General features: G+C 39.8%; 3 protein-coding genes across 12 annotated transcripts; 1 reads left to right on the top strand and 2 right to left on the bottom strand.

Moving 5' to 3' along the window:
• Nucleotides 1-11,022: 11,022 nt before the first annotated feature.
• On the bottom strand, nucleotides 11,023-47,643 carry TRMT10A (tRNA methyltransferase 10A). 9 transcript variants are annotated; one of them, XM_060115379.1, is made up of 9 exons: nucleotides 46,929-47,262; nucleotides 42,364-42,437; nucleotides 41,934-42,130; nucleotides 38,461-38,623; nucleotides 24,146-24,217; nucleotides 23,002-23,076; nucleotides 14,465-14,614; nucleotides 13,272-13,377; nucleotides 11,023-12,074 (listed from the first exon to the last, which is right to left on the bottom strand). In XM_060115379.1, exons 3-9 carry the CDS (start codon nucleotides 42,116-42,118, stop codon nucleotides 11,809-11,811), a joined length of 1,017 nt encoding a protein of 338 aa, XP_059971362.1. In that variant the 5' UTR covers nucleotides 42,119-42,130; nucleotides 42,364-42,437; nucleotides 46,929-47,262; the 3' UTR covers nucleotides 11,023-11,808. The 9 variants fall into 9 exon arrangements, with proteins under 9 accessions (XP_059971362.1, XP_059971381.1, XP_059971377.1 ...); XM_060115398.1 differs by having other exon boundaries at nucleotides 47,182-47,239; XM_060115394.1 differs by lacking the exon at nucleotides 46,929-47,262 and adding an exon at nucleotides 46,247-46,892.
• Nucleotides 47,463-104,672, top strand: MTTP (microsomal triglyceride transfer protein). 2 transcript variants are annotated; one of them, XM_060115340.1, is made up of 18 exons: nucleotides 47,463-47,629; nucleotides 48,350-48,446; nucleotides 65,226-65,369; nucleotides 71,522-71,629; nucleotides 72,836-72,952; nucleotides 73,457-73,596; nucleotides 75,335-75,485; nucleotides 77,633-77,790; nucleotides 80,779-80,947; nucleotides 81,774-81,881; nucleotides 86,647-86,859; nucleotides 89,233-89,444; nucleotides 91,597-91,694; nucleotides 91,801-91,922; nucleotides 93,295-93,522; nucleotides 99,041-99,165; nucleotides 101,649-101,819; nucleotides 103,327-104,672. In XM_060115340.1, the coding sequence occupies exons 3-18, from the start codon at nucleotides 65,307-65,309 to the stop codon at nucleotides 103,496-103,498; spliced, it is 2,355 nt and encodes a 784-aa protein (XP_059971323.1). In that variant the 5' UTR covers nucleotides 47,463-47,629; nucleotides 48,350-48,446; nucleotides 65,226-65,306; the 3' UTR covers nucleotides 103,499-104,672. The 2 variants fall into 2 exon arrangements, with proteins under 2 accessions (XP_059971323.1, XP_059971314.1); XM_060115331.1 differs by lacking the exons at nucleotides 47,463-47,629; nucleotides 48,350-48,446 and adding exons at nucleotides 57,544-57,629; nucleotides 63,566-63,753.
• Nucleotides 104,673-122,670: 17,998 nt separating this feature from the next.
• On the bottom strand, nucleotides 122,671-139,282 carry C1H4orf54 (chromosome 1 C4orf54 homolog). Its single transcript, XM_060115410.1, has 3 exons — nucleotides 139,170-139,282; nucleotides 131,244-136,657; nucleotides 122,671-123,871 (listed from the first exon to the last, which is right to left on the bottom strand). The coding sequence occupies exon 2, from the start codon at nucleotides 136,624-136,626 to the stop codon at nucleotides 131,281-131,283; it is 5,346 nt and encodes a 1,781-aa protein (XP_059971393.1). The 5' UTR covers nucleotides 136,627-136,657; nucleotides 139,170-139,282; the 3' UTR covers nucleotides 122,671-123,871; nucleotides 131,244-131,280.
• Nucleotides 139,283-144,179: the final 4,897 nt, after the last annotated feature.

The following is a 144,179-nucleotide window of genomic DNA, read 5'->3' on the forward strand; positions in this document are numbered from 1 at the left end:
ATGAAACTTAAAAGCTTTTGCACAGCAAAGGAAACCATAAACAAGACGAACAGACAACCCTCAGAATGGGAGAAAATATTTGTAAATGAAGCAACTGACAAAGGATTAATCCCCAAAATATAGAAAAGCAGGTCATACAGTTCAATATGAAAAAAACAAACAACCCAATCCAAAAATGGGCAGAAGACCTAAATAGACACTTCTCCAAAAAAGACATACAGATTGCCAACAAACACGTGAAAAGATGCTCAAAATCACTAACCATTAGAGAAGTGCAAATCGGAAGCACAATGAGGTGTCACCTCACACTGGCCAGAATGGCCATCATCAAAAAATCTACAAACAATAAATGCTGGAGAGGGTGTGGAGAAAAGGGAACCCTCTTGCACTGTTGGTGGGAGTGTAAATTGATACAGCCACTATGGAGAACAGTATGGAGGTTCCTTAAAAAACTAAAAATAGAACTACCATGTGACCCAGCAATCCCACTGCTGGGCATATACCCTGAGAAAACCGTAATTGAAAAAGACATGTATCACAATGTTCATTGCAGCACTATTTACAATAGCCAGGACATGGAAGCAACCTGAGTGTCCACTGACTGATGAATGGATAAAGAAGATGTGGTATATATATACAGTGGAATATTACTCAGCCATAAAAAGAAATGAAATTGAGTTATTTGTAGTGAGGTTGGTGGACCTGGAGTCTATCATAAAGAGTGAAGTAAGTCAGAAAGAGAAAAACAAATACTGTATGCTAACACAGATATATGGACTCTAAAAAAAAAAATGGTTCTGATGAACCTAGGGGCTGGACAAGAATAAAGATGCAGAAGTAGAGAATGGATCTGAGGACTCGGGGAGGGGGGAAGGGTAAGCTGGAACGAAGTGAGAGAGTGACATGGACATATATACACTGCCAAACGTAAAATAGATAGCTAGTGGGAAGCAGCCGCATAGTACAGGGAGATCAGCTCAGTGCTCTGTGACCACCTAGAGGAGTGGGATAGGGAGGGTGGGAGGGAGACACAAGAGGGAGGAGATATGGGGATATATGTATACAAATAGCTGATTCACTTTGTTATAAAGCAGAAACTAACCCACTATTGTAAAGCAATTATACTCCAATAAAGATGTTAGAAAAAAAGATGACAGAACAAAAAATATTTAAAAAAAATGACTGAGAATTTCCTCAAATGAATGTCTGACACCAAAATCACAACATCAAAACAGAGAGGAAAATATGAATAGTAAATAAACTATTTACTATTGAGTAAATCAATGTCTCTCAGGAACATCAATGCAAAAATCCTTAACAAAATACTAACAAATCAAATCCAACAATGTTTTGAGAGAATTGTATATCATTACTTAGAGTGATTAATCCCAGATATGTAAGGCTGGTTCATCAATCTAAAATCAAATAATTATATCCATTAACAACACCCTAATGGAGACAATTATTATCATATCAATAGATTCAGAAGACCTTTGAAAAAATCCGGTTCCTGAAATTCTGCCTTGTTTTTTTTTTTTTTTTTTTGCTGTACGCGGGCCTCTCACTGCTGTGGCCTCTCCTGTTGCGGAGCACAGGCTCCGGACACACAGGCTCCGCGGCCATGGCTCGCGGGCCCAGCCGCTCCGCGGCATGTGGGATCTTCCAGGATCGGGGCACGAACCCGTGTCCCCTGCATCGGCAGGCGGACTCTCAACCACTGCGCCACCAGGGAAGCCCTCTGCCTTGTTTTGAAGTCGTTTTCAGTTACTTACCCCAAGAGATATTTCTAGGCCAGCTGTCATTTATAGCCTCAAGGGCCTTGTTACTATGCAGTGCCTCTGAGCACAAGTTTTCAAGTTGTAGTTTCAGGAAAGGGCCACAAGGTGGCAGAATTTCTTCATGCCCCACTTGGGTTATTGGGGCAAACTGAGCCTTAGGGAAAGTCCTGCTCCTGTTGGAAATTAGAGTGAAATGTGTCTGTCCGAACACCGAAGGACTTGTGTCTCATTCCTTCTCCCTCACTTGCCCTTCATCCCCCGGACGAGTCGCAAGGCTTGCAAAACTGCCTGTTGAGTGTGCTGTCTTCTGGAGGTCTGGAGACTCTAAGGAAAGAGGTTGGAAGTGGGAACCACGCCACCAGGTGAGTGGAGATTAGGTGACTTTTCAAACCTTTTCCAGCCCAGAGGGTCCACCATACTTTGGGTGTCCGAGGTATGTTTTAGCTGTAGCGGGCCTTGCCTGGATCTGGAGATTGTGGCCCCATGCAGTGGGGAGCAGGCAATACAGGTCCAAGGGGGCTGCATTTGTTGGAACATCCTCCCCGGCACCCCCAGCTCCACAACAGTCCAGGCTTTTGGACCCAAAACAGCTCTAGCTCTAGGGATGTGACACCAGCTTGGGTCACCATCCCTGAATAAATTTCGTAACCCTTCCTGCTTCTTTTTCTAATTTAATTTTAATTATATAAGGGAGTATAGCTGTATATATGTATATGTATGTATGTATATGGAGTATATGTATATATATGTATATGTATAATTATATAATGGAGTATAGCTGATGTACAATGTTGTGTTTCTTTTTGGTGTACAGCAATTTGATCCACTTACACAAAGACGTCTATATATTCTTTTTCAGATTCTTACATATTTTTATATATTCTTTTTTGGTTATTACAATGTGTTATGTCAAGTTCCGTGCACTACAGAGTAGGTCTTATTGATTATCTATTTTCTCTATATAAGCGTATGTGTGCTTATTCAACTGCCTAATTGATGCCTCACCCACACCTTTCCTTTTGGTAGCCATAAGTTTCTTTGCTAAGTCTGTGACTGTTTCTGATTTGTAAGTTAGTTCATTTGTATCAATTTTTAGATTCCACCTATAAATGATATTATATGATTTATCTTTCTCTGTCTGACTTATGTCACTTAGTATGATCGTATCTAGGTCCATCGGAGTTGTTGCAACTGGCCTTGTTTCATTCATTTCATGGCTAATATTCTATTGTATATATGTATCACATCTTCTTTATACATTCATCCTTTGATGGACAGTTTTGTTGCTTAAAAGTCTAGGCTCTTGTAAACAGTGCGACAGTGACCGCTGGGGGTGCATGTGTCTTGTCGATTTATAGCTTTCCCCGTATATAAAACCAGGATTGGAATTGCCGGATCCTCTGGTAGCTCTATTTTTAGATTCTTAAGGAACCTCCCTAGGGTTCTTCAGAGTGGCTGTTAGCAATCTACATTCCCAGCAAGTGCGTAGCAGGGCTCCCTTTTCTCCAAGCCTTCTCCTGCATTTCTTCTTTTGAGGCTTTGTGGTGATGGCCATTCTGAATGGTGAGAGGTGATGATACCTCGTTGTTGTGTTTTTTGCATTTCCCTCTAATTTGGGATCTTGAGCAGCTTTTCATAGACCTTTTTTTTTTCTTTAAAACAAAACACAACACTGAGTGAAATTTACCCCTTGAAAGCTGGTTCCTGAAATTCTGCCTGTTTCAAGTCATTTTCGATTACTAACCCCAAGACGCAGGTGTCGTTTACAGCCTCCAGGGCCTTTTGATTACGCAGTGCCCCCAAGCACCAGTTTTCAAGTTGTTGTTTGGGGAAACGGCCACAAAGGGGCGGGATTTCTTCATGCCCCACTCTGGTTATTGGGGCCACCTGAGCCTTAGGGGAAATCCTCTTCCTGATTGGAAATGAGAGTGGAATGTGACTGTCCAGACACCGAAGAGCTTGTGTCTCATTCCTTCTCCCTGCTAACCATCATGCCCCAGACAAATTCCAAGCTGTGCAAAACTGCCTTTTGAGGGTGATGTCTTCTGCAGGTGGGGCAACTCTCAGGAATAGAGGCCAGAGCTGGGAACCCCACTACCAGGAGTTGTGGAAACCATGTATCTTTTCAAATCTCTTCCAGCCCAGAGGTCCACCATCCTTTGGGTGTCCGAGGTATGTTTTAGCTGGTGGGGGGGCTGCCTGACCTGGAGATTTTGGACCCATGTAGTGGGACCAGGCAGTACAAGTCCAAGGGGGCTCCAATTGCTGGCACGTCCTCCCCGGCTCGCTCAGCCCCATGACAGTGCAGCTTTGGGTCCCAAGCCAGCTCTGGCTCCAGGGATGTATTGCCAAGTTGGGTCACTGCGCCGCAAGCCATTTAGTAACCATCTCTCTCTCTCTCTCTCTCTTTTTTTTGCAATTTAATTATATAACGGAGTCAAGATGATTTACAGCGTTGTGTGTCTTTTTGGTGTAGAGCAACTTGAATCACTTATACAGAGACGTCTATATATTCTTTTTCGGATTCTTTTTCCATTGTGGTTATTACAGTGTGTTGAGTCCAGTTCCCTGTGCTCTGCACTAGGTCCTTATTGATTATCTATTTTCTCTATATAAGGGTATGGATACTAATTTAAACCCCTAATTTATGCCTCCCCCCACCTTTCCCTTTGGTCCCATAAGTTTATTTTCTAAGTCTGTGACTCTCTTTCTGTGGTGCAAGTTAGTTCATTTGTATCAATTTTTAGATTCCACCTATAAGTGATATCATATGACATATCTTCCTCTGTGTGACTTGTGTCAGTTCCTACGATCGTATCTAGGTCCCTGCGAGTTGCAGCAAATGGACTTATTTCATTCACTTCATGGTTGAGTAATTTTCCTTTGTATTTATGTACAACGTCTTCTTTACCCGTTCATCCTTACATGGACACTTTCGTTGCTTCCAAGTCTTCGCTCTTGGTAACAGCGCTACAGTGAACATTGGGGTGCATGTGTCTTGTCGATTTAGGGTTTTCCCTGGATATACACCCAGGAGTGGAATTGCCGGACCCTCTGGTAGCTCTATTTTTAGATTTTTACGGCACCTCCATACTGTTCCACAGGGGCTGTTAGCAATTTACATTCCCACCAACAGTGGAGCAGGGATCCTTTTTCTCCACACCCTCTCCAGCATTGCTTGTCTTAGACTTCGTGAAGATTGCCTTTCTGAATGGTGCGAAGTGATAGCTCCTTGCATTGTTGATTTGCATCTTCCTAAGTATTAGCGATGTTGAGCACCTTTTCATGTGCTCTTTTTAAAACAGTGTGAGTAAACTTTACCTTTTGAAATTGGGTTCCTGAAACTCTGTTCTGTTTCAAAGTCAGTTTTGATTACCTACCACAAGACTTTTTTTTTTTTTTTTGCAGTACGCGGGCCTCTCACTGTTGTGGCCTCTCCCGTTGTGGAGCACAGGCTCCGGATGCACAGGCTCAGCGGCCATGGCTCATGGGCCTAGCTGCTCCGTGGCATGTGGGATCTTCCCGGACCGGGGCACGAACCTGTGTCCCCTGCATCGGCAGGCGGACTCTCAACCACTGCGCCACCAGGGAAGCCCCACAAGACATTTTTTGAGAGCAGGAATCATTTAGAGTGCTGCAGGCCCTGGGAATATGCAGTGCCCCTAAGCACCAGTTTTCATGTTGTTGTTTTGGGAAACAGCCACAAGGGGCAGGGTTTCTTCAACCTGAGCCTTTTGGAAAGTTTTGTTCTTGGGCTGTAAATTTCAGTGGAATGTGCGTGTCCAAAACCCAAGGGCTGGTGTCTCATTCCTTCTCACGACTTACCCATTATTCCCTGGACATATCCCAGCTTTGCCAAACCTACTATTGAGGGCACTGTCTTCCAGAGGTGGGGCAACTCCTAGGAAAAAGGCTGGAGGTGGGAACCGCACCACCAGAACATGTGGAGACCAGGTGACTTTTCAAAACTCAACCAGAGCAGGGGGCCACCATCCTTTGAGTGTCCCAAGCATGTTTTAGCTGTAGGGGGACTCACCTGTATGTGGAGACTGTGGCCCCATGCAGTGGGGAGCAGGCAGTACAGGTCCAAGGGGGCTGCATTGGCTGGAACATCCTCCCCGGCACCCCCAGCTCCACAGCAATCCAGACTTGGGACCCAAATGGGTCTGTCTCCAGGGATGTGACACCAGCCCTTTCACCACACCTGAACGAATTTATTGACCATTTCTCTCTCCCTTTTTTTTTTTTTTTTTTTTTTTTTTTTGCGGTATGCGGGCCTCCCACCGTTGTGGCCTCCCCCGTTGCGGAGCACAGGCTCCGGACGCGCAGGCTCCGGACGCGCAGGCTCAGCGGCCATGGCTCACGGGCCCAGCCGCTCCGCAGCATATGGGATCCTCCCAGACCGGGGCACGAACCCGTATCCCCTGCATCGGCAGGCGGACTCTCAACCACTTGCGCCACCAGGGAGGCCCTCTCTCTCTTTTTTAAAATTGAATTTAATTTTATAACAGAGTATGGTTGATTTACAATGTTGTGTTTCTTTTTGGTGTACATCAACTTGATTCACTTACACAGAGATGTCTATATATTCTTTTTCGAATTTTTTTCCCATTGAGGTTATTTACAGTGTGTTGAGTTCCATGTGCTATACAGCAGATTCTTGACGATTATCTATTTTCTATATGTAAGTTTCTATATACCAATTCCAACCTCCTAATTTAAGCCACCCCCATACCTTTCCCCTTTGGTAACCATAACTTTGTTTTCTAAGTCTCTGACTCTGTTTCTGTTTTGTAAGTTTGTTCATTTGTATCAATTTTTAGATTCCACCTATTAGTGATATCATGATATTTATCTTTCTCTGTCTGACTTATGTCACTTAGCATGATTGTATATAGGTCCATCCAAGTTGATGCGAATGGCCTTATTTCATTCATTTCATGGCTGAGTAATATTCCATTGTATACATGTACCACATCTTCTTTATCCATTCATCCTTCCATGGACACTTTGGTTGATTCAAAGTCTAGGCTCTTGTAAACAGTTCTACAACAAGCGTTGGGGTGCATGTATCTTGTCAATTTATGGTTTTCCCCGGATATATGCCCAGGAGTGGAATTGCTGGATCCTCTGGTAGCTCTATTTATAGATATTTAAGGAACCTACATAGTGTTTTCCAGAGTGGCTGTTAGCCATGTACATTCCCACCAACAGTGTAGCAGAGTTCCCTGTTCTCCATGCCCTCTCCAGCATTTCTTGTCTTAGACTGTGAAGATGGCCATTCTGACTGGTGGCAGGTGATACCTCGTTGTAGTGTTGATTTGCATTTCCCTCATAATTTGCAATGTTGAGCACTTTTCCATGTTGTCATTTTTAAAAGTTGAGTAAACTTTACCTCTTCAAATCTGGCTCATGAAATTCTGCCTTGTTTTAAGTCATTTTCCATTACTTACCCCAAGATGTAGGTGCTATTTACAGGGTCTTGCGAATATGCAGTGACCCTAAGCACTGGTTTTCAAGTTGTTGTCTGTGGAAATGGCCACAGAGTGGCAGGATTTCTTCGAAGCCCAGCTCTGGTTACTCCGGCAACCAGAGCCTTTGTGGAAGTCCTGTTTGGGGGTTGTAAATTAGAGTGGAATCTGACAGAAAAAACTCCCAAAACTTGTGTCTCATCACTTCTTTTTTTAAATTTAATTTTTATTTTTTCTTGGGGTAACAGTGATATACAATGTTATGTGTTTCAAAGGTGTACAGAATCTTTTTCATTTATACATATAGATATATCTATTCTTCTCCAGATTCTTTTCCCATATAGGTTATTACAGAATGTTGAGTAGAGCTCCCTTGTTATACGTAGGTCCTTGTTGATTATCTATTTTATATGTAATAGTTTCTATTTGTAAATCCCCGCTTCCTAATTTATCCCTTCCCCACATCTTTCCCCTTTGGTAACCATAATTTTATTTTCTACTTTTGTGATTCTGTTTCTCTTTTGTCAATTGGTTCACTGGTATTAATTTTTAGATTCCACCTATAAGTGGTATCATACAATATTTGTCTTTTTCTTTCTGACTTACTTCACTTAGTATGATTACAACTAGGTTCATCTGTGTTGCTGCAATTGCCATTATTTCATTCTTTTCATGCCTGAACAATATTCCATTGAGGACATGTGCCACTTTTTCTTTATCCATTCATTGGTCAATGGACATTTTGTTTGCTTCCATGTCTTGGCTATTGTAAATCTTGCTGCAGTGCACGTTTGGGTGCATCTTTTCGAATTCTGGTCTTTAGATACACACCCAGCAATTGGACTGCCAGATCATATGGTAGCTCAATTTTTACCTTTTAAAGCTACCTCCATTCTGTTCTCATTAGTGGCTGCTACCAGTTAACATCCCACCAGCAGCATAAGAGGGTACCAATTTCTCCACCACCTCTTCAGCATTTCTTGTTTGTAGATATTTTGCTGATGGCCATTCTAACTGGTGTGAGGTGATACCTCTTTGTATTTTGGATTTGCCTGACTCTAATAATTAGTGATGTTGAGCAGTTTTTCATGTACTTTATGAAAAAAAAAAAAACGGTGTGAGTAGAATTCACCTCTTGAAATTGTCTTCTTGAAAGTTTGCCCTGTGTTGAATTTTCTTGTCGATTCCTGACCGCAGGACATTTTTTGAGGGCAGGTGTCATTTACAGCCCTGCAGTCCTTGTGAATATTATGTGACCATTAGCACTAGGTTTAAAGCTGCTGTTGCGGGAAACGGCCACAAGGTGGCAGGATTTCTCAATTCCCCACTCTGGTTACTAGGGCAACAGAGCCTTCCTGGAAGTCCTGTTCCTTTGTTGTAAATTGGAGTGGAATGTGCCAGGACAAACCCCCAAAAGCTTATGTCTCATTACTTCTTTGTTTTTTTAATTTAATTTTTATTTTCTATCAGAGTAAATTTGATTACAATGTTGTGTTTGTTCTTGGTGTACAGAACCTGGTTCATTTATGCATATACATATATCTATTCATCTACCGATCCTGTTCCCATGTAGGTTATTACAGACGGTTGAGTAGACCTCCCTTGCAATTAGGTAGGTCCTTTTTTTTTTTTTTTTTTTTTGAGGTACGCGGGCCTCTCACTGTTGCGGCCTCTCCCATTGCGGAGCACAGGCTTCTGGACGCGCAGGCTCAGCGGCCATGGCTCATGGGCCCAGCTGCTCCGCGGCATGTGGGATCTTCCCGGACCGGGGCACGAACCTGTATCCCCTGCATCGGCAGGCGGATTCTCAACCACTGCGCCACCAGGGAAGCCCGAGGTAGGTCCTTTTTTTTTTTTTTTTTTTTTTTTTTAAATTATGTCTTTTTGTTGCAGTTAACAAGCAAAGCCCTGCCTTTCTTTCTTTCTTTCTTTTTTCTTCAGCGGTACGCGGGCCTCTCACTGTTGTGGCCTCTCCCGTTGCAGAGCACAGGCTCCGGACGCGCAGGCCCAGCGACCATGGCTCACGGGCCCAGCCGTTCCGCGGCATGCGGGATCTTCCCGGACCGGGGCACGAACCCGCTTCCCCTGCATCGGCAGGCGGACTCTCAACCACTGCGCCACCAGGGAAGCCCGGTAGGTCCTTTTTGATATATTTATTTTATCTGTATTAGTATATGTATGTTAACCCCCGTATCCTAATTTATCCATTCCTCCCACCTTTCCTTTTGGTTAACCATAAGTTTGTTTTCTAAGTCGTTGAGTATCTTTCTCTGTGGAAATATATTCATTGGTATCAATTTTTAGATAACATCTATACATGATATCATAGGATGTTTGTCTTTCTTGTTCTTACTTCACATATGATTATCTCTAGGCTCATCTATGGTGCTGAAAACAGCATTGTTTCATTCTTTTCCGTGGCTAATATTCCATTGGCTACATGTACCACTTCTTGTTTGTCCATTCATCTGTTGATGGCCATTTTGATTGCTTCCATATCTTGGCTATTGTAAATCTTGCTGTAGTGGACTTTTGGGTGCCTGTGTCTCTTCCATTCTGGTCTTTTCAGGTTATAGGCCCAGTAGTGGGTCTGCAGGATCATATGGAATTTTTACTTTTTAAAGTCACCTCCGTTCTGTTCTCCTTAGTGGCTGTTACCAGTTTACATCTCTCCAACAGCATAGGAAGGTATGCATTTCTCCACCACCCCTTCAGCATTTCTTGTTTGTAGACCTTTTGCTGATGGCCTTTCTGACTGATGAGGGGTGATGCCTCTTTGTTGTTTGGATTTGCATGTCTCTAATTATTCATGATTTTGAGCATTTTTCCACGTCCTTTTTTATTGTTTTTGTTTTTTTAAAGAGTAACAAATTCTGTTGTTTTAAACCACTGGTTTGCAACAGTTTGTTTTGGCATACCTAGGAAACAATTACAGGGCTTTTATAATTGGTGAAAATTAAACTATGTAGTGCTTGTAATGATCTTTCTCCACCTTTCAATATTAAACTGTGCCTTATTCCGTATGGAGTAATTTAAGGAAAAGGCATAATGTTCCATGCCACCAACTAGATTTACTCAGAAAAACCTGGAACTTTGAAAAATACAACTTAAGACATTAAGCTACCATTGCGGGGGCTTTTCTTTGTTTACATAGGTTGCTCACAGACCTTAGATGAATAACTATAAAGATCACTAAGAATAAAGCAACGTAAGAGACAGTGGACATCAATGTTAAATTCAATGAACTTTCTACCAAATATATATATATATAATTTGAGATGCCAATGAGTAAAAAGAATAGAAACTTAATTATGGAAACTCAGAAAAGGCTTCTGAAATGTTACTTTAGCTGTGACAGAGAATAATCACTTTAAATGTAATTGCTCTACATTTACTGGTAGGAACTAAAATATCTCTTTCGAGCCCCATCTTCCCTTGCCAATGCCCTCATACAAATGTTGCATTATGGATTTTTGCACTTTATGAAATTTAAATTCCTTAGTGATTTTCAGCACATTCACACAAATAAAACAGAGGTATGGCAACTCAATCCTATTATCATTGATTAATAACTGAGAATCATACATGATATGGACAAATAGATGTATATACAATTACATGCATATTTTTATGTATGCTTATATTATTTATAGAAACATACATTTACATTAGCTTGAATATTATTATATGATAGTAGACAGATGCACATATAAAGTTAACTTTATTTGCTTAAGAACCAATATATTTTATTGTAAAGAAGTACATATGGAAGGAAAAGAATATCTGCTAAGAGCTACTTTTTTTTTTTAAGAACTGTTTCTTTTTAAATTTGGGTAATGATAAAATTGATCCTTCAACAGCCTTTAAAAATAATATAGCCTGAAAAATTAAATTTTGTAATTGAAATAATTTACCATCATTATTGAAATTAAGAAAATATATTAAAGAGAGTCTTAACTCTTCAGTGATTGCTTTAGAACCACAAAGGCATTACAAAGGAAGAACAGATATGGGCTCTCAAAAGAAATCAATTCTTGAGTTTCTCAATCCAACACTTATTCCTAAAATCACTATATTCCTTTGAAGTAACTAAATTGAATATAAAAGCTGCAAATAGAAGGTAACCACCCATACAGAACATTTTGGTAGACTTAAAGGAGTTTTAGGATATCTGCCTCCATAAATAAGTAGGCAATAAATCAGAAAGACATTGATATAAACATATAATAATAAAACTGAAAGGTCAGAAGGCACATTCTGAAGAATACAATCTTGTAAATAAAAGAGAATGAAGGTTTACTAATAAGGTAAAATTCTCAAGAAATGCTTATTTGAGGCTTAGAAAAATTTTTTTAAATTACACATTTAAATCTTATGCAAAAAAAAAATGCTTTTTTAGTGCTTTTTATCACTTAGTTCTAAAAAAAGAAAGTTAAAAAAATTCATAACAGAAATAAAAGAAAATGAAAGTTTCTTCCATTTTAAATATTCTATGAAATATTCTATGAAATTCAATATTCATTTTCTCCTAATTTTCCTTAAACTTAAAAAAAATGACATTAGTGTAGTATAGAGTTCACTGTAGATTCAGTGCTATTTTCTTTATCCTGCTCTTCTTCCTTATGTGGTGAATCTAGTTCATTTCTATTTTCCTCCTCACTGGAATCACTGTTCAATCCACCTTCAACTGTGGTGAACTTCTTGTCATGTGAAGAACTTTCACAGGCTTTGTCTGTGGGAACAGCTCCTTTTCTTTGGGGTAAGATAGTGAAAAATGCTTCTTGCCAGTCTCTTGTTTCTAGGTATTCCAGAATAATCTCAAACACTGCAACAAAGACAAACTCCATGTGTTTCTTAACCTAGTCCATCACAATGGTGCATGCTTTAAAACACATTGCTTTTGTGTTAAGAGTGCTAGTATGTCCTAATAACTACTTTGTTCTTATTACTTCTTTCTCCTGTATTAGCTGTCAGAGCCAATAGGCCTAAAGGCTCTCAAGGCTGCTACCTCTTTTGTAGCTTTTTCTCATTTCAGTTCTTAAGCACGCAGAGGTTTACCATTATCTGTTGTCAATTATAATAGACAGAGGACCTTTTTTGTTTCCTTCCTATTCTTTGTTCCTTCCACTTCTTTATCCTTTATGTGCTAACATAAAACTAGAAAAAAAAAAAAGGGTTACCGTTAACCTAAATTTCTTCTATCTTTCCTATATAGTGCCACTCACACTGGGGAGTGTCTTGCCTGCTTTTTTTTTTTTTAAATACTATCTCCAATGTCCTTTCACTTTAATACACTGCTGGGGGAGATTTGGATTACTTTATGATAGAAAAGTAATTTCCACTAATTTAGCAAAAGTCTTAGAAGAAGTTCATTCCTTGAATCAATAAGTTTGTTTCTATAACTCCCTAGAGCCTGCTATAGAGAAATTTTAAAAGCCCAATTAGTAGTTGTGTACTAACAAAAATCTCTACTAAAAAATTTTTAAAAAGCAAAACTCCAGACTTAAGTCTGAGGATGTCTATTACAAGGATATTTACAATAGTAAAAAGAAAAAAAATATCAACAACAGGAGAATGGTTACATTATTGTGTATTTAGATGAAGGAAAATTACATAGCCACTAACAGTGATTCAATAAATATAATAATAAATGGGGGGGAAATACCCCGGATTTATAACATTTTATGCAATAGAGTAAGAATCCAATTATGTAATAAATAATATTATATATGCATAGGAAAATAACTGGAAGAAAACACACCAAAAACTTTCTACAAAGTATTTCTGCATAGTGAAATTACACCTATTTATTTTTCTTTATACTTTTGTACATTTTCAAAGTTTCCTAAAGTATGCATATATTATTCAAACAAATCATAAATGATTACATTTTATAATTTTGTACCCCAAATTGTGTGTTTTCCAAAGGTGTATATTTCCTACTTGTCCAAAATGTAAATGTAATGTTATTTTTCACAGTGTTCACTCAGGTACATTTTCAGTTTATCCCCTTATAGCTTACCATGATTAATTGCCAAAACTTTTCTACTATTCATCTTCACGAAATTTCCAAGGGGAAGCTGTGCATGATCAATTCCATGTTCTGATGCTTGTTTATATGTGAGTCCCTAAAACAAAGACACTGTAACTTGGGCTAGAACATTACGTTATTTAAAGTTAAAGTCTATGAAAGAATAAATAATTTTTAGGAAAGACTGCAGTTCAGAGAATATAATCTGAAAAAGTGTGTGTGTACGTTTAACCACTAATTTGGAAACATTCTCTTGACAATAAGTATAGTTAGAATGTTGCTGGCATTTGTCTTAACCAATTTACAAACGAGGAAACCAAAGACATTATGCTCTCTGTCCCGTCACAAAGTTCCTCAGTGGCAGAACCAAAGGAAAAACCTGGCTCATGCTTCCTGACTCAAATAGCTTCTCATCACTCCACACTGCCTTTCTTTCTTAAAGTACACAAACTGAATTCCTAGAGAAGCATCATCATTCTTCCCATGAATTTAAAAGATAAAACTATGTTTCAATTACATAACACTAAGAGGCACAAATGGCAAACACAAATTAAATAAAAACCTGAATTGAAAAAAATGTTCAACTGCCTATAAATTTTATTTTTCCCTTTCTGTCAATTAAAAGAATGCTGAATATAAATTTTCTCTCTTCCTTAAAGCCTGGGTCTAATCAGGACTGAAAGAACAAAAGAGGAAGAAGAGCTAAATTTCTCAACCAATAGTTTGCATGTTTTATTTTTTAATTTTTAATTTTTTTTTTTTTTTTTTGCTGTACGCAGGCCTCTCACTGTTGTGGCCTCTCCTGTTGCGGAGCACAGGCTCTGGACGCGCAGGCTCAGCAGCCATGGCTCACGGCACCAGCCGCTCCGCGGCACGTGGGATCTTCCTGGCCAGGGCACGAACCTGTGTCCCCTGCATCAGGAGGCGGACTCTCAACCACTGCACCACCAGGGAAGCCCTATTTAAAAAATTTTTATAGCACTGACCTCACTGGATTGCAGTGAGGATAAAGCAAACTAATATATGCAAAATGCTTTGCTTAGCTAGAAAGGTGACTGAAATATTGTAGGCACTCAAACATCAACTATCAGTATTTACTATCAAGAAAATTGATATTACTATCAAGAAAACTGATATATCAATTTTAAGTATGAGCAAGAGCAAAAATAAAAACTTAATAGTACCTTGTGATGGTTGTGATCTACTAATCCTCCAATCACATAGGCCTTTGATTCATCTAATTCCTTTAGTACATTAGGTGAATCTGATGTAAGATAAATCAGGTCTTCTTTCTGTATGAATTCACTGTAGTGCTCTGGTTTGATGTGGATATCCTTTAAAACACAAGGGGAGATTAAGAGCGCTGCTTAAAGGAGCTCCAGAGATGGGAGCGAGCCACAGCTAACAGCACGGACCCAGAGACGGGCATGAGACACTAAGGCTGCTACTGCAGCCACCAAGAAGCCTGTGTGTGAGCACAGGTCACTCTCCACACCTCCCATCCGGGGAGCCTGTACAGCCTGCCACTGCCAGGGTCCCGGGATCCAGGGACAACTTCCCCGAGAGAACGCACGGTACACTTCAGGCTGGTGCAATGTCAGGCCGGCCTGTGCCGCCACAGGCTTGCCCGGGACTCCACACCCCTCCCTCCCCCCGGCCTGAGTGAGCCAGAGCCCCCGAATCAGCAGCTCCTTTAACCCCGTCCTCTCTGAGCGAAGAATAGACGCCCTACGGCGACCTACATGCAGAGGCGGAGGCAAATCCAAAGCTGAACCCCAGGAGCTGTGCGAACAAAGAAGAGAAAGGGAAATCTCTCCCAGCAGCCTCAGGAGCAGCGGATTAAAACTCCACAATCAACCTGATGTACCCTGCATCTGTGGAATATACCTGAATAGACAACGAATCATCCCAAATTGAGGAGGTGGACTTGGAGAGCAAGATTTATTATTTGTTCACCTTATCCTCTTTTTGTGAGTGTGTATGTGTATGCTTCTGTGTGAGATTTTGTCTGTATAGCTTTGCTTTCACCATTTGTCCTCGGGTTCTAGCCATCCGTTTTTTTTGTTTGTTTGTTTGTTTTACTTTTTAAAAATATTTTTTTCTTAATAATTATTTTTTTATTTTAATAACTTTATTTTATTTACTTTCTCTCCCTCTCTCTCTCGTTCTCCTCTCTCTCTCTCTTTCTCTCTTTCCTTCTTTCTACTTTTTCTCCCTTTTATTCTGAGCCGTGTAGAGGAAAGGCTCTTGGTGTTGCAGCCAGGAGTCAGGGCTGTGCCTCTGGGGTGGGAGAGCCAACTTCAGGACACTGGTCCACAAGGGACCTCCCAGCTCCACATAATATCAAATGGCAAAAATCTCAAAGAGATTTCCATTTCAACACCAACACCCAGCTCCACTCAACGACAAGCAAGCTACAGTGCTGGACACCCTATGCCAAACAACTAGCAAGACAGGAACACAACCACACCCATTAGCAGAGAGGCTGCCTAAAATCATAAGTGCACAGACACCCCAAAACACAACACCAGACATGGACCTGCCCACCAGAAAGACAAGATCCAGCCTCATCCACCAGAACACAGGCACTAGTCCCCTCCAACAGGAAGCCTACACAACCCACTGAACCAACTTTAGCCACTGGGGACAGACACCAAAAACATCAGGAACTACGAACCTGCAGCCTGCAAAAAGGAGACCCCAAACACAGTAAGATAAGCAAAATGAGAAGACAGAAAAACACACAGCAGATGAAGGAGCAAGATAAAAACCCACCAGACCTAACAAATGAGGAAATAGGCAGTTAACCTGAAAAAGAATTCAGAATAATGATAGTAAAGATGATCCGAAATCTTGGAAACAAAATAGAGAAAATGCAAGAAACATTTAACAAGGACCTAGAAGAACTAAAGATGAAACAAGCAACGATGAACAACACAGTAAATGAAATTAAAAATATTCTAGAAGAGATCAATAGCAGAATAACTGAGGCAGAAGAATGGATAAGTGACCTGGAAGATAAAGTAGTGGAAATAACTACTGCAGAGCAGAATAAAAAAGAAAGAATGAAAAGAACTGAGGACAGTCTCAGAGACCTCTGGGACAACATTAAATGCACCAACATTTGAACTATAGGGGTTCCAGAAGATGAAGAGAAAAAGAAAGGGACTGAGAAAATACTTGAAGAGATTATAGTTGAAAAATTCCCTAATATGGGATAGGAAATAGTTAACCAAGTCCAGGAGGCACAGAGAGTCCCATACAGAAAAATCCAAGGAGAAACACGCCAAGACACATATTAATCAAACTGTCAAAAATTAAATACAAAGAAAACATATTAAAAGCAGCAAGGGAAAAACAACAAATAACACACAAGGGAATCCCCATAAGGTTAACAGCTGATCCTTCAGCAGAAACTCTGCAAGCCAGAAGGGAGTGGCAAGACATATTTAAAGTGATGAAGGAGAAAAACCTGCAACCAAGATTACTCTACCCAGCAAGGATCTCATTCAGATTTGATGGAGAAATTAAAACCTTTTCAGACAAGCAAAAGCTGAGAGAGTTCAGCACCACCAAACCAGCTTTACAACAAATGCTAAAGGATCTTCTCTAGGCAAGAAACAAAAGAAAAGACCTATAATAACAAACACAAAAGAATTAAGAAAATGGGAATAGGAACATACATATCGATAATTACCTTAAATGTAAATGGATTAAATGCTCCCACCAAAAGACACAGACCGGCTGAATGGATACAAAAACAAGACCCATATATATGCTGTCTACAAGAGACCCACTTCAGACCTAGAGACACATACAGACTGAAAGGGAGGGGATGGGAAAAGATATTCCATGCAAATGGAAACCAAAAGAAAGCTATTCTCATATAAGATAAAACAGACTTTAAAATAAAGACTACTAGAAGAGACAAAGAAGGACACTACATAATGATCAAGAGATCGATCCAAGAAGAAGATATAACAATTGTAAATATTTATGCACCTAACATAGGAGCAGCTCGATACATAAGGCAAATACTAACAGCCATAAAAGGGTATATCAACAGTAACACAATCATAGTAGGGGACTTTAACAGCCCACTTTCACCAATGGACAGATCATCCAAAATGAAAATAAATAAGGAAACACAAGCCTTAAGTGATACATTAAACAAGATGGACTTAATTGATATTTATAGGACATTCCATCCCCAAACAACAGAATACACATTTTTCGCAAGTGCTCATGGAACATTCTTCAGGATAGATCATATCTTGGGTCAGAAATCAAGCCTCGGTAAATTTAAGAAAATTGAAATGGTATCAAGTATCTTTTCCGCCCGAAATGCTATGAGACTAGACATCAATTACAGGAAAATATCTGTAAAAAATACAAACACATGGAGGCTAAACAATACACTACTTAATAACAAAGTGATCACTGAAAAAATCAAAGAGGAAATAAAAAAATACCTAGAAACAAATGACAATGGAGACAAGACGACCCAAAACCTATGGGATGCAGCAAAAGCAGTTCTAAGAGGGAAGTTTATAGCAATACAATCCTGCCTTAAGAAACAGGAAACATCTCGAATAAACAACCTAACCTTGCACCTAAAGCAATTAGAGAAAGAAGAACAAAAAAACCCCAAAGTTAGCAGAAGGAAAGAACTCATAAACATCAGATCAGAAATAAATGAAAAAGAAATGAAGGAAACGATAGGAAAGATCAATGAAACTAAAAGCTGGTTCTTTGAGAAGATAAACAAAATGGATAAACCATTAGCCAGACTCATCAAGAAAAAAAGGGAGAAGACTGAAATCAATAGAATTAGAAATGAAAAAGGAGAAGTAACAACTGACACTGCAGAAATACAAAAGATCATGAGATTACTACAAGCAACTCTATGCCAGTAAAATGGACAACCTGGAAGAAATCGACAAATTCTTAAAAATGCACAACCTGCCAAGACGGAATCAGGAAGAAATAGAAAATATGAACAGACCAATCACAAGCACTGAAATTGAAACTGTGATTAAAAATCTTCCAACAAACAAAAGCCCAGGGCCAGATGGCTTCACAGTCGAATTCTATCAAATATTTAGAGAAGAGCTAACACTTATCCTTCTCAAACTCTTCCAAAATATAGCAGAGGGAGGAACACTCCCAAACTCATTCTATGAGGCCACCATCACCCTGATACCAAAACCAGACAAGGATGTCACAAAGAAAGAAAACTACAGGCCAATATCACTGATGAACATAGATGCAAAAATGCTCAACAAAATACTAGCAAACAGAATCCAATAGCACATTAAAAGGATCATACACCATGATCAAGTGGGGTTTATTCCAGGAATGCAAGGATTCTTCAATATATGCAAATCAATCAATGTGATACACCATATTAACAAACTGAAGGAGAAAAGCCACATGGTCATCTCAATAGATGCAGAGAAAGCTTTTGAGAAAATTCAACATCCATTTATGATAAAAAACCTCCAGAAAGTAGGCATAGAGGGAACTTACCTCAACATAATAAAGGCCATATATGAAAAACCCACAGCCAACATCGTCCTCAATGGTGAAAAACTGAAAGCATTTCCACAAGATCAGGAACAAGACAAGGTTGCCCACTCTCACCACTCTTATTCAACATAGTTTTGGAAGTTTCAGCCACAGCAATCAGAGAAGAAAAGAAAATGAAAGGAATCCAAATTGGAAAAGAAGAAGTAAAGCTGTCACTGTTTGCAGATGACATGATACTACACATAGAGAATCCTAAAGATGGTACCAGAAAACTACTAGAGCTAATCAATGAATTTGGTAAAGTAGCAGGATACAAAATTAATGCACAGAAATCTCTGGCATTCCTATTCACTGATGAAAAATCTGAAAGTGAAATCAAGAACACACTCCCATTTACCATTGCAACAAAAAGAATAAAATATCTAGGAATAAACCTACCTAAGAAGACAAAAGACCTGTATGAAGAAAATTATAAGACACTGATGAAAGAAATTAAGGATGATACAAATAGATGGAGAGATATACCATGCTCCTGGATTGGAAGAATCAATATTGTGAAAATGACTCTACTACCCAAAGCAATCTACAGATTCAATGCAATCCCTATCAAACTACCACTGGCATTTTTCACAGAACTAAAACAAAAAATTTCACAATTTGTATGGAAACACAAAAGACCCCAAATAGCCAAAGCAATCTTGAGAACGAAAAACGGAGCTGGAGGAATCAGGCTTCCTGACTTTAGACTATACTACAGAGCTACAGTAATCAAGACAGTATGGTACTGGAACAAAAACTGAAATATAGATCAATGGAACAGGATAGAAAGCCCAGAGATAAACCCACGTACATATGGTCACCTTATCTTTGATAAAGGAGGCAGGAATGTACAGTGGAGAAAGGACAGTCTCTTCAATAAGTGGTGCTGGGAAAACTGGACAGGTATGTGTTAGAGTATGAGATTAGATCACTCCCTAACACCATACACAAAAATAAGCTCAAAATCGATTAAAGACCTAAATGTATGGCCAGAAACTATCAAACTGTTAGAGGAAAACATAGAACACTCTATGACATAAATCACAGCCAAGATTCTTTTTGACCCACCTCCTAGAGAAATGGAAATAAAAACAAAAATAAACAAATGGGACCTAATGAAACTTAAAAGCTTTTGCACAGCAAAGGAAACCATAAACAAGACCAAAAGACAACCCTCAGAATGGGAGAAAATATTTGCACATGAAGCAACTGACAAAGGATTAATCTCCAAAATTTACAAGCAGCTCATGCAGCTCAATAACAAAAAAACAAACAACCCAAACTAAAAATGGGCAGAAGACCTAAATAGACATTTCTCCAAAGAAGATATACAGACTGCCAACAAACACATGAAAGAATGCTCAACATCATTAATCATTAGAGAAATGCAAATCAAAACTACAATGAGGTATCATCTCACACCAGTCAGAATGGCCATCATCAAAAAATCTAGAAACAATATATGCTGGAGAGGGTGTGGAGAATAAGGGAACGTTCTTGCACTGCTGGTGGGAATGTGAACTGGTACAGCCACTATGGAGGACAGTATGGAGGTTCCTTAAAAAACTACAAATAGAACTACCATATGACCCAGCAATCCCACTACTGGGCATATACCCTGAGAAAACTATAATTCAAAAAGAGTCATGTACCAAAATGTTCATTGCAGCTCTATTTACAATAGCCAGGAGATGGAAACAACCTAAGTGTCCATCATTGGATGAATGGATAAAGAAGATGCAGCACATATATACAATGGAGTATGACTCAGCCATAAAAAGAAATGAAATTGAGTTATTTGTAGTGAGGTGGATGGACCTAGAGTCTGTCATACAGAGTGAAGTAAGTCAGAAAGAGAAAAACAAATACCATATGCTAACACATATATATGGAATTTAAGAAAAAAAAATTTCATGAAGAACCTAGGGGTAAGATGGGAATAAAGACACAGAGCTACTAGAGAATGGACTTGAGGACACGGGGAGGGGGAAGGGTAAGCTGTGACAAAGTGAGAGCGTGGCATGGACATATATACACTACCAAATGTAAAATAGCTAGCTAGTGGGAAGCAGCCGCATAGCACAGGGAGATGAGCTTGGTGCTTTGTGACCACCTAGAGGGGTGGGATAGGGAGGGTGGGAGGGAGGGAGACGCAAGAGGGAAAAGATATGGGAACATATGTATATGTATAACTGATTCATTTTGTTATAAAGCAGAAACTAACACACCATTGTAAAGCAATTATACTCCAATAAAGATGTAAAAAAAAAAACACAAGGGGAGAGATGTTATTAATAGGATTTTGTGAAAATTGGCTAAAAATGATTATTTTCTTTTCTCTAGACAAACCTATCCAAAAAATATATGAAAGGAAGTTTGAAAGAATATTATAACAATGTATTATTTATTTAGAATCTATTACTCCAACATCTTTTCACCTCACATCTCAATTATTTAAGTAGCCTCCTGATGTTATTTCCCTGTCTCTAGCCTCAGATCTCTCCAATTTACTTCCACATACGGATTGTGCACTCATTTTCTGAAAACACTATCATGTTTTACCTTTATCTGTAGAATAAAATCCAAACTCCTTAACTTAGTAATTCTTTCCTGAATATAGCACTAACCTATCTTTCTCTGTTCCAACAAAACAAATGCATTTTTGTCAGGTATTTGCTCACATTGTTCTCCAGCCAAAGAATGCCTTCTCCAATTACTTCCTTCTCCATCTACATGAATCATCTAACGGAAAGCGCTTACAGATGTAATAAATTCCATGCATCTGCTTCCACAAAGATACACATTTGAAATCTTCTTCACCAAAACTGTCAGGTCAGAGGTACAAGACTGAACAACAGTTGGCAGTCAGAAGTTTGCAAATTGCACCAAAAGAATAAAGGAAGATGTATCACCAGGCTCAGATGGCATTTCTCAGTAATTTTTGTGGAAATCAAAAATGAAGTAGAGACCTCTCACCTAAGATGTATACCTTATTGATTAATAAACAGCCATTTTTCTGGAAAATGGTATATTATAAACTTGATCCCTATGCTTAATAAGGGCCCCAAGAAGAATGTGCATAATTAGAGACCAGCGAACTCACATGTCTCTGGAAAACTGGTGGTATGAAATAATAAATTTAACAAGCCACAAAATAACTGAAAGTATGCCTATTTTAACTTATTACATTATTTCTTAGGAAAATAGGCATGAACATAAAACTTGGTAAATATATTGTACTTTAAAACTTAAAAAACCTTTGGAAATGTTTTATACTATGGACTATTAATAAAATAAATGCAGTCATTATGGCATTAGTAAGTGAGACAGGGAAAGTCTGTCACGGTGAGAACTGGCTTGGAGAAAGGAAAAAAGTGTAGGAATAACCCACTACTTCTCTGAGTAGAATAGGGTTAAGGTTCCTTAGGGACTGGTACTAAAGCCAATCTATTAGCCATCTTTGCAAATGACTGAGAGTAGTTTAGTCCAATAGAAAAAATGTGAGCCACATATACTATTTGAAATCATCTAATAGCCACATTAAAAAAAAGTGAAAAGAAATAGATGAAATTAAGTTTAATAATACATTGTATTCAACACAATATACCTGAAATGTTATTTCAACTTATAATAACTGTGGGTTTTTTTTTAATTTTAAGGAGATATTTTACATTCTCTTTTTTTTGGTACTAATGTCTATTTGACATTTATAGCACATCTCAACTCAGACCAGTCACATTTCAAGAGTTCAATAGCCACATGTGGAAGTGGACACCATATGGTATAGCACAGATTTAGAAGAAAGAGAATGCAAGTACATTTCCAAATTTTAGAGTGACTTCACTCTTATAAATAATGTATAGCCAGTTTTCTAGGTAGAGACTGCATACAGACCTTTAAATTTTTTCCTTTTTTAAAAAATATGTTTTAAAGTTGGCAGTAAAATAGCAAGTGAGATTTCATGAAAGCAAGTACAGACTGTATCTCAAGGCTCTTAGCTTCTCCCACTGGTAAACTTAGGTGCAGTGATATGCAGGGTTTGTAGCTGCTGAGTCTTATATTTATTAGCATTGTGTAAAACTTAGGTAAAAAATGTAGACCTTTAAGCATAAAAATACCTTGAATTATGTGAGAGTTAATCTATTTTAGTTACCTTCCAGTTGACCCATCCTTTGTCATTTTCATCCATGTTCTTTTTCAATTGGCCTCCATGGCTTGTCAAGTAAAACTGATAAAGAGATTGGCAGGTATAGAAAGAGAGAGCAAATGACTATTAAAGTCAATATTTTATTCCCTCATACACTCATCTGATTATCAATGAAACACAAAATATTTTCATTCTGGAAAAAAATAAATTTATGGCATGCTTTAAACATGCAAGAATAAATTTGTGGTACAAGCAATGTGTATTTTTGTGTATCTCCTAGCCCACTAACTTCTGTATTCCATCTACATTTTCATACTGTTTTCTAAGCAGTTATAATCTGCCTCTTGTTTAATGATCACTTTACTATAAACTTCCTGCTTCCATGTGAAGTTTCCCTTCCCCTCCTTTTGCCACTAGAATTATTTTTTACCAGTCCAAAATCTTCATAATTTTGCTTTGACTCTAAACCCTGAAACCTATTTCAAATCTAATCGAGGGTGAGAAGAATATAGAATGTAAAAATATAATATTACTATCACTTGATAAGAAGAAAATATCTAACCAAAAGTATATTAAGATTTTCTGGTTTTTAACATCAGTGAGCCAGAATTCATTTTTAGGTCACCTAGAATTCAAACAAATTCAGTAAGAAAAATGACCCTACTCTTAAGAGCAGCCAACTAGTCTCACAAATCACTTCCTCATTCTAGCTAATAAAGTACCTTTCAAAATTATTAGTGACTCAATATCCTTTAAGTAGAAAAAATCTAGCCAACAGACACAATGGCACATATCAGCCAGGGGCAGTTACCCCATTCCCCAGAAAGGAAGGAATTGAGAGTTGAGAAACTGGTATGAAAATATGCATAAGTCCTTTAATGAAGATGTTCAACTACACAGCAGTGAACAGGTCAGTGTGTACAAGACTAATGATGAATGGGCACAATGTGTTTGAGAATGACGTGAAAAAATGTTTAGAATATTTTATTTTTGTAGAAAAGTAAAACATTTTTACAAATAGGCATTTTGTTCTCTAAGAAAGATTACCTGTAAGGCTCTTCCTTATAAAAGCAACGAGGATTACCTGTGCCTTTTCCAAAGGAAGATATAAAAGGAAACTGGAAGTTTGTTTTAAATTCCCCAAACATACCTGCACAGGATGCAGTGCTCGTCGATTTTCTGCATAACATCGTTGAATCTGCTTATGAAGTTTCTTAATGTCCTATAAAAGAGTACAATTTTTAAAGCAATATTTTCAAAATTATTTATGGCCATTCCACAATCCAAGTGGAATAGAATAAGCAGAAGGGATGACTAGATAGGGACATTCTTTCTTTTGAAATACAAGTCCTTTCTGATAATTTCCATTCAGTTTTCTTACATACTAATAAAAATTACCATAAGTCAATACTCTATAAGTGACCCATTATTTCACATTTTGTAGCCACTTAAAATGCAAGTTCAGGAAAACTTTCACTCTTCTTAAGAGACAAAAAAAGAACTCTCTTATAGTCATGCTATTACAATTTTTATAACTACCAAAGGTTATAAACATATTCCTTTTAGTAGCATTGTTTAAACAACCAGGTTTCTCAAACTATTAAATAAGAAATAATTCTATTAAGCCAATCATATTTCTAATTTTCTTCCTTTTGATTAGGATAAATAACAAACTCCCCACAGCTCTTTATGATTAATATGCAGTTACTGAGTTTCATAATCTCTTACGGTATCTGTCTTTCCCTCTGTCTATACATATACATATAAATAAAAGCAACTTATTAGCTACTTTAATTTAGGGTCACAGATTTTGAAAAACTTAATTTTAAGATGCATTTTAAAGCTGGTTTGGTGGTGCTGAATTCCCTTATCTTTTGCTTGTCTATAAAGCTTTTGATTTCTCCATCTAATACGAATGAGAGCGTTGCTGGGTGGAGTACACATTCCTGCACACTAACAACAGAAGATCAGAAAGAGAAATCAAGGAAACAATCCCATTTACCATCACATCAAAAAGAATAAAAATACTTAGGAATACCTAAGGAGGCAAAAGATCTGTACTCAGAAAACTGTAAGATACTGATGAGAGAGGGGGAAGATGGCGGAAGAGTAAGACGCGGAGATCACCCTCCTCCCCACAGACACATCAGAAATATATCTACACGTGGAACAACTCCTACAGAACACCTACTGAACACTGGCAGAAGACCTCAGACCTCCCAAAAGTCAAGAAACTCCCCACGTACCTGGGTAGGGCAAAAGAAAAAAGAATAAACAGAGACAAAAGGATAGGGACGGGACCTGCACCCGTGGGAGGGAGCCGTGAAGGAGGAAAGGTTTCCACACACTAGGAGTCCCTTCCTGGGCGGAGACTGTGGATGACGGAGGGGGGAGCTTTGGAGCCGTGGAGGAGAGCACAGCAACAGGGGTGCGGAGGGCAAAGCGGAGAGATTCCCGCACAGAGGATCGGTGCTGACCAGCACTCACCAGCCCGAGATGCTTGTCTGCTCACCCGCCGGGGGGGGGTGGGGCTGGGAGCTGAGGCTCGGGCTTCGGTCAGAGCGCAGGGAGAGGACTGGGGTTGGTGGCGTGAACACAGCCTGAAGGGGTGAAAAAGTCTGGAGCTGCCGAAGAGGCAAGAGACTTTTTCTTGCCTCTGTTTCCTGGTGCGCGAGGAGAGGGGATTAAGAGCACTTGCTTAAAGGAGCTCCAGAGACGGGTGCGAGCAGCGGCTAACAGCGCAGACCCCAGAGACAGGCATGGGATGCTAAGGCTGCTGCTGCCGCCACCAAGAAGCCTGTGAGCAAGCGCAGGTCACTATCCACACCTCCCCTCCTGGGAGCCTGTGCAGCCTGCCACTGCCAGGGTCCCGGGATCCAGGGACAACTTCCCCGAGAGAGCGCACGGCACGCCTCAGGCTGGTGCAACGTCACGCCGGCCTCTGCTGCTGCAGGCTCGCCCCACACTCCGTACCCCTCCCTCCCCCCGCCTGGGTGAGCCAGAGTCCCCGAAGCAGCTGCTCCTTTAACCCCGTCCTGTCTGAGCAAAGAATAGATGCCCTCCAGTGACCTACATGCAGAGGCGGGGCCAAATCTAAAGCTGAACCCCTGGAGCCGTGCGAACAAAGAAGAGAAACGGAAATCTCTCCCAGCAGCCTCAGGAGCAGCGGATTAAATCTCCACAATCAACTTGATGTATCCTGCATCTGTGGAATACCTGAATAGACAATGAATCATCCCAAATTGAGGAGGTGGACTTTAAGAGCAAGATTTATTATTTGTTCCACTTATCCTCTTTTTCTAAGTGTGAATGTGTATGCTTCTTTGTGAGAATTTGTCTGTATAACTTTGCTTTCACCATTTGTCCTAGGGTTCTATCCGTCCATTTTTTTTCTTTTTTACTTAAAAAACATTTTTTTTCTTAATAATTTTTTATTTTAATAACTTTATTTTATTTTATTCTCTTTCTTTCTTTCTACGTTTTCTCCCTTTTATTCTGAGCCGTGTGGATGAAAGGCTCTTGGTGCTGAAGCCAGGAGTCAGGGCTGTGCCTCTGATGTGGGAGAGCCAACTTCAGGACACTGTTCCACAAGGGACCACCCAGCTCCACATAATATCAAATGGCGAAAATCTCCAAGAGATCTCCATCTCAACACCAACACCCAGCTCCACTCAACGACAAGCAAGCTACAGTGCTGGACAACCTATGCCAAACAACTAGCAAGACAGGAACACAACCACACCCATTAGCAGAGAGGCTGCCTAAAATCATAATAAGTCCACAGACACCCCAAAACACACGACCAGACATGAACCTTCCTACCAGAAAGACAAGATCCAGCCTTATCCACCAGAACACAGGTAATAGTCCCCTCCACCAGGAAGCCTACACAAGACACTGAACCAACTTTAGCCACTGGGGACAGACACCAAAAACAACGGGAACTACGAACATGCAGCCTGCAAAAAGGAGACCCCAAACACAGTAAGATAAGCAAAATGAGAAGACAGAAAAACACACAGCAGATGAAGGAGCAAGATAAAATCCCACCAGACATAACAAATGAAGGGGAAATAGGCAGTTAACCTGAAAAAGAATTCAGAATAATGATAGTAAAGATGATCCAAAACCTTGGAAATAGAATAGAGAAAATGCAAGAAACATTTAACAAGGACCTAGAAGAACTAAAGATGAAACAAGCAATGATGAGCAACACAATAAATGAAATTAAAAATATCATAGACGGGATCAATAGCAGAATAACTGAGGCAGAAGAATGGATAAGTGACCTGGAAGATAAAGTAGTGGAAATAACTACTGCAGAGCAGAATAAAAAAAAAAAGAATGAAAAGAACTGAGGACAGTCTCAGAGACCTCTGAGACAACATTAAACGCACCAACATTAGAATTATAGAGTTTCCAGAAGAAGAAGAGAAAAAGAAAGGGACTGTGAAAATATTTGAAGAGATTATAGTTGAAAAATTCCCTAATATGGGAAAGGAAATAGTTAACCAAGTCCAGGAAGCACAGAGAGTCCCATACAGGAAAATCCAAGGAGAAACACGCCAAGACACATATTAATCAAACTGTCAAAAATTAAATACAAAGAAAACATATTAAAAGCAGCAAGGGAAAAATAACACACAAGGGAATCCCCATAAGGTTAACAGCTGATCCTTCAGCAGAAACTCTGCAAGCCAGAAGGGAGTGGCAAGACATATTTAAAGTGATGAAGGAGAAAAACCTACAACCAAGATTACTCTACCCAGCAAGGATCTCATTCAGATTTGATGGAGAAATTAAAACCTTTACAGACAAGCAAAGGCTGAGAAAGTTCAGCACCACCAAACCAGCTTTACAACAAATGCTAAAGGATCTTCTCTAGGCAAGAAACAAAAGAAAAGACCTATAATAACAAACACAAAAGAATTAAGAAAATGGGAATAGGAACATACATATCGATAATTACCTTAAATGTAAATGGATTAAATGCTCCCACCAAAAGACACAGACTGGCTGAATGGATACAAAAACAAGACCCATATATATGCTGTCTACAAGAGACCCACTTCAGACCTAGGGACACATACAGACTGAAAGTGAGGGGATGGAAAAAGATATTCCATGCAAATGGAAACCAAAAGAAAGCTGGAGTAGCAATTCTCATATCAGACAAAATAGACTTTAAAATAAAGATGATTAGAAGAGACAAAGAAGGACACTACATAATGATCAAGGGGTGGATCCAAGAAGAAGATATAACAATTGTAAATATTTATGCACCCAACATAGGAGCAGCTCAATACATAAGGCAAATGCTAACAGCCATAAAAGGGTATATCGACAGTAACACATACATAGTAGGGGACTTTAACAGCCCACTTTCACCAATGGACAGATCATCCAAAATGAAAATAAATAAGGAGACATAAGCTTTAAATTATACATTAAAGAAGATGGACTTCTTTCATATTTATAGGACATTCCATCCCCAAACAACAGAATACACATTTTTCGCAAGTGCTCATGGAACATTCTCCAGGATAGATCATATCTTGGGTCATAAATCAAGCCTCAGTAAGTTTAAGAAAATTGAAATTGTATCAAGTATCTTTTCTGACCACAATGCTATGAGACTAGATATCAATTATAGGAAAAGATCTGTAAAAAATACAAACACATGGAGGCTAAACAATACACTACTTAATAACGAAGTGATCACTGAAGAAATCAAAGAGGAAATCAAAAAATACCTAGAAACAAATGACAATGGAGACACGATGACCCAAAACCTATGAGATGCAGCAAAAGCAGTTCTAAGAGGGAAGTTTATAGCAATACAATCCTACCTTAAGAAACAGGAAACATCTCGAATAAACAACCTAACCTTTCACCTAAAGCAATTAGAGAAAGAACAACAGAAAAAACCCCAAAGTAAGCAGAAGGAAAGAAATCATAAAGATCAGATCAGAAATAAATGAAAAAGAAATGAAGGAAATGATAGCAAAGATCAATAAAACTAAAAGCTGGTTCTTTGAGAAGATAAACAAAATTGATAAACCATTAGCCAGACTCATCAAGAAAAAAAGGGAGAAGACTCAAATCAATAGAATTAGAAATGAAAAAGAAGAAGTAACTACTGACACTGCAGAAATGCAAAAGATCATGAGAGATTATTACAAGCAACTCTATGCCAGTAAAATGGACAACCTGGAAGAAATGGACAAATTCTTAGAAATGCACAACCTGCCAAGACTGAATCAGGAATAAATAGAAAATATGAACAGACCAATCACAAGCACTGAAATTGAAACTGTGATTAAAAATCTTCCAACAAACAAAAGCCCAGGACCAGGTGGCTTCACAGGTGAATTCTATCAAACATTTAGAGAAGAGCTAACACCTATCCTTCTCAAACTCTTCCAAAATATAGCAGAGGGAAGAACACTCCCAAACTCATTCTACGAGGCCACCATCACCCTGATACCAAAACCAGACAAAGATGTCACAAAGAAAGAAAACTACAGGTCAATATCACTGATGAACATAGATGCAAAAATGCTCAACAAAATACTAGCAAACAGAATCCAACAGCACATTAAAAGGATCATACACCATGATCAAGTGGGGTTTATTCCAGGAATGCAAGGATTCTTCAATATATGCAAATCAATCAATGTGATACACCATATTAAAAAACTGAAGGAAAAAACCATATTGTCATCTCAATAGATGCAGAGAAAGCTTTCAACAAGATTCAACACCCATTTATGATAAAAACCCTCCAGAAAGTAGGCAGAGGGAATTTACCTCAACATAATAGAGGCCATATATGACAAACCCACAGCCAACATTGTCCTCAATGAGGAAAAACTGAAAGCATTTCCACAAGATCAGGAACAAGACAAGGTTGCCCACTCACCACTCTTATTCAACATAGTTTTGGAAGTTTTAGCCACAGGAATCAGAGAAGAAAAGGAAATAGAAGGAATCCAAATCGGAAAAGAAGAAGTAAAGCTGTCACTGTTTGCAGCTGACATGATACTATACATAGAGAATCCTAAAGATGGTACCAGAAAACTACTAGAGCTAATCAATGAATTTGGTAAAGTAGCAGGATACAAAATTAATGCACAGAAATCTCTGGCATTCCTGTACACTAATGATGAAAAATCTGAAAGTGAAATCAAGAAAACACTCCCATTTACCATTGCAATAAAAAGAATAAAATATCTAGGAATAAACCTACCTAAGAAGACAAAAGACCTGTATGCAGAAAATTATAAGACACTGATGAAAGAAATTAAAGATGATACAAATAGATGGAGAGATATACCATGCTCCTGGATTGGAAGAATCAATATTGTGAAAATGACTCTACTACCCAAAGCAATCTACAGATTCAATGCAATCCCTATCAAACTACCACTGGCATTTTTCACAGAACTGGAACAAAACATTTCACAATTTGTATGGAAACACAAAAGACCCCGAATAGGCAAAGCAATCTTGAGAACGAAAAATGGAGCTGGAGGAATCAGGCTTCCCGACTTCAGACTATAGTACAAAGCTACAGTAATCAAGACAGTATGGTACTGGCACAAAAACAGAAATATAGATCAATGGAACAGGATAGAAAGCCCAGAGATAAACCCACGCACATATGGTCACCTTATCTTTGATAAAGGAGGCAGGAATGTACAGTGGAGAAAGGACAGCCTCTTCAATAAGTGGTGCTGGGAAAACTGGACAGGTACATGTTAAAGTATGAGATTAGATCACTCCCTAACACCATACACAAAAATAAGCTCAAAATGGATTAAAGACCTAAATGTAAGGCCAGAAACTATTAAACTCTTAGAGGAAAACATAGGCAGAACATTCTATGACATAAATCACAGCAAGATTCTTTTTGACCCACCTCCTAGAGAAATGGAAATAAAAACAAAAATAAACAAATGGGACCTAATGAAACTTCAGAGCTTTTGCACAGCAAAGGAAACCATAAATAAGACCAAAAGACAACCCTCAGAATGGGAGAATATTTGCAAATGAAGCAACTGACAAAGAATTAATCTCCAAAATTTACAAGCAGCTCAATAACAAAAAACAATCCAATCCAAAAATGGGCAGAAGACCTAAATAGACATTTCTCCAAAGAAGATATACAGACTGCCAACAAACACATGAAAGAATGCTCAACATCATTAATCATTAGAGAAATGCAAATCAAAACTACAATGAGATATCATCTCACACCAGTCAGAATGGCCATCATCAAAAAATCTAGAAACAATCAATGCTGGAGAGGGTGTGGGGAAAAGGGAACACTCTTGCACTGCTGGTGGGAATGTGAATTGGTACAGCCACTATGGAGAACAGTATGGAGATTCCTTAAAAAACTACAAATAGAACTACCATATGACCCAGCAATCCCACTACTGGGCATATACCCTGAGAAAACCATAACTCAAAAAGAGTCATGTAGCAGAATGTTCATTGCAGGTCTATTTTCAATAGATATTGTAAATATTTACAATATCTCCTGCATAGCACAGGGAGATCAGCTCGGTGCTTTGTGACCACCTAGAGGGACGGGATAGGGAGGGCGGGAGGGAGGGAGACACAAGAGGGAAGAGATATGGGAACATATGTATAACTGAATCACTTTGTTATAAAGCAGAAACTAACACATCATTGTAAGGCAATTATACTCCAATAAAGATGTAAAAAAAAAAGATACTGATGAAAGAAATCAAATATATGGAGAGAGATCTAAGATATTCCATGTTCTTGGATTGGAAGAGTTAATATTGTGTAAATTACTATACTACCTAAAGCAATCAACAGATTCAATGCAATCGTATCAAATTACCAATGGCATTTTTCACAGAATTAGAAGAAAAAATATTTAAATTTGTACGGAAACACAAAAGACTGAGTAGCCAAAGCAATCTTGAGAAAGAAAAACGCACCTGGAGGAATCAGGCTCCCTGACTTCAGACTATACTACAAAGCTACAGTCATGAAAACAGTATGGTTCTACCACAAAAACAGAAATATAGATCAATGGAAAAGAATAGGAAGTCCAGAGATAAACCATGCACCTATGGTTACCTAAAGGAGGCAAGAATATACAATGGAGAAAAGACAGTCTTTTTAATAAGTTGTGCTGAGAAAACTGGATAGCTACATGTAAAACAATGAAATTAGAACACGCCCTAACACCATACACAAAAATAAACAAAATGGATTAAAGACCTAAATGTAAGGCTGGAAACTATAAAACTCTTAGAGTAAAACATAGGAAGAACACTCTTTGACATAAATCACAGCAAGATCTTTTTCAACCCACCTCCTAGAGTAACAAACATAAAACGAAAAATCAAACAAACTGTTGTTTTTCTTTTTTTTTTTTGGCCATGCACGTGGGATCTTAGTTCCCCAATCAGGGATCAAACCCACGCCCCCCTGCATTGGAAGTGTGGAGTCTAATCACTGGACCACCAGGGACATCCGAATGGGACCTTTTTAAGTTTAATTAAGCTTAAAGTTTAATTAAAACTTAACCTTTTAAGTTTAATTAAACTTCAAAGCTTTTGCACAGCAAAGGAAACCATAAACAAAACAAAAAGACAACCCTCAGAACGGGAGAAAATATTTGCAAATGAAGCAACTGACAAGGGATTAATCCCTAATATATACAAACAGCTCATGCAGCTCAATATCAGAAAAACAAACAACCCAATCAAAAAATTGGAAGAAGACCTAAATAGACATTTCTCCAAAGAGATACAGATGACTAAAAAGCATGTGAAGAGATGCTCAACATCACTAATTATTAGAGGAATTCAAGTCAAAAGTATACTGAGGTATCACCTTACACCAGTCAGAATGGCCATCATTTAAAAATCTACAAACAATACATCCTGGAGAGGATGTGGAGAAAAGGGAATCCTCCTGCACTGTTGGTGGGAATGTAAACTGGTATAGCCACTATGGAGAACAGTATGGAGGTTCCTTAAAAAACTAAAAATAGAGCTATCATATGATCCAGCAATCCCATTCCTGGGCATATATCTGGAGAAAACCATAATTCAAAAAGATACATGCACCCCAATGTTCATTGCAGCACTACTTACAATAGCCAGGACATGGAAGCAAGCTAAATGTCCACTGACAGAGGAATGAATAAAGAAAATGTGGTACATATATACAATAAAATAATACTGAGCCATAAAAAAGAATAAAATAATGCCATTTGCAGCAACATGGATGCACCTAGAGTTTGTCATACTGAGTGAAGTAAGTCACACAGAGAAAGATAAATATCATATGATATCGCTTATATGTGGAATCTAAAAAAAGGGTACAAATGAACTTATCTACAAAACACAAATAGAGTTACAGATGTAGAAAACAAACTTATGGTTACCAGAGGGTAAGGTGGGGGAGGGATAAATTGGAAGACTCAGACTGACATATACACACTACTATACATAAAATAGATAACTAATAAAGATGAACTGTATAGCACAGAGAGCTCTAGTCAATACTGTGTAATGGCTTATATGGGAAAGGAATCTGAAAAAGAGTGGATGTATGTATATGTATAACTGATGTACTTTGCTGTACTCCCAAAACTAACACAACGTTATAAATCAACTATACTCCAACAAATTTTTTTTTTTAAAAAGATGCATTTTAGAGGGCTCCAATCAAGATTGCAGAATAGAAGGACATAGAGCTCATCTCCTCCCACAAATACATCAAAAATACGTCTACATGTGGAACAATTCTCACAGAATACCTGCTGAACACCGGCAGGTCTCAGACACCTAAAACTGCAGGAAAGATCTCCATGTAACTGGGTAGGATGAAAGAAAAAAAAGGAATCGGGACAAGACTTGAGCCCCTGGGTGGGAACAGTGAAAGAGGAAAGGTTCCTGCACCCTGGGAAGCCCCTTCACTGGCAGGGAGATCAACCGGGACAGAAAGGGAGCTTCAGAGGCTTGGAGGAGAGTGCAGCAGCTGGTCTGCAGCAGGCAGAACAGACGGAGACCTGCACAAATGGTCCCTGCCACCACCCTGCACTCCCCCGTCTGAGATCTGCTTTTGTTTTTGTGTACGGTGGCTGGGTGCTAAAGCTCGGGCTTCAGAGGACAGACCCAGGGAGAGGACTGGGGTTGGCTGCACGGAGGCAGCCTGAAGGGGCTGGACTGTGGCCCGGGCCTGCCACAGAAGTGAAGCACCATTGTTAAGGGGTGCACAAAGGGAAGGGCAGGGCCCGCCATAGCAGCCTCACTCTTGGCGCACTCACAGCAGGTGTGCTGCTGCCACTGAAACCCCACTGTTAAGCGGCAGTGCCTGCCAACGCTGCTTCTTTCTCAGTGCTGCCTCTACGAGCTCTGGGAGCATGCAAGTGCCAGCGAGTTGCCCACACACAGAGGCGGGGCTGAAATCAGAGCTGATCCCCAGGGGCCGTGTGACTTAGGAAGCAGGGCTGATATCTGAGTCCTCTCCCTGTGGCTGTCCGATCTGTGGGTTTAGGCCACTGCTGCCAGCTTTGTAAACTCAGTTCCTGCGGAACATCCAAGTGGGCTACAGGTGCTCCCTTGGCTGGGGCGGGTCTGGCCTTAGCAGCTCTGGGCTTTGTGGGTGTGTGCATATGGAGTTGGGCCGGGGTCTGGGCTCCATCCATAGCTCCCACGGCAGGTTCAGGTGTGCAACTACTGCGGTCCTGGTACCTGACTTCAATGGATCTGCACCAGCAGATCTGCGCTGGTGGCTTTGTGAACCCAGCACCTGAGGAACAACGGGGCCAACGGCCTGCATTCCCATGGTTGAGGTGAGGCTGAGGGCAGTGCCAACAACAGTGTACTTTGTGAGCCTGAACAACGGGTGACAGATGACACAACAGAGCACACTTCTCAGCGGACAGCTCTGGCAGAGGAATACTCAGTGGCTCCTCTCCCAGTGGGAGTGCTCCAATACTGCTTACCTCACACTACAGCTCAGAAATGGATCTGGGGGCTTCTACTCCAACAACTGGGGAACAGGCCTTGCCTCCAATAGGGCTGTGAGAACCACAGAGCAAAGAGGAGGCCCTGCTCAATATTCAGTGCAGGCTCTGGCCACCACAACCCCAGTCACACCCCCTATCGAGGAGACAATAGCAGGCATCCATAGAAAAAACAGCTCGCTCACCAAAAATATTAAACCCATGCAGGCTACACAGGGACATTCCCACATAAAAATATCTCCAACTATTTAGGAAATAATTGTTTCTCCTAAACTCATAGAGTAAGAGAACTATAAGTAAAATGAAGAAAACAGAGGAGCCACTCCCGATGAAAAGATCAAGAGATTGCCAGTCAAAGACAATGAAACAGACTCCTTCAGTCTAACAGACATCAAGTTCAAAAAGGAGATAATGAAAATACTGAAGTAAGAAAGGCTATTGAGAGAAATGCAGATTACCAGGAAAAGGAACTAGAAAATATAAACAGGAGACAAGAAAAATTAGAAAATTCATTTGCTGAGACAAAAGCTGAGCTAAAGTCAACAAACAGCAAATTGAATAATGCAGAACAAATAAGCGATATGGAAGACAGACTAATGGAAATCACGCAATCAGAACAGCAAACAGGGGCTTCCCTGGTGGCGCAGTGGTTGAGAATCTGCCTGCTAATGCAGGGGACGCAGGTTCGAGCCCTGGTCTGGGAGGATCCCATATGCCGTGGAGCAGCTGGGCCCGTGAGCCACAACTACTGAGCCTGCGCATCTGGAGCCTGTGCTCCGCAACAAGAAAGGCCGCGATAGTGAGAGGCCCCGCGCACTGCAATGAAGAGTGGCCCCTGCTTGCCACAACTAGAGAAAGCCCTCGCACAGAAACGAAGACCCAACACAGCAAAAATAAATAAATAAAAAATAAGGAATGATATTAAAAAAAAAGAACAGCAAACAGAAAGCCAAGTGAAAAAAATTAAAGCAATATAAGATATATGGGGTAATATAAAGCATGCCAATCTAAAAAGCTATTTATGACAAACCCACAGCCATATAATACTCACTGGTGAAAAGCTGAAAGCCTTCCTGCTATAAACTGGAAGAAGACAAGGATGCCCACTCTCATCACTTCTATTCAACATAGTATTGGAAATCCTAGCTACAGCAATCAGACAAAAAAAATAAAAGGTAGGGCCTCCCTGGTGGCGCAGTGGTTGAGAGTCCGCCTGCCGATGCAGGGGACACGGGTTCGTGCCCCGATCCCGGAGGATCCCACATGCCGCGGAGCGGCTGGGCCCGCGAGCCATGGCCGCGGGGCCTGTGTGTCCGGAGCCTGTGCTCCGCAACGGGAGAGGCCACAGCAGTGAGAGGCCCGCGTACAGCAAAAAAAAAAATAAAAAAAAATAAAATAAAATAAAAAAAATAAAAGGTATCCAAATTGGAAAGGAAGAGGTAAAATTGTCATTATATTCAGATGACATGATACTATATACAGAAAACCCTAAAGACTCCACACAAAAACTACTAGAACTGATAAATGAATTCAGCAAGGTAGCAGGATAAAGATTAACATACAGAAATCAGTTGCATTTCTTTACACTAACCATAAATTTCAGAAAGGGAATGTAAAAAAAGGATCCCTTTTAAAACTGCATCCAAAAAAAAAATACTTAGGAATAAACCTGACCAAGGAAGTAAAAAACTTATATGCTGAGAACTATAAAACATCAATAAAGGAAACTGAGGAAACTGAAGATGATTCAAAGAAATGGAAAGATATCCCATGCTCTTGGCTTGGAAGAATTAATATTGTTAAAATGGCTATACTACCCAAAGCAATCTACAGACTTAATACGATCCCTATCAAATCACCCATGGTATTTTTCACAGAACTAGAACAAATAATCCTAAAATTTATATGGAACCATAAAAGATCCAGAATTTGCAAAGCAATCCTGAGGAAAAGAACAAAACTGGAAGCATAACCCTCCCAAGACTTCAGACAATACTACAAAACTACAGTAATCAAAACAGTGCGGCACAAAAACAGACATATGGGTCACTGGAACAGAACAGAGAGCCCAGAAATGAACCCACGCACCTATGGTCAATTAATCTTCAACAAAGGAGGCAAAAATAAACAATGGGAAAACAAAGTCTTTTCACCAAGTGATGTTGGGAAAGTTGTACAGTTGTACAGATTGCGTGATTTCCATTAGTCTGTCTTCCATATCGCTTATTTGTTCTGCAGTCCCATTCCTGGGCATATATCCAGAGAAAACTATAATTCAAAACAAAACATGCACCCCTATGTTCAGAGCAGCACTATTTACAACAGCCAAGACATGGAAGCAACCTAAATGTCCATCAACAGGTGAACAGATAAAGAAGATGTGATATATTTATACAATGGAATACTACTTAGCCATAAAAAAGAATGAAATAATGCCATTTGCAGCAACATGGATGGATTTAGAGATTATCATACTAAGTGAAGTGAGTCAGAGAGAGAAAGACAAATACTGTATGATGTCACTTACATGTAGAATCTAAAAATATGACATAAATGAACTTATCCACAAAACAGAAACAGACTCACAGACACAGAGAACAGACTTGTGGTTGCCAAAGGGGAGGAGGGGTGGGGGAGAGATGGATTGGGAGTCTGGGATTAGCAGATGCAAACTATTATACATAGAATGGATAACAACAAGGTTCTACTGTATAGCACAGGGAATAATATTCAATATCCTGTAATAAACCATAATGGAAAAGAATATGTATAAACGTATAACTGAGTCACTTTACTGCCCAGCAGAAACTAAGACAGCACTGTAAATCAACTATACTTCAATAAAATAAATTTTAAACACACACAAAAAAAGAACAAAATAGCCAAGAGGTGGAAGCAACACAAATGTCGATCGACACCAGATGAATGAAGAAACAAAACGTGGTCTATACATACACTAGAACATTATTCTGCCTTAAAACATAAGGGAATTCTGACACACACTACAATGTGGGTGAACCTTGAAGACATAATGCTCAGTGAAATAAACCAGTCACAAAAGGACAAATACTGTAGGATTCCACTTACATAAGGTACACAGAGTAGTCAAATTCATAGAGACAGAAAGTAGAATGGTGGTGCCAAGGGCTGAGGGAGGGGGAATGGAAATGGTTGTTCATTCAGTGGGGATAGAATTTTAGTTTTTCAAGATGAAAAGACTTCTGGAGACTGGCTGCACAACAACATGAACGTAATTAGCACTACTGAACTGTCCACTTAAAAATGGTTAAGATGGTAAATTTTACATGTATTTTACCACAATTAAAAGAAAAAAAAGATGCATTTTAGTACATAAAGTTATATCAAAGTCATATTACATATTAAAGCAAAAATTATTCAGCCTAGTTCAGTTACAGGATTTTTCTGACAATGATTCATGATACCTTTAATACCATCAAGCTATCAAAACTGCAGTCAATGATAAGGCGGAGTGGGCTGTAAACAACATCTCTTCGAATACGTTTTCTGTCACTTCCTTCTGAGTTTGATTCCAGTTGACACTGCCGCTCTAATTGCTTTCTCTTGCGTTTTTCCTTCCGCTTTTGTCTAAAATTAGTAATTGAAAATAACTTTTCATTATTTGTATATTCATACATTTACAATACTTTTCTAAATAGACAAAGAAACAATTACTTTTTAAAATTAGCAGACTAAACCATAACAAAATTGCCACTTCCATGGATCAAAAATTGTCAGATATCAGCAATTTTATATAATCTATCTAAAAGCTTTACATAATAAATGAGTTTGCAAAAACAGTACAGTACTTTTTACACAAATTCGAACTATACTAATAATTTTATTTACTATTGTTAGCACGTTAGACGTACTTACAAAACTTTTAAAATACTGAGTTTGAGAGTTATGATAAATTTTACTTTTATCATTCTTCTCCTACATGATTTTTGAGTTACATTTATAACCATATAAAAAAAGTAAAATTTTTATTCAACATAGTTTTGGAAGTCCAAGCCACAGCAGGCAGAAAGAAAAAGAAATAAATAAAAGGAATCCAAATTGGAAAAGAACAAGTAAAACTGTCACTCTTTGCAGATGACGTAATTCTGTATATATAGAAAATCCTAAAGTGCTACCAGAAAACTACTAGAGCTCAACAATGAATTCAGTAAAGTTGCAGGATACAAAATTAATACACAGAAATCTGTTGCATTTCTATACACTAAGAATGAAATATCAGAAAGAGAAATTAAGGAAACAATCCCATTTACCATCTCATCAAAAAGCATAAAATACCTAGGAATAAACCTACCTAAGGAGGCAAAAGACCTGTACTCTGAAAACTCTAAGACATTGATGAAAGAAACTGAAGATGACACAAACAGATGCAAAGATACCTCATTCTTGGATTGGAAGAATCAATATTGTTAAAATGACTATACTACCCAAGCAATCTACAGGCTCAGTGCAATCCTTACCAAATTATCAATGGCATTTTTCACAGAACTAGAAAAAAATTATTTTAATTTGTATGGAAACACAAAAGACCCTGAATAGCCAAAATAATATTGAGAAAAAAGAATGAAGCTGGAGGAATCATCCTCCCTGACTTCAGACTATACTACAAAACTACAGTCATGAAAACAGTATGGTACTGGCACAAAAACAAAAATATAGATTAATGGAGCAGGATAGAAAGTCCAGAGATAAACCCATGCACCTATGGTCACCTAATCTATGACAAACATGGCAAGAATATACAATGGAGGGCTTCCCTGGTGGCGCAGTGGTTGAGAGTCCGCCTGCTGATGCAGGAGACATGGGTTCGTGCCCCGGTCTGGGAAGATCCCATATGCCACGGAGCAACTGGGCCCATGAGCCATGGCTGCTGAGCCTGCGCATCCGGATCCTGTGCTCTGCAACGGGAGAGGCCACAACAGTGAGAGCCCCACATACCGCAAAAAAAAAAAAAAAAAAAAGAATATCCAATGGAGAAAAGATGGTCTCTTCAATAAGTGGTGCTGGGAAAACTGGACAGCTACATAGAAAAGAATGAAATTAGAACATTCTCTAACAGCATATACAAAAATAAATTCAAAATGGATTAAATAACTAAATGTAAGACCAGATACTATAAAACTCCCAGAGGAAAATATAGGCAAAACACTCTTTGATATAAATAGAAGGAATATTTTTTTGGATCCATCTCCTCAAGTAATGGAAATAAAAACAAAAATAAACAAATGTGACCTAACTTTTGCACAGCAAAGGAAACCATCAACAAAATAAAAAGACAACTTATGGAGTGGGAGAAAATATTTTCAAACGATGCAACTGACAAGGGATTAATTTCCAAAATAAACAAAAAGCTCATACAACTTAATATCAAAAAAACCAAACAACCCAATCAAAAAATGGACAGAAGACCTAAATAGACACTTCTCCAAAGAAGACACACAGATGGCCAAGAGGCACAGGAAAAGAAGCTCAGTACCACCAATTATTAGAGAAATGCAAATCAAAACCACAATGAGGTATCACCCTACACCAGTTAGAATGGCCATCATTAAGAAGTCTACAAAAACAAAAAAAGCTGGAGAGGGTGTGGAGAAAAGGAAACTCTCTTACACTGTTGGTGGGAATGTAAATTGGTGCAGCTACTATGGAAAACAGTATGGAGGTTCCTTAAAAAACTAAAAACAGAGTTACCATATGGTCCAGCGATCCCATTCCTGGGCACATATCCGGAGGAAACTCTAATTCGAAAAGAGACATGCACCTCAATGTTCATAGCAGCACTATTTACAATAGCCAAGACACAGAAGCAACCTAAATGTTCATCGACAGATGAATGGATAAAGAAGATGTGATATATATATACAATGGAATATTACTCAGCTATAAACAAGAATGAAATATTGCCATTTGCAGCAACATGGATGGACCTAGAGATTATGATATTAAGTGAAGTGAGTCAGAGAAAGGCAAATATCTTATGATATTAGTTATATGTGGAATCTAAAAAAATGATATAAGTGAACTTATTTACAAAACAGAAGTAGACTCAGAGACATAGAAAACAAACTTATAGTTATGAGAGTGGATAGCAGGGGAGTGGGGAGATAAATTAGGAATTTGGGATTAACATATACATACTACTTATGTATAAAATAAACAAGGACCTACTGTATAGCGTAGGGAACTATATTCTATGTCTTGTAATAACCTATAATGGAAAAGAATCTGAAAAAGAATATATATACATGTATATACTTATACATGTATATATATAACTGAATCACTTTGCTGTATACCTGAAGCTAACACAACATTGTAAATTACTATACCTCAATAAAATAAAATGGTTTTTTAAAAACTATTCCCATTTAAAAGTAAAATTGTTTGTAAAAAAAAGTCATATTTTTTTCTCTCATCTGCATCAACAATATTTTCTTCTAGTAAATTTTGTCTTTATACGGTGACAACTTCAGCCTAACTGCTCTCACCAAAACTTGCAATAGTTCTTCTAGCAAAATCAATGTTAGGCCCAAATTTGATCTTTCTGAGTTGGTTATTTTTGTTCCATATCTAGGACATGGATGCTAACTATATCCCTTTTGTAAATCAGTTATTTTAGAAATTGTGCTGCTACTCACAATAGGTTCTGGGTGAGAAAAGTGTACAGTGTAAATTCATCAACACTGCTAAAAAAATAAAACACATAGAGTTTTAGTAGCCAACTGACAATGTTAGCTAACAATATGTAGAGCCCGAATTTTAATTAACACAATTATTTTTAATATGTCAAAGGGCTACTGCAAGGTCCAACATTCCATTAGGGGTATACTGGAATATACCCCTGTGAACAGGGGTAGAATACATGCATTTTGATACATACTTGCGGAGTTCTCTTTGTTCTTCCCATTGTTTCTGTTTCATTAGCTTCTTCATTTGCCGTTTAGATATTGGTTCAAACCCTTCGCCTAATCCTGGTTTCTGATTCTCCTCTTGGTCTTCATTTAAGTCTTGCTTTCTTTCAACATTAGAAGTCTCACTAAATGCTGGCAATATTTCAGATGACATTATTTGATGCCTCTGAAAAATTGAAAAGCAACTTTGACATGAACAGATGACTTACAAACACAAAAAAAAAGTAAAAAAAAAAAAGACTGAAGGCTGTGATTAAAATTAAACCATATTAGTAATGAATAAAAATGCAAATCTGGGCAATTAATTGTCATTTACTGGCAAAGATCATTTGATGAAATGGGATATTTTCATACAGTACTGGTGGCCATGGCACAATTTTTCCAGAAAATTACTCAGACCTATAATGTTTGAAGAGCTTCAAAATGGTGGTGATACTCTTTCACATAGTAATTTATATCCTTAGAATAAATTCCTGTAAATTAATTAGAAATACACACAAAGTTAATGCAAAAGGATATATGTACTGTTGTTATTTTTAACAATAAAAAATTAGAAACTACTTGAATGTCAGCAAATGGGGACTAAATATAAATTAAAGTTCATTGATAACACTGGCTTGGAATACTAAACAGCCAAGAAAAATCATGTTTCCCAAAATTATTTAATGATAAAGGGAAATGGTTATGTTAAATAAGAAAATCAAAGCAAAAAACAATACATAATGTCCAATTTTGTTTTAAAAAAATATATACACACGTTTTAATTCTGACCCACCCATGGCTTTCTGCATTTTTAAATTTTATATAATGAAAATATAGTTTTATAAAAAATATACTATTTTTTAAGAGATGGAAGACACCTTTTTGTACTTGTCTTTAATGCTGTCCATACAAGAAAAATATTACTTTCACTATCTGGGCGTACCCTCAACAATTGGGTTTTGACAACAGACATGCTATATATTTCTATCTTTTGGCCAGTGCAGAGAACAACTTTGGTTGCCCCCACCCCAATATATTTCATTGTAAATATGTAACTGTCAATTTTCCACTTACGTCACAGCTGAAAAACAAAATACGTAAGTTGACTCTGTAATCAGCTGTGGAATACTTAGGGCCAACTCAAACATCTTTATTTGGATTTAAACACCCACATCTTCATATCCATTGCCTAGAACTGAACTTGCTTTCAGATTATGGAAAGGGCTAGAAATATGAGATATCTTTTCTCTTTAATTGATTCTTAACATCAAAGCTTAAGAATGTATGTTATTTATCCCTATCAAAGACTAAGCATGAAGCTTGCAAATGTTCTATTGGCCTTATAGAAAAATATATGATTCTTCCCTCTTACAGAGATAGCTAACAAGTCTGTGCAGAGAAGCTAACATCTAAAAGAAAAAAGAACAATCCCCACAATTCAGATAATGGAAGGAAAAAACCTTTGCAGAACATAATTTGAGCAGTGGTTTTATTATATGGTTCTTGCTTTCTTTAAAAGTGCAATGATATAACAGGACATATGGGGATAACCAAAGCAAACTTAGAAAGTTTACTGAATTTTGACTGAAAGACAAGAAATTCTAAGATGCATGCTTTAGGTGCTGAAGCAAAAGCCCTGGCATTTTACTAGGTCACAAAATTACTAAGAGGGGAAAAAAATCATTTAGTAATACAAGTAAGAATTCACAAGTTTTCCTTATGCCACCAACCAAACAGTTCTCCTTAGGGAGAACATCTCCTAGAAATGACAACTCAACTTTGACTCTACATTGGAAACTCCATTGGGTAAGGGATAAGTCTGATTTTGCCCAACATTATATTGTCAATACTAATACAGTGCTTGGCACTTCGTAGATGCTTATTATACATTGGTAGAATAAACAAATGAGTGAATATGATATTACAAAGGACTTTTTAAAGTAATGAAAATAGAGCAAACATTAATTCTTATTATGCTTAATAAAAATGTATTATCTAATTTACTCTTCATAAAAACCCTATGAAGTAGATAGTATATACCTACTTTGCAAAGGAAGAGGTACAAAGGTTAAATAACGTGCCCAAAGTTAGAAAGCTATTAAATAATTCCTAAGAAACAAGGCACCTAGAGCAAATGTCACACAAAGTAGGTCCTCAAAATACTTGAATGAATAGACAAATGAAGTGATGGAGCTAAGATTCCAACCCACATCAAACTCTACCACCTCCCAGAAATCCAAAGTCTTATTTAGAAAATGAGGGTTTCCAAAGAATGTTAAAGAGCTGTGTTGCTTTAACCCTGCTGTTGGAGGGCTCTGAAAAGACCCGTGGCACTGAAACATAAGGAGAAAAAAATAGCTCCAGTTCTATTCTTATGCCTCTGTACCAAAAAAATTGGGACAGACTTCCTAGAGATCATTGCCAAAAGTTCATGTTTTGATGCACCCTGCCTCCCAATCTTGAAATACATGACATCAGTAGATAAAATATAAAAAGGGGAAACAAAAAAGGTACAGCCTCTCTCAAAATCCAGGTTAAGAACTGGGTCTTCTGTGTAAAGGCAGCTAGTTTTCCTAGCTTTAAAGTAAAGAGAAGAAGAATAATACAAGACTGAGGGTGGGAGAAAGATGGGAGACAGTTTAAGATGAACCCTTAAACTAGTGTTAGGGGTGGGGCTCCTCTTTCCATTAAAAAAGCCTGAAAACAGGTAAAATTATAGACTATAGCTTATACAAAACTGACTACTTGGGGGAAATCTGAAGGAAACAGACACAGCCTCTTGGCTACAACCTGGGTCCAGCATGAGGTGACATATGAACTTATATTATTACATGATTAGAATTCTGAACCACATATATAAGCTCTGCTGTGGGCTGAAGCACTGAAAAGGGTCATGGGTGGGAGAAACCACAAAATCAGTAGTTTGGAGAGGGAAGCTATAATTCCATTCAAGATGAGTCTGCAAAGCAAAATTACAAAAAGACAGAAATGATGAAAAAAAAACCCCAGCTAAATCAACAAGAAGGAGATAAATTCACTCTATAAAAATTGAATAGAGCAATGTGAAAATGACTTTAAAATAAGTTTGGTTGAAATCTTTCAGAGCTCATGAAGAGTAATAACCATAAAAACAAAACAGGTAATTGGGACACAAAAGCAGGCATAAAAATAGGAAAACAAGAATGTGTAAAAAAGAACCAATTTGGAAACCAGGAAATGAAGATATAAAAATTTCAACGTATGAGACAAACTCCAGATTACCTGGAGTCCAAGAGGTAATTGATGAATTAGAAGACATCCTCAGAATCTAACTCAGAATTCAGACAGAAAAATAAACGAAAAAATAGTATGTCCGAGCACTTAGATACAAATAACAGGATGAGAGAACTACAGGCCAAAAAGGTAACTGAGGGTAAATGTATAACCTTGAGTGCATTCGCTAATTTTTTTTTAATCTGGAAAATAAGGTTAGCATTCAATTTAAGGAACAGGAGACAGGAGAAACACAGTAAGCCTGAAAAGATCAGAAGAAAAAATTTAACTATATATTGTGATCCCTAGGATCACTTTTATTTCCTTTCCATAGATAGTACGTTAATAAAAATGGGCAATGAATGTATTCAAAACAATATAGGGTGGAGAAAACATAAGCTAAACCTGCCCATTAAGCTAAATGTGCAAACTTAAAGGCACAATTAAAATTCAGAGGAAACAAATTGCTTTCTTCATGAAACAGTGATTAATATTCTAAGACAGAATATTTCTATTATCAGTGGCAGTTTTTGCTAGTTCTCTACTCTGTTCCAAACTGCAAGTGTTGATTTGCTTTATCATGTGAGAATTTTAGAAAAGTATAGCAATGTTTTACAGCTCATGCACACCAGGGGGAGCTTTCGCCTTTCCTATCTAAGAAGTCTAAGTTAAATCTAATTTGCTTATCATTGCATACTAATGTTTTTAAACAGCCTATCAAATACAAAAGGTCATGAGCTAGTCAACATTATTATCACTATTATTTTTAAAGTTATTCCCAATTAAGAAAATGCACTGTAGTAAGAGAGTTTTTTTTAAGCTTTGAATAAGCTAGTTACATTGCACATTGCACAACAAAAATGATGCTAGCTTGAGATCCTATAAATTATTGCTTGCAGCATACTTTACAAAGATACGTACCAACTCCTACTGCCTACAACATACAATAAGCATTTCACTATGTACTAGCTTGTTTGGATTAACCTGTTAAGCAAAATATAAACTCCATGGAGTTTTGCATTCCTCCCTCACATGCAGAGATACTCACAGCTCAGTTTCATTCATTCACCACGTTCAACAAATTTTGTAGCAATTATAGAAATAATTGCGTGAAATTTAGTTTACCGGGGCATTGAATTTTTAAAAAAAGTTTCATTTAGTTGCAGATCCACGTTATCTGATGGCCTTATAAAATTAACAACTGGATAAGGATGACTAAGGCAATTTGGTATGGGATAAATACATTAAAAAATAGTATCTCAATCGTCCTTGTATTCCCACTTCTTAGCACAACTGCCGGCAAGGTGGACATACATCATAATGAGTGACCGGCCAAAAGTTAAAAAAAAAAAAAAAACATGGTTTTATTGATTGGGCTAAAGTCTTCATAATTTATGACACAGCCTCCCTTCCAGAAAGATCCAAATGAACGTCGGAATAACTGCAAAATGGTATTAAATGACCTGACGGTGATAGAGAAAGAATACCCTTCTTAAAACGCGCGGGCCAAATGTGCATAGCTCGGTTCAGCTATGAGGCCCTTAGGCAGACGGCTGGGCTGGGCCGGGCTGGGGAGATGGGGCAAGATTTAAAACAAAGAAAAATAAAAGTGAGAAAGTCTTCTGTCGCTATCCTCTTTATATCTTTAGAAAAAGTCCCGAATTTTAACACAAAATATTTCAGTGAAATCCAGTAACACCACGGACTTCTTAAAATCGTCCTCAGCTCACCACCGTGGGGCTGACAGCACCCGCAGCAACTTCGCCCTGGGCTCTCCCCACATTTCAGAGCACTCAGCGACGTCAGCCCTCTTTGGAAAACTGAGGTAAGGCACGTTTAAAGAGGCGAAGCGACTTGCTCACGCTCTCTAGCCACCAAGTGGCAGAACCACAACTCGTTTTCAGGCCCTTCAAAGTCCAGATTTCCCACTCCCTCATTCTTGGGAAGCGCACACCCTTCACAAGCTAGGGACCGCATCGATACCCCCAAGCAAACGTCGACAGCGACAGGCCAGACGCTGGTGGGCAGAGCCGCGCCCCACTCTTCTCTACAGGCCGCCCGAGCGCGGACGCATTCCAGAGGCGGGATTAAACTGTAGCCGACGAATCAAAAATCTGTTTGGCAAGGCGAGGGGGCGCTCTCTCTCTGACGTCACTTCCTTCGGAAGCTGGGTCTCGGCTGCTGCTTCCAGTGTCCCACTCCCCCTCTCCCTCGGAAGTCCTACTGCTAGTGGAAGGCGGTAGTGGCACGCGCTCCTTTTGCGCTCGGATTATATCAAAGGGTAGGCGAGCGATAGCCTCCATGCCAAGAGACTTACCGAACGGAGGAGTTGTCGGGGAACCTGAGAGCCCGCACAGAAAGCTTTTTGTAGTGGTCTTTACCACTCCAGAAGGTCCTCTTTCGGAAACTTCAACTCCCAGAGGCAGACACGGTAGCTACGCGTAGGAGGCTACGGAGGTTACGTCTTACGTCAGCTAACTGCGCCAACTCCGTACCCGCAGGGGGAGAAAGGGGCGGGAGTTTATGTGGGGCGGGGTCTGGAGTTAGGGTTTCTGGAGTGGGAGATAGTTGCTTGATGTCTGTTTTTCCACTTCAAGGCAAGGTTATATCTGCGGCATATATTCACTCGTATTTCTGTGGGGATGGCGGGGGATGTTAAGACATTCCTACTCTTAAAAATTACAAGTGCGAAATACTGATGAAGGGCTCTTAATTCTTCCGTGTTGGAGATGAAAGCATCTCTTGCCTAAACTATTTGTAACTAATACAGAAGAAGGTTGTGAGTAGCACATGATTTTACACAGCTCAAATGGAAAATTAAATTTTAAAAGTGAGTCAAACTCCCAATAAGATGCGTGTAAACCTGGAATGTTTAATCTTTTTCTTGCTTACAACCGCAAGTCTTACTCTCCATTCATTTCTTGAGCGGTTTTACATATGCTATTTTGCAAAACGTCAGGTGACATTTCATTGTTTATAATACCTGACCTTATGTAATCTTTTTGCTATATATAGATCAAGTCAACTGAGGGAGGGCTGAAACATAATCCGGTAGATTGTCATTTTCTATTTGTTTTTAATTTGGTCCTCCTTTGTTTTGTTTTATTTATTTATTTATTTTGGCCGCGCCTTGCTGCCTGTGGGAGCCTAGTTCCCCAACCAGGGATCGAACCCTCGGGCCCTGCAGTGGAAGGGCAGAGTCTTAGCCAGTGGACCACCGGGGAAGTCCCTGGTCGTACTTCTAAAAGGTGATTATTGAAGAATTCGAAGAGAAGAATGTTGTTTGACTCAATGAATAGAAGACTGCCATCTCAGTATGGAAAGAACTCTGAAGTAAATTATTCTTGATATTTGAAAACATTTTAACACGTTTAAAGGTTTCAGTGAATAGAAAATTAAATTCTGAATTTGAGTTTTCTTAAAGAATTGAAATTTCTCTAAATTTAGTTACAAAACGGAAGTCACTCTTGCTTTAAACCATCAAATTTTACTTGAAAAACTATGCCAGCTGTAACATGGTTGTAAGCCACGTCTGCTTCTTCATTATCTCCAGTCCAAAAGATCTTTTAACTAAGCATTGGCAGAGAAGTCTGGATCCATTTCTGATCTGTTAGTAGGGCATCTTTTTTCAGCTGCCTCCATATCAGGCCAACGAGTAAGCTGAGGTAGGATTAGTAATTGGATATGTAGCCCTTCACATGTAGGTCATTAAACTCAGGCTGGCCATAGTGATGTGCCAGAACTTTCAACAGCTGTTCAGTTGCCCCTCAGGGATCTGTTTTATGAATAATTATGTATATTTTTTCAGCGTTAATACCTGATATCCTTAGATATTTAAAACAAAAATTTTAAATTACTTTAAAAACCCTCATATTGTAACAGTGGGGTCAATGTTTTCTTTTGACATAGCCATTTAACTTTATAATCATAGGGTGCGAAATTTAAAATGATTCTAGTATCAATCCAAACCAAGCACCAAAAACCAACAGTTTAACCAAAGATATAGAAAGCATTCAGAAAATATAGGAAGGTAAAAATCATAATATGAAATAATCTTATTTTCATTGATTTGTAAAATTCGTGTTTAATTTGACATATTCATTGAGTTCCATTTTTTGTTTGTTTTAGTACTGTTGATACAAAGATAACTAAATAATGATCTCTGTTCTTGAGGAATCCCTAGTCTAGTGGGAGAGCCAGTGTTAAAAATCATACAACATATAATGTACTTGAGATGCCTGTACATGGAAAGGAGCAACTAAATGTTCCTGGAGGTGGGGGACATAGTTTCAGAAATTGAATAATTTGCTCCATCTTGGAAAGTAAATAGGAGTTTTCCAGAGATCAAGAAGGGAAAATTTATATATTGGGAAATTAAATTAAATATTGGGAACAGTGAAAGCAAAGACATGTCATAGTTTGGTACATGACTGATAAGCTGTGGGTAGGATGAGAAAGAGAGAGGAAAGAATAACCCTAAGACTTTTTCTAATTTGGACAACTGTAGGAATGTAATTCTGTTAACTGGGTCATTTGGAGAATAGTGGAAGAAAATTAGGTTGGAAAAATTAGTTTGGTTTTGAATATATGGGTTCTGAGGAGTCTGCAGAACATCTAAGAAGAAACAGATCTAGAAATTATCAGCCCATATTTAGTACTTTAAGCCAACACAAGAGGTTGAGATCAGAGATGCTAGACCATGGGTTACAAACCTATCATGTCAATTAGGACTAGAAGGTAAATGAGGAAAGCTATCAAGGAGAACAGTGCCACAAACCTGAGAGCATACTCTGTTTAATCAGGGTACAAGTTCCAAGTAGTAGGCCTAATGACATCAGATCTCAATTTTTTTTTTTTTTTTTTTTTTTTTTTTTTTTTTTTTGTGGTACGCGGGCCTCTCACTGTTGTGGCCTCTCCTGCTGCGGAGCACAGGCTCCAGATGTGCAGGCTCAGCAGCCATGGCTCACGGGCCTAGCTGCTCCGCGGCATGTGGAATCTTCCCGCACTGGGGCACGAACCCGTGTCCCCTGCATCGGCAGGCGGACTCTCAACCACTGCGCCACCAGGGAAGCCCAGATCTCAATTTTTTTAACAGCAGCCGGAAATCTGGATTTTTACGTGAAATCTGATTTTTAAGTGTTGGCAACTATTTTGTTTGTTTTTAAGTACTGAGCAGGCTAAACAAAACGTGTCTTGGACCACATTCAGACAATTGGCAGCCACTTTGTTAAATTGGACTGTAGATTGTAGTACAGATAAAAACAGAATTTTAGGACACAAAAATATGGTAATAAATAAAATTATGAGATCCTCTAAGATGCTTGGCCTGAAAACATAGGGCAGTCATCACAAGTTATTTTAAGCCGAGTTCTGATGTTTTATTAAGTCTGAGAGTACTCTTCAGTAGGTTGGGGAGGTCTGGGAATAGAGTTACACTTGTGGGTAATTAATCTGAGGCTAAGAAAGCAAAAAAGAACCTAAATTCTTCTAAATGACGTGAAAGGTATCTAAAATCAACCTATCATCTATAATCAACTTGCATTTGGATTGCCTACAAAAGTATAGAAAAAGTTTTAAAAAATACCTTATACCCCCCCCCCTAAGTTATTGAAGACTCTAGGAAGATGACTATGGAGACAGTGTAGTCTGAATCTCTTCATTAAACAGGTAGAACATCTAGGATAGCAGAACGACGCTAATTACAAGAACAAATCATGGCTACAACAAGAAAGAATCCTTATAAAGCTCAAACTATGAACAGGTGGGAGCAAACCACCAACTTAGTATCAGCATCTGTGTAAGAGGAAATAGTGGGAAGACAACAGAGCAGCTGAAGGCCATGAGAATGGGAGGACTTCAAACTGCCAACAGGTATTCACTGAAAAGCAAGGGAGATCAATGTGAGATTAGCAGTAAAACTGACAGAATCTAATTTCAGAGTGAATACAAAAGTACGAACAGGAAGGTCTGGAAGTGCTCATGGGGTGTGAGGGTCCAAGAACTCTCAAAACTCAATGAACCTGGAAAAAAGCCCAACACTAAGAAGAAACTTTGGGGAGTAGAATCCAAATTGAACAGGACAGGGACAACAGAGGCAAAGAAAAAAGGTCCACATAAAAGTGGGAGAAAAGAAGAGGAGACAGAGCTAAGAAATGACCAGGATTTTATGAAAACCTCAGAAAAGGAAGCTCTAGAAGCTAGAAAAGCTATTCTACCCACTTCTGTCTCTTACACGTATAGAATAACTTATTTAGCCTAAAAATACACCATGAAAAGAATAGTAATTGAATCCTATTTAAAGCTGTTATAATAAAAAAGAATATGAAGCAGAAAAATAGATGAAAACTATAAGCTAATATTTCAAAATGAGAAATTTTTTGAATGCTAGGAGATAGAACAACATAAAACAGAAAAACTCAGAAATAAAGTGCTTGGAAAAAAGATTTGAAGAGCAGTAACAACTCAGAAAAGAATATGAAATATAAAAAGTACACATATATATTTAACATCATATTGGAAGAGTGAGCTAGTGCAGTAAGAAGAAAAGGAAATAAAAGGAAGAAGTAAAACTGTTCTCAGGTGACATGATTGTGAAAAACATCCCCCCAAAATCAACCAAAAAACCCCTCAGGGAATTAATAAGTGATTATAGCAAGGTCACAGGTGACAAGGTTAACATACAAAAGTCAATTGATTTCCTATCTACTAGCAACAAACAATTGGAACTTAAAATTCAAGAAAACATCAGCACCAAAAAGAAAGGTGTAAGCCTAACAAAATATGTACAGTATCTATATGAGTGAAACTACAAAACTCTGATGAAGGAAATAAAGATCTAAATAAATATAAGATACTCTGTGTTCATGGATTAAAAGACTCAATATTGTAGGGACGAGCACACTTTGTGCTCAGATCTTGGTTTCTAATACCATTCTTCAGTAAAAGGAACCACTTGGAGAAAGGGCTGATTCTAGGATGGGGGTGAAAACATACAAGATGAGCCTGGAGCATCTTGTAGTGCCAGAAATGAAGGAAATGCTTAAACAGACATGCACACATGGATGGGGTATGTCAAAGGAACACAGGAGCCAACTGAAAGAGCTTCTGATGGCTGAAGCTGGAACACTTGTAGATGTAAATTTAAAAGTAGTATTAGATTATAACCCCAAATATAATATAAATAGTCATGTGCTTATATGGCTATAAATGATAAATGGGGAGAAGCGACAAATCTTATGAAGAGAAATTCCAAATAATTTATATAGATGCTCCACCTTCAAGGAGGAGCAACATAATTCCCTACTCCGTAAGTACGGGCTGCCCCTACTACTTTCTTCCAAAGAGTACAGTATGGAAAAGAAGGTAAAAAAAAGAGTAAGTTTACAGTGGAGAAACCTGACGACACTTGTCAGCCAGATGATCAAGGTCAACATTGACAATGATAAATCACATTGATAGTATGTACTTTTGATATAGTGTGATGAAAATGGGACCTCTGGGGTCTTCCTCCAAATGTACAAGCCCACTCAAATCATGAGAAAAGCATTCCACAAACTCCAATAAAGGAGCATTCTGCAAAACACCTGACCGGATCCTGCAGAACACTTCAAAGCTGTCAATGTCATCAAAAATGAGGAAAATCATTATATGTGGAATCTTAAAAAAGGTGGGGGGAGTACAAATGAACTTATCTACAAAACAGAAATAGAGTTGCAGATATGGAAAACAAACTTATGGTTATCAGGAGGTAAGAGGCGGGGAGGGATAAACTGGAAGATTGGGATTGACATATACACACTACTATATATAAAATAGATAACCAATAAGGGCCTACTGTATAGCACAGGGAACTCTACTCAGTACTCTGTAATGGCCTATATGGGAAAAGAATCTAAAAAAGAGTGGATATATGTATGTGTATAACAGGTTCACTTTGCTGTACACCTGAAATTAAGACAACACTGTAAATCAACTATACTCCAATAAAAATTTTTTTTAAATGTGGAAAATCAGAGAAACTGTCATGACAACTAATTTTAATGTAACCTGGGTGGGATCTTGGAACAGAGAAAAAAAGCATTAGATTAAAACTAAGGAAATCTAAAGTAAGGATTTTAGTTAATTTGTGAATGATTAATATACCACACTAATGTAAGATATTAATGAGGACAACTGGATGCAGTCTATATGGGAAATCTCTGGAATGTCTTAGTAAATAAAATGATTCTGATCAAAATTTAAGTTTGTTTTCTTTACAATAGTTCATTGAAAGAAAGCCATCAATTTTCTCCTTTAAATGCTAGAAATTCGGTTTTATGCTGCCAAAATTAGTGTAAAGTTAGACTCCTCTTAGGGTGACTATTATTGACCCATGAGGATTTTTTTGGTTGTTGTCAAATACATGTGTGTGGAGGGATGGGAGGTGGAGGTAAAGTTTGGTTAATAACTCCATTATGGAAAATGACTATCCCTTCTGGAGAGTCTTAGATTCCAAACTTTTCAAACCTAAGTCTTGTTTACTCTTTCTAAGGAAAGGCATTTAGTGCATTTGTGTTTTCTCAAAGTGAATTCTTAAAGAATACCTTAAAAAATAGTATATGTATTCTATAATTTTTGCCTTGGAATGAAAGAGAGCATCACATCATAAGAATACAGTCCCATAAATTGGGAGATTGGGGTTGACATATACACATTATTATATATAAAATAGATAACTAATAAGGACCTACTGCATAGCCCAGGGAACTCTACGCAATACTCTGTAATGACCTATATGGGAAAAGGATCTAAAAAAGAGTGGATATATGTGTATGTGTAACTGATTCACTTTGCTGTACACCTGAAACTAACACAACATTGTAAATCAACTATACTCCAGTGAAAATTAAAAACAAACAAATAAATTGAGAAAATGTTAACTGGCAAAAGGCAAAAAAAAAAAATACAGTTCTCTCTCAGTATCCATGTGGGACTGGTTCCAGGACCCCCACTGTTACCAAACTGCGGATGCTCAAGTCCCTTACAGTTGCCCCTCCTGGGTATCCCCTGGTTCCACATCTGCTGATACAGAAGGCTGACTGTATTCTTTTTTTTTTTTTTTTTTTTTGCGGTATGCGGGCCTCTCACTTCTGTGGCCTCTCCCGTTGCTGAGCACAGGCTCCGGACGCACAGGCTCAGCAGCCATGGCTCACGAGCCCAGCCGCTCCGCGGCATGCGGGATCTTCCCGGACCGGGACACGAACCCGTGTCCCCTGCATCGGCAGGCGGACTCTCAACCACTGCGCCACCAGGGAAGTCCTGACTATTCTTAACCTACCAAAAATATTTTTTCAGGATTCCTTGAAAATGCTAACTCCCTCATTGAATTGAAAATACTATTAGATTTTATTATGACTGCTTAGGGATAACTTGAAGAGTCCCTCTAAGAATTTGTTTTTCGTTAATGTCGTGGTTCTTTCTGGAACAGAGTAAAATGTTCTGATGTTATAAAGACTTTTTATTTTGTCTATATATCCACACATTCTGACTTACTATGTGTAGTAGGTTAATACCTTTCCTTCCAACCTTTAGTGGGGTGAAGTTCATTTATCTTCTAATCTAGGAAATGAGTTAACTCCTAACAACCTCTGATATTCAACAGAAACACTACTGTACTTTGGAATCAGTCAGCTGTCTTTATTTCATAGTCTCTTATTATCACTGCAAAATAGTAGTATAGCAAATACTCCACAGTGTCATGTACTTACCAACGGTATTTCATTGCAATAGCATTGTTTTAAAATCTATTATTTGATTTTGACCTGGCTAGCACAGATCAATTTTTTCCCTTGGAACAATCCGTTCAGCCTGGAACATCTAACAACAGCAATCAAGTGCTCTTTTAGCCTCCATACAAAAGTGTGATGAACTTACTAAAAGAGACCCCCAATTAATTCTATGTCATCCATAAGAAATCAATTTTTTCTACCTCCTATTTCTAATATTTTTTAAGGAGAGTATCGGATCTAGGTCTCAAGGCTTGTTTTTCTATGGTCCCTAAATCATTTTACTAAATAAATCTGAATGTCATTTTGCTAACGTGTGAAATGATTGTTGTTAGGATATACTACAATGTGTTCAGTGCTTAGCATAGTGTATTGTACATAGTAATTGTTCCAAAGATGGCAGCTCTTTTTTTTTGTATTGTGCTGTGCTTCTGTCCTGCTTCACATACTATGTAAATAGCTGATTTACTTGTGATGAGATTTGGAGGTATCTCCCACATATATTGTACAATGTTTGCTTGATCAACAGAGCAAATGAGGAGAATGCCTCTCCTTTGGTACCCAGAATTCACTGAATATGAAGACTTTGGCATTCTTATTTCATCTCTGTGAAACAGTCTTAAGAAGTCTTTCAAATGTCTTTGTAAAAAGTTACAAGCAAAATATAAAAGGATGATGGTTTTTATTACCAAGAGAAGCAGCGTTATTTGAACACCCTGTGTTGAAATGACTACTTAATACAGTGACTCATAGGAGCTTTCTAGTGAAAAGCAAATGCTCAATGAAACAGATTTTGTTAGGCAATAGTGATATGCCTTTTGTTGGTTGGATTCTGGTAAACACCTGACAATGAACGGTCCTTTACCCGAATAGACATGTATCATGCACCACATAGTCTAACCACAAACATGTAGCTGTGAGCCTAAAATGGAAATACAAAGTTCTCATAAGATTCAAACTAGTTCTTAATTTAAATAAGTATGTAAAGTTTAAGTGGCTATAGTGGCTTCATGTCACTATGTATATAATGAAGAAATTGTGGGAATACATAGAAATCTATTCAAATGTAAAGCAATAAAGCACTTTCACATTATCTTGTATTTGTAATACCCACTATTCGTAAAAACTTATATTTCTTTAACAGTTATTTTTCTAAGAATGGCCTTTTCTATTTACCCCAGGATAACATTATATATAAAGTGATTGTCATAACCAAATATTTTATTTTTGTATAGGTATTTTAGTCATGATTTATATATAAAACATGATAGGAAATGAAGTTCTAATCTCAATAGACGATAAAGACAAACAATTTTTACATTTCAGTTCTTTATACAAGAATATATTTCGAGAGGAAATATGCTTAACTGTGAGATTTTTAAATTTTAGATTTCATCTTGTGGCCCTGTCTATAAAGTTGACTGTCTTACCTGGTGGTGTGTGGGGGGGGGTTGTCTAGAAGATTTAAGCTTAAGGTTAGGATTCTAGAAAAGGGTTTGGAGAGAGATGAGGGTAGATTTAGGAACCCATTTTATGGTTAAAGATGGCCATAAGTATTTTCAAATTCATTCCAAAAAGCCCTTCGCCAGCACTTTATTCCTTCCTTTGCCAAAACATCCCCACGTGCCCCCCAAACCACCTCATTTTAGTAGGTTTTATTCATATCAGGTTTCTCTTGCAGAAGTGCACAAGGACAGAGTTGGTTTAGTTAATGTGGCCTTAGCCATACTAGGGTATTCACTTTAGAGAAGTGTCATAATTAATTTTCTGTAGCAAAAGTGTTAAGGGCTGGAATCCCCCTTCTGAGTTTCTTCCTAGAAATGGGATTCAGAAAGCACAGGGGACTCCAGCCAGCCAGTCTGGGGACTCAGGCAAATGTTTTCTGTCATAGATATAGCTAGAGGTCTACTATGATAAACTCAATTGCCTGCTAGTATGTTAATGGTAGACAATGCTGATTCACACATAAGGAGAACCATCTAGGTTTCAGAACTGAATGTTTTATCTAAAATTATTTTGAAGTGATTGGTGATGGTACAAGTTAAAATTTTTAAATTTAAATTCTAAAATTCAGTGATTTTTTAAATAATAGCATACACATGGTATAAAAAATTCAGATGACCATACAAGACAATAAAATTCCAATTTATCTGAGTTTGCAAATCCTCACCACCCTCCCACATAAAGTGGTAAATGTGAAGACAGGCATTTAATGTTATAGGCATGATGATAATTATGTACTGAGCAGAAAAGTATCACCAGTTTTCCTTGAATGCCCCTCAGTACTTCTAAATTTATAGGATGGTAGACTGGTTTAGTTTAGCTCTCAAAAGTGAAAATTTTCTTGATTTTTCTTATTGAGTAAAAAATAAATAAAAAGAGTGAGAGACTGAAAACTACAGCCCACCTAAGATTAATCATTAATAGTGAGCCCTTCTGTGAACTTAGGTCCTGATTTTGGAGTTTGGAATCTGACCTTTCCCCCAAAAGATAACCATTATTGTTGCAGGTTCTGAGAAGGGTCACTCCCTCGCTGCCATTGGAAGAGTCCACTTCTCAGTGTCTCCTAGCTGGGAACTGGATGCATTAGAGGGTAGCTAGTCAATATGATTCTTCTTGCTGTGCTTTTTCTCTGCTTCATTTCCTCATATTCAGCTTCTGTTAAAGGTAAGTTTGTGTTGCTTTCTGCTAAACTTTAATTTTAATCGTTGAGGGAGAAAAATGTGTGTGTGTGTGCGTGTGTGTGTAGTGAAAGAATTCCAAACTAAGCGATCTTCAAAACCATGTAACTTTGGAATGTTGGTGAAGGCATGACTGGGTTGGAATGAAAAGCAAATTCAAATTCCTACATAAAGAAAACAGAGGTTCCTTTTACTTTCAGTCCCTCAGACTAGCATGCTTCTTGCTTCATTTTCTCATTCATGGTTTATTTTTAAAAGGGAGAAAAAAAGATGCCAACTATTGTTACCTGCTGCTGTTGGTCACTCAATGAATGCAGCTCCTTCATTTGAATTGTAAAAGTAGATCTAAAAAAAACAGTTCTTAAATTTCCTTCTAGTTGCCTAGCAATGTGATATCAAGAAGAATTAGACCCAATGAAAAAGGCATTTGACTTGCCAAAGGATTATGAATGAAATGGTAAAGGCTGTATTTAATTCCATTACCATTCAGAAGTGATAGGACTATCAGAGTTGGTGAATTACAGAAAATAAAACTACATGACTTAGATTTAAGAAGTAACACTTATCTTTGGAAAAATAGTGTTGCTCATTATAGTTTCTATTTTAAGATGATTAAAAAACACATGAATTGATAACTTTCAGAGCAAACATTTTGAGTAATGATTTTAAAAAGCTGTATGAAATGTACTAATATGGAATCTTGTTTTAAATCAGCTAGTTTATGCACGCCTTGAATTTCTAAATGTTGCACCTGTAGAATCATCACTTTTTAGAATCTCTTAAGAGGACTCACTGTCAAAGCCAGTTGGCCTAAGAAAAGACTTAGCATGATAGGGTCCAACTTTAATAACTGTGTACTCTTAGTAAGTGATAAAAAGTAATTCACCTGTAAACTTTTAAAAGCCTTTTGGGATAACTATGGCTTTTTTTCATAAGGTAAAGTTTGTCTCAAGATTTTTTTGCACAGAAAATTTTCACATGAGGAAAAGAGACAATCTTTGCTATTGGAGCAATAAAAGGGGGGGGGATAAATTATTTCACCTAAGCAAATCACACTTTAGGTTCTTGAACTAAAGATAATATATATATTTTTACCAGATTCTAAAATGTTCAGTATTTAAAGATACAGTCCTTACTTGGATGAAAAGAAATTTTAATGAGAAAAAAGTAAAGGTTTGTAAATTATATCTGACAGAGAATTGTTATATAGAAAGCTTACATTTTATTATCTGTCAAATAAACTGTTGAATATTGGAAATATGAATGATTCATACACCATGAGATCAAACCAATACCATGATTATTTTGAGAAAAATAATTGAGATATAGTAGTTATTGTGGACTTCTCTTTCTTCCCCCCGTCCTACAAATGAGAACGTTGGATAACTTGATGTTTTCAAATACATGCACTTATAAAGATTTAAACACACACACACACACACACACACACACAGAGCAATGACATACAGGGAAATATGACTTAGAACATAACAGATAGCTACAGTTTTTTGTGTGTAAGTTCAGTGGCAAATCCAGAATTTTAGAGCCTGAAGCTTATGCAATTTAGGCTCCATCTTTGAAAAAAAATCTACTTTTTTACAAAAATATCCTACTTTTGCAAATGTTACTGAAAAAAAGATATGGCATGTGTACACAATGCTAGGGTCCCCTTCCAAGATCTTGGAAGAAGCCTGGGTAAGTGAGGGCTCCAATGCTTAAGCATTATTAGCATCATGGTATAAGCTGCTTTTGCCAAATACCATGAATAAAAAGTACAGGACTTGACAGCTCTCTTTTACCCAGATGGGGTAATTTTTTGTATTATAGTACCATGGTTTAATTATAGATTCCTTGCCCTTTGCAATGATTGACATTTAATAAGCGAACTACGTGTGAAGAGTTTACTTTAAAATCAGCCCATTATAAATTTGGAGATGTTATGCATCACTTCAAAAGTCATCTCAAATTTAATTCTCAATGCAACTATTTAGCAAATTCCCAGATCTGGGTGGATGTTGAGAGAGGTTGGACCATAAAGAGGATGGAGGGGGGGTTTAGAATTAGAATGGAAAAGGGTCTATTTAGAAGAGATATGCTGATATGCTGACTGAATGTTTGGAAGACTCAGGTTTCCCTTACTTTTACTGAATCACATTTTTAATGGTGGGTCCATTCTCAGTGCCTTCTTTGGGTTTTCTTTATAGTGCTTTTCCTTTTGATAACCTGCCCATACACTTTCTATTTAATCTTGTTACCTGAACTGTTCCTTCACACCCAGTCTTTCTCTCAGTGCCTGGCCCTACCATGCTTTTCAGTTCATTCACAATAATCATCTTCCATATTTTCTCCCTTATCCTTCATCCTACTCGTTTACTTCCAGCCTTCTAGTCTTCTGTTGGGTTCGTAAATCCCATTACCTATCTTCCTTATCACCAACGCAGGTCTCTTCAAGCCTCACCTTTATTAACATCTCTATTTTGTCTTTTTGCTTAAGTCAATGAACTATTATATTGATCTAAGTTTAATTAAAGAATATTTGAAGATATTTCTTAAAAAGTTCAAAATTAAGAGTTTTGTTCCTTTTACATGACTAAAAATTCCACTTGAAGGGGCACCTTGAAGAGGTACTGACTCCTTTGGGGGCTAAAATTGATTTCTTGTTTAATCTACCATCAGTTCCAATTGCCATTCTGCATACTCTACAGAGCAACACCTTAAGACAGAAATTTAGCCACCAATATAAATGGGACATGCCCCCACTGCCCAGTATTGCTGGATCTCTGAATAACAGAAACAGAAATATCAATAATTATCAAAGAGGAAAGGATAAAAGGGACAACACTTCAGCACTGTCAGCACTTATTTAAACCATTTTAGGCTTTATCTCCTGTTGAAAGAGGTAGGAAAAAGTTCTAGGAGAACAAAGCCCAGTCTTTCCTGTGCTTTATCACTTCCAAATCATAGTCAGGAACTGATATATATTGTCGTTTTTCACGTTCTTTTGACCAGTCAAGTAAAAGAAAAAAAAGAAAAAGAAAAAAGAACAACATGATAGTTTGGAAAGCTTTGGAATTAAAGAGAGGCTACTTTACTGCAAACTTTTCATAGCTATTTTAATCAGAAGACACCTTCAGGTAGTACACAAAACTTGAATTTTAGCATATTCCAACATCAAATTCTGCATTATATCTGCTATGTTGGATTAAATGTGGAGTCAGCTTTTTTCAGCTGCCATATACTGCTTACCTTTCAGACTTGCTGTGAGGATTAGATAAGACAACATGTATTTCCTTTTTGCCCTACGTGGAATTTGATAGGTGTCATAAAAAGAAGACCTCTTTGACCAAAATACCTTCCTGGTCAGAAAGCCAGTGTTTGACCCTGCAGCAGTGTCCCCAGTTAAAATGCAGAAGAGGTGGAGATCAGGGAGGCTAGAGGGAGTCCCAGACTTCATCTCCTGCAAGGTTTCTCCTGACTTTGTCTGCCTTCTGTATCTCATACCTGAGGTTCTGCCTGACTTGGTGTTTGGACACAGCCTGTTTTTGTGTACACACTTGAGACCCCCTCCTACACTTCCTTCTCCTGGCTTTTCTTGATTCCTATTAAACGCCTTATTACCTTTCTTTGCAGGTTTGTCAGATCATGTATAACTTCACCACGCAAACCTCTCCAGTGGCTCCTCATGTCACTCAACCAAATTCGAAATCTATGCAAATATCCCCCCAAGTCTCCCAGCCACCCATGGGTACCTATTTGACCTCATCTCCTTCTGCTATGTATTTCACTTAGCCAATCCCAGCCTCTTTGGCCTCCTTACTGTTCCTCCATTACACCTGCATGAACTCTCCTCAGGGCCTTTGAACTTGTTACTCCCTCTGCGGAGGGGCGGGGGCTGGGTAGGAATGTGGGGAAGGAGGGAAGGGGGGTGCTCTTTCCACAGACATCCATGTGGCTAACCTAAAGTATTTGCCCAGAGTATTACCTTCTCACAAAGCCCTTTCCCTTAGCATCCCAGTTCCCTTTCCTGTTTCATTTTTCTTCATTAGCACTTCTAACATACTTTACAATTTGTTTATGTACTTGCTTTTTAAATTTTCCATCCCTTCCTCATTTAAAGGTAAACTCCACAAAGGTAGAAATTTTGTCTGCTTGTTAACTGGTATAGCCCCAGAGCCTAGAAAAGTGCCTACTACCCAGTAGGTGCTCAGTACATCCTTGTTGAATGAAAGAATGAATGAATGAATTCCTAGCTCACTCCCCAGGAATGGAAGAGTTCAACCTAAAGGTTTTATGTGTATAGTATAGGTAAGAGCATGGTCTCTAGATCCAGACAGGGTGTTAGAGGCTCCGCCACTGGGTAAAGTGTATAATCTCTGTGTCCCTCGATTTCTTCATCTATAAAATCAGGCTAATAATAGTACCCACCCCATTAGGTGTTTGTGAAGATTTAATAAGTTAATGTGTATAAAACACTTAGAACAGTTTATCAGAGACAATGTATTTGACCTTTTTTTCCTCTGGGCAGTAGGCGCCATAGTAGGTGATAGAGACAGTAAATAGTAAAGACTTTTCAGAGGTTTACTAATTTCTGGATTTCCAAGTAATTTCACTTCCTTTCTCAGCTGCCTCACTTCTGTCCTAGTCATCTCAACCTCCTTTCCTGTCCCTCTCCCACGTGCATATGTCCTGAGGGAAAAAAAGATATGGTTCCCTATATAGTTAACTAGGCAATGCTACCCTGTTAGCACTGAGGAAAAATGTATACTGAAGTCATTTTTTTTACTATCTTCTGCGAGCTATGGATAGAAAACATACAAAGACTTTGTATAACCATAAACTGCAAGTCATCTCTGGGAAAGACTTGATCCTACTCTTTTACATTTCTTTGGGTTAAAATAAACTGACTTGGAGAGTGTATGAACTCCTCCAAATATCAATTTTTTTTGGTCATAATACTGACTTGTATACTATTTGACATTAAATTGTCCCTGCCAGATTAAAGCCTGTGCTAGGATTTTATGTAGGAAAACATTGTTTTATTCAGGAATAGCTAATTTAAATTTACATATGTGTAGCCTTGAAATGTACATTCATACTAAAAGTTTACTAATTAAATTAATAGGATAAAGTGCATTAGAGGGATATTCTTTAAATACTCAAAATATCCAATGTAAGGGACTGCTTTCTAACTACTAAAATTACTTTGGCTTTGATCTCTTGTATTTAAATGATATGTTAATAACAAATATTTTTTATTAAATTATAAAGCAATCTCTGGCTGCATCTCTACTTGAAATCATATTCATTATACCTCAGTAAAGCTGGGGTGGGGGGCAGGGAAGCAATCATATTCATATAATTTAAAGCAATACAATGATATTTCTTTAAAAAATATTCTATGGGCTTCCCTGGTGGCGCAGTGGTTGAGAGTCCGCCTGCCGATGCAGGGGACACGGGTTCGTGCCCCGGTGCGGGAAGATCCCACATGCCGCGGAGCAGCTGGGCCCGTAAGCCACGGCCGCTGAGCCTGTGCGTCTGGAGCCTGTGCTCCGCAGCGGGAGAGGCCACAGCGATGAGAGGCCTGCGTACCACGAAAAAAAACAAAAAACAAACAAACAAACAAAAATAAATAAAAAATATTCTATAGTTCAAGCAGGGCAATATTTAGATAATCTGATTACTGATTAAGAATACAAGCTAAGGTTTTCTGAAATGGAAGCTTATTTCTTTGTTGTGGTTTTTGTTGTTGTTCAAGCTAATAATTTCAGCAGGTAGAGCAGTAGAAATTTTTCACTTAGCAAAAATTTACTTCCATTAGCAAACATAAGCTCCCACTGTGTACCACTGTGCTAGATAGCACAGCCCCTGGCCTGATGGGTGCCTTACAGCTAAGACTTGACTTGTGTCACTATCTTTATGCAGGTCACACAACTGGTCTCTCATTAAATAATGACCGGCTATACAAACTCACATACTCCACTGAAGTTTTTCTTGATCGGGGCAAAGGAAACCTCCAAGACAGCGTGGGCTACCGAATTTCATCCAATGTGGATGTTGTCTTACTGTGGAGGAGTCCTGATGGTGATGACGACCAACTGATCCAAATTATGGTGGGCATTTTCTACCAGAGAGATGCAAAGATTAGATGTCAGCAGTCTTTGAGAAGTGTACCATTCAACAGCACTTGTCTGTACTCTTGGTCATATAGTCATTGAATTTGTTATCCATCACTGAAATAAGTAGAGATACAGTTTTGAAGGTTTTGCTAACCAAAAGTGATCTGATCTTTCCAAATTGTTGAAGCAGGCAAATGAAGGTGTATATGGGTGAGTAACTGAAGTATGATGTCCAGTTCTATGTGTCATACTAATAGACACATTAAACTAGAATCCATTTGAAGTGTTCTGAAACTAAGGAGTCTAGAATCCATGTTATGTGTAAAGCAATCGAGACCACTCTAACTGAAGGAGGAGATAAATTGTGACCTTCCAACTTTTCTGAGTTCCTTGATCCAACAGGTAAAATTACCAATGAGGGAGTAAACCTTTTCTGCATTGTTCTTGAGGACAGAACGAGGTGCTCCCCTGAATGGCAGTGTTTGGTCAGTTATGATGCTTTAGATTTATGTGTTGACAAAGAGATTCAAATTATATGGCCTTTGGGGCCTGTTCCGGTTTCAATATATGGTGAGTCCACACTTGCTTTTCAAGGACCTAAAGGCAATAGTTTCTCTAGTATAGTCAGTTCTCCTTCTACATGTCAGTGTGAAACAGGTACACAGGACCAAGATTTGCTTCATTGTCACTGATAAGTAGTTACTGATATACTTTATAATGAGTTGTCACTGCAATACGTTTATCAAGTGATCTTTGCTTCTTTGGTTGTCTCTAATAGCTGTGTGTGTTTTCCAAGTTGGATCAAAATTTTATCATCCACCTCACTAAGCCATTTCTCAATAGAACAGTAATTTGCAGAAAACACTCTGTACCTCTTTGTTCAGTAATCAGACTCTTCATTTTAATTTTGTATGTACAAATAAAGTACAGTGGGGCAGGGTTCCTTTCAAACAAATGGTACAGAAAGTGAAGAGAGCAGGCAAACAGCAGCAGTTCAAAATAAATGCAGAGAGTGACAATGACATAAAAGAGCTATCTTCTAGCCACAATTATTGTAGGCCTGAAGTCACAGATTTCTTTTTTTTTAATTTTTAAAAATTTTTATTGGAGTGTAGTTGATTTACAATGTTGTGTTAGTTTCAGTGTGCAGCAAAGTGAATCAGTTATACATATATCCACTCTTAAAAAAATTTTTTTTTCCCATATAGGCCATTACAGAGTATTGGGTAGAGTTGAAGTCACAGATTTCCTTGATGTCAGTATTTTTACCTAATTCAAAAATCTAATTTTTAATGCCTTCTCCATTCTTTTAAAGTTGATAGTTAGGTCCTATGAATCATGAATTGAGAATGACAGAAGAAATTATGGCCAACCCTGTTTATTGCTTTACCATTTTATTTTCTAGGAGACTCTGATGGAAACAGACATAGGAAGTTTTTCTAATAGGTTTCTTTCTATGATTCCAGATAAAAGATGTAAAGGTTGAAAATGTGAATAAACAGAGAGGAGAGAAGAGCATTTTCAAAGGAAAAAAGCCATCCCAAATCATGAGAAAGGAAAACTTGGAAGCTCTACAAAGACCTGTGCTCCTTCATCTAGTCCATGGAAAGGTAAAAGTGATTTTTGGAGTTCCACATTTTTTTTTCCAACTTCATATTTTCCTCTCCTTCAGTAGATATTATTTTAGGTGATCATGGTGTCACTACTTTTATGGAAAATGGAATTTTTCAAGAACTAATAAACAGAAGTTGCAAATTAAATGTTTCAGAAGTAAATCAAGGCATTGGATTCACTTATATTTCCTAGCCATTTATGTTCCCTATTTTTATGAAAAATCTTTATATAGGATCAAGTATATGTTTATTGGTAAGAAGCATAATTAAAAGGTACATTCCTTATTAAATTAGGAAGAACTCAAAAGATATTGTAACACAATAGGTCATCAGAGATGATTGGATAAATTCAGGAAAGTAGACAAATCATGAGAATGAAATGATCTAACTTAGATAATGATATTAACTTGTCATAAGAAACCAATAACTGGATTAAGTACAAAATTGAAGCTTTTGAAGGGGTATGGCATTTCTAAGATAGAGTTGATTCTTTAGAAAAACATTTAGATTATTTTATAGCTACGACTGAGAAGTATTTTATATGTTAAAGTAATGAATGAACACTATAATATACATTGGAAGTTTGCTCTGAAAATTCTGTAACTGTGTATTTCTTACGGTTTGAGTCTAGTCTATTAAAATGGTCTTAGTATGTTTGAAATTGAAAAGCAATTTTGATCTGTGAATTATCAAGCATTACATATGTGAGTTTATGAAAAGTATAGATGTTATACTGACATGTATAAAAACATATTAGTATAAGATGAAAGCTTACTTTTAGGAACTAAAGTAGAAAACCAGAAAGGGATCATTATAGTTAAAACTACAAATCTCTAAAATTTCTTTAGATCCAAAATTTCTAGATTCAAACTAAAAGTGAAAACAAATACTTCAAAATATAAATTTCAGACATGAAATATTTTGCTATTCATGATGCTCATTTTTAATAAAGTACTAAAAAGGGACTCACAAGAAGGATTATTATATCATCACTCTCCTGCAACCAAACATGAATCACCATTTCAAGAATCCTTTTCTTCCTTCTCCACTTGTTAAAATACTTACCATGCTTCAGGCTTTGCTTGCAGGCCCTTTCTTTTATAAAGTTCCCACCCTTCTAGCCAGCTGGAAATAACCATCCCTCTTCAGGACCCTCTTAGCACTTTATAGCTCACTCATGCCCCTCATTACTTTCCTTTTGGTCATTTGTGTTCATTGCTAGCTTATGGGTTTTGGTGGAGAAAATTGCTGTTCCTCTTTATATTCCAGCCCTTCTACTCCCTTCCTCCCCAAAGCACCCAGAACCAAGCCTTGCACTGACCAACTTGGTGTTCTGAAAGCCTTTCCCAAACCCCATACTCCCCTGAGCTTATTTCTTTTTTTTTTTTTTTTTTTTTTTTCTTTTTGCGGTATGTGGGCCTCTCACTGTTGTGGCCTCTCCCGTTGCGGAGCACAGGCTCCGGATGCGCAGGCCCAGCGGCCATGGCTCACGGGCCCAGCCGCTCCGCGGCATATGGGATCCTCCCAGACCGGGGCACGAACCCGTATCCCCTGCATCGGCAGGCGGACTCTTAACCACTTGCGCCACCAGGGAGGCCCCCCTGAGCTTATTTCTATCCAAGCATTTATCACAGTGTATTGTAATTCTCTCTTTACTTGTCTACCATCCACATTCCGAGTAAGCTTCTCTTGGGTGGCAGTTGTGTCTTTATCTTGTATATTCAGCACCTTGTTCATAGTGGGAACTCAATAAATGTTTGTAAATTAAAGGAATGAACAAATAAGGTTATATGGGGCTAAAATGAGTCAGACTTTGAGGAAGTCTGTGCCTATTGTTTGCTTAATAATAGCTAAAACATACTTAGTGGTTAATGCCTGCACGGACTGAAGGCATTACATGAATTCTCTCTTTTTCCTCATGACAGCCCTAGGAAGCAGGTGCTGCTTTTTCATCCTCTTGTAATAGATGAGGAAACCAAAGTTAAGAGAAGTAAAGAAACTTGCCTGGGGTCACACAACTGGCAAGTGGTGGAACTGGGATTTAAAACAGGTTTCTGTGCCGGAAGCGTTTATATTTTACTGTCTTTTCGAGCTGGAATGTATTTGGGGGGGAAAAAAGTCTGGTTGCCTTGTAGTCTTCTTTTTATTCTTCACTGTATCTATTAACTCACTTGATTTTCATATGGCACAACTTTATTAACAACATGAAATACTGTTATTTTCATCTCTGGCCTTCCAATGTGGCAACATGCTTGATTTATAAACTATTAGTTGCATTTATAATCTTAATGGCAAACCAATCATTTTATAGCCCCTTGGGTAGCGGTTGAGTACAAAGTCTTTTGTTACACATACAAAAGCACTTAGTGCCCTCCCTGTTCAAAGGCTGGGATGGAGCTGCCACATCATTATTTCAGTGACTCCAACATGCCATTTCTACAGGAGCTATTACTTGTGATGATTTACTGCAGCTACAGGTCAAAGTACATTGTGGTATCTTTCAATTACACAATAAAGTACTTGTTGGAAAAAACATGACCCTGGAGACTCAGAAGCCACTTGGACTTTTTTAGCCACATCATTGTCAGAAAGATCATTACTTAAACTATCACTTCATTTTACTATGAGAGAAATTATGAAAAGGAAGACTGTACTGCTGTTTTCTCAATGAGTATTTTCTATCCCAGGCTCAATTTAAGAAATTTCTGTGATTTCAAGGATACTCATCAGCATGTATTTTTGTCCTCCCAGAGCCCCCTGTTTTAAGCTCCCACATTTACGTTGGAAAAGATATCTCATGGAAATACTTAGATGCATATTTATTGCACATATTTTTTTCCATGCCTACTTATCTCCCCTACTTAAATGTTTGGGTATGACTCTAGTTTTATCTACAAATCATAGATGAAGTCAGAAATTTGACAGTTTTCTGGTTAAGACTGACATGCAAAAGATGCCTCAAGTTACAGTGTTGAATGCTAATCCAATTAACTAGAATATTACCAGACTTCTATTTCTGGTTTTTGCTCAGTATTGATTACATTAATCATGTGGCTGCCGAGTCTGTCCCTTATTTTGTGTTGTTCCTAGACATTGATTTGCTCTCTGAATCTGGCAGTGTGGCTCCTGTACACACACGGAACCTCCAAAAGAAATGTGGCACCTTGAAAACCTTCTAATTCTTTATAGATTTCTTCACTTGTCTGTTTTCCAATGTACCATTTCTTAGCTGTGCTCTGTCTTAGATACACATGAAAGAGACATAGCTTCAGCTAAGTAGACCAGATAAAATGATTAATCTCTGTTTGCTGAGATCCTTTTTATTTTTGCTCTTTGACCAGTTAATGAAAATTCGCTTTCTCTTATTCTTAACGAGTGTGTAAATTAAGGGAATGTATAGAAGTAATTTTTTCCTAAGGAAAAGAAATGTATAATCCCTACTGATTCCAAGGGGAGATTGGCCCTCAAAATTATCCCAGAAGAGGCACTGAGTCTCCTTTCCCACAACCCACCCTTCCCCCTCTATGTTTTGTTTCCTTTGGTTAAAGTCTTAGTTTGTGACTAGTCTACGATGCTGCTGGTCTCTGGCAGTTTTGGGGACTGTGAATTTATTTATTTATTTTTTTAATTTTTTTTTATTTTTAATTTTTTTGCGGTACGCGGGCCTCTCACTGTTGTGGCCTCTCCCGTTGCGGAGCACAGGCTCCGGACGATGAACAGGCTCAGCGGCCATGGCTCACGGGCCCAGCCGCTCCGTGGCATGTGGGATCTTCCCGCACCGGGGCACGAACCCGTGTCCCCTGCATCAGCAGGCGGACTCTCAACCACTGCGCCACCAGGGAAGCCCCGGGGACTGTGAATTTAGATAAGAGTCCTGTGCTCCTGGATGTTCAGAGCTCATTTCAGAACTGAATGAAGTAATCAGCTTTATGGCCTGAATATAATAAAACTTACTTAGTTCCTGTTGTGAAATAATGAATGTAAGATTACTGTTGTGTCAGCCATGTGGATTAAACTTCCAAGTTCTGATATTTTATTATTATTTTCTGAATTATCAAAACCCTACTCGATTCTAACAGTTTTGACATTTAGCTAATATGGATACCAGTGCTGTCTTCACTTTGGATCTCATTGCTCTGCACTAAAGGAAGAGAATTTAGGCCCCAAAGATAGCAGGCAGACAAAGGAAAAAGGGACTTGTCCACTTTTCTAGTTCTAGGGAAACAATAAAAGCTAATAGAAGGAATGAAAAAAAAATTTTCTGTCTCACAGTTTACGTTGCTCAGCCTTCCAGGAAAAATTCAGCATACCATTTTCTTAGGTATCTAGCAGTCAAGATCAAAAGAAGTAGGAGTAGCAGGAGAGCATTTAACCTTAGGCATAGTCTAAAGATTAAATTTGAGACCTGGGTTTCCTGAAATTTTAGGTAAAACTTTATAAATAGTTCAGGCATATTTTGTAGCTTGGAAGCAAAGTGAGGATACTGATGATAGTACAAGCATTTTTCCCACTTCATGGCTCCTCTCACTTTCTGAAGTATTTAAGGCTCAGACCAAAAAAGTCACAGGCCTTAGGCATGTGTGTATTGCTACCAGTAAGCCCTTCTGACTGTGTATGGGCTCAAGCGATCCAGTTGTGAAGCTCTATTAGTCCTGATATGTGCAGATTCCATACTCTCAAATATTTGAAAAGAAAGTTACACTATAATTCCTGAAAGGAAAGAAGACCTAGTTTACAAAATAGAACATCAGAAACTCAGCCTTGGTTCTGAGAAATTGCCAGTGATTTGTTTGAGAATATGATGCCATGGATTTTCAGACACTGAGATCACTATTCCAGTTCCTTTTTAAGCTGGACAAACACAATTCCAACATTTATAGGTTCATCCACTGTAATGACTAAAATTGATTGCCAGATAAAGTACCTAATAAATCTATCGCTAGGCAGAGTATATGTAGAAAACAAAAATAGAAAACTTGAGGCACTTGTTAGGATAATTCAGGCAAAGTATTTTCTTCTTCTAAGGGATGAGGGAGTTTTCATGTACACTAAATTGTTCAGATTGGTATTAATTGAATTTATTGCATAATGACTGAGCTTTCAGTTTTACTTGAGAAGTCATGGTTGGTTTTAAAGAGAAATAGGAAGGCATTCAGGATATTTCTGGTAGAAATGCCAGCTATAATTATCATAGACCTTGGGAATTTTTACAGGGAAGCTATATCCAACCTCTCCATTTCTAAATCATGTGACATGTTTGGAGTCAAAACAGTAAGAAATGACAGCCTACTTTCCAGAAAATTCTTTGTATTTTTATCCATGTTTCCTAAACATGAGCTAAATGTTCAGAGTGGTATGAGACATTGTTATTACCTCTGTGCCTATAAATCTCAAGGATGAAACAAAGCTAAGATAAGCCATTTACTAGTGCAGCCAAATCACAGTCACCTTCCTCATTCCAACCTCTTTTTCCCACCTTCTAAAGAGAAACTCAAAGCAGCACGTGGAGCAGGCCATGCAGTGTTAGCACCCTAAACCTCAAGTCTTCCAACCTTGTATGTCTCCTTATACCCAAGGCCAACATGAATGCTATGGAGGGCAGAACATCAATCCTGTGGAATTTTGACCACGGGCATTTGGGCCACGTGTGGGCCCTTATCATAGCCCTTAGAGGCTGTGCTGCCTCAGGAGTCTCAAGCATGGGGATTGCCATTCTCTTCCAAGAATCTATTTATTTGATGTTATTTTAAACCTTGGTTAGTTTTTGTTTCAAGCAGAATCACAGGTAGAGGATACATTGACATGTTTGAAGAGAATGTTCCTGATTTCTCTTCCTTGGGCAATCCTTCTTGTTTTCACAGAAATCCCACCCCGTATCAGTGCTCTCTTTCCTTCCCTATGTTACGCTCATCATATTCAGAGCCTTCATTAACAGTCTCCTGAAATGCCGTATTTGGAAGGTCTAGCCTCTTAGAAATGTAAATAGCTTCTTTTCACAAAAAAAGAAGTCCCAGCTTTGGACTAACAGATTTCTTTCTCCCAGAATTGATAGGGGATGAGAATCTAACCTTCCCTGCTATTTATTTAACCAAATCTGGTAAATGATGCATTTTTGCTCTATTTATGTTTGTCCTTTTTTTTCCCCCTAGGTCAAAGAGTTCTACTCATATCGAGATGAACCAGTAGCCATAGAAAATCTCAAGAGAGGCCTGGCTAGTCTATTTCAGATGCAGTTAAGCTCTGGAACTACCAATGAGGTACTTACTAATATTATTAAGGATCCAGAAACGTATTTGTCAATAAAGTTACCAAAATTGTTTATATGGGTTTCTATCTGCAGAAATTCAGTAAAAAACAAAGTCACTGCTATGGTAATGCTTAGAAAGGGTGACTTGGGTGGTTATCTCATTTACATACGAAACGATTTGCCGTTTACCCCAATTTGTATTTGAATACAAGGTAGAGGGAATTAGAATCAGTCATACTAAAGAGACCTATAGAATGACTGAATGATAGAGATGCAAAAAAACCTTGGAGAATATTCCAGTGGCATCACTGTGCATCACTATCCCACGGGGAGCTTATTAAAAATATAGATTCCCTGGATTCACTGCAGAGATTCTGATTAAGTAGATTAGCATCTGTATTTTAACAGTTTCTCAGCTAATGTAGATGCATTGTCAGTTTGAGGAACCACTGGTCTATACAAACCCTCTTCATTTTATAGATGAAGAAACCAAGGTTGAACTAGGGAAGTTGAGTGACTCCTTCAGTACCATACCTGGAGTCAAAACAAAGCTGAGTCCAAGTTTTCTTGTCTGAATTCAGCCAGTCCATCAGTGGGTGAGAAAATCTGATGGCAAGGCTGGGCCAAGGGAATGCTGGTTAACTTTCTAGAATGAAGACTGGGGATGGTGCTTGTAGAGGCCAGAGGGAAGACTCAGAGATGCTAAACTGAGTCTGTACTGAGATACATTTGCCTACATTCAAACTGTTGATGTGACTTATAATGAGTTGAATTAATCCCACAGGTTTTTATGGATTTCGAATCATACTCAGCTCATCAAAGCATGTGCGCGCACGCACGCACACACGCACACGTACACACAGCCTACATACATTAAAAGTCAATTCCCCTTGCCACATAATTACCCATTTATGAGAGGTTTTGATTATGACCAGGCCATTTGTCCAGTTCCTATTAGACATTAGAGAGAAGTAGGAAATGCTTTATTATTCCTGGGGCAATATGAAGGCACTCATAAGACTCAAATGAAGGGAATGGAAAAGAATCCACACGCTGCAAGAAACATTGAATTCTTCTGCCTTCCTAACTTGTCAGCCTGGGCAGAAAGGCAGTCCCCCATGACATATTAGAACCCCAATTTTCAAGCCACTTCCCACTGGAATTCAAATGGTCCATGTGAGAATCCCAAACATTGTATTTTTGCTTTTCTTTTTAGGTAGATATCTCTGGAGATTGTAAAGTGACCTACCAGGCTCATCAAGATAAGGTGATCAAAATTAAGGCCTTGGATTCATGCAAAACAGAGAGGTCTGGATTTACAACCCTAAATCCGGTATGCTTGCTATCACTTTCTTTGAGGCAACCAAGTAATTACCTTTTGTAGAGATTATTTAAAAATAATAGGTGAGGGCCTCCCTGGTGGCGCAAGTGGTTGAGAGTCCGCCTGCCGATGCAGGGGATACGGGTTCGTGCCCCGGTCTGGGAGGATCCCATATGCCGCGGAGCGGCTGGGCCCGTGAGCCATGGCCGCTGGGCCTGCGCGTCCGGAGCCTGTGCTCCGCAACGGGAGGGGCCACAACAGTGAGAGGCCCGCATACCGCAAAAAAAAAAAAAAAAAAAAGGTGAATAAGGTAACAATATAATTTGGGAACATTTATAATTTTTAGTTTAGGGTATTAGTTTTATATAATATCAAATGAATAGTTTTATCTTAATATATTATAGGTTTGGGTGATGGGGAAGTTCTTGTGAAGATGAAAAGATAATTCACTATTTGGCTTGATTCAAAGATAAAAAGCTAATTACTTGTTACAACCACATATATTTATTTACTTAGGTCTTGGGTGTCACTTCGAAAGCCACATCTGTCACTACCTATAAGATAGAAGACAGCTTTGTTGTAGCTGTGCTCGCAGAAGAGATACATGCTTTGAGGCTGAATTTTCTACAAACAATTGCAGGCAAAATATTATCAAAGTAAGATAATGTTAGAGTTTAAGTTTTCTTTACTGTTCTTTGATATATTATTATACTTGGTTTTAAAAAATATATGTGTGTATATACACGCACATGTATATGTAGTGCTTCCTCATTTTGACTGAGTTCCTTTAAAACAGTGATTATGTCTGTTCATCTTTATTTTTCATATTATCTACAGTAATATATGGCATGTAATAAATAGTTTTTAAATAGAATTTCGTTAAAATAAATTGTTTATTGAATAGAATTTAAATTTTGAAAAGGCAAACTATTTGATTCATTCTCATTTATTTTCTAATTTCTCTGTCAAATGATTTTAGTGTTAAGCGTTAAAAAATGGTGGCATTTGTGAGTTCTCGTGTCAAGATTATTTTTTGTTATTGTTGTTAATAAGCACAGAAAAGTTCCATACTAAAGTGATGTGACAGAATTTTTGATGTGATTTATAGTACTTACATATTCGAGCCTATTATTTCAATTGGAGAAAATTTCTCTGGTCAGAATAGTTCTCACAGGCTAAAGAACTAGAACTTCAAATCTAAGAGTATGTATTATTTTCAAATTTTAATTCAGAAGAACATCTCTAGCATTAAATGTAAGTTTTATCTTATGTCATTGTTTCTCAAATGTTTCTTCTGAAGTAGCCCTAATGTCAGAGGTACGTGATTGCAAAATCTTGAGAGAAATGCTTCAAACCATAAATGCTTGAAATTTTATTGAAGTCTCCTCTGGATTAGAACCTTGTGTTCTACTTTGTACTATATCCATATTGTTTTCATATATTTTCATATAAAATTAATATTTTTAATTACTTAGGTTTATCAGGTTTCCATTGCTCTATAACACACCACTCCAAACTTAGTGGTATAAAAAAACAGCAATCGCTTTATTATTCTCAATCATAATCCTGGCATTTACCTTGGTCCTGATAGGCATGCCTCTCTTGGTGTCTGTTGTGCAGTTGCAGACAGTTACTGACCAGAGCTGGTTCAAAGGCTGCTCCCTCACCTATCTGGTGTCTGGGCTGAGAGACTCAAACTACTGAGGCTCCTTATGCATCTCTGTTTATTTCCATGTGGCCTCTCAACATGGCAGGTTTAGGTAGCCAGACTTCTTACATGACAGCTCAATTCTCTTAAGGTATGTGCTGCCAGCATGCCAGATGAAAACTGAATTCCCCTTTATGACTTAGCCTTACAAGCCACATATTGAAACTTCTACTGTCCTCTATGAGTTGGAGCAGTCACAGAGTCCTGCCCATGTTCAAGGAGAGGGCTGTAGATTCCACCTCTTAAAGGGAGAGAGGCAAGCTTCTGAAAGAGCATATCAGATAAAAATATTATTGAGGCCAGTTTTGGAAAACAAGATTTCCTAATTGTCTTAGTTAATAAGTGAAACGTGGTTGTACTGAAGACAGCATTTTCAGAGAGCTGGGCTAAATCCAAAAGAGGTGACATCACATATCCAGGCAAATTTTCTTTCCTATAGTCTCTTGTCATAATATTTTTAAATTCCAGACTTAAATTTTCGAATCTTTGAGTAAAATTGTTGCTCCAGAAAAATTTCATAATTGTCTTGAGGTTTCTGTTACTGCTGGAGATATCACTGTTTGAGAGACATGGCCTTACAGAATTTGAATAAATTAGTATCTTGTTTGCCAAAAGAATGACAATTAGTAGCTTGTTCACTCAAAAGAATGCTGCTGATGTGACATTTCTCTTCCTTGGTTATGCAGGCAGAAATTAGAGCTGAAGACAACGGAAGCAGGCCCAAGACTGATGCCTGGGAAGCAAGTTGCGGACATCATTAAAGCAGTTGATTCGAAATACACGGCCATTCCCATTGTGGGCCAGGTCTTTGAGATCGAATGCAAAGGATGCCCTTCTGTAAGTGTGAGCAACTGCGTTGTGTGGCCAAATCGTGGAATAATCGTGGCTTAAAGTTCTGTTTTCCTTTTGTCTCCAATGGAAGTGTCAGTTAATTTGTAAAGAAAGTTTACAAAGAACTACCAGCCACCACTGAGTTATAATGACAGTAGCCTAATAATATGCACCTAAGGTGATGCATAATACAACAATAATTAACCAATGATTACCATCCACTCATTTCAAATAAAAAATGTTATGACTTGAGGGGAGCTTCCTCAAAGCAGCACTTAGAATGCAGTGGGGACAAGGACCTCAGGAAGTTAAGGGGGAGCGTGGCATCAAGAGCACAGACAGGGGTCTGAATCCTGAAAGTTCTGCCATTTGGTAGCAATATGTCCACAGGTGAAATGTTTTACTGACCTCTGTGTTCTGAGAATTGCTGTGAGGACTAAAAAAGGATACCAAACTCTTTGCCTGAATTGGGAACACTGACTTACCGTGCCCCAACCTCCCCTACACTTACAGCCAGAAATGAGGTAGCACATCCCCAAGGCAAAGTGTAGATCATCTCGTAACATTTTTAATCCAGCAAAGAGAAATTTCATTTATTGCATGCATCATTTGTGATGTATGGCCACAGACATGGCTCTGGGTTCCAGCATTTCCTAATACTTCACCTCTTGTCAGGAGAGCAAACCCTTGGCTTCAGGCTCTGTTTGTAGCTCCCAAAAGATGCTCTACCCTTGGCTATTATTAGTGTTGAGAAAAGTAGACACGTCAAGGACTAATACCATAATTTGCTTAAAGTGTGAGACACTAATTCCTTGCTAGTTTCTCAAATAGACCAAAATTGAATTAAGGGAAAACCAAAATGAGACCAAAAAATAATGTTCTCACACTTGGTTTTTTCTTTTGTTTTTCTTCCATAAATCATCTCATGTTCTGGTATAATTTTCTAATGTCATATGAGATGGAAATTATTTAGAAAGGTGACTAATGAAACCAATCATCTTTTCTTAGGCTGTTAATTTCTCCCCCCACAGTTATCCAACATTCTGAGCCATCTAAGATTTTTCATAACTATTTCTTCATTATTGTGGGAAAGGTTTATGTCTTTGAGGAATTTGTTTTCCAACTTCAGTATAATGTCACCAGTGCAACCCTTTACAGAAAAAAAAAAAATCTGACTTCACATTGATAATGCTCTCTGCCCTCAGTAATGACCCAGTAAATCTTTAGCTAAGTACAACTGGAATTTTGTTTCGGAATATCCTCTTAAGATTAGGTAACCAAAAGGAACTTGAAAGAAGAGCAAAATATATATCTGTTGCTTATTGGAAGGAATGAGTAATTTAAAAACTGGCAGCATGGACATTATTCAGAGTTAGAGGTCACTGATGAGACTTAATACATTCTTTTACAACTGGGGAAAAGTGGTAAACTATGAAAAATAAGTTTTTAGCTTATTTCTAAGCCAAAGGGTGTCATTAATTAGAACTATTTACTATTTTTAAAACCACAGTAACATAATGATGGTGTATGTGAGAATTACCTTTATCTAAATAATACTCTACTTAACATGGATACATGAAATGAACAGTTCAGACCCCAGCAATATGTTTTACTATTGTTTGTAAACTATTTACTATTGTTTGTATTTCATACAGCAGTAAAATAAAGAGAATAGGGAGCTCAAATTATTACAGAAACTGGTTTTCAGTAAGGTTCCACTACATCAGAAACCTGATACAATTCTTCAGCAGTTCTGATTTTTTTTCCCCTCCAAAATATCCTGTTGTTAATGAAATTTTGGCATCATTTCACTATGGTAGTCAAAGTCTGGCCTCAGGTAGAATTCCCTTGTTGTAACCATGGAATGACCCATATGCCCAGAAGCTTGAGGTCCTTTGAGCTAAGTGCTAATAGACAAAAACAGTCCTCCTACAGGGGAATTGTACACAGAGTCAGCAGGCCTCTGTGTTAGCCTCTGAGAGCCACAGGACTGTGGTACGGACAGGGGGCGATCAGATATATTGAGGTAAGACACAAAAAGCTTCTTTGGCTTGTCAGAAACAAAGGAAAGTTTATTTCTGGAAAGAACATCCTTTGTAAGTGTGGATGTTCAGAATTATGAATGTGGATGGGCCTGCGACCATGTTTTGCAGCTCTCGGAGCACTGGCAGTCCATCAGAAAACACCTGCAGCCTGACAACCTCTCCAAGGCTGAGGCTGTCAGAAGCTTCCTGACCTTTATTAAGCACCTCAGGACTGCAAAGAAAGAAGAGATCCTCCAAATCCTAAAGGCTGAAAACAAGGAAGTACTGTAAGTGCCCTGAACATTGTGTGGGGTTGTCTGTGGGAAAGCACTACTGGGTTATTGTTTATTAAGCAAGTAAGATCCTTTTTTAACCAACTACCTCACCTTCCAATCAATTGTTTTGTTGTTTTGCATTTTCATTGAACAGTTATACCTCAGTGCAGTAATGCAGTGGTTAATTGACCAGACATGCAATAACAAGTTTTCAGTAGTGACTCAGAGTGAACATTGTTTTTTGAGTATTCATGAGTTTACATCAGGTCTGGATTGGTACATAGATGGGGGGGCAGGGCTTCACTGTGACACCACGGTGCATGTGCTGCTTCACTGTTGTGAAATTGTGTTCCCTAGCTATTCACTTACACTCGAAAAGATTTCAGAGTTGATTATAAAAACGAAAAACGAATATGATTTTTTCAGTTGAAAATGTGCTTTCATTTTTATGTGATCATCCCCATTGAAGCCATGTTTTAAAAAGAAAATTGAGTACTGAGGTAAACAGCCAAAAGAATCCAGAGAAAAGAAATATGTACATTATTTGAATATTTGATGAGAGAATGCTTTATTTGACATACACCGTAAAGAGAGTTGACTTAATTACCAAATTTACTTTGTAAATACAAATACACTTTCTAAGTAAAAGTGTTTTGGTCTTGTAATATAAAATTTGTCTGTAACTACAAAGTCAACCATATGACACGAATTATCCTAACTGATGATATAGAACATGGCTCAGTTAATTTGACAAACAGTGGAAACTAGCCATTAAGATAATAAAAAGTAGAAAGTGGCCAAGTTACACACGCGCGTGTACACACACACACACACACATACACACACACACACAGAGCAGCAGTAGTCACTGAGTTCAAGGGACTCAATTACCCAAGAATAAGAGAATTTAGTTTTTTTTCTGAGAGTCTGTTTATTCTAGATTGTATTTGTTATTTACTCATCTTGAGGACATTAAAAAAATTGATATGAATTCCATATGACAAACCAAAAGTTAATTGGGTACTATCTTCAAAAATAAATATTTAAACCAGAAGTTAAATATATGCAAAATCATAAATTCTCAGACTCTGTTTTAATCATAGAACTTAGGAAAAATATATTTTAGAGTGACATATCTTTTTATCAAAAACAAAAATATGACAAGAAGAGTGCAAAAATTAGCTATTTAGAACAGAGATTACACTATTTGTATCCTAAAAGTTTTAAGGTGGCAATAATTTGTATGATTGCATGATGTAGTTTCTAAATCAGGTTATTTACACAATATTGTACCATATCACAGGTAACACACATGTAACGTAGTATGGTAGAAAAGATACTAGGATGCACTAATATCAGAAGACCTAGTTTTAATTTCTGACTTCCAACAGCATACAACCTTTAAGTAGGTGATTTACATTTAGCTTCCCTGAGCCTCACTTTCAACATCCGTAAAATACAGAGAATAATTCCTTCTATTTATTGTAGGATAGTGAAAGTCAGGGTGGTGGAATGTAACGTTTCCCAAAGTTTTTATTATGTGTATCATATAACTTATAGAATATTAACAAGTATGCCAAGAGGAAAGGCTTCTGTGAGCAACTGAATTTGAAAAACACTGGGAGAAACCAAGTTAAACAGTTCTCTGCTACAGAAATATCCAGCATCTTTAATCTGATAATATTATGTATAAGTTTCCTTAAACATATTCCAAACTTACACGACTTTGAAAATCCCTTTTCTTAAAACATTTGGTAGGACTAGTATTGCATGAAAAACACTTTAGGAAACACTGTAATTAAAGACCGTGTACTCCAGTCAGAAAAACCTGAGTTCCAATCCTAGCTATATTTTTACCAGCTATAGGACCTTGAACAAATGACTGGTTATCTCTGTTTCTTTATATATAAGGGAGAATATTAGTATTAAACTGATAGAGATGTTCAGTGAGGTGATGGTATTAATACCAGCATATATTTATTGAACATTTACAATGTGCCAAGCACTATTCTAAGTGTTTTGCATAGATCATGTAATTTAATCCTCCCAGCAATCCTAAAATAACTACTGTTTTTAGCCCCATGTTACGGATGAAGAAGTTAAAGCAAAAAGAGGTTGCACACCTAAAACTTCTAGTGCAATAATAGACACTTAATAAGTATTACCTCTCTCTCAGTTTGCTTCATTCGCTAGGGTTTTTGTTAGGATCAAAATGGTAGAGTGCAAGAATATCTTTTTTAAAAAGTATAACATCTTAAATACATGTATGGTATGTTATGTGAATGTGGAATAAAATATATATCAGTACATACCTAATATGTTCATTAGTATGGCAACTAGTTTCAGAAATTTTACCATCCCAAGACTCAGCCAACCAAAAATTCTTGATGAGTAGAATATGTAACTAGCACTTTCCTGCAGAAGTTTCGCTCTGCTCACAACTAATCATTGTGGTTGAACTTGAACTATACCATGGTGCTTTTTATTTTTTAAAAAATGAGCAAAAACGTCTCTCTTGGATATAAGTGAAAGTTAAAAGAATGTCCCACCTTTCCATTAAATGATACTGCCCTAGTTAAGTTATGTATTTGAGAAATGTATACATTTGCAAAGCTAATTAGAGAAAGAATTGACTTTGGGGACCATAGCTTTTATATATGACCCATACAGAAAAGAATTTGAACCTAATTTATAATACTATTTATATGATTTTATTTATAAATCTCCAAATTATATTTGGCTTAGGCTTAGGCTAATACAGTAAAATTAATTTGTATATGCTGAGTATACATTGAGGAGAAAGAAGGGAGTTAAGGGAGAGATTTCAAATAAAATGGGGAAGGGTCTTTGGAGAAATTCATTCATTTTTCTTTTGTTTCAATAAAAATGTTTTCACTTCTTTAGGAAACGTAAACCAATGGGGTCTATGAATGGTAGCGATTCCAAATAATTTCTTAAGCGCCCTAAACATTGATATCCACGACTATGCCTTTTTCGTAGACCCCAGCTGGTGGATGCTGTCACCTCTGCTCAGACCCCAGACTCCTTAGATGCCATTTTGGACTTTTTGGATTTCAAAAGCGACAGTAGCATTATCCTCCAGGAGAGGTTTCTCTATGCCTGTGGGTTTGCCTCCCATCCTGATGAAGAACTCCTGAGAGCCCTCATTGTAAGTCAATTGGAAACTGCAAAAATAAAGGCTCTTGGCTGCTCTTAGGAATCTAGGCAGTAATTAAATTTGCTAGCATCAGAATACAGGCTGAAACTAGAGCCTTCTGATTATTCATATTCAAATTCCTTTGGACTATTTTCTTTCTGTTGATCATTAACTGTACAGTAGATTATTTCACATAGTGTCTTCTCTGTAATTCCTCTAAATAACTTAAACTATACTTTATGGAAATTTAAAGATTGTGTTCACCTATCATATAATGTAACATAGGACAAAATTTCAGAAATTTCTCATTTTTTATACATGTTTGTATAATGTATAATCTTATACATGTTATATATATAAGATATAATTCTTCTGATATTAAAAATTATATTGGAAGCAAAAGCTAGAGTTCTCTTGGATCCAAGGTTTAAAAACAAAACGTGCACTTATTCACTTATGATTTAGGGGAATAGTTCATAATCTTTTTAGAAAATGGGTTTGTTTGAAAAATCTGATAAAATCAGTGAAACCCCTCATTACCCATACATAAAATTTTACAGACCATTTTTTGGATTCACTGACCCAATGAGCCCCAGTCCATAAACCTCTCAGGACTTCACAGACCCACGTTAAAAATACCTGGAAGGACTCTAAGACTCTTCAACCCAAAGCTAGATAGTGAATTTGTAAGTGTCCCCAAAGCAAAATTCAGAGTTTGCAACCTAGGAACATAAAAACAATTCCCTCAGGCTTTGGCTACTTTGTTTCTTTACTTAAAATATCCCTTGGAAATGTTTAAATGTTTTGGTAACCTATTTTATCCTTGTTTGGTTAATAGAGTAAGTTCAAAGGTTCCTTTGGGAGCAATGACATCAGAGAATCCGTTATGATCATCATTGGGGCCCTTGTCAGGAAGCTGTGTCTGAATGAAGGCTGCAAACTCAAAGTAAGTGCAAATCCAATCTCACTTACTGTATCTATAATTCCAGACCAATCTATTTAACATTTACCGTGCTGCCCACCATTGGGGCAGAAATCAAATTTGTATGTTTTTTATGACATCAAAGGACTATGCCTTCTTATATTTTTCAATTTCCATAATTATTTGAGTTGGCTGGTTTACTTCAGCAATCATATATCAAGTATCTTGGCTAAACACAAAACTCACATATAAAAACATCCATTCAGTAGTATTTAATGAGTGTTTACTCTGTGCTAGGCATTATGCTAAAGCCTTAATATAAAGATACATAAAACATTCTACCATCCTCAAAGAACTCCTAGTCTGTCTATCAAATGCAAACAGATAAATAATAATATTGAAATATAAAAAGAGTGCTCTGGGGCTTCCCTGGTGGTGCAGTGGTTAAGAATCTGCCTGCCAATGCAGGGGACACGGGTTCGAGCCCTGGTCTGGGAAGATCCCACATGCTCCAGAGCAACTAGGCCCATGTGCCACAACTACTGAGCATGCGCTCTAGAGCCCGCAAGCCACAACTACTGAGCCTGTGTGCCACAGCTACTGAGGCCCGCGTGCCTAGAGCCTGTGCTCGGCAACAAGAGAAGCCACCGCAATGAGAAACACCGCAGTGAAGAGTAACCCCCACTAGCTGCAGCTAGAGAAAGCCTGCATGCAGCAACAAATACCCAACACAGCCAAATATAAATTAAAAAAAAAAAAAAAGAGTGCTCTGTGAGTACTACAGAAGATGCACCAAACTATTCTGTTTGGGAGTGCTGGGGAAGCTGTCACCAAAATGATAATATCAAATAGCTTAGCCTAGAAGAGGTTTTTAGGTGAAGAGATAGTTTTGTGGAATAAAAGACATTCTAGGAGAGATACAATACTGTATAAAAAAGCCCAAACTCAGAATGAGCCTGGTATGCTTGAGAACAGTGAGAAATTCTGTGGGGCTGGAGCAAAAAATATGTATGTTTGTGGGGAAGATAGGTGGGAGTGCTGATGAAGGAAAGAGGGAAGAGAGAAGAGAGGTAGGCTGGATCTCTATCAATGGCAAGCTAAGGAGTCTCGACTTCATTCTGTAGAGAAAAGGGAGAATAATGTGGTTTTTAGGTGGTGAATGACACACGCCGATTTTTTTAACCTAGGAAGAAGCAAAATGGTATATAGACTGGGGGTCAGCTGCATTAGGGCCAGTACGATCTGATCAAAAATGTTTGCAACAGCCTGGGCACGAATTAATAAAGGTCTGAATGAACGTAGGTGCTGTACGGTGAGAGAAGGAGACAGATTCAAGAGCCCTTTAGGAGATAGAATCGATAGTATTTAGTGACTGATGGGATGTGGGGAATGAGAAAGAGGTGAGAATCCAGGTGACTGTTAAGCTTCCAGGTTAGGATACTAGATGTATGGTGATGTGAACCACTGAAGCAAAATATATTATAGAACTTGGTTTGGGGGTGGGAGGAGGGTAGAGCTATTAATTTGGCTATGTTTTGGCTATGTTTGAATCCTTTGGGACACCAGGTTGAGTTGTCTAGTAGGCAGATGGCCACATCCATCCGTAGCCCAGAAAAGGAGTGAGGACCAGGAATAGAGAGTGACTGAAACCTTAGGAGACAATGGGATTACCCAAGGGAGGCGTATAGAGTGAGAAGGAAGCAAAACAAAGGATTACATTTAAAGTTCTTCCGATAATGGGACAGCCTAGTTATCACATCTTTAAAGCTACCTTATGAGTATAGCTGTAAACGATCCATCACTGTCATTCAGCTTTGTTAATGTTTTTGAGCAACTTTAAAAAAAATGCATCTTTGAAGATAATGAGACTTGGCTACCAAATGTACCATAGCAAATGTTCAAATTTTCTTTTCAACTTTCTGCTGTGGAATACTCATCTATCTTTTGCCCATATCAAAGACATCTGGATAGAAAGAAAATGATGTATTCTAAATACAAATGTAAGGCATCTGCTGGGCACACAATCCACAATACCTTACTGTCCAAAAGGTACCTGCGAAGCTATCGAGTGCTATAGCTTTTCAGCATTTACTGGCATGAAAGCTACTGTGCTATGACAGTCTAAATGGCAGCTACACAGGTCACAATGAGTACTAAACCTCTATTTCTTTTTTCTATTTGTTTTTGCTTACATTTTGATCTCCCTGTATCCTAATTTCTTTTTTCACCGAATTTATATTTGAAAAAATTCAAACCTATGGAAAAGTTGTAAGAATAGCACAATTCCATTAATATTTGTGTACCTGCTTCATCTAGATTTGCCAATTGTTAATGCATTGTCATTTTTGCATTATCTCATTCTGTTTTATTTCATTTTATATTATTTTGGTTGAACCCTTTGAGAGTAAGTTGCATGCACCTGACATTTTACCCCTAAAGACCTTTACTTCTTATTACTTGAGTGCCATTGCATCTAGGCTCTTATAATGGACAAAATACATATATTTACATTTATTAAATTGCGAGTTCATACTGCTACCTCCAGTCCTACAGGGTTCTTCCTCTCCTTCCGTCATTCCGTAATTATACCTTCCTTCTCCCACAGTGAGAACCCTGGTTCTCAAGGACGTTAATATCCTGATTCATTTGCTCAATCCTAAAACATGTACAAAATAATTTTGGAATTGTTACACCAACGTCATTACAAAAACCAAACTGACTTAAATAAAGTTCAAGACTTCATCACAGTCTTTTTGACCTTAGAATATATTTCACTAAAGGTATACAGTCAGAGGACTATGTTCAAACATTGTTTGGATTAATTCTTTTTTATTCTCTTCTGTTTAGTTATGTTATTACTCTGATATACAATCACGTTCATTTGCTTCTGTTTGAAATCAATTTTAGCCACCTTTCATCCTTGTTGGCTTCATTTTATTTCTTGAACATATGGAATAGTAACATGATTCAAAAGTCAAGACTTTATTTTAAAAGTATTCTCAAAGAGGTCTCATTCCCTTTCCTACCCTTCCACCCATTCTCACCTACCTTTTCTATGTAAGCGGTATCATTAGTTTTAGGTTCTCCTTTCTGTTTCTTTTTGCAACAGTAAGCAGATGTACACACACATTTTATTTCTTTTTTCTTGCACAAAATATAGCCTTCTATATACACTCTCTTGCATCTTCTTTTTTCCACTTAACAACATACCTTGGAAATCACCCCATACTGGTTCACAGAGATCTTCCTCCTTCCTTTTACAACTGCCTAGTACTCTATTGTGTGTTACACTGAGGCACAACCGTTTATTCTCCCATGTATGGTCGGTCATTAGGTGGTTTCCACTATTTTTACTATTACAAATAATGCTTAAATGAATAATCTTAGGCACACTTTCTCCTAATTTTGGAGATATAGCTTCAGGGCCAGGGTATTGGATCAAAATGCAGATTTGTTAGCTTTTGCCAAATTATCTTCCATGGGAATTGTAGCATTTTATGCTTCCACCTGAATGCCTATTTCCCTGTAGGCTCAATAACAATGTATGTTATCAAACTTTTGTATTTTTAAAGATCAATCTGGTAGTTGAGAAATGGTATTTCTTTCATTACATTTGAAGTTTAGCATCTTCATTCTCTTTGGGGGCCTTTTATATCTTCCCTACCCCCATCTCTCCCATGGTGTGTGTGTGTGTGTGTGTGTGTGTGTGTGCGCACGTGTGTGTGTACCTGTAGCCTGGTTTCAGAGTTTATAAATCCTATAGATGAATTAGATCTTAGGAACCTTTATTTACAGATGATACTGAAGCCCCTAAAACATACGTAGCAGCAAAGGTAAAATAAGAGCCTAGAAGTCCCTATTTCTTTTTTTTTTTTTTTTTTTTTTTTTCTTTCTTTTTGCGGTATGCGGGCCTCTCACTGTTGCAGCCTCTCCCGTTGCGGAGCACAGGCTCCGGATGCGCAGGCCCAGCAGCCATGGCTCACGGGCCCAGCCGCTCCGCGGCATATGGGATCCTCCCAGACCGGGGCACGAACCCGTATCCCCTGAATCGGCAGGCGGACTCCCAACCACTGCGCCACCAAGGAGGCCCCCCTATTTCTAATTTGCTTTTCCATTAAACTATTAACTTGCTAGTTCATAGTTTCTAGGCCAGAAAACTAAAAGGCCTTTTCTGATTAAAGAATATGTTTGAAAAGTACCTAGCAAAGTACATGCTACATAAAAGGCATTCAAGGAAAGTTTTTTGAACAGTATGTCAGCATTAATCAAATTTGGAATCAAGTGGAAACAAGCACTTTTTAAACATTTAGAACAAGACCTTACAGTTGAGTGCTAAGTGCTTTCACCGAAGTTGTTACTAAGGAAAAGGTGTGTGCCACCATTTAGGCACCATCTAACCATTATTTTAGAATTTCAGTGAATGGTCAGTTTTAGGAATAATCAATCACAAGGGAATTTTATTTTATTATTATTTTTATTTATTATTTTTTTTCACAAGGGAATTTTAAAAATGACTATACATTCAGAATGTGTTTAAAAGTAAATATGCCCATTATTAATTATACTCATTGCTTCTTAATATGTTAATGTATGTATTTTTTAAAAAAACAACACCACCTTTATCAAGCTTTACTTGTTCATTTTCATTGTGTGCCTCAGTCAGGCAACCAGTGTAAAACTTTCTAAAACTTTAAGCTGTTATCTTGGACACAAGAGTGAAGCTGATCTAACCCAAGCTTTGTTTAATATATGGTTATGCATATGGCTGATGTAGAATGTGATTTTTTAGGGAGTGGTAGAAGCCAAGAAGTTAATCTTGGGAGGACTTGAAAAAGCAGAAAAAAAGGAGGACAAAATGATGTACCTGCTGGCTCTGAAGAATGCCCGGCTTCCGGAAGGCATCCCACTCCTTCTGAAGTACGCGGAGACAGGAGAGGGGTCTCTCAGCCACCTCGCCACCACCACTCTCCAGAGATATGATGCCCCTTTCATAACTGATGAGGTAAATTCTCCAAGAATGTTTGCAACATTCACAAAAGGAAAAAAGCATGCCTAATCACAAGTCACATGCAAACTTCTCTGAAGTCACCCTATTTTTTTCTTTCCAAACTAACAATCTCTCTTTCCTGTTAGAAATAACTCTTAAATTGGATTTAAGGCTATTCTGAAGCAGCCTCACATTTTGAATAGATAATGTCCTATATCCTGAAGCATAAATATTGAGGCACATTCTCTTGTTTTATCACCAAATGTAATAGATAATGCTAAGATATAGGAAGTCAAGAGTGTGAAAGGAAGATAAAGCAAGGGGAGCTGAATCTAAAGCTAAAAGATGAAAAACGGTCAGGCAGAAGAAAGGATATGTGTGTTGGATAGAATATGAGAAAGAAGTGGGAGTCTTTCAAGCAGGGAAAGCATATGGGTGAAGACCCACAAATGGGAAAGAGGGTGGAATATTCCAGGAAAAGAAATAAGTCCAGAATGACTGGTACATGAAAAGTTAGGGAAAACATCTCTGCAGTATGGTTATGCAGCCTGTACTTGAATGTTTCTGGTGACTAGAAGTTCAATATTTCACAAGACTTCTTCATTATTGGACAACTCACACTGTCCAATTTTTTTGCTCATATCAAGGTGATATCTTCCTTCCCGTGACTAACACTTATTTGTCTTAGTTTGGCTTCCCCTCTGGCAGGAGAATTCTACAAGTATTCGAATAGAGGCAAAGTCCTCTCTCCTCTTGGGTACCAATGCCAGTTCCTTCAGCAATTCCCTGTTAAATATGATTTCAAAATATCTTCCCCAGGATGAATTCTTGTTGTCAAGTGGTCCTCTTAAAATTAGTATCAAAATTCAATAAAGTACTCCAAATGATAATAATAAAAAAAAGAAACAAATTCTTTTCTGAAATGTCTTTACTTCCACAAGATTTAAGATGCTCTTAAATTTTTTGACACTGGAATAACCTGGCTTAAGTACTACCATGTTGGTTCCTACAGCTGCAGTTTCAGGAAGCCATCCCAACTAAACTTTTTTTTAGGGCAGAGAATGTTTATAAAGTGTAAGATAAACTGCCTGCTGAGAATGATGTTCCCAGTTTGCAACTATGTTTTGTGTCAAAGTTGATAAGCTGCAAAGTGTGGTAATTAGGGTCATGAGTTTTGGAGATAGACAGACCAACATATGGATTCCGGCTCTGTCCTTTCCTAGTTGTTTTTGCTTAGGTGATTCTTAATTCCTATATACCTGAGAACAAGGTCAACATTTGTGGGAGATAGAAAAAGGCAGAGGAAAGTAGAACTGAAAGAAATATTTATAAATGCCTGATACAGAACCCCAAGCACTGCATATTGTTAGGCAGTGCTAGTGACCAATGAAATTATTTGTTGCCACAGAATGTAATTATTTTGGCAAGTTTTCTTTTGTGTTAATGTTTTGTTGAAAAAAGAAAATCCTCTAATATGACCTACGGACTTTGGGTGATAATGATCTATCAATATAGATTCCTCAAATGTAACAAATGTACCACTGAGATGCAGGATGTTGATACAGGAGGAGGTTGTATGTTGGGGGGAGAGGGGAGGGCTGGGGAGCACGAGATATATAAGAATTCTATACTTTCAGCTTAATTTTGCTGTGAACCTGAAATTGGTCTAAAAAATAGTCTATTAATTTAAAAAAAGAAGGGAAATTTCTGAGGTACCTCACTGTAAGGAAATGTAGGGTCATATAGCCATCTCTCTCCAGAGCCCCTTTGCCATGTGGCAGTCGTATCTTTGAAAATTCTGTGGTTGTTAGGGAATACCATGATATGCTGCAATAACAAACAAGACTCAAAAATCTCAGCTTCTCATCCACTCTATGGCTAAAGTAGTTAAAGGAAAATGTGGCCCTGAGCTCTCTACTGTAGTAGAAGAAAGAGAGGGATAAGATACACCAGCTCTGGGCCTCCCTGGTGGCGCAGTGGTTGAGAGTCCGCCTGCCGATGCAGGGGATACGGGTTCGTGCCCCGGTCTGGGAGGATCCCATATGCCGCGGAGCGGCTGGGCCCGTGAGCCATGGCCGCTGGGCCTGCGCATCCGGAGCCTGTGCTCCGCAACGGGAGAGGCCACAACAGTGAGAGGCCCGCATACCGCAAAAAGAAAAAAAAAAAAAAAAAAAAGATACACCAGCTCTTAACTGCCTTGGCCCAGAAGTTACCCACAGTGATTCTGTTCATGGTCCACTAGCCAGAACTATGACCCCAACATAACTGCAAAAGAATATGGGAAATATTGGAACACATGTCTATTTTATGAGCGTTAACTCTTCCTGCACGATATCAATTTAAAAAATCTAGATGCGCACTAACTAAGCTTGAACATCTTACGAACAGGTGAAGAAGACTATGAACAGGATATACCACCAGAATCATAAAGTTCACGAAAAGACTGTGCGCACTACTGCAGCTGCCATCATTTTAGATAACAATCCATCCTACATGGAAGTAAAAAACATCCTCCTCTCTATTGGGGAGCTTCCCAAAGAAATGAATAAATACATGCTCTCCATTGTCCAAGACATCCTACGTTTTGAAATGCCTGCAAGGTATGAAGCAGTGCCCCGTCTCTGCTTATCCAAGCTTATTTGTATATTGATGTGGTACATGTGTGGCTAATAATAATGGTGTGGTCTTTATGCTGGGTTATGTTGCATAAAACCAAAGAGTTTGCCAAAACTATTTGGAGGGCCGGATTAAACAACTTCACTTTGGCGCTGTGATTTGGAACTCTGGGTATGATCTTTTTACTCTAGGTCTCCCGTTCGGTCTGGTAACATTATATTGCCAAATGTTAGCAATGTTTTAAAATCCAACTGTATTTTCAGTAGGACTATTTTTATAGCTAGCATTGTAAAATGAGGTAGGTTCCCACCAAATGGTCTTTCATCTTAACTTTCCAAATGTTAGGAATCTTTGAAGCCTCATTTATCACAGGTTAAATGAATTTACCATTTGAGTTTAAAACCTTAGACATGACCCATGTTTTAGGACTATTCAAAATATGAAGAATGGAATCAGCAGACTTCATTGCTCTCAGTTACTTATTGGAATCATCCTCCTTCCAGTTCCCAAGTCTCTTCTCCCAAATTCACTGCTGTCCCTTTTCCTCACTGAAATCAGAGGGCCAGGGAAGGAATCTTCATTTCCCCTGAGTTACATGCCGAGCACTGCCTTCAGGAAAGATCATGTTTGAGTGTTCCCAGTTGAAAAGGGAAACAGACATGGGAGGAGGTGGGAAATAGGTAAGGAGAAAGGAAATGAAAAAAAAGGCAGGAAAGATGGAAGGAAAGAAACAAGGAGCGAGACTGAAGGGAAAAGAAACAGGAAGAGTAAGTACAGACAAAGGAGCAGGGCAAGTAAGGAAGGAGGGCGAAGCAGATCAGAGATGCAGAAAAGAAACAAATTCTCTCCGCAGCCATGTGTGCCTGGTCAAATGGATTTGATTTCTCTTCTATTGCTTTGCTTTTGTGAGACTCTGTGGGGGAGATCCTGGGTGTATTTGCTGCCATTGTCTTCTGAACCTAGTGATTCAGGGGACAGTAAGGAGGAAGCAGCTGGGTAGAGAGCAGCCTGGGAAACATGAGGAAGCCATCGCGAACACTGCAGGTCAGATTCTCAAAACTGAAAGCATCAGAGTTGGAAGGGACGTGAGAGTCCCCTTCACTTGCTATCTCTCTCCAGTGCGGGGGTCTAGTCTCCTGACAGGTGGTGTCCAGACTTTGCTTGCACCTCTCCAGTGGTGGGAGGTTCACCACCTCTGAGGGAACTTGTGTCATCATTTAGAGACTCTCTCCATTACTGCTTTGCATAACTGAAATCTTCTATTGGCCCAGATTTTATTCCTGAAGCAAAGTGGAAGAGATCTAATCATTCACCCACATGCAGGCCCTTTGAATATTTGAGGACTACTCTTCATCTTTCCTTTTTCAGGCTAAAATCTTATAATCTAGTGATACTGGGGGAAAAACCTATAAGATAACCATTCTTCCTCTCGGTGATGTTCTACCTCAGAACTAGGTCCAGATTTCTTTGGTTGATTATTTTGATTTCTTTTTTGCTGAGTTGTTATAATTTTATTATTACTGATATGATTAGTGTTAAGTAGTCAGGAATGGAAATATCTCAACACTAATTAGTTAAGTAGATAAAATAGAGGTATGGGGTCAGGTTTAAGACTTACTTTACAGGAGACTATTGGGTTTTACTGAGATGTTTCTTTCATTGAAAACTATGCAAATATAGAAGAAATTCCTGGGAATTTGCTGTTATATATCATTAGCCAGTGATAACATTAGAGGGTGTAGGAAAACATTTAAAGAAATAATGGGCAACCTCTCCAGTTTGGTACTACTTTCCTTAAAAGTATATACTATTTAACAATAGAACCACGATGATTCAAAGAACATGTGTTTTCCACTCCTGAGGTGTGTCCATCAGCCAGCTTAAGCCATCTCATAGCTGGCTGTCCTCGCCTTGCTGTCATTTTGATACCAAACTGAATTTCAAATATCCGAGGAATGAAGGGGAAAGCCCTAATCCTGATGCTGGCACTCCAGCTGGCACTTCCCCAGTTTTGGAGTGGCATGAGGAAAATTTGGCCCCCTCTTTTTTCCACTGAGGATTTGGGTTCTTTCCAAATCTGACTTGGGAAACAGCCATTACCATGAATGTGCAGCTTTTTCCTTTTATGTGTTACAGCAAAATGGTCCGTCGAGTTCTGAAGGAAATGTTTGCTCATAATTATGACCGTTTCTCCAAGAGTGGATCCTCTTCTGCCTATACTGGCTACATAGAACGTACGTAACCCAAAAAGGGGTTCTCCCTCCCTGCTCCATCCCCTGCTCAGTATTGCTGGAACTGTTGTTAAATTACAGGTTATTTATTTTTTTTTTTTGTCCTTAGGTAGTCCCCATTCGGCATCTACTTATAGCCTTGACATTCTTTACTCTGGTTCTGGCATTCTAAGGAGAAGTAACCTGAACATCTTTCAGTACGTTAGGAAAAATCCTCTTCATAGTATCCAGGTATCTCATTTTTCATTAATTTTGCTTATTAAAGTATGTAAGAGGTTAGTGTGCAGTAAAATAAAATATATACTAATGATAACACTATAGAACGCATAAATTAATGGTGAATCTATCATGTCGCCCATGATTCCATCATCTGCAAGAGGCTGTATGGTTTACAGTCCCAGAGAGAGTTTCAAACGTGAACTTGAAAACTTATGTGTTTTGAGTCACTGGACTTGCCAAACATCCATAGTTTTTTCAAAGGTACACATAGTCACAAAATTGAAGTCATGCCAGTATTTCTCATGTATGTTTTAAAAAATATTTTTATCCATAGATATATTCCTTGGAGCTCCAGATATTTATTTATAGAATATATTTCCTTCTCTTGGTGTTTCTATGAAGAGACTGATTCCCCATAATAAAAGCTTTCATAATAGAATATGGTTCTCCGAAGAGTCAATCTACATTTTTTCAATATTGCTAAGAGAGAAAAGAATAAAGTGTAGGCATTTGACAACTGGCTGACTTCCATCCCTTTAGTTTTACCCCAAATGTGGTGACAATCTCTAAAGTCTTCCTAATTGTGAAATATACTTTCTTTTTAGTTTTTATGCATATCAAACTTTAGCCTTCTCAATAAGCTCATTTAAGCTTTAAAAATGATACAATGTATATAAACTTGAGTTCCTATCAATATTGTATTACTACACCTTTGGTAGGACTCTAGTTAGGATACCATGCTTTCTGTCCTGAGGAATCGCCATCTGTTTTCTGATACGCATTCTGAAATGCCAAATGCCCAGTGGCTAAGGTGCTGGGTGTGGAGGACAGAGAATCTGTAGGATTCCTGTGTGTGGTGGAGATCAGGGTGTGAGGCTCCTCATAGCGTTCATCATCTTTTCATTTACTGGAGAAAGTTTTATGTGGAAAGGGGTGAGTCATGGCTTAGAGAGTTCCACACCCTCTCATAGGGCACACTGTCCCAACACTTCTCCACCTCTTTTTAGGGGCTCTACAAGATAGCCGATCCACCACATATGACAGTTCTGCAGAGACTGTCTCTAGGATGACGCCATTAAATGGAAAGCTCATGGTCTTTGCAGTCAGACAGAAGGGGTTTGAGACTTACCTCTGCCATTTGAGCTTTTTCTTTGGCCTCATCTGCAAAATGGATACAATCATATGAACCTCAAAGGGTGGCTGTGAGGATTAAATGAAGAAAACGAACTCATATTCAGGCCTAGAGTTGTTTTTGTTTTGTTTTTGCCTAGCAACTGCAAATGTTTGAGTTTTTGACCCCTGGGAAAGTTCTAGTTATAGCTCATCATCACGTACAGAACAGGCAGGGAGCTAATGTCATGAATGCTATATCCGTTTTCTCTAGGTGGTCATTGAAGCCCAAGGACTGGAGTCCTTAATTGCAGCCACTCCCGATGAAGGAGAGGAGAACCTTGACTCCTATGCTGGCTTGTCAGCCCTCCTCTTTGATGTTCAGCTCAGACCTGTCACTTTTTTCAGTGGATACAGTGATTTGATGTCCAAAATGCTGTCAGCATCTAGCGACCCTATGAGTGTGGTGAAAGGACTTATTCTGCTAATAGATCATTCCCAGGTAATTCATTCTGCAACTGTTTACTGAATGTAAAAGGCATGCTTTAAATGTACTCCATGCTTGGAGGATACAAGACAAAGTTCCACCCACCTTGGAACTCACATTCAAAGCATTTGACCCTCTTGGTATTATTGCCCTTTCTCTTTTTCTCTTTTGCTACAGATAAATGTGTTTTCTTTTGTCTATATTATCTGATTAAGACATCTTTTCACTGTTGAGGCAGAAGAAGAAATACTCAACATAATATGAGTATAATACAATGTCATTTATATCTCAATAAAACTAAAAGGCGGTAGTGGTGGGAAACCGATGTGAACAGAGACAAGAAATTATGGAGAAAATAACCTAGGATTCAACAGAGAAGAGATGGCCTTATCTCTTCACTTGGCTTTCCCGGGCACAAGGGCTTAGGTGATTTCTGAAGGCAAGAGCTAAACTACATGGCTTCATAGTTACTGATGACATTTATCATGACAACAGTGGTTAGATCCAAATAGTGCATCATCCCTGCCAAATTCGTAGAGACACAAGCAACCACTGACACCAACCACATGCTTAATGGAGACTCTTTGCCCCAAATTCTCATGTTCACAGAACCTTACAATGGTTCACTCATTGTTAAAGAATAGGATTACTTTCATTCACTTGACCTGCATTCTTCAGAATAGTTTTCAGTTTGCTTCACCCCTAAATCTTACATTACTGTACTAAGGTACGACAATACTATATTCTGTGTGGTAAGATTTAGGTGACCAAGTTACTGTGAGATGGGAGTGGGCTGCCTCATGGAATTTTTTGAGAAACAGAAAAGGGTTAATCTGAATAACCTTTGAGTTTGAGTGTTTGATGCTTAAAATTTTTTTTCTTTAATGGCTTGACATTTCCTGCCTTACTCAGCATAACAATATAAAAACGGAATTTTTGCTAAAAAAGGATCTTATGGGAAATCCTTAAAGTGATCACTTGCACTCTTATTTATATTTATGATATTGAAGTTATATGAGGAGATTGGATTAAAATTTATAGACTATAGGACTTGCTTGGGAAGTTTGCTTTTGTTGTTTAATAAATTCATAAGTAATAGCCTAGTTTTGACTTTTGCCTTCACTAGTTACCTTCTGTGTGCTCTTGGGAGGTTACTTAATAGCTTTAAACCAGGATTTGCTACTCATAAAGTGAGGCATCTGGAACAGATGATTCACAGTTTTTATCAGCTTTGTTCTTTGCCAGATAATTTGAGGATCTTGATTTGTTGGATTCTGGTTATGAAATCATAGATTTTAAGATCTGGGAGTGACCTTAAATATCAGATTTACTAAAACTCCACCAAAATGTCATTGGTTGAAACTAGATGCTAATTCCCTATCTTTATTATTCCTCATAACAGTTCAGGATAGCTGTATATAACAAAAAAAGCCAGTTTGGGGTAGCTTAACCAAATAGTTTGATTTTTATCATGTAACAAGTATTTGGAAGTAGGTAGTCCAGGATTGATATGGAAACCCTAAGATATTGTTAGGATCCAGACTCTTTTTCCTCAGGTTGGCCATCTTTACTTGTGGTTTTCAACCTCATGCTTGTCCCCTCATGATTATCAGATGGCCGCTGCACTTCCAGCACTAATTCCTCATTCCAGGAAGTGAGAGAGAAGGGTAAGGTGCAGCAGAGTCTGAGACTCTTTTTCAAGAACTGTCCTGCAAGTACTATCTATTTCTACAAAAGATAAGCGTCTACAAAAAGAAGTCCTTTTTTATTGACCTAAACTGCCATATGGATATCTCTAGCTGCAAGAGAAGCTGGTAAATATAGTTTTTCAATGGTTGTATTGACACTCTGAACAAAACTGTGTTTCTGTTAATATGAATGAAAAGAAGGACAACCAGCAATGCGTTTCATGCCCCTTAATCCTCAAAGTCACAGAAGAAAAATTGTTCTCAAATTATATTATAATTTTACATCAGCATTTTTCCATTGAAGTGTTACCTCTGGAGAGGTGTATTCTTAATGAAAGAATCTCTGAAGAAGGCATAAGAGTGCTGAGAAAGTAGTCCACATTTTAAGATGCAGGAATAATAACAGTTCAGTACCACCTGTATGTACTCTCCTACCCAACAGCAACGCCTAATAGTCTGAATCGGGTAGAACTCTTGATGCAAAGATAAGTAATAACCTAGGTCAGGGTTGGCAAACTTTTATGTAAAGGGCAGAAAGTAAATAGTTCAGGCTCTGTGAGACATATGGTCTCTGTTGCAACTACTCAACTCTGCCATTGTAGAGTGAAAATAGCCATAAATTATATATTAACATATGAGCGTGGCAGTGTTCCAATAAAATTTTATTTACAAAAATAGCCAGTGGGCCAGATTTGCCTGTAGGCCATGGTTTGCCAACCCCTGATCTAGATTTATCTTGTATGATTTTTGTCTTCATTAAGCTAGGGTACTGCAGGCATATTCTAAGAGAAAGATCTTCCCTTAGTTATGAACATAGCCCGATGCCAGTGTAATTTAGATTGGAGTATTTGGCAGATCTGGGTTTATTATACAAATATGCTGTTTGAGTCTCCCTGGCTCTGCAGAACACTCCAGTAATGCCATCCTAGCTTCAGGGGCACATACCACTCTAGGTCAAGTGCTGACATTGAAGGAAATTTTGGCAGTGGATGACCCATCACAAACGCCAGGGCAGATATAATTACTCTGTGCTTACTCTCTCGCTCTCTTTTTGCAGCTAACTGGATTACTCTTCAGAGAAGGATGTCTATAAAGTCAGATGAACAGGGGGATCCTCTTTAGCCAGCAGAGAACATATTTTCCTGAATGGGAGCAATGGGATGAGTTGTCAAAATATCAGTGTCTGAGCTCTAAGAAACACCTTTAGGCCCAAAAGTAAAAGATCAAAGGGGTCACATTAGCTATAAATACAAAGCTCCAGTATCTTATTCTTCTGGTTCATAAACAAGAGTTTAAATAAACATGTCCTCTTGGTGAAACAAGGACATAAGCCTATGCTTTATCTTTTTTTGCAATATTTCTCAGAACAGCCTTCCTTGCACCCTAGGAGACAAATGACAGTTATGATTTCCTGCTAGCCATGCATGTATGGTAGTAGAAAAGTCTCCCCACAAGAGACAGTCTGGGTATTCATTCTAGCTCCACATGCAGCCTCCAAGCCTAATTTTTCTTTTCAGTCTTCAGATATAATGCCCACCATGGAAGATTTGTATGGGAATTAAATGAGATACAAAATGTAGAGCTTTGGGGGCACAGTAGGTGCTCAAAAGCTGTTAGTTCTACTTACTTAACACCCCTCAAAAATTAGAACCACTGGGCTTCCCTGGTGGCGCAGTGGTTGAGAGTCCTCCTGCCAATGCAGGGGACACGGGTTCGTGCCCCGGTCCGGGAAGATCCCATATGCCACAGAATGGCTGGGCCCATGAGCCATAGCCACTGAGCCCGTTGCCACAACAGAGAGAGGCCTGCGTACCGCAAAAAAAAAAAAAAAAAAAAAAAAAAAATTAGAACCACTGCACTATGTAGTTTAGTCCCTTTCACGAAGGAAAGAGTGGTTTGTCCTTCTACAGGGGTCAGTGGTCTGTCCTTCTATTGCTGGGGGGGGCAAACAAATTCCTCTGTGACTATGCATAAGAATTCTTCCACGATCCCCACCCCAGGAGAGAAGTGGAATATTCTCGGAAAGCCAAGGCGCCCCTCAAAACCCACACTGCAGTGGAAATGCTCTCTCCCCACAAAAGGCACCTTGTTTAATAGCCGTGAAATGTTCTTTTCCATGGCAGTTGGTGTGTTTTGACATCCACGTAATATGTGGCCAGTGGGAAGGCTAAAGTCCACATCACAGACCTCTGCCGAGTTAGGGACTAACAAGATGATAGTTTTCAAATGGGGAATAGAGAATATGATCCAAATAAGGAAGTACTTTTGAGGCAGGGCATACAATAGGGCCAGTTTGGAAACAATGACAATAACAGTGCAAATGCAGAACTCACATCTTGGTTCTGTAGCTCATGGGCATAGGTTACAATTGGGACATGATTATCGTGGTTTTCTCAGGATAATTTGTCTTCCTTCATATCAGTTATGATGCCTGAGGTAAGCCCTGCATCCCACCACCACCACATTTTGTTCTGGACCTAATGTAGCAGTAAGTATCCTTAGGGCTGTCTCCTAATGTGGCCCGAGTTCTGTGTTGAGAATCTCATGCTTTCATCCAAGTGTCTTTCAGACTGAAGGTAGTTTCATGCCACAATCAGACTTTTCTAGTAAAACAAGTTCTATGATTGAGATTTCTTGCCACACTCTTTCGAAAGTTGGAGAAAATTCAGGGGGATCCATGATCAACACAGTACTTTCTAGGAAGTGAAATTGCGGCATTAATAGTTGGCGAAAGCATGGCTTATTTGGTCTGAATAGGGCAGTTATGTAAAGAAGTTAGGCATGCTGCCAGTTGCTGTGGACCTCAGATCTTTGGAGGAATATCAAAATTAAAGGTACTGAGCCTTTTTCCCAGAACTGTTATCATTTCAAACACTGTCCCAAGGCAATCTGATTCCAATCCAGCTGGAGAACTTTTTGGCCAACATCGCCCCATCTAATGTACATAGAATTGCAAGACTTAAAGGGTAAATGCTGGCAAACAGCATAAAACAATGGGTTTCAGACAACTACAAAATTACTGAGGATGGACTATGTTTGTAAATGAGTGCTGTCCCTCTGGAATATGCCGTGGAGTTCATGTTGGTCTTGTTTGTTATTTTGATGTCATTCCAAATGTCAAACAATAGGGTATTATGGCTTAGTTAAGTTGCCTTGCCTTACTTTCCTAGCTTTCCTTTCCTAGGCAATTCCTGGAACTTGTATACTGCACCAGCCGTTTTTATCCTGCCTTTCGTTTACCAGCAGGATGCAGTTTACTATATTTGACACAGCATTTAACTATGGAAGTGGTAAAGGACTTCAAGAGATCATCTATCCCAAACCCTCACCCCCACTCCAAAGCCACACTGGATTTCTGATGGATATGCTTTCATTTTCCCTAGTCTTGTGGTTCTCAAATTTAGGTGCAACAGAAGCACATGAGGGCTTATTAAAACACAGAGTTCTGGGCACCACCCTCAGAGTTTCTAATTCAGTAGGTATGGGGCTTCCATTCCTAACAAGTTCCCTGGATGCTCATGTTATTTGTCAGGGAACCACACTTTGAGAACCATTGCCCCTCCCAAAGTGAGGCAAAGATTGAAAGAAAGCACCCTTGTCAACTGACACTTCACTTCTTTAGCATTTGAATTGACTAAATAATTTAGCAAATCAATAATCTACTTCCGTGATCAAGGTTAGAATGTGTTTCCAAGCCTAGAGAAAGACTTCAATGTTAACACAACTCAAATGGTATTACCTACAGCCGGAGGTTGAATGTGCCTTTGGAAAGGGGCTGGCTACATTGTGCCCCTCCCCCTCTCCTCCTCCTCCTTCTAACTATTATTCTGTATTTTTGTTTCTAGGAGCTTCTGTTGCAATCTGGACTTAAGGCAAATATGGATGTCCAGGGTGGTCTGGCTATTGATATTTCAGGTTCAATGGAGTTTAGCCTGTGGTATCGTGAGTCTAAGACCCGAGTGAAAAATCGGTAAGTATATGTATAGTACTCTATGCAAAGAACCACAGAGATAAGGTTTTTAAAATTTTTTATTGAAATATAGTTAATTTACAATGTTGCGTTAATTTCTGCTGTACAGCAAAGTGATTCAGTTATACATATATATAGTTCTTTTCCGTATTCTTTTCCATTATGGTTTATCACAAGATATTGAATATACTGTGCTATGCAGTAGGACCTTGTTGTTTATCCATTCTCTATATAATAGTTTGCATCTGCTAATCCCAAACTCCCAGTCCACCCCTCCCCCACCCCCTCTCCCTCTTGGCAACCACAAGTCTGTTCTCTATATGCAGAGATATGTTTTTGGAATTGTTTAACTTTCCGACTTCTTGAAATCTATGCTTTCTGTTTGTAATCATTAAATCGTAGAGTAGGGAGTAACCATGGGAAGTCATTCTTTCCATAGCTTCTTATGAGCAGCTAGGTACCTAATATGACTCAGCCAAGGATCTTTTCGCTTTTAAAGACATCCATGGACAGCTTGCACAGTGGATGAGATGGTCATCTTCTCTTGGTATTCCACTTTAGTAGCTGACAATGCTGTCAGAAGACTTTACTTTTAAGCAAATTTTTTTAGCTTATACCTCTTGTTGGGATTTAAAATCTTTCCTCTTTTGCTGTCTTCAGTGGAGAAAAATAAAAAGATGATCACTTTTGTGAGAATCTAATTCTTTTTTTTTTTTTTTTTTGCGGTATGCGGGCCTCTCACTGTTGTGGCCTCCCCCGTCGTGGAGCACAGGCTCCGGACGCGCAGGCTCAGCGGCCATGGCTCACGGGCCCAGCCGCTCCGCGGCATATGGAATCCTCCCAGACCGGGGCACGAACCCGTATCCCCTGCATCGGCAGGCGGACTCTCAACCACTTGCGCCACCAGGGAGGCCCAAGAGAATCTAATTCTTAAACATTGAGTCCTTAAATGTTTTTATTAGTGTTCATTTTTCTAAACAGAATTTTCTCTGCTCCTTTAGTTTTTCTAATTGACCCATCAGATCAAATGAAAGTGTTTTATTTTGAACTTAAAACAATGTCTTTGAACCAATGTGATAATCAAAAGAATTATTCTTCTGTTTGTTGTAATACTGAAGAAAAGAACATGAAAATGCAATTGATTTTTACCTTTTTGGATATTTAAAAATACAGTGGGGCAGAAGTGAGATAGGAGTGCTAAAATTAGATTTTTAGTTTATTTTGAACAATGGATGAAGGAATTGAGAAAAATCAAAAGGTGGCACATTTAACATGAAAGGTGACCCTCAGTGTTACTAAAAGGAACCAAAGAATGAGAAATGGGAGAGGGTTTCAGAGTGGTAAGCAATATAATTTAGGGCTTCCCACTGCATCAGTCATCTTGGTCATCTTTTTGATGTATTTTCTAGACAGAAGTTTACCCAAATTAAACTGAACTGAATTATTTTCAGAAGGAAATCAACAACAGCTACAACAAAAATTTCTGGCTTTTTAAAAGAGACACGATATCCCTAAGTATCTGCCAGTGTCCACATTATAGCCAATTCATCTTCAATTTTCCATTTGTTCATTTAAAAAATATCTCTAAAGCCTTTGTTGAGTGTAAGATATTAGAAGGTAGTCAGGGATTTAATGAATTCAGGGAAAAGGATTCAGGGATTTAAATGATACCACCTCTGACCTACTTTTACACTGGCAATAGCAGCAGGTGTGCTGTGAGAAGCACAGCAAAAATTAGTAGCCTATTAAAAGAGCACGAACGTACAGCTCTGATTTCATCTAAAGTCTACAATTAAATTAGAGTAGTCCTAGAGGTAAGCCTTCTACTAGGATTGTTTATCCTCTTCATTTTCATCCAAGCCTCTATCCGAGTCAATCCAATCTGTCTAGGTGATCACTGGAGAACCTATGACATCTGTCCTTTCTGGGGCACCCAATATTCATGCTGTAGGAAGGGTTCTTTGTGATACTGTATTTTTCAAATATCTTGGCCACCATAGACTTCTGTCATCAGAGACCCTTTGGAGAAAGTAATGAAATGGAATTGAGGTAGCTACATAGAAGCCAACAGAGAGATAGTTACCAAGAAAATTGTTGTAAACATCAACTGTCTTCTGGGTGAGCTTAGACTTTGTTTCAAGATAACACAGGTATTTCTGACTTCCTGATAGGACTAGGTTCCAGGCATGTTTTCATCATGGCTCTTGGTATGCCCATACCAAACATTAATGCCTGATAGACATTTCATTCCCACATCTAGAATTGAAGGCTGGGGGAGGACTCAGGAGTAGGGCAAAACTTCACTGCCCAACTGCTGGGACAAACCAGTTCCTGGTTACCAACAGAATTCTAAGCACATTTAGGTCACCTATTAGTCCCTTAAGTGTTTCTTTCCTGTTATCAGCATGAGAAATTCAGACCCTGTGGTCTGTTAGTTCAGCTCAGTTAAATGTGATTAACAGCTTATTTTGCTCAATTCTTAGGGTAACTGTGGTAATAACTGGTGACATCACAGTGGACTCCTCTTTTGTGAAAGCTGGCCTGGAAATTGGTGTGGAAGCAGAAGCAGGCTTGGAGTTTATCTCCACGGTGCAGTTTTCTCAGTACCCCTTCTTAGTGTGCCTGCAGATGGACAGGGATGGAGTTCCATACAGGTAAGAAGCAGTGCTTCTGGAATGTTCCACGGCCAGCCCCAGTTCACCAGGAACTTGCACCCAGTTTTGTGCATTCTGTTATAGAAATTAAAGGAAAATGGTAAAAACCCAGTGAAACATGACTTTTCTTTAAATGAGTAAAAGAATAATTGATAAGACTAAAAAAAAAAGTTAGTTTCTAGGATACCAAGAAACTATAATGACTAGTTCATTTGATTCTGGAGATAATATCATATTCTAGCCCAGAAATAATTTATCAAGGCAACAAAGGGATTTGATTTACTGTAAGAATTACCACACAGTTTCAGCAAAAACACTAGATGCATATTTACTATCAGCTATCTTCACAGTTGTCTCTTGGACAGAAAGTTCAAAACAGAACATCTGACAATCATTTACCATGGTTTAAGAGCCCAAATGAATCACAATTTTTAGGTAATCCATACAACAGCAACTTGACCTGGTTTAAGTTTTGGCTCAAGCTTAAGATTTTGGGATTTTGAATTTTTTTTAAAAAAAGGCTTTTAGTAGAGTACTTAGTGTCCCAGAAACTAAATATATAACTGTCCATGTAGTTTTCCCAACACCTTATCCACTCTAGAGCTTTTCATTTACACTGTGCCCTTTGAATTTTGTGACAATTATTCTAATAATACTATAGTGAGGAAGTAGGCTGCTTCGGGTCTAGGGAGCACTGACTTTTCTGTGGTGGGTGTAGAGGTCGCCTTGACATGCACGCTTAACCATGAAGGGAATCTGTAGACTTAAAGCAGAGAACCATGTTTTACATGATCTCCTTTGATAAGTAGGGCAGAGTTACGCACCTTCTTTATTTATTTTTTCATTTCATGATCCATGTAAGGAATGCTAGATGATGTAAGTACAAATATGAACAGGTTATGTTTTTACAGAAGAAAAGATCGTAGATTATTGTACATTAAGCTGTTGCTAATTTATTAACCTATGTCTAGAATAAACCTCCATTAATACATTTTAGAAAATCAACCTTGCAATGGTCAAAATGCAGTGACCAGCAGCCCAGGCACAAGGCTAACTGGTTAGGTTCCACATTTCACTTGGGCCAGGGCTCTGGGGATGTTTCCCTGTCAGCATTCTCAGCTTAAATCCAGTTGGATTTGCTCCTTTCTCAAAAGGGAAATACTCCAAAGGTGGGGCTCCTGGAATGAGGGTGGGGGACATAGCAAGGCCTACAAAGCTTAGCAGCCTCTGCAGAAAGCTGAGAGGCATTTGGTCCCTCATTCCAGAAGAATGAGTAGCAACACTCCCATATCCCAGGCATGTGGAGTGTATCTGCTGGTGTAAAAAGAAATGCGAAGAAAAAAATCACCCCATTCATGGGAGCGAAAGCTAGCCGTCTTTGGTACTCACATCCTTTCTCAAATGGCTTTGAAACAGAAGCTTCAAGTGTTCACTCAATAACTTGGCTCTGACGGGTGTGGGGTGACTTTAATATGTGTGTAATTTTGTTATTATTGTTATTATGCAGGCAATTTGAGACAAAGTATGAAAGGCTGTCCACAGGCAGAGGTTATGTCTCTCGGAAGAGAAAAGAAAGCCTAATAGCGGGATCTGAATTCCCGCTGCACCAAGAGAACTCTGACATGTGCAAGGCGGTGTTTCCTCCTCAACCAGAGAGTAGTTCCAGCGGTTGGTTTTGAAACTGATGGGGCTGTTTCACTGGAATCCATCTCCCCGGAAGGGATATGATGTGACATGCCTAAGTACTTGCTCCCTGAGAGCACAGTGTTTACATATTTACCTGTATTTAAGAGTTTTGTAAAAAACAGTGAAAAACCTCACATAATTAAGCTTGGGCCTGAATCATTCAGTACTACTTACAGTGTCATTGTGAGCCAACCTATGTGACACTTTTAGTAGCATTCTTAGTTTTATTGTATCTCTCTCAAATCACATTTAGTACTATGAAAATAGTTCTGCCCTAAGAAGAAACTACTGTTTGTAAAAAATAAGACACACAGACACACATTCAGGAGAGCACAATTTTGTTTTAACAATTTTCAGTCAATGTATATGAAGCCCTTGGTAGAACCTTACACAGCTTGTTTCTACGAAACATGACCAATCAGGAAAAAACAGACCTTTTTTTCTTGGAGAGGGGAGCAGGGAGGAAAGGGATAAGACTTTTAATGGCTTTTGTCAGCCATCTTCAAGAATTAATATTTATCTCTTCTGTTAGTTTTATTGAGTATTGAGGTAAGAGGCACACAGAATGAACACATACCATCTCTTCTTTCTGCTGGCCATGTAGTCAGATCGCTAGAAGAAAGCTAATCAGTCCTCTGCCTTCTGGCTTACAAAAATGTCGGACTCAGCATATCAGAATTAGAAATATTAATTTCAGGAACTCCATTTGATTTTTTCTTGTGCTGTATCTCTTTGAGACTGTAATGTGGTCCACTGTCCTTTATAAGGGACATCCTCAAATATTCATCATTTTATTTTTCACTCAATTGTTTTGTGGTGGAAATTCCAGTCTGTTGGACTGAAGTCTACAAAAGCCAGAATGGCTGAGAGAATTTAATAATGCTTTGAGAACCTGATGGATTTGGACTTCTAAAAAATGAAATCAAGAAAAGAGTGTCTCTATTTGTACAAATTAAAAGAGCCATGTTAACCATTTTCAAATATTTACTAATAAAATAGATACATGTTTGGATAGCGACAGGCCCAAAACAGATAACAGGTGCTCACTTGTCCATTAAACACACACACACACACATGCACACACACACGCACACACACACGCACACACACACGGGAAGTTTAGCTAGCCCACCACTAGTTGTAAATTTAAAATGATGTGTGATGAAATAAATATGTGGAATTCCTATTGAATTGCTTTTGTCTTCCATTATTTCGAGCACCATATTTCTCTGTTCCTGCCCCTTTCTGAGCCCAGACACATATACAGCTAAGCCTCCGAAGCTCTGTAGAACAGGCCAGATGCTCTAATAGGTGGTCAGAGCCCTTTGGAAAATACGCTATTGAAAATAGCAGCAGAAGCAGTCAGAAGCTCATAAGGACCGGCAAGCTTAAAAACAAGCTCTAAGCCCAGTTTTTATAAAGCTCTGGACCTGCACACGTACTGTTATGTTATTGAGAAGAGAAAAAGGAGTAAAAACAGGAGGGCTTCAGGGGTACTCTTGGTGGTGGTGGCATTGGCCTTGGAGGAAGCGTTCTGTAGAGATACTCATGCTGCAGCAAAAGCAAGTTGATCCAGGGCACTGAGCTGAAGAGGCTGTGGGCTAAGGAACCTCATCCATGTGACACTTAGTAAATCACAGCTGCTTCTGTGATAATAACTTAGTTATTACATAAAATAATAGCTTACTTAAGAGTGATGACTGCAGTGTCACAGGTATTACTGTTATGCTATTTCCCAACTGCTTATCTGCCTGGCTGAGTCAAATATGGCCACTTATTTGGAGAATGGGTGGTACTTACCAACTCTAACATGCTCCAAAGAAAAAAGAAACCTGAAGCATAGAACAAACATTAACTCCTTTCTAGATAAATGAGACAAACTTTAGAGGAGTAGGGTGATATTTCACATTTTATATGACATATTGGAGCCAGAAAAACTTACTTGGCATCCTTATTGTTGACCTGTTTCAAACACCAGTGTCCAGACGGCTGACTTTTGCAGAGATGGCTGTCTGGGAACTGCACGACCCTCTGGCATGAGCCCCTGCGCCCAGTCAGCCTCTCCTTGCAGACCTGAAGGATTTAGCCTGGCTGTTCTACAAAGCGCTACTGTCATGCCCTGTCTCTCACAGATGTACTGCCCATGGCAAGTTGCCCTCTGCTTCTTTGAACCTGACCACCTTCAAATACATTTTTAAAGCTAACACTTATTTAGCGCTTGTAAAGGTCAGGGATTTTTAAGCATTTTACGTATATTAAAAATTATTTAATTTTCACAACAACCACATTTAACGGGGAACGTTATTACTTCCATGTTGTAGACTGGCACTGTCCAATAGAAATATAATGTAAACAGATAATTTTGACTTCTGTTTATAAATATAAACCTGTTTAAAAATAACCATAAATACAAGTGTAGGTTTGTAATATAAATGTTAATAAATATAAACATAAGCAATTTTAAATTGCTAGTGGCCATATTCAAAAAATAGACAGAAACAGGTGACATGAACTTTATTTATTTATTTATTTATTTATTTATTTATTTATTTATTTATTGCGGTAAATGGGCCTCTCACTGTTGTGGCCTCTCCCGTTGTGGAGCACAGGCTCCGGACGCTCAGGCTCAGCGGCCATGGCTCAGGGGCCCAGCCCCTCCACGGCATGTGGGATCCTCCCGGACCAGGGCATGAACCCACGTCCCCTGCATCGGCAGGCGGACTCTCAACCACTGCGCCACCAGGGAAGCCCTAATAATTTATTTTTAACCCACTATATCCAAAGTATTATCATATCAAATAGGATATTCTATTTTGCGGGAGAGGATTAGGTCTTGGAAATGTGATATATAATTTGCACCTATAGCACATCTCAATTTGGATTAGCTCATTTCAAGTGTTCAATAGCCACATGTGGCTAATGGCTACTGAATTGGACAGCACAATTACAGATGGAGAAACCAGGACACAGAAGACATTTAACTTACCCCACAGGAGACCTTTTCTCAGCTAGGAAATGGTAAAACTAGAATCCAAATATAGCAGTCTTACCCCAGAAACTGCTCTCTGAATCCACTATATTTCCCAGATTGTTTGGGTTTTTTTAATTTGCTGCTAAAAGAATACAAATAGTAGTTATGAAAATGATAAGCCTGGAACAGTGGCTACAAAGCTTTAAGCTATGCTACAAAGTTCTGAGAGTCATTGTCCTTTCTCTGTAGTTCTAGGTCTCTGTCTCTGACAGCATCAGAAGTCCTTGTACACTCACAGGTCTCGATATTTTTCTTTGCCAAGTGTCCTGTGTCCCTTCCTCCATGAAAGGTGCTTCATCCCTGGAGGCAGGTCTGAATGTGCTACCAACAAATGTGCATTTTTTGGATAGCAGCTTTACTGAGATGCAATCCACATCACATACAATTCATCCACTTGTAGTGTAGAATTCAATTTTTTGTAATATATATAAATATAGTAGAGTCTCAAAGTTGTACAACTATCATACAATCTATTGGGGAACATTTTCATCATTTCAAAAAGAAATCTGTACCCCTAGCTCCTACCCCCAATCTCTTCAATCTCCCAGCCTGAGGCGATCACTAATCTGCTTTCTGTCTCTATAGATTTATCCTGGAGATTTCATATAAATGTAATCTTATAACTACATGGTCTTTTTTGACTGGCTTCCTTCACTTAGCATTATGTTTTCAAGGTTCTTCCATGTTGCAGCTAGTATCAGTACTTCACTCTTTTTTACAGTTGAATAATATCCCATTATGTAGATATGCCATTTATCAGCTGATGGACATTTGGGTAATTTTTACCTTTGGCTATTATGAATAATTCTGTTATGAACTTTTGTGTACAAATTTTTGTGTGGGCATATGCTTTCATTTCTCTTGGGTATATACCCAGGAGTAGAATTGCTGGGTCAAATGGCAACCCTATGTTTAGCTGTTTAAGAATTGCCAGGTTGTTTTCTGAAGTGACTACACCATTTTATACTCCCATCAGCAGTATATGAGGGTTCTGATGTCTCCACATCCTCAGCTACAATTTTATTATCTTTCTTTTTGATTATAACCATCCTAGTGGATGTGAAGTGATATCTTACTATGGTTTTGATCTGCATTTCCCTAATGACTAATGACGTTGAGCATCCTTCAATGTATTTATTAGCCATTACATATTATTACATCTTTTTTGGAGAAATGTTTATTCAGATCCTTTGCCCTTTTAAAAATTGGATTGTTTTTATTATTGAGTTGTAAGAGTTCCTTATATACTTGGGGTGTAAGTCCCTTATCAGATATATGATTTGCGAATTTTTTTTTCATTCTGTGTGATGTCTTTTCACTTTCTTGATAATGTCCTCTGAAGCACAAGAGTTTTAAATTGTGGTGAAATCCAAGTAATCTATGTTTTCTTTTGTTGCTTGTACTTTTGGTCATATCCAAGCAACCACTGCCAAATCCAAGGTCACAAAGATTTACCCCTATGTTTTCTTCTAATAGTTTCATAGTTTTAGCTTTAAGTTAAGTATTTGGTCTATATTGAGTTAATCTTTTTATATGATGTGTGGTAGGGGCCCAAATTCATTCTTTTGTATGAGGATACCTGGTTGTCCCAGCAGCATTTGTTGAAAGATTATTTTTTCCCCACTAAATTGTCTTGGCACCTTTGTTGAAAATCAGTTGACTATAAATGTAAATGCTCATTTCTGGATTGTCAGTTTAATACCATTAATCTGCATGTTATCTTTATCCCAGTACTACACTCTCTTGTTTGTTGTTGCTTTGTAGTAAGTTTTGAAATTGGGACTTGTGAGTCTACCTACTTTGTTCTTTTTCAAGATTGTTGTGGCTATTCTGAGTCTCTTGAGTTACCATATGAATTTTAGGATCAGCTTGTCACTTTCTACAAAGCCAGCTGGGATTCTGATAAGGATTATATTCAACCTGTGCATCAGTTTCAGAACTATTACCATATTAACCATATTAAGTCTCCTGACCCATGAATGTGAGACACCCTTCCACTTACTTAAATCTTTTAAAATTTCTCTCAACTGCATTTTGTAATTTTCAGAGTATAAGTTTTGCACTTCTTTTGTTAAGTTTATTCCAAGTGTTTTATTATTTTTGATGCTATTATAAATGGAATTGTTGTCTTACTTTCAGTTTCAGATTGTTCATTGCAAGTATATAGAAATACCATTTTTTTTTGTATTTGATCATGTATCCTGCAACCCTGCTGAACTCACTTATTCTAATATCTTATGATAGAAGGATTTTCCATATAAGAGATCACATCAACTGTAAATAGAGATTGTTTTACTTTTTCCTTTCTATTCTGAATATCTTTAATTTCTTTTTATTGCTTAATTGCCCTGGTTTGAACTTGGAGGTTGAAGGTTGAATGGAAGTGGTAAGTGTGGACATAGCCAAGATGATGGTGCTAGTGAAGATGGTGGTGAGGGTGATAGTAATGAGGGATAATAATAACCCCCGAACCCAAAAGGAAGGCTCAGATCACTTGGCAATGATCTGGTTCTATTTTCACTAAGTAATATATTTTAAAATTCATAAAAACTTATTTGAAACCTTAAAACACATTCAAAATAGCCTAAATGCACTCCTGTACAGGGAGGAGGAACAGAATTCGAGATGTCTATCCTGACATTAAGAGTCTGTTCCATACTCAGATTGATCACAGCTTTGTTGCTTCTTCTGCATTAATTTAGTTGTCAGCTGAGACAGTGGGTCCAGCAGGGGAGTGGGGCAGGGAGGCCTGGCTTGGAATTCCAGTTCTACTACCTATTGGTTGAATGATTTTGGGTATATGACTCTATCTGTCATCTCTAAAATAGGTATGATAATCCCTAGTTCACTGGGTTGGTTTAAGGATTCATTGACATAATGCATGTATAGTGTTGAGCACACAGTAGCATTTGATAAATGTTATTTTCCACTTTCATCAATTTTTTAAAAATTTTATTTATTTATTTAATTTTGGCTGCATTGGGTCTTTGTTGCTGTGCGCGGGCTTTCTCTAGTTGTGTCGAGTGGGGGCTACTCTTCGTTGCAGTGTGCGGGCTTCTCATTGCGGTGGCTTCTCTTTGTTGCAGAGCACGGACTCTAGGTGCGTGGGCTTCAGTAGTTGTGGCGCACGGGCTTTGCTGCTCTGTGGCATGTGGGATCTTCCTGGACCAGGGCTCAAACCCGTGTCCCCTGCATTGGCAGGCGGATTCTTAACCACTGCGTCACCAGGGAAGTCCATCAATGTTGTTTTTTTTTTTTTTTCTTTTTGCGGTATGCGGGCCTCTCACTGTTGTGGCCTCTCCCGTTGCGGAGCACAGGCTCCGGATGCGCAGGCCCAGCGGCCATGGCTCACAGGCCCAGCCGCTCCGCGGCATATGGGATCCTCCCAGACCGGGGCACGAACCCGTATCCCCTGCATCGGCAGGCGGACTCTTAACCACTGCGCCACCAGGGAGGCCCCCATCAATGTTGTTTTTAATGTTAGAGATGTGGTGTGCAATGTTCTTATTTACCTATGATCGGTTTCAATAAAATGGGGTTTGTTTACATGTACTTTCTACCTCTACCTTCCAACTAGTCAGACAGCACAGTGGTCATGCTTCTCTAACTCTCAGGGCTTGGTGCAGTATGGCTAGGATATCTGAACCTCTCACATGCAGCATCCAGGAAAGTGGGAAGCAGGGGAGGACAGTAGTGAGGGCGATTCTGAGTAAGATACTCCTGTCTATCTGAAATCTCACCTCTTCCACATAGTCCCGCTATATAAACTGCCAAGCCTCTTGGCTTTCACATCTGTGAAATGAGCCTCTCCTCATGGGTTGTTGTGAGGATGAGGTAAGGTTATGCGCCAGCGCCTGGTACACAGCAAGAACTTAATAAGTGCTCACTAATATTCACTTTCAATATGTGGTCCAATAGAACTCCTGACAAAAAGCAATGTGTTACATTATGACTACTCCATGGAGTGAATCTATTTTCTGGACTTTCATCCATGAGGAAAATGGGTTTTAGGAAGATTACCAGGCTTATTTATTTGCTTATCATGAAATCACTACTTTCACATTGTAAGGTTATTCTCATATTTTGTAAAAACACGACTTTCATCCGTTTCTCTACTTGCCTAAATTGACTTCAGATTTCACCAATCCTTTCTTTACCAAATTCCTTTGCTTTTGTTCTCTCTGAATGTGATAATTACCAAGAAAAAAGGATAAGTATTTCCATGAGAAAGCATGGAATGAATAAAAAATTCAGCCTTAAAATAAGCAGGTTCCGGTAGAAAGTTCTAGAAAATAGTAAGAAGGACTCCATATCATAAGTGACATGTACAACATTTTTGAGAATGAAGAAAATATGGGAAGAAGATTGCATCTCAACTCAGTCATTATCCTTCTTCAGGACTTGAGCAGGATATCATCTCTGTGTCTAAACTTCTGCGTATTCTTAGTCACGTTCACCCTCACTGTCTCTTTCTTTTTCTCTGTCAGGATCCCTGTAGGAAACAGGGCCACTGCATAAAACTGATGGTACATCCAAACTGGGTAACTTGAGAAGAGCTTAATAAACCTTAGAAAGATAAGGGCAGGATATAAGGAAACCTCAAGGGTGATAACAGCACCTCCAGGCTCATAACAACAGGGAGAAGGAAAGGTCAAGGGAGATCACTGGAACCCAAAGAGCCTAAGCCATGTGGACCTGTGGCCTTGGATTAAGGGACACAAGCAGCCCTCACCACCTCCACCGGAGGGAACCAGGGAAACAAACATCCTGACTTCACTTTCTTTTCTCCCTTGGATCTCCTGCCTATGGTACCCATTGGCTGAGACCAGCCACAATGCAGAGGGCAAGAGTTTCTATGGACCCAGACTATCCACAAAGATGGAAAGGGTAGAGAGGGGTTTGGAGGAGAAAATGGAAGAAATCTAGCTCCAGTTTATATGATGGGTTCTCCTCTACAATTTATTAATTTCTTTAATTAATTATCTTACAATGTGGAAAGTCTATTAGGATCAAGAAATATACTAGGTTAAAAAAATTTAGATGGGTTGCCTCAACTCAAGAAACTCAGTGAATTAGGGAAAACAATACAACTACAAATAATTTTAGTACAATTAATAAATGTTGTAAAAGAAACGTGTTCACAATCCTAAGAGAGCATAAAGAGGAGAAAGATAAAGAAAAAATCATCAAGGAGGTGAAATTTGAAGGAGGCCATATGATTTCTTCACCTCTCTTCATCTACCGTTTCACCAGAATTGGCTTCTTTGTGCATCAGCTTCCTTTACTATCCAGGACATCTCAGACCCCCAAATGGAGTCAGATCTGTTTGTCTTCAGCTTGAGTGTGCAGACACTTCACATTCTCAGAGAGTCTACCACACAATTGCATATGCTATTTGATGAGATTAGAGAAGAACATAAAAATTGATATCAATAAAAAGTCCGCCACTGGAGGTACGTTAGGTAATCATTTACCTTCCATAATGGGATTACAGTTAAGCTAGAATGAGTTAGTAATCCTTTGCTACCCTCCTATTAATAAAAGTTTAATTTATTCACAGTTGACTTGGAACATCACATAAACCTGTATGCTATTTTCATCCTTCTATTTTTACTAGAAAGATTCCTGCCATAATCTAGGATTACATGTAAAAGTTTGGACGTTCTCTTTTCAGAATAGGCTTTAGGTTTAAATTACCTGACTCTTTTGTTGGTGAAAGTGAGTCACCTCCATTCTGTTTTGAGGTACCTATCCCCACTTTTTTATACTTCTTCCACTCAATCTGCCTGAGGATCAACCATGTAAACACAGTCATGAGTAAGATTTCAGTATGAGATGAATCAACTGATTGAGAAACAAAGAGATGCTTAAGAGTGGACACGTTCTAATATATTCCCCAATTAGGGAAGAAGACGTCAGCTCTTTAATAAAATCTGAGGGGCCTTGGTGAATACAAAGCACTTATGGGATGAGAAGACAATACCTAAAAATTAGAATTATTTGTGCTTAACCAAAGTCTTCCACAGTCTCCCTCTATCCTTTTTACTCAACATTTTATATTACACCTGTTAGGCAACATGTACTGCTCTAGGCACTTCATAGGTATCCAATCATTTCATTCTCAAAACAACCCTATAAGGTAGAAACTGTTATTATACACCTTTTGTGTATGGAGAACTGAAGAACAGAGATATTCAGTGACTTGTTTAAGATCGCACAGCTGGTGGAGAGCAGAGTCAGGATTTAACCCTGGAGTCTCCCTCTAGAGTTTAAGCATGTACCCAGGATCCAGTCTAAGCTCCTAAGCCTGGAAGTCAATTTCTTCTCCCCACTCCAGTTCGACATTTTATTCCAGCCTCATGTGTACTAGTCTTAACAAACAGCACACCTCCTGTTCCTGTCACGTGCACTCTCCAAACACAACAGCATTCAGCTGTTCCGGTTCCTTGGCTCTCATCCTTCCACCTGCCCTCTGCCCAAATGAATCTTCCCAAGCCCAGCTTCCGCTGCATTTCCTATGCATAGAAACTGCCAGCTACTGAGCCACCTGCTTCCCAGGTACACTTATTACATATACCACCACTTGTGAATTAACCATACCAACCTGCCCTTCTCTCTTTCCTTATGTCATTAAAATTTTCTTTTATTATGTAAATAGCCTATTTTCCCAAATGAAGGGTGAGCTTCTCAAGCTCAGGTCCACGTGTATGTCCTTAGTATCCTCCACATAGCACAGCCGGTGTTCAGTAACTACTGAGCTATTCCCCAGGGACGTCAGTACGTTAGTAACTTTCAGGATGCTCAGACTGCCTTCAGAGTGGCCAAGGAGACATTTGAAGCAGACAGAGCCTGCTGTCTGTCAGAGCCTCCAGAGTGAAGCAATGTCCCTCATGGCCCAGTGCTCTAACGTTTTCCTCAAAAGAAAAAAATAAAGGAACAAAAAATAAGGGCTAGATTAACTTTGCCAAAAAGGAAGAAAAGCAATATTTCTTTTCTTATGATAAGCAATTTAGTAAACATGATTTCACAAAAGCTCCTGGTCAAAACACAATTTTTTTTATAAAATGTTTTTCTTATTTACAAAATACTTCAGATGGAAAATAGAGGGTGAAACATCTACGCATTTAAGATCTAGGTTTGGCGCTTCCCTGGTGGCGCAGTGGTTAAGAATCTGCCTGCCGATGCAGGGGGCACGGGTTCGAGCCCTGGTCCAGGAAGATCCTGCATGCCGTGGAGCAACTAAGCCCGTGTGCCACAACTACCGAGCCTGCGCTCTAGAGCCTGCAAGCTACAACTACTGAGCTTGTTGCGGTCCCTTGATTCTTAACCACTGTGCCACCAGGGAAGTCCTTCTTGACTTCAGATATTTAAAAAAAATAGACAGGTATAGTTAAAGCCCCTTTGTTGTCTTTCCCTGATCTCCCTTCCTCCCTCCATAGAACTAGCCGCTCTCCTCAAGTTGGTATCTTTCTATCCAGACTTTTGGTTCTTAGGAAGTTTCTGTGTAATCATAAAATAGACATTTTTGTTTGATATACTTGGGAGTTTATATAAATGGTATCACACTGCACCTGTCATTTTGCAACTTGATTTTGTCCCTCAGCATTGATCTTCAGATTTATTCATGCAGATACAGGTGGTTCCCATTCATTCATTAAATGACATCATTCTGTTCCACTGTACTAATAAGCCTCATTGTATTTACCTATTCTCTTATTTATAGGTATTGAAATTGTTTCCAATGTTTTGTTATTTCAAAAAACAACCAGCCCAAAGACCCTAGTTTTTGCTTTTCTTGTTTTTGTGTATGTTTGTATGTGTACCTTTGCTTTATTTCTTAAACACTATTTTTTTTGATGTTCCCCAAAACCCTGAAACAGGCATTTATTGTCTCCGTTAAAAAAATCATCGAGGGGGCTTCCCTGGTGGCACAGTGGTTGAGAGTCCGCCTGCTGATGCAGGGGACACGGGTTCGTGCCCCGGTCTGGGAAGATCCCACATGCCGCGGAGCGGCTGGGCCCGTGAGCCACGGCCGCTGAGCCTGCGCGTCCGGAGCCTGTGCTCTGCAACGGGAGAGGCCACAACAGTGAGAGGCCCACGTACTGCAAAAAAAAAAAAAAAAAATCATCGAGGAAAATGAGGATGGGGAGGGGAATACCTCTGTGGGGATGAATACACTAACGTGGTGGGTGAAGAGCGTAGTTCTCCACTCAGGACATCAGCCTTCTGGCTTCCCTCCAAGAAAGAGGTCAGCTGGTGGTTGCCAGTGCCCTGTGGTCCAGAGCAGTGGGTCTCAAAATTGTGTGCAGAAGAATCACCTGGAGGGCTTGTCAAAGCACAGATTGCTGCCCCTCCCCCCCATTTTGGATTCAATTGGCCTGAAGTGTGCTGAGGATTTGCATTGAAACAGGTGAGGTTTCCCAAGTAAAGTGCACACTGTTGATGGCGGTCATACTTTGCGAGCCTTGCTCTTGAGAAAAAGGAAGACACTTAAAGTCATAAGAAGACCACAGGTCTCTCCTAAAGTTTGGAAGCGGTGTGTGTGTGTGTGTGTGTGTGTGTGTGTGTGTGTGTGTATCTGGGGGGATTGTTGGGGGGTTGAAAGTAAGAGTTTGTATTTTCGGCAGGGAAATATGTATTTCAGCAAATCACAAGGAGCTTCTCATCCCTCAGTCATCAGGATAATTTTGTAAAAGTGCTAAAATATAAAGTTTCTAAATGAGGTGTTTGCATGTTTCCGGGTGGATGTTGGGGAGACATCTGTGTGAAAAGTTTTAAGAATGTTTATGTCCTTTTATTCAGTAATTCTACCCAGAGGACTTTATCTCAAGGAAATCATCAGAGATGCTTGGAAAGATTTTTGTTCAAAGATGTTCATTGCAGCATTTATTTTCATAGCCCCAAACCATAAAAACTAAGTACTTAAAAATATGAAATTGATTAAACATGTTATGATACAGCCATATAAAGAAATTTAAGATATAGCTGTTAAAAATCATTCCTTTAAGAATACTGGAAGATAAGGAGGTAGGTTTATAAATTTATGAAGAAAAAAATAGACTACAAAATAGCAGGTAAAGTATCAAATACACTTGCAAGTATTTATTTCTGGAGGCATTTTGTTTAGTGATTAAGAATTTTCCCTACTTTTCAGTTTTTAGAAATTTTAACATTTTCTAAATATCCTTCAAAGAACATTCACTATTTTTATAAACAGGAGATATCCCAATAAATGGTTTGGTCTGAGTATTTTTAAACAACCTGTATAGGAGTGAACTTGAATTTTTCAGGAGCAGAAATGTTATAATGGAGAGGTATACTGTAGTAGTTAATATTTCTTGAATACAACTACAGGTTGGGGTAATATATATTATTTCACAATTCTCTTTTTATAATAATATATAGTATGTCACATATTATATATAATAATGTTATGCTGCAATATTGTATCTAATGTGTGTTTGTGTGGAATATACATATGTGTATAATAAAACCTGTTTTCCCTCTCTATCCAGTAGCACTGAAGGTATATAAGCCTTCAGGGAAGATTACACTCAAGGGACAATCTGTTGATTGCGTTGTAACTTCAAGGAGCATAAAAAATATATATACGATTTTGCTGTGTCTTTGACGACTATCTTTTCATACTACTTCTGTTGGATAAACTTGCTACCAAAGGGTTTAGTCCATGCTACTTCTCCATACACTCCTTCCCTTATTGCCCTCAGCAGCTACCTGCCCCCTACACAACTAAACAGCTTTTTCTTTTTCAGTCTCTTGCTATTGCACTGGTTTTCTGGTTCTCTTCACACCTAGACCTCTTTGCTCCCTGTCTGCCCCATGCTGGGTCACTGGCATGGATCTGCTCTTTGTGGCTGCTGGCCAGTTTCCTCTTTCAATCTCTGTGCATTTGACAAGGCTTAGACTGGAGAGCTTCATCAGCGTATCAGGCATTCTCACCATGTTTAAAGGCTTCCTGAAATCCGAACCTCTTCATGAATCAGAGCACCTGGCATATAGCAGGCATTCATTCATTCCTAAACAACATTGATTCCCTCCATGCTGGAAATACAGCAGTGAAATTCTGCCCTCTGAGATTCCAGCATACTCCCAACACACACACAAAGCATGCCCAACAAATCTTGTATAGACCATTGTCATTCTAGATTTTTTCTAAAATCTTTGACCGAGACTACACTAATCTAAGAACTAACTTTTAAACTCCTTTTTAGAAAAGGATCTGTTTACAAACACCCCTTAATGAGGATGGTGGTTAAAACAAGTTTCCAAATTATTTGACACCCTTTCCATTGAGAGCTGGGACTGTGTTCCTGCCCGCTGAATCTGGGTTCTGTGATTGTTTGTCAAATAGAGTATGCTAAAAATGATGCTGTGTCACTTCCTGAACTAGGCTGTGAGAAATGGGCAGCCTCTGCTCCTGTCTCTTAGATACTCATTGTTGGAACCCAGCCACCATGTTTTGAGGAAGCCCAAGCAGCCCAAGGAGAGGCCCAGCTGAAGAGGAACTGAGGCCCTTGGCTGGCTCCAACTGCACTCTCAGCTGATAGCTATCATCAGCTCTCTAGTCATGTGAGTAGATTCTCCCTGGAAGTCACGCTGCTGTCTGAAGCGGAGCCAAAACTTCCATGCCAAGCTCTGCCCAAATTGCAGACTCACAAGTTAAACAAATGATTTTTGTGTTTTTTTTTTTTTTTTTTTTTTTTTTTTTTGCGGTACGCGGGCCTCTCACTGTTGTGGCCTCTCCTGTTGCGGAGCACAGGCTCCGGACGCGCAGGCTCAGCGGCCATGGCTCATGGGCCCAGCCGCTCCGCAGCATGTGGGATCCTCTTGGACCGGGGCACAAACCTGCATCCCCTGCATCGGCAGGCGGACTCTCAACCACTGCACCACCAGGGAAGCCCTAGGTAGGTGTTTTGTTGTTGTTGTTGTTGTTTTTTTGCGGTACGCGGGCCTCTCACTGTTGTGGCCTCTCCCGTTGTGGAGCACAGGCTCCGGACGCGCAGGCTCAGCGGCCATGGCTCATGGGCCCTGCTGCTCCATGGCATGTGGGATCCTCCCAGACCGGGTGGACTCTCAACCACTGCGCCACCAAGGAAGCCCGATTTTTGTGTTTTTTAAGCCATTAAGTTTTGGGGTGGATTGTTACTCAGCAATACATAAGTAGAACAATGGTTCTGGACATAGTGCAGTGGATCTGCTTTAGTAGGGCTTTGTTAGGTGGTTAAATTGCTCTATATAAGAAATACTAGGGGGCTTCCCTGGTGGCGCAGTGGTTGAGAGTCCGCCTGCCGATGCAGGGGATACGGGTTCGTGCCCCGGTCTGGGAAGATCCCACATGCCGCGGAGTGGCTGGGCCCGTGAGCCATGGCCGCTGGGCCTGTGCGTCCGGAGCCTGTGCTCCGCAATGGGGGAGGCCACAACAGTGAGAGGCCCGCGTACAGCAAAAAAAAAAAAAAAAAAAAAAAAAAAGAAATACTAGGAAATTAGAGGATTCTGAGCCGGCAAGCTAAGGAGCAGAGGAAGCAGAGGGTGAAGAGAGGGAGAGGGCTCTGGCCATAGGCAGCATGGCTAAAGCACAAATGAACTCAACAACCAGCAAGATTACCTAGTGCCAGAGATGGCAGGGACTGTATAAGAACAGGGATGCCAGTGCTCAGGTTTGAGGTGTTTGCTAATGCAGCTGGCTGCCGTGGGGTGGAGCACCTGCTAGTCTCCATCCCATGTACCCTAAGCCTTCGGCAAAACCCTGCCGCACATATACAGTCTCAAGTCTGGAATACTCAGGACGGGATGGGTGTCCTGCAATGAAGCCTGGTGGGGTAATGCAATGCAGAGTAAAGGAATGCACACTTGAGGCAAAATGGAATTTGAGAATTCACTGGAAACAAGAGCTGGAAGCCAGAGGTGAGTCAGGAAAATACAAGGCCTAGAACAGCCCTCAACTTAATTTCTTGCCCTACAACCCCCAAACCCTGGACATATGTAAGGGATTCTGGATGTATGTTCTTGTGGAATGTGGTTTCAAGTCTTTTGGGGGCTTCAATCTTAAGGTTTATAGTGACTTCCACTAGTGCTTGACATTTTACAGTACGGGTCCTCCCTGGGCAGTGGGTCTCCAAATGTGTGCTTCAGATATTTAGGTTTTGAAGGGGACAGACCACAGTTACTCCTCTGGGTCTCAGTGTGGACCCTCAGGGACGCTCGTTGTCTGGGTTACTCTTTGGTGTCAATGGAGCATCTCTCAACTTGGTAGGTGCCCCTCACAATGCTACTTAAAAATGTAAGCAGTTAGATGCCTTCGGTTGATCAGGTGAAATACTCCGGGTTACAGGGAAAGACCATACCAGACTCTGACCTCCAGAACTGTAAAATAATAAATTTGTGTTGTCTTAAGCCACTAAGTTTGTGGTTCCCACAGCAAGAGAAACTAATACAACCTGGATGTGAAACATTATAATAGAGTATTTTAGTTAAAGGAAGGATTTGTTAGAAGACAGAGAAAATGAAAATGTCCAAAGCTTTTTCTTGAGTTAAAATAAAGAGAAAGAATGCATGTTTTCTTTGCATTTACTTTTACTGGAAAAAAAAAAGCCAACAACACATTTTTTTTTTCAAAAAGAGTCAAAATAAAGGACCATTACACAAGATCGCACAATCACAAATGCTGGCAATTAAAGGTAAGTAAGCTAGTCAGTCTCACAGAGTCCTTGTCTAAGTAGTTTTCTCCATATGCAATCCACTGACAAAGTAATTCTCAGAGCTTTTGGGCTGGATTCACCGTCCCAGTGGCCATGCTCACTGCATTCCATAATTGAATCACATCAGACCTCAAGTAGGAACTCTTCCACGAAGACTTCTATCCTGAGAGCAGTTTAAATGTTCATGTTCTTTCCATTTCCCACTGGCTTTTTTCATAGTCAGGGGTATAATTCAGCATTATCCAATGTCTTTCTCCATTTACCACACAATTTACTCTCCTCTGTTTGGGACCTAACTTCCTCAGTCTTCACATTCTTTTCAACCATCACTGTCTTTACTGTACAATAAGATGACGTCAATGTAAATATAGAAACCTACATCTTCAAAGGGGGAGAAAAAGAAAGGACCACCTTCTAGAAAAAGATACAGGGATGACAAGTAATTTCAGGGAGCCCTGGATAGCACTTCTGCCATTAATACCAGCTTATAAAAAGCAAGTAGGAAACTTTAAAAAAGAAATCAAATTCGATGTATTTTGTGTGTGTGTGTGTGTTTTATTCTGCACCATTATGAATCAAATAGGAAAATAACTAATAATATGCTCTAGCTGCAACATAAAACAAGAATGTTAACAGCTTAACAATGTTACTGTGAATATTTAGTTCTCTTCTGAGACAAGGGGCATACAAATGAGTCCAATTTTCAGAATCCTCCCCTGGGCCTTGTAATGACACGTGACACAGATGGACACCCCCCCCCCCCCCGCCCAAGGACCAGAGTCTGCAATTCCAATTAGATTCAAGCTCAAGGTACGATTTAGCAAATGCTACATGCTTTATTAATGATTTTATGCACCTGTGAGGTCTACTTAGGACCCAGAAGTTAGTTAAGAATATAGAAAGAGTCTCTTGAAAATATGTATCATATCTATATGTATACTTCCTTAGGAATTATGTAAAAGCCTAACATAATTTGTGAAGTTGATTTTCATAAGTAGTTTTGTAAAACAAACCTACACATAATTTTTCCCCTCAACAGTACTGATAAAATACAGGGCACCTTTTTCTTTCAAGTATTTGGGTAAAACAGCATACCCTGAGAATTTGGGGTGCAAACCTACACCTTGTAAACTGTAGAACGAAACTCCTCAAGCACCACATTGGAAAATGTATACCGTGATAGTTTTTAAACAGAGACTATTACTGAATGTGTTTTCTCATGCACATATAATATATACTTATCATGAGACTATAGTCAATCTACTTAAGAATCAACACTGTCCTGCACTCCAAAGTATTATTTCAGGTAGCATGAGCATTCAGTTTGCAGCAAACACTGACTTCCATTTCTATGAAATATGAAAATAATTAAAATGCATTAAATCTCTTTAAGAGGCTAGAATGATGAAGTCAAATCTGAAAGTAAGAAATTTATATCTCTAGATATTTCCTAGTGATATAAGGATGGGTTTGAAATGCATGTTAACATTTAAGATTTATCATACAGATGTCAAAGTGTAATTTGTTTTAGCTTATTTATTCAGTAATATCCAGAGAGCCATACACATACAGACATACGGAGACAGAGGCAGACATACAGAGAACCTATATGTTAAGTTACTAACTGCATATCTGGGCTTCATTTCATCCTGAGGGCAATTTCAGTGAGTGCTTTTTAAGAAAAATACATTCTGGTGACTTAAATTTTCGTACGGGTCACAAATTTGTTCAGTTTTCCAAAAACAATTCAAATGGAGCATATTTCAACCTTACCATTTAACCAACAGGGAAAAACAGGAAATGGGTCAAGATTTCTACACACAATGCCCTGTGATTCATATGGAAAACGGAGTCACACATGTAACCCTGAGAGGAAACGGCAAAAGCCAGACTGCAATGTTAATTAGATTCAAGCTCCAGGCACTATATGGGAAATGCTACATGCTTTAGTAATGGTTTTGTGTACATGAGCCATAAAAGAGTAGTTCTGTAGCTAAAAGGACACTGGTAGGGTAATGGTTTTATGGGTCGGAAGGCTTCATAGACTCCTGGTTTTTTTCTACTTAACTTTGGTTGAAAAAGGAAGGGCACAACTGTTTTATTCAAATATCAATTCAACCTCAAGCAATAAATAAAACAATGAAAATGGGGATTTAGATTTACCTCATGTTTTTAAAAATGCTCCTCCCTATCACTCGAGGTAGTAAATGGCCCGGCAGGTTTGATTTGGTTTTTTATGGCTTGATGAAATGGAAAGCCATCAAATTAACAGTAGATGATACGGCGTTCATAGAATACTATTTTAAAGTCACATTTTAACCACTTGGACATTTACTACATCCACAGCAGCTTCTCAGAGGACATGGCCTCTCTGATAGAAACGACAAATGAAAATTTCTCCTTTCTTTCCAAGTTTCTGTCCTAGTTTACCTCAATGTGGGAATTCAAGGCTCAGATCTGCTGGTGATAAATAATGATAAATAGTGATAAATAGCTTATGGGCCTCCTAGACCCTTGGTAGGTAAGAACTCTACCACGTGTTCTAGGAAAGGAGATGTCTCTCATTTTGAAGACCTGGTAAGCCGTTGACTACTTGACACGAGCACTGGGTTTTCCTAAGTCACATGTCATTTTAAAACAGTCTTATCAATTCTGGTTCTACCTACCAAATCCTATCTGAGTTTCACAAGATGTGTTCAAATACTTGAGACTTCACGGTGCTGCTTTAAGTATTATAAGTTTAAGATCTTTGATTGAGTCTACTTTCTTGTTTCAATATTAGGTGACCTCTTGCCCAGCACATCTCTACTGAAAATGAGGAAGGGCTGATGCTGTAAGAGAAATTTCCCAGTGGTGAAAAATTAAGCAAGTTCTGGGGTGAATCTGTTGATGTACTTGGGTAAGAAGACCTCTATGACAAAGGAATAATGCTTTCCCCAATATGGCACAAGGGCATCTTTTCCAAACACAGAGACTGTTTCATATTTCATGTCTCAGAGAGGCTATTGCTTCATGTCATAGCTCATCAGCTCAATGATTGATTGAATTGTGACCAGAACTGACTATTCCTGCCTCAAACCCTTCCTTTTACCCAACAGAACTTCTTTTCAGAGTAAGATCCCTTTAAGGAAGTTCCTGAATGTGAAATTGAGTTTTTTGTTTTTAAAAGAGTCCAACGGAGATGGAAAGCATAAATACAAAGTAATGAGATTACGTAAATCATACAAAAATCAGTCTCTTAGTTTTTCTACTCACACCTTCAGTTATGAGCAGTATAAAATTCTGTGGTTTCAAGAAGCTGTTTTAAGCAGAAACCAATATTGATGATCATTAAAATCAAAATAAAGCTTTAAAAAATTACCAGAATGCTTTATCTTTGAACAAATAAGTAAATAAGAGGAGATTCCTTAAAAAAAAAAAAAAGCCTGGGAGAACCTTCAAGTTATTGTTTTAAAAAGTAAAGAAATATTCCAATGTAACACTTGTTGAATATATATTGACTCATTATTATGACGAGCTAAATATTTATCTGTTCAATCAACTTCAAAACTCACCATGAACACTCACTAAAATAACCTTCAGAATTGGGCTACAACTGAGGCAGTATTGAATGTCAATGAAAGATTCTGTGATTTGGATTCTCGACATCTCTTAAAACCATAAAGAGCAAGTGATATAAACCTAGGTCACTGCCGTGGGTATGGCTGGGGCTGGAGATAATCAGAGCCACCAAATCAGAGCTTACTTTCTACTCCACTGCCCCAAACAGGTCACTCTTCAGACTCCAAATAATCCGTGAGAGACAGGAGTGTGCAACTAAGGAGGGATCATTGAAGAAGAAAAAGAATCCTCTACACTCATAGCAGAGGTTGGATTCTGAGAGAAGTAGATATTTTATACCTTTCTGAAACTAAGAACTTAACTTTAAATGCAACCACTGGCTCTCTAGTCTTTCAAGCCATTCTATTTTAAGGCAACAAATAGTGTCATGGCATTGTACCAATGGGAAAGTTAAAACAAGGCACAAAAGTTAAAACCACTTTTTCACAATCACATTTGAAATCATGCTAAACCCAATAAAAGAACATGTAAAACATAACCAAGAGAATGACTAGGCATGATCCAAAATGCAGACCCATCATATTTAAATCCAAACAAGTGCTACAACTCTGCCAGCCAGCCCTGATACAGTCCAAGAATCTGCAGCGAGATTTGTGATCCAAATGACTGATTTTTTTGCTCATTTGGTTTACAACAGAACCAATCCTACTCTGTTGTATGTTTTGACTGAACTATGAGAACATGTACGAGATTGTTTGCCTAGTCACAAATGCAGGAGGGAAAGATGAAGGGAAAGCTTATATTCTGTATTAAAGTATAAAAAGAAATCGTTTTACACAGGAAAAATGCAACCATTCAATCAGCTTCGTAAAACTAAAATAACACAAGCTGTCTTAACAGGGTTATTCAGAAAAATATAGGAACTTACACACTTGGTTTATAGAAGCAAAAACTAAGAATAGCATATGTAGAGGAAGGTTTCCAGATAAATTCTTAGTGCTGTTACAAGGCAGCCTTCTGATTCAAGAAGATTCGTCCATCTTTCTGTCTTGCTCCTATAGACAAACATAATCAAGGAAAAGATTGTTAGTAAATCTCGCTCTTAAAGAAGGAAGAAAAATGACAAAATACATTTTATTTAAATATTTGGCTAATTTCAGTGTGAATAATGATGAAGTTCACATTTTAAAATGTGTTTGGTGAGTGTGTTTCTGAACCTACTAGACACATCCTACTGACTTTAAGAAATTGCCTCAAATGGAACCCTCTCTTTGAAACTTGAATTAAATACAGTCAACCATTCAAAAATGATTTTAGAATTAAATATTTAGTTTTGCTGAAACCATCCATAACAGAGATAAAATAGTATAACAGATATGTTCCTAAAATATACAAAAATGATATTTAAACTAAATTGAAACATTTGAAATTTACCATGAGTTAGTAATCTAGTTAAATGAATAAACTCTATACTCTAAAGTGAATGGTCACTACCTAAATTATGTGGAACTTCATATTGCGCATTTTGTTTAAAATGAGATTATACTGGTTAGAGCCTATAACTTAGTTAAATCCATTCTAAGACAAGCATTGACATGTTCAAAAGCTTACTGAAAATTAGCCCTTTCTTTCTGTTAATCTCTTTCTCTCTATATATCTATTAGAACTTTGCCTAAAGAACATTTTTAAATTAACCTTTGGGAGTTGATATTTGAACGTAATATTATGAAGACAGAAATAGAGTGGCCTACAGGTAGTATTTGTTAGGGATTAGAAGACTCTATCATATGAAAACTGACTTCTAAGAAGTATCAAATAACAGCTATCTAATCAATTATATGCAGAGTAGTGTGGCAAAGGATATTTTAATCCTGCCATCTAGAAACTGACCTGTGTTAAGTATATACTTAAGGAAAAAGAAGTCTATAAGAATAATTATGGGTTTAGAGAATAGCTCATGTGTATATATTTCAAGTCTGTTGATTTTACTCTTTTGTGTTTTATATCAAGAAATGACTTTCAAGAGGAAAAGGACAGTTGTGGGTTTGGAAACTTCTCATCTGCTAAAAAAGTTTAAAAGTTTTTTTTACCTTAGGACACATGGAGTAGCAACAGGAAAAAATATATATAATTACAAGGGGGAGGAGAAGAAAATAGAAGATTAAGAAGAAAAATTTTAATGTGGATCCAAGGATCTAGTGACAACTCAAGCTGAATCCCATAGTGAAGCAAGGTTTGCAAGGACTCTCTGAGCAGAAGGGGAACTGAGAGAGAGAGAGAGAGAGAGAAACAGTGAGAGAGAGAGAGAGAGAGAGGGAGAGAGAGAAAACAGTGCAGGATGGGGAGAGCAGACTGAGGAATGGAGGAGAAATCTGTTTCTACCAGCTGCTGGGATCATTTTGGGGGATCCTTAGTCCAGATACGGCCTTTTCATTCTTTTGCAGGATACTGCTTCCACTTATATTAACTTTCGAGGAATTTCGTTTGAAACTTTGAAAGTAATAAAATGCTCCAATTCCTATTAAGGATGAAATAATAAAGATTGCCGGTTCAACCTAGCAGAGGGTCATGAAGAGGTCAGTAAAGGGAGAGGAGTGATTGCACTGTGTCACCGGGCAGTTTGGCCTGGATGACTTCCCATGATTTAGGACCGGAACACATGACAGAGTTCAGCAGGGACGTTGGGTCAGATTTTCCCTTGCTCCACAGAGGTTTGTGCCAGCCTGAGAGGAAAATCACCACATGCAGCTGGCCAACTATGCCCAGAGTTGTGTAACATGCTGGAAAGCCATGGGGCATACTAGAGGACCCCGACCACAGCCAACTGGCCTGACCCAGGGGATCAGGCAGCCCAAAGGGGACTGCAGAGCTGTGGGCATGACCTCTGGTTTGGGGAAATATCAAGCAATCCTAGGTACGGGTCCCTGGTGCTGTCCTGAGAGTCTACAGGAATAAGGGCTGACTTTCTGCCTTGGTGGAGGGCCCTGAGAAATGAGGGGCTTCTGAGGCATTGATGAGCTTCTAGTCTCCAAGGGAGATAGAACTCTTACTACATGCCATGGACTGTGTGCCACATCCTTTGCAGTGATTTTACGATTCAGTCTTCTCGATGCTCCTGAGAGGTATCCCCATTTTACAGTTGAGGAAACTGAGGTCCAGAGAGGGCAAGTCACTTATCCAGAGGAGGAAGATTTTGGGCCAGGGCTGCCTGACTTCATGGTGCAGATACCTGGGTTTTAGTCAAAGCCACACAGTTTCTCTTAGACTGAAAGGCATGAGCCCATCAGTATCCAGTGGGATCCCACGCTCAGGTGACAGACCACACTCGCCCGTCCCCACATACACACAAAATTATCCCCTCCTCCGCACACACACTGGGAGCCACAGCCCCTAGAAGTGCTGGAACTGTTTCTCTTGGGACATAGGAGAGCTAAATTTTAATCAAAAGAAAAACACATATGGAGGCTTAGTATACGCTAGACATGGCCAGATTCAGGGTCAATTTCTTACCTTATTTCCTCCCTTTTTTTCCCAAATAAGGGAAGAAGGACAATTCAGAACAAGGCACTGAGACGGGGAGGGCAGACAGGGAGAAAGTGGGCAAACTAGGGGTCACCAATAAGAGCATGGGCCCCCAAGCTTGAAGAGCCTGGATTTCAGCTGATCTCTTAATCTGGGACAAGCTATTTTTTCAGTTGTCAAATAGGGATAAGAATAGTACCCACTCGTTTAAAGAATCAAGTAGCACCATGTTAAATCTTAGTATATAATAAATGATTAATACACATTACTTTTCATTTTTTATTAATTTTGTAGAGTTGAGAAGAAAATATAAGGCAATAAAATTGTAGAGAAAGGCACAAAATAATAAGAATGGGGAAAGCTACAATCCAACAACAGACTCCAAACAGAAAAGGGAGGAGAAGGGAAAAAGCAAGGTGAGGCTTTAAACTAAATCAACTGCAAGTGAATGGGAAAGGAGAAACCACAATAAGGTATTAAAAAAAAATAGCAAAGAACAGAAAGTAAATTCTCAAATAAAAGGCAAGGGAAGAAAAGAGGGGAAGTAAACTGTGGGCCCGACCCCAAGATGGAGGACCAGAAAGAAGAGTGGCCCTGGGGAGAAAAGAGAAGGGTCCTGGGAAGCAGTAAGAAAGAAGCAAATGGAAAATAGACTCTGGTCTGGGATGATTTAGGTTTTGAGTCCCAACTCTGCCCCAGAGGGACACTGTGACTTAAGAAGGGTCACTAAACCTCTCTGAGCCTCAATTTCCTCCTGCAATTTTAACATAAGGGGACGGCGTTCAAGGATCTAAGTACCCTGTGGGCCCCTTTAGAAGACTCTCCGAAAAGAGCTCCCTCTGAAGCCCCCTTTCTCTTTCCACTTCAGTTGCTGATGTTTGGGGCTCTGCTCAGGGGGTAGAAATAACTCTGAGGGGGTGAGAAGAAAAGAAAGACCAATGATGTAGGAACAACATAAAGCACACTCAAAAATGAAGAAACAAATGGGTAAAGTTTTACAGAAAAAAGAATAGACATTCAAAGGAAACAAAATAACTGTAATACCCACTGGGTAGCAGGCATGGTGCCAATTAAAGTTTTCTGTTGTTATTATTACACATTTATCTTTATGCCCTTGTAAACGGTATTTAGCATCAAGTCTCAAATTTTAAAACAAAAATATGGTATCTAAGTGGCTGGGCAGGAGAAAGCATGAAAGTGAATATGTTAGGGAAGGAAAAATATAGCTACATGCCTCAAATGACAGAAAACAAAAATAATCGCATCAGAAAAGGCATCAAAGGTCCTGTGGAGAAGGAACTTTCAAAACTAAAATGAACAAACAACAAAGGCCTAAAACAGAAAAGACCTAACAAAAACGGAGAGAGTTGTGAAGTTTTGAACTGTCGTGCTCAGCATACTGGTGTGTTACCAATGGATTCCTGTTGTGACTCTCCGGCCACTGGGCCACCGGCTGGGAACAGCCTGGTCCATTTATCACAATGTGTGATGTCATTACTAAATACAAATAAAATACGTAATATTACTACTTATCTTCTGAGACAGGATGTGATCTGGCAAAGTTTGAGGAACACTGCAATTTTCACCACAGGAGGAAGAGAAGCAGGAAAGACCCTACCTATGAAAGCAAAACTAGAGGAAAATTCATAACAGAATCATCCAAGAGTAGCAGCAGCTGGCTATGCTCAAATCTATACAGGGGAGAAAGAAAGGCTCCCTGTTACAACGTGCAGCTAAAAATAGATGATGAAATACTTATTATTTGAGCTGGAAGGAATCTTAAAGGTTAAGACAGGACTTGAACACTGGTTTTGCAGTTCTGCATGTACGGTCTGTGTTCTCCAGCTGGCTCCTGGACTGTGGGACGGTACCAGGTCACGTGTGGCTTTATAGCCTCACTGCGGAGTACACCGTGCCTGGCGGAGTGTAAACACGTAATTCACGTTTGTTGAATGAATGATGGAATTAGTGCTTTTCGTTCAAACATTCATTTCACAAACACCTGGAGAGGCAGAGTGGATCCAAGGTGTCCGGGCTGCCAGTTCGGGGCTCATTGCACTTCTCTGCCATCTTTTTTGCGTTTCATGCCTCCTACCAGCAAACAAACAGCGCATGGTGTGGTCCAGGAGCTGGGAGCCAGGCCCATCCTGGCTCTCTCACGCTCTGGGGACCTCAGCAAAACCGTTTCTTTCTAAGCCCCAGTTGTCTTCTCTGTGAAATGCTGTGGTTGGATCAAACCATTTATGTGACTTCTAGTTGAAAGGGGCACATAAAACCCTACCCTACGGCAAGGAAAAACTCTGGAGTAAGTCTGGTTTTCAAAGGAAATCTTAAACTGAAAACAGCTTCCAAGCCTTCTCACACTGACCATCCGTATGAACACCAACTGATGGATGGGGGTGTACTATGTAATTTTTTTTTTTTTTTTTTTGCGGTACGCGGGCCTCTCACTGTTGCGGCCTCTCCCGTTGTGGAGCACAGGCTCCAGACGCGCAGGCTCAGCGGCCACGGCTCACGGGCCCAGCCGCTCCGCGGCATGTGGGATCTTCCCGGACCAGGGCACGAACCCGTGTCCCCTGCATCGGCAGGCGGACTCCCAACCACTGCGCCACCAGGGAAACCCTGTAATTTTTGATATATCTGAACCATGTTTAAATTTTTTTCACACAAGGAAAAGAACTATACACTTCTTTTTTATGTATCTGACTTTTCTTTGGAAAGTGGCATAGAACTTTCAGGATGGTGAGTTTTGAAGGATTTTTATAAGGATTTCAGTCATTATCTGAATTTGGGTAATTAGATTTTTGCCGGTACACAAAAAGCTAATAATAGCTCCTGACTAGTCTTTCGCTTTTTATCTTTAGGGCTGTGGACTAAAATAAAGGTTAAAGAAGGGAAAGCTTTCAAAGAAATCACTGTTCAAATCTCCAGTACAGAAAACTCTGACTTGTATTTGTGTCTGATGGAAACAACTCCAGGCCTAATCTCTCCAGACTCAGCAGACAGGAGAAAAGCCAAAGGCAGCTGCTACAGGGACACGATTCGAGCGTGTGCCCGGTTCCTCCCTCCTCTGGGCCCTGTCCTCCCTTCCCCTTGCTCTGCACCTGCACAGCTCACACAAAGGCCTCGCAGGATTAGCTGCTCCCAGAGAGCCGTAGGTAAACATCCCACCTGTCCAGAAGATGAAAATGCTTTTATTTAGAGGCTACTCTTTTCCTTCTACAAAATGAATTCTCTAAATCTGTGCCTCTTCCACATGCATATTTCTTTATTTTCTACACTGAACAATAGATACATTATTTATCTTTAATCTTCCCTCCCCTCTGTATTTGTGGTCATTACATAGGGCCCGCTGCAAATTCTTGGAAAGGAAATCATCTGTTTCTAGACTGCAAGTAAAATGAGGCTTGTGCTTTCACCTGAATTCTTACAGAAAGTCCCAAGGATTTTTGAACAGTGGCCTAATGTTGTCTTGCAGTCCAAGGAGTGTACTGCATAGTAACAATCCCTTAATTTGGAAAGGTTTTATATTTTGCAATACACTGTTGTATCACCTGACATTCAGATACGTTTTGAGTAGAAATTATTGACACATGAGTGTCATGTGTGCTAGAGAGTTTGCATGTCTAAGAACATACAGCCAGTGAGAAGACACTGGGACTCTGATCTAATGATCCTACTTCCTAATTTAAGGCTCTTTCCTTGAAGAAAGAAACAATGTTCCTGTTTCTTTTAAGTACAGAAGAGAGAGGAATGGCTTATTTCTTTCATATAAGCATAGAAAGGGTTCCTCTACTTTCTTGGTTCAGTATGATCTTACCAAGGAGTGAAACTCCTTGGAAGCATTTATGATGTCAACCCTTCCTCATGTGAAGAGGACAGGAGAATGAGAGGGCAAATTTCTCCCCACAGTGCTGGCAGCTTCGTGCTGTATCTGAAGGTTGCCCCTGTCTTACGTTTTTGACCTGAAGTGTCCTGGTTCAGAAAACCCGAGCTCACCTTTCCTATCAAGTTCCACGGACTGTAGTTACAGCCAGGATTCCTGCCTGTGAATCTGAATTAACTTGGGTGTCAGGATCTACATCTACTTCATCTGATTTCCTTTAGAGGGGGAGTTGATTCTTTTCTGAAGGGAGAGAATGCAGATAGGAAAATGAGTGCCTTGTAGGCGTCAGCAGCAGAGCATAGTGGATTCAGTCTGAACGAACTGGATCAAACACAGCAGCTCCATTTCAGGAGTCACTGCAGGCTCCGAATCTCCTCCTCTCCTGGAGGTCAAGCCAAGTGTGTGTGTGTGTGTATGTAAAATACCTTAAAGACTGGACTCACCTAAGAAAAAGTATTCTGATTGTCTGAAAACAGGAAAACAAGAGCTTAAAAATACAGCCTTTTTGTATACGAAACTCCAAGAAGAAGATGTGGTGGAGGGAGAGAAGCCTTTCTCTAGATTTTAGAAAACCTCCTAACAAGAAAATGTCAGTCGCTGACTTTCTTTACTCTGAGCAGTAACCAGAGTAACGGTGTCCCCGAGGATTTTCGTGCCTGTCACTGGGGCTGCTAAGAATAGAGTGAAGCTCACTCGCTCCACAAAATCCAGACCGGGTTTTTATTTCTTCCCCCTGCCGATCTTCACCCAAGGCTAACCCGATAGATCCAGGGTTCACTTCCCTCCCACTCACTGTGGGAAAAACACTCAGGCAATTGGAAAAGGTCAAAGGGGAAAGGCCAGCTGTGGGACTGAGGAGTGGGGAGAGAAGGAAGCTTGGCAAGAAGATTAGCTCTGTTCTTCCGAAATGCCCATGTCTAGAGACAGCCTCCACTGCTCTAAGTCCGCCCCTTCACACACAGAGAAATAGGACTGCTGTTAATCCCTTAAACCTGATTATCGAAGTGATGTCCACTCACCAGCAGCTGCGCCCTTCTGCTTTCTGGTGACCGCTCATCATCTGTGTTCCACCACGAAGCTCATGGTGGTGCCGTCAAAGGAGGGGGGGGCGATGATCCGCGGCCCCAGGGGCTGCGAAGTGATGCTGATGACAGGCTTGCCATGCAGCTGGGCAAAGCCCTTGGCCCCCACGAGCTGGGATGTGGCCGCTGGGGCAGAGGAGGAGGAGGAGGTGGGAGACTGACCGGAGGCCATGAAGTAAGGGGCCTCGGGGAAAGATGCAGCTGCCTCTTTGCTGGGGGGCTCTGCTGCCACGGGGGAGAGCTCGGCGCCCCTTGGAGTGTGAGCAATTGGCGTGGGCTGCAGGGCGTTGGCGGGCAGCACCGTGGGCAGAAACCCGGGGTAGATCATGTAGGCGGGGCCGTAGGCCCCGGGACTCAGGGCCAAGGGAGGCCCGGGGAGGGACATGGGAGCCACAGCCTGCTGCTGGGAGGTCATGGGCACGTCCACATACTGCCCGGTCTCGGGGTCAAACAGTCTCCGGGTCATGGGCTGTACTGGTGTGTCCACCAGATAGTACTGGCCGGTTGTCACATCTAGGAGCATCTTGCGCTGGGTCTGCGGAGGCTGCGGCTGCTGGAAGGGGTCTGTGGGGACCGGAGCTGGGCCCACAGGTGCCGGGGCAGGCATGCCTGGCGGGGAGAAGCAGAGGACCTGGGGCTGGGCCCCCTGGAGGGTGAACGGCAGCAGCTGCTGGTGGTAGATCGCGGTGGGGGGATGCTCGGGGCTCTGTGGCCCTGCGGGGGCAGCTACCGTCCCCCGGGGGTCGTCAGGCTTGGTGCGCCAAGCTGGCCGGCTGGTTCCACTGACCTGAGAGCCTTTGGGGCTACTGGGGACCTGACTGCGGGCACTCAGCGGGGGCAAGCTGCAGAGAGTGGTGGCTGAGGAGGCTGGGGGCCCCTCCCCCTCCCTCCCCGCCCCCGGCCTGCCTGCAAGCTCCCCAACTGCAGAGCTCCCTTTAAGGGGGATGGTCAGGTAATTCTCACAGTCGCTATGGCTCTTTTCCAGATGGCCGCCATTTTTCCTGTTGGTCACCTCTTCGAGAGATGCCCGAGTGGCCGGAGAGATCTTGAGAGACCGGAGTCCCTGCGATTTGATGCCCTTTGCCCCCGAAGGGCTCTCTGGAGCGGGGCCTTGTGGGAACTTGCCAGCGACACCCCCAGTTTTCTGGGTGCTGCTGGCGCTCACTGTGACCACGTTCCGGTGGCTGGGGAGCGGGGGCAGGGGCTGGGTTCTGTCCACATCCTTGTGCACCGGGGGGATATAGAGGGACCGGGGCCTCTCCCTGGCCAGGTTCTCAAAGGCGGCCGCGCGGGCGGACACACTCTCGGCGCTCGGGTTGGAGTTTCTCCGCTGCAGACGCTCTATGGGGCCCCCTCGCAGGACCACCCCTGTGCCTTTGTGCCCGGCGCCCCGCTCTTCCGCCCCACCCAGCCGTTTGGCCAACTTGTCGGGGTCCCGCTCAGCACCCCCGGCGCCTTCTTTCTCCTCACGGGCGATGAGCGACAGGACGTGGCTGTCGGTCATCAGGGGCAAGGGGTCGCTTTTCCGCTTCCACTCGTTCCTGTTGAAGCTGTACAGCTCTTCCATGGACCTCACGGCCGCCGTCAGCTTCTCCAGAGCATTGTGGGATGTCTTGGGGCCTTTTCCTTCCTCCTTGACCTCCTCCTCCTTGACCTTCTCTGGGGTCTTCTGAGCCTTGGAGACGATCTTGAGCACGGGCAGGTACGAGCCCTGCTCAGGCTTATTGGGGGCGATGGTGGCCACGGGCAGCCTGCCAGATGCCCTGTGAACCAAGACTGTCCCTTCTGGAGAGGAGGAGTTCAAGGCCCTGCTGCTTCCGTCCTTGCCCACGTTCTCCCTGGGCTCTCCGTCTGTGCTGTCTTCCCTCTGGTTCACCACGGCCTGGCACGTAATCACCATGGGGGACAGGGATCCCGATCCACCAGCTGCAGGAGCCAGCTGCCTGGGTTTGGGCCCGGTCAGCCCCTGCTCTGGGGTAACGCTGCCCTTGTCACTGCTCTCTCCTGACGCTTTGAGTAGTTTCCGGACATCTCTCACCTGGTGGAGGGGGCCTTGGGCCTTGGACTTGTCCCTGACATCTCTCACCTGGAACTGGGGCACTTTTTCCAGGCTGTCCCCCCGGAAGAGTTTCTGCTGTGCCCTGCTGTTGTCCTCAGTGGTCCTGAGGAGGTTCGAGGCGCTGCCACTGGCCAGTTTGGGTGTGAGCAACTTGGCAATGTTGAAGTCAGAGCTTGGCTGTTGCACGCTCCCCAGCCGGATCTTGATTTCGGGAGCCTTGGGCCTGATGGCTGCTGTGGAGGTGGCCTGGGCAGCAGGGTGCTTGGTGGCCTGCTTCCCCGGCTGCTTGTCCTTGGGTGTCTGCTGGATGTTGGGGACAAAGAGGCGAGACATGATGGTGGACTTACTGGCAGAGATCTCCCCGAGATCAGCCCTCCAGTCGCCCCCTTTGGGGAGTTTCAGCTTCCCAACGGGGGCCTTTTCTTCCCGCTTCTCAGCCTCTTTCTCCTTCCATGACCGGAAGGCACTGTTCTGACTGCGGAGGAAGATGCTCTTGACAGTGTCTGACGCACTCTTTTTAATTTCACACACCTCTACTGGGTGTCCATCAGCGAGATTATGGCCGGAGCCTGCATGGCTCTCCCGAGGGGCACTGGCTTTGAACACTGGGGATTTAGACCCAGCTACGGACCCCTCCCCACCTGCATCCGACACGCTGACCACCGTGTACTCAGAGCCGGCCTCCGAGTGGCGAGAACTCTGCCTCTGCAGGTCCCTCTCCCGCTGCTTCTCAGCCCCTGGGGGAGGGCCCTCCGTCTCCTTGGAGGTGCTGGAGAGGTTAGGGTGGGATGTGTCACTGACTTCTCCCCTCTCCATTTTGAACTCGTGTTCCCGCTGCATCTTCTTGGAGATGACGTTTTTGAGCAGACTGGAGGCAAACTTGGACGACTTCTGGGGGCCGTCCGCTCGGGAGGCAAGCCTGCTGCCCTCGGAGGTCTCTGAGCCTTCATCCGTGTACACGGACCCAGGGCCCTTGCTGGGGCCCTTGGGGGCCCTGCAGGGCCCCGCGGCGGAGCTGGCTTTGCTCTCACTACATACATTCAGAGGCTCGAGAAGGGTGACCACGCGGGAGCCCGACGGGCCCTGCTTCTGGAAGCACAGAGGTGTCTCCACGTGTTTGATCTCCCCCTCGACTTTGCTGACGACGAACTCCAAGGCCTTGGTCTGGGACTTCTTGGACTGGATGTAGAGCTGGTCTGCGGTCGTCCTGGCCCCGCAGCCCTTCCTCAGACCCGCAGCCATAGAGGCGGCGCTGCTCCTGAGGAGACCCTGTTCCACCCTGGCTCCGACGCCTGCGCATTTCAAGTCCAGGAAGGCCGACCAGCGCCCAAAGCCCACTTCGGAGAGCGAGGAGGACTCCCGGGAACTGATGTTCAGAGCCTCAAAGTAGGGGTAAGCGAGGCTCCGGAAGGCCCGGGAGGTCAGGTTACGCACCTCTTTGTCGGCGTCGTCCAGTTCGCTCACGGCACTGGAGGCCCCGCTGGAGGAGTCCACCAGCTCCTTCGCCCGGACGGCCCCGCACCGCGTTTGCAGGCGAGCAGGGACGGCGATGAATTTCTTTGCATGGTCCTGAGCCACGGCTGCAGCCGGGTCCTGCTTCAGTGAACTGGAATTGTGTTCAGCAGCTGTAGAGACGCGGAGGCTCATGTCGCCTTCATGCTTGGCAGCGTAAATAATGTTTTGCTTTGCACACACGTTGCTAGGCTCATTTATAGCCCGGGAAGTCGGTTTGATTGATAGGAGGATCTGGCCTGCTTCACTCCCGCAGCTGCTTGCGGCGGCTGAGGCTGCCTCCAGCGGCTGCGGCAAGGGCTCACACGGGGTGGCAGTGCCAGGCCCCGTGGCTGGGGGAGTGGGGTCGCTGTCCGAGGGGCCGCTGCCCACTTCCGTGCTGCTGGTGTCGCCACCGCTGCTGCCCGCGCTGGGGCGGGCGGGGTCACTGCCGGTGGGGCTGGGTGTCCGGGTGGCGCTGGTGCTGGGAGCGGTGCTGAGGTAGCAGCTGTTGTCATCGTCGTCTTCGCTCGGCGTGGTGACGTCCTCTGGGGTCTCGTCGCTGCCACCAAAGGAAGCATAGTCCACGAATGAGTAGATCACGTTGTTGTCCTCGAAATCCCAGCGGGAGGCCAGGCCCACGTCGAAATCCGTGTCCTGCTCGACCTCGCTCAGCTGGATCTCGTGGGTGGTGATGTAGTGAGCCTCCTGATTCTGGGGGGGGTCCCTGGGGCCCTGAGACTTGGCAATCATGTCTCTGCACTCGGTACCATCTCCTCCTCCTGGTCTCTCCCCTTCGTCTCCTCCCTTGGGCTGGCGGCTCACTGCGTCCTCACCACTGTCGCTCTCAAAGTCTAAAGATGTGGAAGAGGTGGCCAGAGCCCCTGTGGATGTGGTGGTATCACCCGTCTTGGAAAGGCCCCCTTCTTCTGCTTTGTCCACCAGGGAGGAGGAGGAGGAAGACGAGAGGTTGCTGCCCTCATCAGCGCCGGAGAGCTGGGATCCGGAGTCTTCCAAGGAGGCAGGGTCCTTCTTGGGGGCTGGAGCCTCGCACTCTTGGCTGCCGGGTTCGTCTTGGGCTTTCTCCTCGGGGCTTCTAGAGCCCCTCTGATCCCCCGGGCGCTGCTCCAGAGTAAGTCTCATGGTCCGGGGACTGTCCCTCTGGACTCCAGCTGAAGTGCGCATCTCCACATATTTCCCTTCTCCCTGCGCGGAGGCCGATGGCTTGAGAAGTGGCCGCAGCTGCTGCTTGAGCTCCTGGCGATCTTGAGCTCCGCTCACCCCCTCCCCGACCTCCTTCGGTCTGGCCTGCAGATTCAGCTCAGGAGGGGCGCCTTCCATTCTGAGCCCTCGCCTAGGTTTCAGCAACAGGAGAAGACAGTGGGGAGCACCGGGGCGGTCCCGGGCCCCTCCCTGGCCCTGGAGGGGCTGCAGAGTAGCCCGAAGCAGGGTCCCACGTGCCTGGATTGGCCCCAAGGCTGTAGTCACCACGGCCGCGGCTGCCACCACCTCCCGGTTCTTCAGCCCCTGTGGCGGGGCCCGGGCGAGGCGGAGGGAGGAAGGAAGGCTCCTGGATGGGGCGGCAGAGGTGGTCTGTGGCCAGGGGGCTGCGGCTCCGGCCGAGACCGTGGCCAGCTTCCCGTAGCTGAGCTGTTCTGTCCAGTTGTTTGCCTGGCACCATCGGCAGCTAGGAGTCTGAATGCCATCGGCCACGGAGGGAGCAGCATCTGTAGGCCGACCTCGGGACTCCCAGAAATGAAAGGGAAGCATGTGCTGTTTCTTGTGAAGCCTTGTTCCTTTCCTGGATGGGGTAAGAGTGGGTCACGTCATTCCAGAAATATTTTTAGTGTCTATTCCCTAGTCATACGGAAACCACACTTGAGGGTAGAGAGAAGAGGCTCTAAGATGAAGAGAGCGTGTTGCGGGTGGAGGAGGCATGTGGGTTCTAATTGAAATCAACCAAATGTCCCATGTAATCTGTTACAGGGATGTCTAGCCGGTAGGAAACTGTTCTTTACTGACTGTCATCTTTCACTCCCAAGTCTGACTAGATGGTTTTTTTCCCCCTTGTTCTTAAATAAAACCCAAATTCAGCATTGCATTTCAAATCGATTAAGGACAGCTCTGAAAGACTTCAAAATCTCCCTTGAACATATGGTAGCTTTACGTTTGTCTCAACATCTATGCATTTCCTTTCTCTTTCATCTCAAATCAATCAAGTTCTGGTAATAAAACGTTTCACAGGAATAAAACACTCTGTCCTTCCTTCCCCAAAGTCCTACTTGATGAAACAGAATCTGTTTGTTTAAAAATAGGAAGAAACCCTTCTAGCATCTTTACTGTGCACTCGAAGGGTACAGGGGCCATTTTTAAAGACTTAGAACTGAACACTTCAAATAAACTTTTAATTATAGTCACTACAAAGGAGCACACGGGTTAAAAGGGACACGACTTCCAATCCCTACCACCTCAAACGAGTTCCTTAAACTTCTAAAACCGTGGCAAGACAATAAACCTCCACTTAAATATAGCCCGGGCTGCAGCCTAACGGGTCAGTTACACTGGCTGAATTCCAGACCTGCAGGGCACCAAGTCAAAAGGCACAGAAGAACAACGAATACACTTACCCTTCATGAGTACAGTGCGGCTTGGAGGGAGTTTCAGAGAGGAAATGTGACCCACTGGCATGCCCCGTGGCAACGAAGCCCAAATCCCAGTTCACTGGCTCTGAGATGCTTCCATTTCAAACAGTTCAGTAGTTGTGTAAGTGAATTTGCCAGGCAACCCAAATGGGGGTTCTGTACTGGCCATCCTCAGAGCAGATCCCTTGGGTGCTACCCGTGGAGAACCACGACTCTTGGTTTGGTGAGATCTGGCCCTCATCGTCTGCCAGGCCCAATTCCACCACTATACATAGTCTATGTGTCACTTATGCCGACTGAATAAAGCACTATTTTAGACATTCACATTTGTGGGGACCAAAAATAACACCATCAACCATCCCCTTCCAACATGAAGGCAACCCTCACACAGAAAAATGTTCCTTCCTTGGCATGGACGTGGGAGGAGGCATGGAGCGGGGGCCCCTAGCAACTGAAGCATCACCTTCTCATCCTTGGGATGTGGACGGCACAGCCCTGCCATTCCCCCCAGGACAACTCCCTTCTGCCCACATCACTGCCATTAAAAACATGACATAGGGAAGGCTGGCAAGATCAAGTATCACAATGTGGATATAAAGCCAGAGCGCTAGATGAAGAGAGTAAAAGAGAAAAGGAAACAGAAAGAAACAAAGAGGGGGAGAGAGGAAGGGAACGAAAGAACAAGAAGGAGAGAGAGAGAGAGGATTTGCTAAATTTGCAATCAACTGTTTTGATTATGGAGAACTGTGTGTAATGGCACAAAATTCTGGATTCTTAATGATAATAAAAATTTTAAATCATAATAATTACAATATGAGTTACAAAGTATTTACTATGAGTGAGAAGCCTTCTGAAGCACTTTTAAATGTGTCTGTATTCATTTATTTAATTCTCATTACAATTTGGCGAGTTAGGTACAATTATTGTAGTGATTTTACAGATGGGAAAGCTGAAACACAGAGTTGTTAAGAAATTGTGGAGCAGAATTCAAACCCGGGCTGTCTAGTTCCAGAGTTTGACCCTCAACCGTGATGCTGCAGAGCCTTGCTGACTTCCACGCTCAAATACTCTCTAGGGCACCCAGATGCTCAATTAGACGGGAGCAATGCATCCTAGGCAATTGCACCTGCATGACCACAAATCAACCACATAACCGTTTCTCGTTTTGTTTTGTTTATATCATCAACCTGTGTACACATTATGTATTCAGGGATTAAGGAACATGAGCGTATACATAAAATGAAATAAAATATAATCGGCTCCTCCAGGCAAGTAGAATGTTCTCAATGCCCCATTTTAATTTTGATTTGAAGCCTTGGACAAGAAACCCTGAACACTTTCTCAAGCGCTGTGGGCCATGCACACTCCACAGCTGAATAGAAGATGGAGTTTCTGCCCATCAAGGCAATTATAGTCTAAGAAGAAATTTTTCCAGCACTTTCCATATGGCCCTGTCTGTCATGACAACTCAGCAGATTTTAGCAGTTTTGCCTTGCAGTTGGCAAAGTACAAAATTGGAAGGTCAGATGCCCTGGATGTAGGTTAAAGCATAATTGTTTAATGCCCTGAGTTCTGGAAACTTACTTCCAGAGTTTTGCTTCCTCCAGAGAGTGCACCCCTAGCCAAAGCCCCCCAACAAAGAGAGAGGGTTATCCTAAAAGAGGTACTTACCTCCAAAATATCCGTGTGGCTCCTTTTCTCTTTTTTGTCTAAGTGAATGCCAGTGTAGGAAAAAATCTGTAGAAAAACCTTTTTTAGATAAGGTCAATTTCCAAAAAGTGGGGTTTAATTCAAACCACAAATTCTATTTAAAAATCAAAAAAGCAGAGAATTTGGAGTAAGACAGATTCTATTAAAGATTTTAAAAAAAGAAACTCATACATGGAAAAACAAAGACCAGTTGTAGGGTAAAGTAAAACAATTAAGAACACCAAACTTCTGCCCTCTGGCATTTTCAGAGCTCTGGATCAGTATATGTTACTATGCAATACTCTCAATTCTTTTGAAAAATATTTTTGTCATTCATTAGCCATAGAGCCTTTTATTTCCTAACATGACTACAGTCATCTATTTTTTTTTTGCAGATGAACTCAGTGGTTGCCTACCTGATCTCAGCTCTTGAGCAATTAACAGTGACTAATGCCACCAGCATTACCCCATGTTAAGCAAGCATACTTGCTAGACCAGGCAAGGTATACTCGGCAGACAGCTTTATATGGGAATTCCAAGAGCAACAAAAAGGAAATGACTCGTGTCATTATTTTTATCTCTGCAGAGTTTCTTAGCATTCCCTGAAAGTCTTGTGAAATGTATCATAGTAGGGAAAACTTTAACATGATTAAAGAAATGAAGAATGAAGGCCAGGTTATCCACCAACTGGTAAAAGGGTAGGGTTATGTTTCAGGTCTCTGACGTGGCATAGTATGATAGATAAACATCTCATTTGAAAGGAAGAACAGTTTATCAGAGGTAGACTGGAAGAGCAGAAATGAAGAGGTAGGTTTAAACTGTGGCTTAAACTAGGAGTTGGACAAAAGATTTTCCAAACAGAAACATTCTCAGGATTCTCTGGGGTGCAACAGGAGAGAGAAAGAGAGAGAGAGAGAGAGAGAGAGAGAGAGAGAGAGAGAGAGAGAGAGACTGATTACTTTAAATTTTGTGTAAGACTTTCCATAAACACCTGCACGCCTATCCACGCACACTGATGTGAAGGAGGCTTTTCTTCAGGCCACTGCTTAATGCCCAGAGTGTAGCCAGCTGTTTCTCTTCCTGGCCCAGGTTGACACCTGTAAGAATTACATCTGAAGGAACGGCACCATTTTCGTTTGTTTGTTTGCTTGGTTTTTTGGCTGGTTGTGCCAGAGTGTCTATTACTTAGTTACTGATATAAATGTTTTACACACTTTAACTCTTTAAATCTTCTCAAAAACACCATGCAAGGGCAATTATTATTCCCATTTTATGGATAAAAAATTGAGGGAAGACATGTAACCTGGATGACTTTTCACAGCTAGTAAGTGCTGGGACCCTCACTACCTGGCTCGGAGTGACTCAAGCCCACACTCAGTTGATGGTTGAGCTTTCAGTCCATGAGGTGGAGGTCACAGGCTCTTTCCCAGTGCTGGCCAGTTAGCTGTTCCGCAGCCTCTACCAGCTGCCTGCACATGGGAGAGCTGGTCGCCATGGAGACCAAGGAAACGGAGTGGCAGGATTAGTGTAAAACTATCCCTGTGAACAGAAAACAGCATGTCCCGTGAGGATGAATAAGTAGCACTATCTTCTTGTGCAAAGAAGAGCACGTTATCGTAGAAGCGTGCCGTGCACATTGGAGATGCAACCTCTTAGCTATGCCCTGAAAACTTGGAAGGGCAAGAAGGAACAGTTCACCACCAGAAATAAAATGTTCGCAGACACAGGGCACGCAGAGGGCAGAGGAGGTGCGAGAAGTCCTTTACTTTTCCCCTTGAGTCAGGATGTGTATTGGGTGCTGCTCCTCTCTGGTCCTTCCCAGCCCACCACCTGTCTCAGTGGTCTCCTGCACATTTGCCCTCCCTTTCCCCAGACCCATGCCCCTTTTTCTTCCTCTTGGCCCCTGACAATACTTTCCATCTCGTTCTCTCTTGAGGGAGTAGTGGAGTTTCGGGTGTTTCAGATTTTACTGGATAAAGAAAAATTATCCCTTCCAACCTCAAAGTGAAACTTGGACAGGACAAATAAGTCTTCTTCTATGGAATACAGACCACTTTGAAAAGCCTAACTCTAAATGTTTGTCCATCTCACCCAAGGCTGTCTGTTATCTTAGCCTGTAGGAGGCGGGAGCCTAAGAGGGCTGTTGCTAAGGTTGCCTCCTTGGTCTGGGAGAGCAGGTCAGGGAAGGTGCCTTCTTAGGGTTTCACAAGTTACTGTAAATTTTTTCTGGTTGGTGTTGAAACAGAATTTAAAGCATCAATCAACTCAGCTGTCTGTCTACGGGGTAACATCAATGGCTTATTTCTGAGACTTTAGAAAGGAATTTTTTTTTTTTGCCTTTTAATTCTTGATGGGGCTAAAATCATGTTTCTGTTTTGTGTTACTCTGGAAAATATTTCTTCTCCCCACATTTCTGATTTCAGACTGCAGCAGTTTCAAACCGGAGCCTTTAAAGATATACTCAGTATTTTATTTTTCAGCTTTCTATTTTCTATGAATATTTGGAATCATTATGAAAATTAATAGCTCATTTCTTCCCTTGCTTCAAATCTCACATTTAAATCTGCTCAAAATTCAAGTACTGAGATGCAAATTAAGCAACTTTTTAGAAAACAATCTGACAGTTCTATCATACATAATAAGACCATTAGGGTTTAATGACATATGTACAGGAGTGTTTATTGCAATGTGTTGTGATAGCAAAAATAAATTGGAAACCATGAGAATATCAACCAGTAGAGGACGGTTGATTGATTTCAGAGCATGCACGCTATAGCTCATTGTGCAGACGTCCATTCTTCAGACACTAAATGAAGAGAAACATATGTTCCAATCTTGGGAGAATTTCCATGAAAAGAAAATTACAGAATAAAAATGTATTAGTATGATTCTACTTCAAAAACAATAATAACACTTAGTGAACATTAGTGAACTTAGTGAAAAACAGTGAAAAACACCAAACTGACACTGTTTTTGTATATGTAGGAAGGTAAGATTGAACAATTATTATTAAATTTTCGTTTATGCAGCTCAGTGTTGTTTGAACTGTTACAACAAACAAGTTTTTCTTTTATAATAAAAAAATTTATTTTGGAAAAATTTCACTTCTCTGTAAACTTTCCTTAAGTTAAGCCAATGCAGCTTAGAGTGGAAACAAAGACAACTCACTGCAGAAGACCAAAGAGACTTTTTAAGTTTACTTTCTTATTTCATTAACGTAGGAAATGAAGCTCAGAGACTGTAAGTGACTTGCCCAAGGTCACACAGCAGCAATGAATAGTAGAGGAGGAATAGAATCCATTTCTCCTGACTCCAAATTCAGTGCTTGTTCCTGTGTTGCTCAAACTTAGTCATCGAAGTGACCAAAGGGAATAGGAGATCAAATTGCATTCTCAAAAAATTGGGGTATGATCCCTAAAAAAGCAAATAATTTTATTGTGGAGTTATGTTTTACCTTAAAAACAAATGTCAATTATATAAACAAACTATTGCCACATGCAGCAATATAAATGAATCTCATAAATATAATGTTAGGAAGAAGCCAGCTGCAAAGAGAACATACTAAATGATTCTATTTATATAAAAGTCTGAAACAGGACAAACAAATCACTGGTGTTGGAAGTCTATCAATATGGTGGTGACCTTTGGGGGTAGGGTCAGAGAAGGGCCAGTGGGGCCTCTGGAGTGCTGTAAGTTCTATTTCTCCGTCTGGCGCTGGTTACATGGATGTGTTTACTTTGTGAAAGTATATTGAGCTATATGCTTATGATTGTTCACTTTTCTGTACACACGTTACACAACATGTCCATTAAAATATTAATGTGATGTTTACAACTGTAATATACCCATATCTAATTTCATATATTTTTTTTCAAATCTTGAAATAAAGTTGATAGTTTGTTAAAATGTGCAGTATTTGTCACTTCACATTCCCCTTGGCAAACTCCAGGGTGTCTCCAGATGCACCAGCACCCCTGGTATTGATGAGAAGCAAGGAGTCATGGCCATCCTTGGCTGCAGCAGAAGTCAGGATATTTGGGGCCGATCAACAGTGTTCCAGAGCTTGGGCACTGGAGTTACACTGCCTGAGTCTGAATAATGACTCCACCTATCCTAGCCGTACAACTGAGAACAAGTAATTTAGCTTCCCTTTACCCCAGTAGGGTACATGTCAATAGAGCTGTGAGGATTAAAACTGGATAATCCACTTAAAGCACTTAGCACAGGGCCTGGCCCATAGTAGGCATGGAATAAATGTTAATTATTGCTAACTCTTGTTATGCTGTGTGGAAATTTTAACCCTTCTCTACCTACATGTGTATCTCCCATCTCCACCTCCCAACCAGAATACCACATGTTGCTTTATACGTATCAAATGTTCAATATTTTTAAATTGAATTGAATCCAATGCTTCCCCGTGGTCTATAGGAGAAAGTCCAGTCTCCTAAGTTTTCATTTAAGGTTGTCCCTCATTTCATCCCCATCTATTTTCCAGCTTCAGTTTCTTCACTCTTCCACATTAATCCCATGTCCCAATCATGCAAGTCTAAAACAATTGCCAGGCATGCCTTGCACTTTTGTATCTCAGAATGTTTCATTGCTTGTCTTGCACTGTCCCCACTTCCCATAACATCCTTCCTCCTTCTCTGTACCTTCTTTAGTTTAACCAGTCTTTTAAAACCAAGATTAAATTGATCTCCTATAGCAATGCTTCTAATCTTTTTTGACTTACAAAACCCTTTGAGAATTTGACATTGCAATTTGTCAAAGACAATTCTCTTTCTTAGAAAAAATATGTACACACATACAAACCACCCGGTTCTGGAGGTTTCACAATCCCTCTGAGCCCTGGTCCAGTCCCCCACCTGTGGTCCTTAGACTACTAGCACCATTATAAAGTGACTCTTATTCTCAATGCCCATAGTAGTCCCTCTCTGAACTAATACATTGTCCCTTCTTTTGACATTTATTTTCATTTTTTTGTGTTTTTTC

The sequence above is a fragment of the Mesoplodon densirostris genome, chromosome 1 (assembly GCF_025265405.1).
Source record: "Mesoplodon densirostris isolate mMesDen1 chromosome 1, mMesDen1 primary haplotype, whole genome shotgun sequence".
Classification (NCBI taxonomy): domain Eukaryota; kingdom Metazoa; phylum Chordata; class Mammalia; order Artiodactyla; family Ziphiidae; genus Mesoplodon; species Mesoplodon densirostris.

Excerpts from the sequence above, each read along its gene's own strand:
- MTTP (XM_060115331.1), top strand. The coding sequence starts at position 57,569 with ATGATTCTTCTTGCTGTGCTTTTTCTCTGCTTCATTTCCTCATATTCA. Across the intron at positions 75,486-77,632 it reads AATGCAAAGGATGCCCTTCT|CTCTCGGAGCACTGGCAGTC; the intron begins GTAAGTGTGAGC and ends CATGTTTTGCAG. Across the intron at positions 91,923-93,294 it reads ATCCTCTTCATAGTATCCAG|GTGGTCATTGAAGCCCAAGG; the intron begins GTATCTCATTTT and ends CGTTTTCTCTAG.
- TRMT10A (XM_060115354.1), bottom strand. The coding sequence starts at position 42,118 with ATGTCATCTGAAATATTGCCAGCATTTAGTGAGACTTCTAATGTTGAA. Across the intron at positions 23,077-24,145 it reads GAGCACTGCATCCTGTGCAG|TTTTACTTGACAAGCCATGG; the intron begins GTATGTTTGGGG and ends TCTCTTTATCAG. Across the intron at positions 12,075-13,271 it reads AGTTTTGGCAATTAATCATG|TGTTTGAGATTATTCTGGAA; the intron begins GTAAGCTATAAG and ends TCTTTGTTGCAG.
- C1H4orf54 (XM_060115410.1), bottom strand. The coding sequence starts at position 136,626 with ATGCTTCCCTTTCATTTCTGGGAGTCCCGAGGTCGGCCTACAGATGCT.